At 36.7% G+C, this 139,847-nt stretch overlaps 2 protein-coding genes and 3 gene segments (V, D, J or C); 3 read left to right on the top strand and 2 right to left on the bottom strand.

Moving 5' to 3' along the window:
- The first annotated feature begins 33,243 nt into the window (after positions 1–33,243).
- LOC125294173 lies at positions 33,244–36,173 on the top strand. The segment is given in 4 exon segments: positions 33,244–33,333; positions 33,689–33,738; positions 33,972–35,371; positions 35,594–36,173. Coding segments are annotated over 3 exon segments (492 nt in total).
- On the top strand, positions 35,350–36,095 carry LOC125305371. The segment is given in 3 exon segments: positions 35,350–35,371; positions 35,594–35,912; positions 36,011–36,095. Coding segments are annotated over 3 exon segments (426 nt in total).
- Positions 36,174–37,111: 938 nt separating the features above from the next.
- LOC125304762 lies at positions 37,112–38,102 on the top strand. The segment is given in 2 exon segments: positions 37,112–37,579; positions 37,707–38,102. Coding segments are annotated over 2 exon segments (387 nt in total).
- A 26,667-nt stretch (positions 38,103–64,769) lies between these two features.
- On the bottom strand, positions 64,770–96,989 carry LOC125305325 (M1-specific T cell receptor alpha chain-like; the record flags this gene model as incomplete). Its single annotated transcript, XM_048259993.1, has 5 exons — positions 64,770–65,509; positions 66,738–66,840; positions 66,986–67,027; positions 67,153–67,359; positions 96,938–96,989. Coding segments are annotated over 5 exons (408 nt in total), but the record flags the coding sequence as incomplete, so codon positions are not given.
- Positions 96,990–125,403: 28,414 nt separating this feature from the next.
- LOC125303123 lies at positions 125,404–128,906 on the bottom strand. 2 transcript variants are annotated; one of them, XM_048256655.1, is made up of 5 exons: positions 128,466–128,906; positions 126,807–127,076; positions 126,545–126,604; positions 126,134–126,265; positions 125,404–125,743 (listed from the first exon to the last, which is right to left on the bottom strand). In XM_048256655.1, the coding sequence occupies exons 2-4, from the start codon at positions 127,048–127,050 to the stop codon at positions 126,141–126,143; spliced, it is 429 nt and encodes a 142-aa protein (XP_048112612.1). In that variant the 5' UTR covers positions 127,051–127,076; positions 128,466–128,906; the 3' UTR covers positions 125,404–125,743; positions 126,134–126,140. The 2 variants fall into 2 exon arrangements, with proteins under 2 accessions (XP_048112612.1, XP_048112618.1); XM_048256661.1 differs by lacking the exon at positions 128,466–128,906 and adding an exon at positions 128,300–128,410.
- Positions 128,907–139,847: the final 10,941 nt, after the last annotated feature.

The raw sequence follows: 139,847 nt of genomic DNA, 5'->3' as shown, positions 1-139,847 counted from the left end.
TGCCGCCGGACGTTTGATAACGTTTCATAACTACACCCAAAGTGGACTGTACAACCCACAAAATTTGTTTAAACTTTTCGCCAGTGACCATGCACTTTAGAATATCATGATAGGGCCCATAAAGTCACATGCACATGAGCAAATTATATATGTGCATATGTTGCACTGACTTGTTTGGTGAAAAATAAAGAAAGAAATGTTTCAACATCATATGTGTGTGTGTATCTGCAAATATTTCTGTGCATGTGAACAATCTAAAGAATTTTCTACATTATGAACTATTTTAGTATTATGGCAAAGCATACTGAAGATGAGAGTGCTTCTCATTATTCCCAACAGTGTGTGGTTGGTAAAATTGTGTTTTAGCAATTGGAAAAAATGCTGTAATGCTGAGCTTATTTTTTTAGGTGCCTGTTTCAGAGCTACATGAAAACAGCTTCCCTGAGGGCAGAGGGAGGAGCTCAAGATAACTTGTGACAATGTTTTTATTTCATCAGTGTAGCAGAGACTGGTTAACGTTAGAGATCACCCTGCTCTCTGTGTGACTTGTTTTTATTTGTTGTAAAATGTTGTTCTTGTTTACTGCTGTCCTTGCTACTGCAATAGGTAAATACCACTCATTTATAAACTTCAGATTAATACTAATTATAAAGACTGCTGAATATGTGTTAATTCTAAAATTATGACAGCATGTAATTTCAAGAGGCATACTTTACAAATCAACTTACAACTTTTTTACAGGTGATGGAAGTTCTGATAATGTAATTGCACCTAACAGCATGGAGGTGCATGCTGAGGATGGATCCACAGTTACACTGTCTTGTAACATCTCCACAGCATTCAGGACTCTCCAATGGTATCAGCAACATCCTAAATCATTTCCAAAGCATCTTTTGAATGTGTATAGTTCAGACCTGAAATTCGACACAGATCTTCGGTTAACTGGGAAGATCAACAAGGAGAAAACTGAATTATTTCTGCAGATCTCCTCTGTTCAAGTCTCTGACTCTGCACTGTACTACTGTGCTCTGGAGCCCACAGTGACACTAAACCACAGCCTGCTGTGCAAAAACCTTAACAGGAATTCACCTCTGCTTACTTTTGTATATCTTTTCATTTCACTTTTCGGTATGTTTTTTTTTAACCAGGTTTGTATACATCAGGGCATAATATTATTGTGATTTTGCATATCAGTCTGTTACATCATTAGATAATTTGGAAAACAAATATCTAGTTACATAGTTCTATTATGAATTTCTGATCATTGGCATTTATGACAGTGACAAATAAAACCAGAAGTGCTCTCGGAAAGCACAGAGCTCTGCCAAGGCCACATAGCTCTGGTCTCATGTCAACCCAAGCCCAGTCATTCCTATGTAAACCTCCCTGATCACAGATTCTGGTTCTGTGAATCTCCCTCTGTTGTCTGTACTTTTCTGAAGTAGCATTTTAGTAGCAAATTTAAAACTTTTGTGGTGAATTTCAGAGAAACCATATGCAATGTGTGCCAGAACTTGTGTTAGACAACCTGATATCAGTGTGTAATTGGCTTTTACTAATGACAAACACTGTCTAGCAGCTCTGTTTGGTGAGACTGTCAAAGAAATGAATTACCATGAACACTAGAGGACAAAACAGGCGTGAATGTCATATTTGTTTCAGTGGTGGGGAAAGTGAAAGTGCATTTGTTGGGGCAGCTCTTGAGTCTTATCCACTCAAACATTGTATGGGTTCTTTCTTGGCCCTTACCATCTTATCTTTGACCACGTTTCATGAAAATATAAACCTGACAGATGGATGAATGGACAAACCACACAGGAAACATATACTGCAGAAAAAACAGGGTTTCAGTTTGCATGCTGACAGATTTACAAGACTGTGAGACTTATCTCATGTACCCATTTTGACCAGAGGGAGGCAACATTTGCTTAAAATTCCATGGGGACAAAAGTCATGTCTTGTTCTCTTTTGTTCACATACAAACATACACCAGTGTCACTCATGGAGAAACAGCTCCCTAACAACAACCAGGGGAAACGTGTGTCAAGCTCAAGTAGCTTAGTTATCTGCAGACAGAATCACTTTTCCATACCTCACCTGCGTCGTCATGACCAGCTCAATTCACATCCTTGTCATTGTAGCTTAAATTTTTGCAGGTATGATACAGTTTATCATTTAAACAAAACATAATGTTCCATGTGTTTACATCTGAACTTGCAGCATATGTTTTAGTTATGGGACTAAATGTGACTGAGTTTGTCTTTGCAGTTAGCCTGGCGGGCCATCCTATATCATTGAAATGTATAGTCTGGAATCGAACCATTCACCTCGCTTAATCCAAGGGGCGGGCAGAGAATTGTCTTTCAAACTGCCTAAGCATGCAATAGGCCAAAGAAGCGACCATATCCATTATCCGGTCGGCAAAAGCGGCAAATACATCCTTCTTGAAAGGAATGACTTAAGTACATTGTGTTGCTCAACTTTCAAAGAAAAGCACAAGTCCAACTCCTCCAAAGTTGACGCCAACGCCGATTCAAACAACCATTCTTCGTTCGCCATCAGTGTTCAGAGTGAGGCCTTCCTGAATGAAGGTCATGTGACTTGATTTAGTACCAGTTACCCAAGGAGAGACACCTCAGAGAAGTGTGTTATTTACAGAACTAATACACAAAAGTCTCTATTTTTGCATTTTCTTTGTTGGTTCAATGGGTGTGTATATGATGCACTATAAATCTGCACAACTAATATTGAATAAAACAATGAAAATTCAATTTCTAGGGATTTCTGTGAATACTTCAAGACGCAATATGCTGCATCTACTTATTGCACTGCAGCTGCACTGCAGTTAAAAAGTAGGGAAGCACCAAAGGCTGAGGAGGGGGAGGGGGGCATTTTTTATCAAATTTAATTGAGACATAGTAACATTAATCTGACAATGTAAAGCACTATACAGATTGTACATGAAAAAGGTTGTCATATACAGATTCCCCAAAGTCCAAGCTTTCCAATGGTGTATAATATTACTATGCTACATAGCAATATGGTGCATACAATTGATTTAGAATGTTGGGGGGAGGTGTGTCACACACACACACACACACACACACACACACACACACACCACCCTCCACACAAACTATCACTTCTAAGACATGGCTGCTCAGCATCAGTACAACACAATAGGCCACATGCATTCCAGTGGGCAGGAATGAATCAAAATTGAATCAAGTACAAGCCAAGAGTTTTTATGTACATGTACAGTACTTTCCCATATTAAAACAGCTTCCTTTCTTACGTAAAGCAGAGACAAAAATATGTCATGTGATATTTTGAGGTGCCTGTTTCAGAGCTATGAAACTGATTCCTTGAGGGCAGAGGGAGGAGCTCATGATAACTTGTGACACTTTTTTTCACAACAGTGTAGCAGAGACTGGTTAACGTTAGAGATCACCCTGCTCTCTGTGTGACTTGTTTTTATTTGTTCTATAATGTTGTTCTTTTTTACTGCTGTCTTTGCTGCTGCAATAGGTAAATGCCAATTATTTTTTACATTTCATATTAATACTAATTGTAGACTGTTGCATTTATGTTAATTCTAAAATTATGACATGTTATTTCAAGGACATACCTTACACATCAACTAAGAACTTTTTTACAGGTGGTAGTTCTGAGAATGTAATTTCACCCAACAACATGGAGGTGTATGCTGAGGAAGGATCCACAGTTACACTGTCTTGTAACATCTCCACAAAAATCAGGACTCTGCAATGGTATCAGCAACATCCCAGATCAGTTCCAAAGCATCTTATGAGTGTGTTCAATTCAGACAAGCCATCCGAAACAGATCCTCGATTAACTGGGAAGACCAACACAGAGAAAACTCAAGTCTTTCTGCAGATCTCCTCTGTTCAAGTCTCTGACTCTGCACTGTACTACTGTGCTCTGGAGCCCACAGTGACACAAAACCACAGTCTGCTGTACAAAAACCTTAACAGAGACTGTGAAGAAAGCTATTTCAGTGATTTGTATGTCTTTCACCAATATATATATATATATTTGTATAGATCAAGTTAATATCATATGCCCATGGGTTACTCCTGGTTAAGAAGAAATTAAATTAAAAAATCACTCTATAGTGCCTATCACTCTGCTCACTTTTGTATATCCTTTCATTTCACCTTTTGGTTTTTAACTAGGCTTGTAGATCTCAGTTCTTACCCCTGGGGGGAAACCAACCAAACAATCAAGGAATAATATTATTCTGATTTTGCATATCATACTGTTACAACATTAGGTCACGCTGGAAAAAGATATCTAGTCATTTAATTTTGTTATGTATTTCTGATAATTAGCATTTTATCAAAGTGACAAATAAAAAAAAAATGCACCCAGAAAGCGCAGAGCTCTACCAAGGCCACATAGCTCTGGTCTCATGTCAACCTAAAGCCCAGTCATTCCTATGAAAACCTCCCTGATCATAGATGGATTTATGAATCTCCCTCTGTTGTCGCTACATGTCTTGAATGTTCCCTTGGGATCAATAAACTTTTGTGGAAACCATATGAAATGTGTGCCATAACTTGCTTTATCAGATAACCTGATATCAGTGAGTAATTTACTAATGACAAACACTGTTAAGTAATAACCTTCAGGCGATCCATTTGATATCGACACGTTATTTTATCAACTCCAAGGCTCTTTTTGGTGAGACTGTCTGTCTGCAAAGAATTGTTTCAGTGGTGGGGTAAGTGAAAGTACATTTGTTGGGGAAGCTCTTGAGTCTGATCCACACGAACATTGTATGTTTTTTTTCCTTGGCCCTTACAACACCTTTGACCATGTTTCAAGAAAGTGTAAACCTGCACACAGACAGACAGATGAATGGGCAAACCACATATACCTATACACTGCTGAAAGCAGGGCTTCGGTGTGGATGCTGACAGATTTACAAGACTGTGAGACTCATCTCATGTACCAATTTTGACCAGAGGGAGGCGACATTTGCTTAGAATTCCATGGGGACACAAGTCATGTCTTGTTCCCTATTGTACATATACAAATATACTGTATAAACCCCTCGCCAGTGTGTGTCATAGTGAAGCAGCTCCTTAAAAACAACCAGGGTAAACGTGTGTCAAGCTCGAGTAGCTTAGTCATCACACTGCAGCCAGAATCACCTGCTTCATCACGACAGGCTTAATGAACAACCTAGTCACTGTAGTTTCAATTTTTGCAGGTACAGTACAGTTTACAAAATTCAGATTATATCCTATATGTTTACATTTGAACATGGTAGTATATGGTTTAGTTTATGGGACTAAATGTGACTGTGCTTGTCTTTGCAGTGTGTAGAGCAAGGAAAGACAATGTTGATCAAACTGATTCCCATGTTATAAATACTGAAGGAGACAAGGTGACTCTCACCTGTGAATATGAGACAATGGGCAACAATCCTTACCTCTTCTGGTACAAACAGCAACTTGGCAATATGCCTGGCTATTTACTGGGACGTGGACGTTATGAAGTTGGCCATAACGGCACTGAGTTCAGTGAGAGATTCCACTGCACCTTCTCCTCCAGCTCTGTTCCTCTGACAATCAGGAATCTGCAAGTGTCTGACTCTGCTGTCTACTACTGTGCCCTGCAGCCCACAGTGAGAACAACACCGTACACACCAACACAAAAACCTCTCTGACCCATTGCTCTGTAGAGCAATGTAGAGATTCTGTCTCAGAATGGGATTTTACAATTCCATGACTTTTGCAGGTTTTTCATGACAATGAGAACCCTGACAAATGTAATAATGATGTCTTTTCCAGATACTAATAAGGAAGTGGCCTAATGCCCCTACTCTAATGGTTTGTTTGTGACATCTAAACTATTTCAGCGTTTCAACTTTAACATCTTTTCAACATGTGACAATGCTACTATGGATACATATACTGTACACACAGAATATGAATGCTAATCAGCCACTAGCTCTACCAATCAGTGTTCAGAGTGAGACCTTCGTGAATGACGGTCATGCGACTTATTTTAGTCCCAGCAACCCAAGGAGAGCAAGGAGAGGCACCTCAGAGAAGTGTGTTATTTACAGAACTAATAACAGCAGCCTCATTTAGCACAGCATATATACCACATGGAGATAACACTTCTACTGGTCCTCATTATGACAACAGGTGAATTCAAATGAAAAGCATTGGTTGATATACAGTCTTAAGCGCACGGTCGTTTTCTATGTCATAACCCTTTTTGAATTCTTCACAGACATTGTGGCCGATCATCTCACTCCTGCCAACTCCACCATAAAAAGTCTGGAAGGAGATCGTGGAAAGTTGCAGTGTTCATAGGAAACTAGCAGTGACAATATTTGGCTTTACTGGTACAGACAGTATCCAAATGAAGCACCTCAGTATATACTATACAAAGGAGCTCAATCTTACAGTAGTTATAGTAATATTCCTGACACTCGGTTTGATTCTCTTGAACACAAGAAATAGTTCTTAAGATAAAACACATCAAAGTAATCTTCCCACAGGGTTCATGATATCAAACCAACTTGATGAAATTCTCTCAAATCAACCCTCAGAGTTGTGGTCACACCTGGAGCACATGTGTTGAATACCAGGGATATATGCAGCTTCCACATTAAAATGTAGGGTCTGGGCACTCATCGTTCGCAGTGCTCAGTCCGAGGGGCGGGATAATCAGTTGTCTTTCAAATTCCCTCTGCATGCCATAGGACGCAATAGGATATTTGTTTTCAAGTAGCAGGGAATTCAAGCCAAACCGTTGCAACTCTGCCATCAATCATTATGTTAAGCCCACCAAACGACTCTATACACATATTTCAATGCCTGATTAAGTTTCGATTTCGGGAGCTCACAAGCCAACGGAGAGTTGCTAGACTAGCCCTGGCAGCAAATATAATTTGCTGCCGCTAGGGGCGCGTCTAGATTTCTTCTCTTAATGCTGACAAAATATGTCATGTGATATTTTGAGGTGCCTGTTTCAGAGCTACATGAAAACTGCTTTCTTGAGGGCAGAGGGAGGAGCTCATGATAACTCATGACACTGTTTTTATTTCATCAGTGTAGCAGAGACTGGGTTAACCGTAGAGCTCAATTTCATTCAATCTGCTCTCTGTGTGTCTTGTTTTATTTGTTCTAAAATGTTGTTGTTGTTTACTGCTGTCTTTGCAGCTGCAATAGGTAAATGCCAATTATTTTTTAAACTTCATATTAATACTAATTGTACCTGTGTTAATTCTAAAATTATGCAGTATGTTATTTCAAGGGCATACCTTACACATCAACTTAGAACTTTTTTACAGGTGATGGAAGTTCTGAGAATGTAATTGCACCTAACAACATGGAGGTGTATGCTGAGGATGGATCCACAGTTACGCTGTCTTGTAACATCTCTACAGCATTCAGCAACCTGCAGTGGTATCAGCAACATCCTAGATCGGTTCCAAACCATCTTGTGAGTTTCTATAGTTCAGACCAGCCATCCGACACAGATCCTCGAATAACTGGGAAGGTCAAAAAGGACAAAACTGAAGTGTTTCTGCAGATCTCCTCTGTTCAAGTCTCTGACTCTGCACTGTACTACTGTGCCCTGACGCCCACAGTGACACTAAACCACAGACTGCCGTACAAAAACCTTGTCAGAAAAAATGGGTGGGGAAAGTGGCATTTTATTGTTCTCCTTAAACAAGCCCTCTGATGCTTTTATGCTCTTAATCACAGTGTTCATCATAATTTAACTCTTTATGAGAATCTGTGTTTCATAAAGGACATACTTGTGTGTCGATAGACAAAACCTTTGGTTAAGTTGCTTGCTCTGTTCCAGTAATTTGTTGTTTTACACTCTGTCTTTCAATCATTATGTTGTTTTGTATGTCTTTAATTATTTTATGTACTTTCATTTTTATTAAAAAAAACCTTTTCATGTTTATATACAATTAATCTTTGTTTTTGTCTATGTAAAGCACCCCTGTGTATAGTATGAAATGTAACTAAGCAAGAGCGGTTCCATCTTTTTTCATTGTCATTACAATGTGCAGAAGAAAAGACTTGATCGATGAACAAAGGATGAGTTTTGAGAAGGAAATGATCAAACTCAGCTCTTTGTCATTATATGTCGTAATATGCTCCTGGGAGTTGAAGGGGAGATGTCATGCTGTGAAAACCTTCAACCCACACAATTTGCACAAGCAAAACCTACTTTAATTTGCACAACTAGATTTATTTTAATGTATGCTATTTATTTTCATACATAGTATACAGTAGTTTGTATTCTTATATATTTGTGCTACATCTACCGCATGACTGTGTTAAACTGTGTGTTTGTTGTGATCTATGCTAGTTGCTGCTGCAACAAATAAAGTATCTATCTATCTATCTATCTATCTATCTATCTATCTATCTATCTATCTATCTATCTATCTATCTATCTATCTATCTATCAATCAAAGGGACTCTGAAAGGTAAGCATCTGGCCCTGGGACAGACACTCATTGACAAGTTTTCACTCCTCCCTTGCAGCAGAGGTATTCTCACAAATCAAAAATCATAACATTATCAACAACATCAACAACAAAACAACAACAGCATTGACCACAACAATAACAACAAAATCCATTTAATGTCACAAGCATATCAGAACATCAACAATAGTTCACAAGAAATGTGAAAGTCGAGTGACAGGAAACCCAATAATCCAGTACAAAAAACCCAAGAGCAAATGGCAAATGGTAGTCTCTTTAGAGTTATTGCACCTGATCTATTTTGTTAAGTGATACATAGCCACATTACATTTGATCAGACACGTTCAGTCTTGTGTTGCATGTGTTGTCTTAAACAAAGTAAAGACATATGGCGTGTGCTTTTTGCAAATAATTTGGTTGGTTTAAAATAAGCAATTGTGTGTATGAAGATACAACATAACAGTATAAACAATACAATCCTACCAATAGCCTCCAAAGAAGCAACATCATGTTCGTAGATCAATGGATATAAAATATCTGTGAAAAAGGGAAGTGCGTGAAATGAAATTATTGTGGAAATTATCTTGAAATACTCCATTATTATGCAGTTCAGCAAATTGACATAGCCATACAACATTTTAGGAACTTTCTATTTCAGATTGCTATGCAATAAATAATGACAACTTGGGGTAAGATGCCAAACTGGACATCTAACACACATCTAACATTTATTTATTTACAATACATTGTTCATTCATAAAGACAATTAATGTCCTTAAAGATTGGATTTTTCTTCATTTTGTTAATTAAGGCATTAAGATCAGTTTCCAAAAGATTATTTTTTTATTCCTCTTTTTAATCAACTTTAGCATGTGTATATACTTTATGTAAACTTATGAGCACAACTGTATTGGGCTTACGGTGGGGGGCAGAGCCTATCAAGGCTTGGAGGGAGGGTTCCAGAATTGTTTTCATTTACATGTAGGGAAGAAGTTGGCTAAAGACATTCAGTTCATTTTTTCTCAATTCACAGAGAGTTTCAATTCACACCAACAATGATTCTCCATTTACCCATCTTTATTATAGCTTTCACAGGTAAGCTTTTTTGTTATTATACTTGTCATACTTCTTACATCTCTTACCACTCAGAAAGAGGATCATTGGAAGTGAAAACTATTTTAAAAATAATCCAAATTTTAGAGTAAAACACGAGAATCTCAATGAACGATTTGTGTTATTTCATGTAAGTGTATTCAGAATGAAACATCTCTCTTCACAGGTTGTGTCTGTGGGAAAGAAATCTCTCCCGACAGCACTGAGGTGTCGGCAAGAGAGGGATCCACAGTTACACTCTCCTGCAGCTACACTTCTGCCACGAGTCTACAGTGGTATCGCCAGGATCCCAGATCAGCTCCACAGTTCCTACTGCTAGTTTTCAACTCCGCTGGGAAAGAGGAAAATTCCACAACAGATTCTCGGTTGTCTGTGAGAGTCAGTGAAGCGCAAACTCAAGTCTCTCTGCAGATCTCCTCTGTTCAAGTCTCTGACTCTGCGCTATACTACTGTGCTTTGACGCCCACAGTGACACAAAAGCACAACTCTCCCTACAAAAACCAAACAGAGTGAATCTAACCTTCAAAGCCTGAGCCTAAATCTTTGTTGGCTTTTTTATAATACTAATACCATCCATCTCTTAGTTTAAATATCACTGACATGAGTGAGGAGGAGTTTAACATTTATTATAACATATTTGGATTAACCATGAATAATCCAATCCAATAATATAAATTACTGAAAAAAATATTGTTTATAGTAACATTAACCATGGAAACCATAGTCTTTCATCTGAGAAAATGAAAGGTTTGTGATTTTTGTGTAATATATTGCCTGATATTTAGATGTTCTCTGTTAGTACTCTTTCACAAGTATTATAATATCTTTGTACATGTTACAGTGGGAGCTGTTACAGCTTGACAGTTTTGCTTCTATCCTTTAAACTGGCTGGTAGGAACTTGTGCAAATCACTCTAAAACAGATATGAACCCAGAGAGAGGATCAACACTTGCCTTTTCATCTGCAGTTATTCTCCCGTGGTATCGATCCACAGTCACCCCAGTTCATTTGGCTCCCTTTGAGTGCTGTAGAATATGCGAACTCAGAAGTAGATCAGCGATTGTCTTTGAAAGCAATTCAAGAAAAAAAAGGTCAAGTTTCTCTGGAGATCTCATCAGCTGAAGAAACAGCTTCTACTCTCTAGCTCTGTGCCATAGAGCCCACAGTGAAAGCTATACAATACAATATAGCAATTGTCTGTCTTCACCAAGTCCTGTTCAATGCAGAATTAAAATACATTACACTCTATTTAAAACAAGTGGTGACTTATTGTAATTTCAGTGCAACCCAGATAAGACCATGCTCATAACACTGCTTGCAAGGTGTAAGTTCCATGATACATACTGTAACACCCGTGTAAACCTCATGAAAAAAATACTGCAGTTGATGGATCAAGATATTTGTTTTTACACAGGGACTTTGTTTCGCATGAGACATGTTAATTTAACATAATGTCCTTAATGGGGAACCAGTGTCATCATTACAAAGAAGTAATTGTGTGTGTGTGCATTGGGCAAAGCAAGGGGGTGGCCTCTATATATACTGTACTATGCAGAGACAGTCTCCTGGGCAGGGCCTTCCTCTGAGTTTCAGCTGAACACAAAGGATAACAGCCTCAGAGGACTTAGGGCAAGGCCAGTAATTAAATTGACCTACATTTTTTTCTAAATTTAATTAAATTTTAACCTTCACATGGAGAAGACACTAATGCTTATTTTCATTATGACTGCAGGTACTGTGCAACACCTCACATCTACACTACCAGACAAATCATGAATATGTATATGACAATAGAAATAACTAATTGTATTTTCTCTTTATTTCTTACAGATATCACTGCTGGTAATACAATTGGACCTCCACAGGATGAAACGTCTATCACCAAAAGAGAGAAAGACACCACCACTCTGAGATGTTTCTATAAAAGCAGTAACAGCTACATTCAACTGCACTGGTTCAGGCAGTTTGCAGACCAGGCTCCACAGTACTTACTCTACAAAGGCGCCAAATCAGAAAGGCAACAGCACTCCAGTGATCCTCGCTTTTCCTCAACCACAAATGACTTATCCACTGAGCTCATCATAAGAAATCTGACTCTGGCAGACACAGCTCTCTACTACTGTGCACTAAGGGCTGCCCAGTGACATAAAGCCACGGAGAAGCTGTACAAAAACTCAGATGGTGTTGTGCAAATGGAAGAAAGTAAAAAAGGGCCTCTTAACCACAATTTGTTATCGGCTGAACAGCAACTGAGGCCCCCACATTTCCCCGAGCACACACCTGTGAGAAGCACAGGCACATGCTATATATAGTGCTACCAGGAAGTTAATGTACAGACCTGTAGTAAATGACACAAACAAAGTCCACTAGCAGCATTTCAAATAGTCTCTTCTTACCCATAGAACATAAATAACAAAGAACAGAGAAATGAAACTTCATCCACCAAACAATATCCATTTACAGTTACACATTTCAAGCAAACCTTTCTGTGTGACAGCTTCTGTGCACAGAATACTTAAACACATCTTAAAAATAGAGTGTGTCATAAAAGTGTCCTTTTAGCCCAAAAATAACTGTGAGGATAGGTATGATCATTTCACCGTGGTCTGTCTCTTGGCTATAAAATGTATAGTCAAGATGCATCATTATAGTGACAGACCAAACAGACAGACTGACAGACAGGTGAGAATAATTACTATGATCAAACTACAGGACTCCTGTGCAGACTTTATAGTGTTAGAATTATCATTCTCTTTCAGTGGCTCCCTCTTACCATTGCAGGTTTCAGTGGGAGGAGTTCAAAATCCTCATCCTGTGAATATGAGTCAGTGTTGCTGCTGAATCTTATTGAACCTACACAAACCTGTTCACTTTGGATGCACCGTTTCTACAATGTTTATTTTTTCACTTTTACCGGTACTCTTCACTGTTCAAAAAGGTGAAAGGTCAATTAATCTGTATTGATGACTGTATGTGACAGTGTGTGTGTGTGTGTTTGTGTGTGTGTGTGTGTGTGTGTGTGTGTGTGTGTGTGTGTGTGTGTGTGTGTGTGTGTGTGTTATTATGTTGAGCAACTAAAATACTTAGAGTATTTAACTCAAAGATGTCCATTTTCTCATTTTCAATTTTTCTCAGTTGTTAGTGCTGAAGACAATATCTTCTCAGATAGGCTGGTGGGACAAGGAACAGAGGGTAACTCCATTCATCTGTCCTGCAATTACACTGGATCCAGTAACAGTCTTCAATGGTACAGGCAGCACACTAGCTCAGCACCTGAGGTTTTGATCTCGGAAACCTACGACATCATAAAGTCAGCTGAGCCTCCAGTCAGTGGACTGTCCATGACACATGACAAAGAAAACAAACGTGTGTTTCTGGAGCTCTCCCCAGCCACAGTGTCCGACGCTGCTGTGTACTACTGTGCTCTGAGGCCCACAGTGACAGGAACTCCAGAGGCACTGCACAAAAACCAGCTTGTTACACAATTCAAGAAATAAGAGTTCCAAGATTGGTGTGGTCCACTGCTCCACTGTGTGGACCACTGCCAAAGTTTATTTTGGCACCATTATTCTTCCATTACTACTTCCAATATTATAGTATCAACAGAAATAATATACATATTATGATACATATAATATCTGAAAGTCATACTGATAATACTATAGACCTCTGTCACTGGCAACTATTTCCATTTTGAGAGCCTGAGAATTGAAGAATATTTCTAGCATGTAAATGTCAATCAATCAATGTATAAATTAATCTAATCTGTCATGAAAAACATCATACATTCCTTACGTATTACACATGTTCACATGATCAAATGTTCACCACTAGGAGGCAGAGTTCATGATTCCTGAGCTAAAACTGTAAAAGTCATCTCCCTGAGTGACACTCCACACTGAAGTGTTAGGAGAAGTCAAGGTAGCATCTGACTAGTCCTGAGAGAATCTGACTCCACAGCTCAAGAATATGTTTCTGGGGTCAGTCATGCCACACTGGATTCATTTAACGTTTTTCCTTGCAGCAAACTGCGCTGGTGGAATTGGCAATTTTACACACCAAGTCGTTTTAATTAAGGTTTCACAGTAGTGATTAACTCATTAATATTCTTTATTTTCTTTATTGATTGCAGGGGAAGACAGTGTTGACCAACCCCATGCGATTTTAACCGCCTTAGAGGGAGATAATGTGACCGTTGAATGTCATTATCAGACGACCTACTCAAACCCTTCTCTCCTCTGGTACAAACAGTTGCCAAATGGTTTCCCTGAGTTTATGCTGATAACCTATACAACCCATACAAAGTTCAAGAAGAGGTTCCACTCCAAAGCAGATTCTGCTTCAAAAACTGTTCCTCTGACCATCCAGGATCTGCAAGTGTCTGACTCTGCTGTGTACTACTGTGCTCTGAGGCCCACAATGGCAGCTGCACCCTCAGCACCCATACAAAAACTACCTATGGTTTCAGTACTTTAACTTTCAAGGGCCTCTTCAGCTGCATGAAAGACATATTCTGATTTAGTAGTAAAGATTTAGTGATTTAGTAACTAAAGTTAATCCAGCAATCCAGTAATCCAGTAATAAATCCAAATATCCACCTACTTGAAATCTCCTCAGTATAATCAGAATCAATTGTACATATACTTACAGCCCTACTGCCTGTAGGAAGAATATCCAGCTTGCAAGTTCAGTGTATCGTACCCGCCGACCGAAGCAGGATCAGTTTACATCCTGCATCCAGAGGCAGGCTAATGAAGCGCTAGCGATTGTTGCAAACGTGTGTATAATGGCAGTGCCAACGAAGAAGCAGCGAAAACCCTTGACGAAAGATGCAAAGAAAAGGAAAAGAGCTTCAGACCGAGCGAGGGGGAGTTTCATAGAGAAAAAGCATCAGGCTTGCCTGGTGTCCCTTTAAATGAATGATACTGTAAAATGATGTGTGTGTTGTAGGACAAGCTCCACAAGGGGGCAGTGTAAGTGCTTCTTAGTTGCTGGGACTGAGAGCCTGAAAACATACAGCAAGTGATCGAGTCAAATACAGTCACTTGAAAGACAAGGTGAGAGAACATTGATCATTACAGCGTACTAGCCATGGCACTGTGGGCTAGGGTGTTAGTTTTCCTGGTAACAAATGTTGCTAGTAAGTTAATTTTTCTTAAACCATCCAAAAATAAATATGAGTTTTGATATTGTATAGACCGGCATATATTTGTTTTCTTTATTATTTGTTCATTTGCATTGTCATCTCTCTTTAGTGGCTGTAGGACAGCATTCTGTTAACCAAACAGATGGAATTCAGAGAGCCTTTGAGGGACATGAAGTGACTATTGCGTGTCATTACAAAACTTCAGATCCAACACCTTCCCTTTTCTGGTATAAACAACAGGCAAATGGCTTCCCTGAGTTAATCCTAATCATCAATACCTACGGTGAAGGACAAGAAAAATTCAAGGACAGGTTCCACTCCAAAGTAGACACAACTTCAAAAACTGTTCCTCTGACCATCAAGAATCTGCAAGTGTCTGATGCTTCCATGTACTACTGTGCTCTGCAGCCCACAGTGACAGCTGCACTTACAACACTCATACAAAAACTATGCTGAGAGCTCTAAGTACTTAAAAAGGGCCTTTTTATAAGGGCCTGCTCACCTGAATAAAACAATGTGAACTAAAGTTCTTTAACAGTAAATCCAGTAATTCCAAACATCCAATTACCTGCATAAGATAATAATCACAAATAAAAAATAATGATAATCAGTCCACCTGTTTTCAGTTGTTTGTATGCTTTTGCAAAAGTGTGTGTGTTGTAGGATATGCTCCACAAGATGGCAGTGTGATGGGATGGGACTGAGAGTCAGAACACATAAGGTGAGCACTGAGAGCATGACAGACACTATCACTTCTGGTCCAAGACAAAGTGAGAGAACATCAATCAGTACAGCTCATTTGCCATGGCACTGTGGGCTAGAGTGCTAGTTTTCCTTGCAGCAAAGATTACCTGTAAGTTGAGTTTGTTTTTCTTAAACCATCAACATTTTTAGATTAGCTTTGATATGACTTCTACAGACAATTGACTACAATTATTATTTGTTTTATCCAGTGTAGGTGAAGATTAATTTGCATTCTCTTTTCTCTTAGGGGCTGTTGGTCAGGATTCTGTAAACCAAACAGATGGGAATTTAAGAGCCTTTCAGGGTGATCAAGTGACTATTGCATGTCACTACAAAACAGCTTCATCAGCATCCCTTTTCTGGTATAAACAATGGACAAATAAGCGTCCCTGAGTTAATTCTAATCATCAATACCTATGGTGAAGGACAAGAAAAAGAAAAGGACAGGTTCCACTCCAAAGTAAACACAACTTCAAAAACTGTTCCTCTGACCATCAAGAATCTGCAAGTGTCTGATGCTTCCGTGTACTACTGTGCTCTGCAGCCCACAGTGACAGCAGCACTTACAACACTCATACAAAAACTATGCTGAGAGCACTGAGTACTTATAAAGGGCCTTTTTATAAAGGCCTGCTCACCTGAATAAAACAATGTGATCTTAAATTCTTTAACAGTAAATCCAGTAATCCCAAACATCCAATATACCTCGTGCACTAATCACAAATACAAAGTAATGAGAATCAGTCCACCTGTTTTCAGTTGTTTGTATGCTTTTGCAAAATTGTTTGTGTGTTGTAGGATATATTCCGCAAGTAATATGCTCCACAAGTCCTCCTCCTGTAAGTTAAGTTTGTTTTTCTTAAACCATCAACATTATGTTTGATAATATATACAGACAACTAACTACTGTTTTTTTTTTTCTTGATCCAGTGATCCAGTGTATTTGTTCATTTGCATTCTCTTCTCTCTTTAGTGGCTGTTGGACAGCATTCTGTTAACCAAACAGATGGAATTTAGAGAGCCTTTGAGGGACATGGATTGACTATTGTGTGTCATTACAAAACTTCAGATCCAACACCTTCCCTTTTCTGGTATAAACAACACAAAATGGGCAAAAGGTTAACAATCAAAATGAAGGAAAGTTCAAGGACAGGTTCCACTCCAAAGTAGACACACAACTTCAAAAACTGTTCCTCTGACCATCCAAGAATCTGCAAGTGTCTGATGCTTCCATGTACTACTGTGCTCTGCAGCCCACAGTGACAGCTGTTCTTACAACACTCATACAAAAACTATGCTGAGAGCTCTAAGTACTTAAAAGGGGCTTTTTATAAGGGCCTGCTCACCTGAATAAAACAATGTGAACTAAAGTTCTTTAACAGTAAATCCAGTAATTCCAAACATCCAATTACCTGCATAAGATAATAATCACAAATAAAAAATAATGATAATCAGTCCACCTGTTTTCAGTTGTTTGTATGCTTTTGCAAAAGTGTGTGTGTTGTAGGATATGCTCCACAAGATGGCAGTGTGATGGGATGGGACTGAGAGTCAGAACACATAAGGTGAGCACTGAGAGCATGACAGACACTATCACTTCTGGTCCAAGACAAAGTGAGAGAACATCAATCAGTACAGCTCATTTGCCATGGCACTGTGGGCTAGAGTGCTAGTTTTCCTTGCAGCAAAGATTACCTGTAAGTTGAGTTTGTTTTTCTTAAACCATCAACATTTTTAGATTAGCTTTGATATGACTTCTACAGACAATTGACTACAATTATTATTTGTTTTATCCAGTGTAGGTGAAGATTAATTTGCATTCTCTTTTCTCTTAGGGGCTGTTGGTCAGGATTCTGTAAACCAAACAGATGGGAATTTAAGAGCCTTTCAGGGTGATCAAGTGACTATTGCATGTCACTACAAAACAGCTTCATCAGCATCCCTTTTCTGGTATAAACAATGGACAAATAGCGTCCCTGAGTTAATTCTAATCATCAATACCTATGGTGAAGGACAAGAAAAAGAAAAGGACAGGTTCCACTCCAAAGTAAACACAACTTCAAAAACTGTTCCTCTGACCATCAAGAATCTGCAAGTGTCTGATGCTTCCGTGTACTACTGTGCTCTGCAGCCCACAGTGACAGCAGCACTTACAACACTCATACAAAAACTATGCTGAGAGCACTGAGTACTTATAAAGGGCCTTTTTATAAAGGCCTGCTCACCTGAATAAAACAATGTGATCTTAAATTCTTTAACAGTAAATCCAGTAATCCCAAACATCCAATATACCTGCGTACACTAATCACAAATACAAAGTAATGAGAATCAGTCCACCTGTTTTCAGTTGTTTGTATGCTTTTGCAAAATTGTTTGTGTGTTGTAGGATATATTCCGCAAGTAATATGCTCCACAAGTCCTCCTCCTGTAAGTTAAGTTTGTTTTTCTTAAACCATCAACATTATGTTTGATAATATATACAGACAACTAACTACTGTTTTTTTTTTTCTTGATCCAGTGATCCAGTGTAGACGAAGATTCATTTGCATTCTCTTCTCTCTCTAGTGGCTGTTGGACAGGATTCTGTCAACCAAACAGATGGAGATTTAAGAGCCTTTGAGGGAGATGGATTGACTATTGTGTGTCATTACAAAACTTCAACTGCAACACATTCCCTTCTCTGATACAAACAACAGGCAAAAGGACAAGCAAAATGAAAGTTCAAGAACAGGTTCCACTCCAAAATAGACACACAACTTCAAACACTGTTCCTCTGACCATCCAGGATCTGCAAGTGTCTGATGCTTCTGTGTACTGTGCACTCTGCAGCCCACAGTGACAGCTGTTCTTACAACAGTCATACAAAAAACGCTATGGATATGGAATTGATAGGTCTTTATAACTACTCTGCAACTCGAGTGATTTTATTTACCTATTTTGTGATAAAAAATATATATATTTTAATCCAATAATTTTGTCCATGCATTATATACTGTAATGATCACAGTTATGAAAGCATGTTGTCCTGTGTAGCCTATAGGTTTGACAGATTAACTCTACAATGCTGAATTTGAACTAAAAACAACTGAAAGTAAAAATTACTCATTCTCCATTGTGCTCCCAATGAAAATCATCTCGTCATAACAACCAACAGTTTACACTAGGCTAACAAATTGGACAGCCAATGGCTGGTCCAATGGCTAACAAGTGGCACTTAAAATAAAGTGTTATGTATGGTGTTCATTTTAGGACATTCTCAGATCTCAGACTCAGGTGTCAGACTCAAACGAAACGGACGGCATCTGGTCTCGAATAAAACGGCATCAGGTCACAGGCGAATCGGCATTGGAGTAGTGAAAAAAAGTCACTCAGTCTCAGAAAAACCTCTGTCATCTTTAGACAAAACAGCATTTGGTCTCGGAAAAAACAGCTTCAGACCAAGGGCTCTATCTTAACGACGGAAAACGGAAGTATGAAAACGCAAAGCGCAAGTAGCTTTGTGAGCGGATCTTGGGCGCTGTTGCTATTTTACCGCAAATCTAAAATGGGGTTGTCTGAAGTAGCTACATTACTCATGGGTGTGGGTTGGGCGTAACGTGCAATAAACCAATAAGAGCGTCATCTCACATTCCCTTTAACAACAGGCGTGCTTGTTCCATAGCATGGCAGATTTGCCAGCGCAGCCAGGAGCGTTCACAGCGCTATAAGCACTGTTCAGTTGGGAACAGTTTGCTATTGATTTTTCCTCTTGACAAAATGTAATATAGAAATGTGACAAAGACATACTTTCCGATGTTTTGGGATCACTCTCACTGAATCATGAGGTTATGAATGCATGGTGATATTTTTGCAATGTAATCTAACATTACCTCACTATAAACAATGCAGATCTTCTGTCAGATAAGCACTGCTCTCCCGTGCTGCTGATGGGGCATTTGGGTTCAACATCACGTCTCCTTAAGTCCTTAAGAAATATTTCCTAATTTATGTCATCAAAACATCTGTGATTCGTGGAAATGTGTACGCTAGATTTATACCTATTTTTTCACATCTTAATGGACACCACACTGATTTCCCTCGTGTGGTAATATTTTTCCTTGTAATTATGTATGGTTTGAAGAAATGGGAACAGTGTCACATAGATGAGAGGAGCGAAGTGTGCGTTGCGCAGCACAGGCGGCCAAGCCCTCAACAACGAGAAACAGTTTCTACAGTAAGTTGACCGAACTTTCCAACCCTGCACAGTATCCCATTAACTGCATGACAGTAGGCTATTTACAATATTTTCTGTAAAGTAGAGTTTGTAAACACATTATCATCAACTTAATGCACGCACAACTTTTGTTTGAGCAGGAGAGAGAATAGCAATGACTGGACGCAGCAACTACATAAAATTGTAGCCAAGGCTACTTGCTGCTTTCTTTTACTATCTATGGTTGCTGGTTAACAGCATATAATAAGCTGATTTAAGATAATTCACTTACTCAAGACTTCAAGGCCATCATGGATATAAAATGTTTTTGAAAACAACGAAAGGACGGAGGGAACATAGCAAAGCTTGGAGTTATTTCAGATGAGCTACAACAAGGTAGGCAAAATTGTGGTTCTTGTCAAAACCTTAGCGCAGCTGGAATAATGCTTAGGCTGATGTTAAAGCGCACACAATGTTTAAAGCCATACACAACGGTAAATTGAAACAAAACTAAAGGTAACTTTAGCCTTTATAGGGCTGTATAAAGTTGGTAGGCGTTGATGTAAAGATATTGCAGGTAGATGTAAGGCTAACTGTGGCCATGCATGCGCCCTTAAAATAGCATCTGAATTTGTCCCACTGACTTTAGACCAGGAGGTTCCTGGTCTGTGGCAGAAAATTCCAATATGACTGCAAAATAGGAAAGACAAAAGCGCGAGTATACAAAGTCAATTGCGCTGGAGTGCAAGATAGAGCCCCAAAAGTCGTCAATCTCAGGCAAAACTATGTAGGGTCTGGGAACTCACCATCGGCAGTGCTCAATCCGAGGGGCGGGATAAACGGTTGTCTTTCAAATTCCCTCTGTGCGCAAAAGGATAGCGCTACAACTCACGAGTCCCATGCGTTTTCCCACCAGCAGAGCTAGTTGGCTAGTTGATCAAACTTTTGGCAACTTAAAAAAAGCAGATGGATGCTGCTGCTGGCGCTGGAAAAATCAAACTTCGATGAGGCCAATCACATCGTGTATAGAGTCGGTGGACGGGCTTAACATAATGACGCCAGAGTTTCCGTGTGAATTCCCTGCTACTTGAAAACAAAGATGGATGGTGCTGCTGGCGAACAGCGCCACTCAAGTTAAGTTTTTTTAAAGTAAAATAATGGGGAACATTGCGCATGAACCAATTTTCAGCATGCATATAGATGTAAACATTCAGCTGCAACAGCTTTAAAGGTAAAGTATGCAGTATTGGCAATTTCCTTACTGTTTTGTCTGAGAAACTCAATTGCTACCTGATCTAGCCGGTGCCTGGCGTGTATGTGTATTTGAATGCAGTAAAGCAATTCGTTACACTCGTTATACTTCCTGACACTGAGGCCGTCGGCCGCCCGCCCACAGTTGCAAGGGTGGTTTTCGCTCAAAGGGCTTAGGGGAAGCGAGGCGGCCACCATTCAACCCGAAAAAAGTCATATAACCATTCCAATGACTCTGAAGCTGTTAAATGAAGGTAAATTAAGCTAAAAAACTTGCATATTAAGCTAAAAAACCTGCATAGTGTACCTTTAACATAAATGGTTGATGACTGGTTTTGGGAAATGGAACAGAAACACATACAGATAATACTATAGAAAACAAGGGCCCTATCATGACAGTCAAAAGCGCATCGTCGCTCATCAAAAACCTATTCAAATTTAGTAGGATGTCCAGTCCACATTGGGAGGGTTTTCGTTATCAAACGTCGAGCACATGGCGCAACAAGGTGTTTCTAGGTTTTTTAATCAGTCATATGGGTGTGTCTGGGGCGTAACATCATTTAAACCAATGACATCTGTCATTCCCTTTAACGGCGCACAGCACGATGTGAAATAAATGTATCGGTATTTTGATATTCAACGGCGCATTTGAAGGAGGCTGCTTGCGAGACCGTATGGAATAGTCATTCCACTAAACCATGCTTTACTAAAACCTAGAGTAGCCTTCACGCATTTGCACTCCTCTATTATTTGAACTCATTGGCAAAGTGAAACTAACTTCACCATGGTGTCAGTCAACGACAAGACAGTTATATGCAGTTACTTTCACTATTGACTGACAATGGGTTGCCATTGAAAACATAGGCTGGAAAAAGCAACTATTACCCTAATATTGCTCAAATGACTAAATAAAAAAAAAATTATCCTGCAGAGGAGTTTCTTATATCTCGTGACGTCTTAAGCTGTGCTCCATACAGTATGTGTCTCTCGCCCTCTCTCCTAATCACTTTTAACAGTCATTACCAATTTGCAAATGATGGTGAATAACTACTCATCATGAGATGTACAGTATTTCATAATATCTTTATTCTAATTATGTTTCCCATTGTAATCGTGCAATTTGTAATGTTTTGCATGGACGTGCGCTGGTGTGTGTGTTCATGGATGATAGAAGGATGGTGCGTTGTGCACCCACTAATATCACTGTTGACAATGCGCTCTTAAAATAACATATAAACAACTCGCCAATGCGCTAAGACGCTCCCTAAGTTGTTAATTGCCACACCCCTGGGCGCCTTGTTTAGAAAATAAACGTGCAAAATAAGAAAATATACATTGGAAAACGAGTTTTGCGCCATGCGCCAGGGTGCAAAATATGGCCCCAAGACCTCTGTCACTGGCAACTATTTCCATTTTGAGAGCCTGAGAATTGAAGAATATGTTTAGGATGTAAATGTCAAATCAATGTATAAATTAATCTAATCTGTGATTTACAAACATCAAACATTCCATATGTATTATACATGTGCACATGATCAAATGTTCACCACTAGGAGGCAGAGTTCCTGATTCCTAAAACTGTAAAAGCTGTCATCTCATCTCAATAAGTGACACTCCACACTGAAGTGTTAGGAAAAGTCAAGGTAGCATCTGACTAGTCCTGAGAGAATCTGACTCCACAGCTCAAGATGTTTCTGGGGTTCATGCCACACTGGATTCATTTGCTGTTTGTCCTTGCAGCAAAGTGTGCTGGTGAGATTGGCAATTGTACACACTGTTTGGTTTTGATTGAGGTTTCACAGTAGTGATGTACTAATTAATATTCTTTATTTGCTTTAGTGCTTGCAGGGGAAGACAATGTTGACCAACCCCATGCGATTTTAACCGCCTTAGAAGAAGATAGTTTGACCGTTGCATGTCGTTATAAGACGACATACTCAACACCTTCTCTCTTCTGGTACAAACAGTTGCCAAATGGTTTCCCTGAGTTTATGCTGATAACTTATACCCATATCGAAGGACAAACAGAAGAAAAGTTCAAGAAGAGGTTCCACTCCAAAGCAGATTCTGCTTCAAAAACGGTTCCTCTGACCATCCAGGATCTGCAAGTGTCTGACTCTGCTGTGTACTACTGTGCTCTGAGGCCCACAGTGACAGCTGCACCCTCAGCACCCATACAAAAACTACCTATAGCTTTCCGTACTTTAACTTTCAAGAGAGATAAATATTCTGATGCTCTGAGTAACTAAAGTTAATTCAGTGACCTAGTAATAAACCCAAACATCCACCTACCTGAAAACTCAGAAATAATCAGAATCAACTGCATATGCTTTTGCAAAAGTATGTGTGTGCTGTAGGACATGCTCCACAAGGGGGCAGTGTAAATGTCTCTTAATTGCTGGGATTGAGAGTCTGAACATATACAGTAAGTGAGCAAGTCAAATACAGTCACTTCAGAGAGTGTGAGAATATCAATCATTGCAGCTCATTATGGCACTGTGGGCTAGGATGTTAGTTTTCCTGGCAGCAAATATTGCAAGTAAGTTTTTATTTTTCTTAAACCATCCAAAATATGAGCTTTGATATTTTATATAGACCGGCATAGATTTATTAATTTGCAATCTTATCTCTCTTTAGTGGCTGCTGGACAGGATTCTGTTAACCAAACAGATGGAGTTTTGAGAGCCTTTCAGGGAGATGGAGTGACTATTGCGTGTCATTACCAAACTTCATTTACACCTTCCCTTCTCTGGTACAAACAACAGGCAAATGGCTTCCCTGAGTTAATCCTAATATATACCTACAAAGAACCCCAAATAGAAAATAAATTCAAGGACAGGTTCCACTCTAAAGTAAACACAACTTCAAAAACTGCTCCTCTGACCATCCAGGATCTGAAAGTGTCTGATGCTTCCATGTACTACTGTGCTCTGCAGCCCACAGTGACAGCTGCACTTACAACAGTCCTACAAAAACTATGCTGAGAGCTCTGAGTACTTATAAAGGGCCTTTTTATAAAGGCCTGCTCACCTGAATAAAACACTGATCAAAAGTTAGTACAGTAAATTCAGTAATCCTAAACATCCAATTACCTGCAAAGCTAATAATCACAAATAAAAAATAATGAGAATCAGTCCACCTGTTGTCAGTTGTTTGTATGCTTTTGCATAAGTGTGTGTGTGTGTTGTAGGATATCCTCCACAAGATGGCAGTGTGATGGGATGGGACTGAGAGTCAGAACCCATACTATAAGTGAGCACTGAGAGCATGACAGACACTATCACTTCTGGTCCAAGACAAAGCGAGAGAGTATCAATCAGTAGAGCTCATTTGCCATGGCACTGTGGGCTAGAGTGCTAGTTTTCCTTGCAGCAAAGATTACCTGTAAGTTGAGTTTGTTTTTCTTAAACCATCAACATTTTTAGATTAACTTTGATATGACTTATACAGACAATCGACTACAATTATTATTTGTTTTATCCAGTGTAGGTGAAGATTCATTTGCATTCTCTTTTCTCTTAGGGGCTGTTGGTCAGGATTCTGTAAACCAAACAGATGGGGATTTAAGAGCCTTTCAGGGTGATCAAGTGACTATTGCATGTCATTACAAAACTTCAGATACAACACCTTCTCTTGTCTGGTATAAAAAATGGGCAAATGGCTTCCCTGAGTTCATCCTAATCATCAATACCTACGGTGAAGGACAAGAAAAAGAAAAGGACAGGTTCCACTCCAAAGTAGACACAACTTCAAAAACTGTTCCTCTGACCATCAAGAATCTGCAAGTGTCTGATGCTTCCATGTACTACTGTGCTCTGCAGCCCACAGTGACAGCTACACCCACAACACTCATACGAAAAACACCATGGGTATGGAATGGATAGGTCTTTATAACTCAACTTGAGTGGTATTTTTCTACCTATTCTGTAATAAAAAATAAATATTTTATTCCCAATCATTCTGTCAAGGGGTTATATACTGTAATGATCACAGTTATGAAAGCATGTTGTTCTGTGTAGCCTGTACGTTTGACAGATGGGCTATACTATACTGAATCTGAACTAAAATCAACTGAAGTAAAAATAGTCATGCAAATTCCTCATTCTCTATATTGCGCTCCCATTTAGGAGGTATACTGAAAATTAGCTCATCATAACAACCAACAGTTTAGAGTAGGCTATAACAAATTGGACAGCCATCTAACGAAGAACATCTTCTCAGACTCTGGCTTAAAAAATAAAAAAGACAATGAAATAAATTGACCAGGTTCAGTTTTAGTTGTGTTAATGGCTACACTTTAAGTGTTATGTCAAATTTCAGTCCTCCATCTAAAATGTATATTTGTCCACATAAAACATTTAAGCAATATGGCATGAATGAGAGTGGGCTTGGTAAAGGATCCAGTGGCTGTCATCCAAACCAACAATGGACTTCTGAATTTCTTGTTGTCATAGATTAATGTATGTATTTTTTCAGCATCTGGTGTGAGGGTTTTTTAAGTAGGCTCTTTGTCTTGTTATTCATTAGTAAGTTATAGTATAGTATGTAAGTGTGCATGATATGACATATACCACAAGGAGGCAGTGTAAACATTGCCTTCACAGAGCCGTCTGTGCCTTCAGTTATATCTTACTGATGGAGAGAACACTGAGACACATTCATTCCATGTGAGGGCAGACAGGGCTGTTTGGGAATCTGTTGTTTCTAACTGGCCATGGCATACTGGATTCGTTTGCTATTATTTCATGCTGCAGATTATGTTGGTAAGTATTTCTCCCCAAGTGTTATATTTCAAATGAAATTCTATAATTTACTTAAAATTTCAATGTGTTCTCTGCAGTTGCTGAGGGAAGATATAATGTTGACCAACCACATGCAAATTTAACTGCCTTGGAGGGAGACGCATGTCATTATAACACCACCGACCCATCACCTTCTCTCCTCTGGTACAAACAACAGGCAAATGACTTCCCAAAGCTTATGCCCATTTCCTATATTTACAAGGAAAATCGTAAAGAGGAAAACTTCAAGCAGAGATTTCACTCCAAAGTAAACTTAACATTGAAATCAGTTCCACTGAAAATCAAGCAGTTGCAGTCTTCTGATTCTGCTGTCTATTTCTGTGCTATGGCACCCACAGTTATATCCCCACCCACAGTGGCACCATCAGTGCTAAGCCCAGTACAGGAACAATGGGCAGGCAGCAATTAATGTACTACATTTTGTACAGTTATTTTTTGTATTGCTATAGATTCTTTTGTCCAAAGCGACTCACAATAAGAGGAATAAGATTCAAGCTACATTGCAAATGACACAATAATACTAATACTATCATTAAATCAATTAATTGTTTATGTTTGTTCAACATTTTTTTTATTTTAAGTTTAATTTTAAATTTAAGTTATACACTAAATTAAAATAAATCTTATTTTTTTCAACAGATGACACCAAAGACGATACCATAACATCTCTAGAAACATTAGTAACTCTCCTTAGTTTATATTATAAGGAAGCATATATCAGTATTTCATGATATGAGATATACCACAGGGAGGCAGTGTAAACATTGCCTTCAGTTATATCTGACTGATGGAGAAAACACTGAGACACATTCACTCCATGTGAGGGCAGACAGGACTGTTTGGGAGTGCACTTGTACAACTAACTGGCCATGGCATACTGGATTAGAGTGTTATTTGTCTTTGCTATAAATTATGTTGGTAAGTGTTTTTCTCCATTCATGCCATATTTCAAATTCAATATTTAAATGTATATTAATTACTTAAAATTCCATTGTGTCCTATGTAGTTGGTGAGGGAGAACATCATGTTGACCAACCACATGCATATTTAACTGCCTTGGAGGGAGTCGTTGTGATCATCGCATGTCATTATAACACCACTGACCCATCACCTTCTCTCCTCTGGTACAAACAACAGGCAAATGACTTCCCAAAGCTTATACCAATTTCCTTTATTTACAAGGAAAATCATAACCAGGAAAACTTAAAGCAGAGATTTCACTCCAAAGTGAACTTAACATTGAAATCAGTTCCACTGAAAATCAAGCAGTTGCAGTCTTCTGATTCTGCTGTCTATTTCTGTGCTATGGCACCCAGCCACTCCACCCACAGTGGCACCATCAGTGCTAAGCCCAGTACAGAAACAATAGTCAGGCAGCAAATAATGCACAGCCTTTTTTGTAGTTATCATTTTCTGAACTTAAACACAGTATTACTATATAGTTAATATGTTATTACAGTGTTTTACGACTATGAAACAGTTACATAATACATTTTGTATAAGCAGACACTAACAAAACTAATATCATGACATTTAGGATAATTATAGTTCACTGAGATAAAGACAAATTAAGGAACTGGTGAAATCACTTGATGCCACTACGAGCAAGAAAGAACTCCAAACTCTAAAAAAAAAACATTTCAATATTTCTTTCTTTGGGTCAGAAGGTGGAGCACTATTCTAGTCATCACATGGTGCTGGGATACTCTGATGTTTATTTATTTGGGCATACCCATGAGGCCTCTGATGTTTCTTGGTGTATTGTCGCATGCAGAGCTGCCCAAATTCTGACCTGAAGACTGTTTTGTGTTATAAAATTTGTCATGAAATTCAGCCTGTATATCAGTGTTGTTTTTCATTTAACTCTGGCCTCTTAAGAATAGTCAACTAACATGTTGGGACTACAGTGGCACTGAATAACAAGAACTACGGAGTAGTTTCTCTCAGCCAATCAAAATAATCAAAGTAGCCAACCAGACAACCATAGCTATTCCTGGTAAACACCTCTATCTGGATTACTAGACATTAGACATTCTGCAAAATTGGTTTGACAACATTGCTAAATGGCAAAATATTTTATGCTGATGTAAGATAGCTGAAACTCTGATGGGTTAGTTTGCTTATCTTATAAAGATATATATACAGATATGCCTTTATCAAAACTTTTGTTTTTGGAAGTTGGAAAACTCCACCCAGCAAATCAGTTAGGATTGGGAATGTATGCACTGTATGTATGTATGTATGGAATGTATGAAATGTTCACGTTGGATAATTCAGTACAATAAAGGAAGAGATTACTAGCTGAAAAAACGCCTGAGTGGGTATGTCCTGAGATATTGCCACTCGTGATGACTCATAGAATGCCTCTTGTCAAATCAGTAATTAATAAATAGTTCAACCAGACCTAATTGTTGCAATGACATGCTGTTCTGATTTGCTATTCTGAAATGTCAACTAGTGCACTGACCTTCTAAACCAGAAATACTTACCCATGGTGTTCACTACCCACTAACCCCCCCCCCCGCAACTCTTTCACCAGCCACTAGCGATACGGTATAAAATGTGATATCATGATTATAGTAACCTAAATGGTCCCGGTTATCAGCATTATGCAATGCGATACGATTAAAACCTACCACCGATGTTGGACAGAACTCAAAATTGGCCTGTCCTCCATGCACAGTAGCAACAAAACTAAAGGTCAAAAGAACAGCATTCATATGCCGTCATAAAAGTGGTGTGGCTCCTTTAAGACAATCCTTTGGTGTGAGTTCTGGAGCTGTCCAACTTGATCCAACTGAAGCAACTGGAATCCATGCATTTCCACAGAATTAATTTTGGAATCTGATCCCTTATCATACCTGTTCATTCGTACTCGTCGCTCGACTTATCGTGACTAAATTCAAGATGGACTCAAGATTCAAGACTGTATAAATCGTCTTGTAAATAAACTACCAGTGCTTATTCAAAGTTCTCAATGTCTCATTTTAAATGTCAGGGCCCTCGGAAGTCTACCAGTGAAGTGTAAATGGGATAAAACAATGATTTATTTGTATGGCTTGGCCATTCTGGTGATTATGGCCACTACACATGGTTTGCACGGAAGCTACGGAAAATAAGATGGCAAAAACTGCAGGAGGTCTTTTATGACTTTGCCCTGACTTTGATTCGGGGTTTTCCTCCTTTTAATTACTCTTTGGTCGCTCCCCACAAGTACCAACAGAAGCAAGAGAGTTACTCAGAGTATGAGCAGAAATGGAAGGCTAAAATGCATCAGGCATACTAGAACAGTTGCTAAAGACGCTCAAGAGGAAAATTGTGTCATGACAGGAAAATCAAAGGGACTGATCTATAAGAGCTATGAACTATCATATGATTTTTATATTCATAAATAGTTGTCCAGATGTTCTTATTTATTAGATGTCCTCACATTTACTGAAATTTTTGGCAACACAAAGTGCACTGCAGTACACATGGTGCACTCATAAAGGTCAAAAAGTTGAGTGTGGAATGATGAACACTTTTCACCCTCAACGAATGCCATTGTGGCTACATAGTGTAATCATGGTTGACACCTGTTTTCACTCACACATATATACCTTTGCAGAAGTAGGTGTGTCTTAGGACATGCTCCACAATGAGGCAATGTAAATGTCTCTACTTGCAGGGACCAAGAGTGTGAACACATACGTGAGAATAGCAGTCACAGTCACTTCAGAAACAAGGTGAGAGAACACCAATCATTACAGCTCATTTGCTATGGCACTGTGGGCTTGGAGGTTAGTTTTCCTGGCAGCAAATATTGCTAGTAAGTATATATTTTTCAAACCATGCAAACATATAATTAACTTTGATATTGTGTACAAACCACCACAGATTTGTTTTCTTTATCATTTATTTTCTCTCTTTAGTGGCTGTTGGACGGGATTCTGTCAATCAAACAGATGGAGTTTTGAGAACCGAGGGTGATGGAGTTACTATTGTGTGTCATTACAAAACTACATCAGCAACACCGTCCCTTCTTTGGTACAAACAACAGTCAAATGGCTTCCCTGAGTATATCCTAATCACTAATACCTACAGTGAACCACAAACAGATGAAAAGTTCAAGGACAAATTCCACTCCAAATTAGATACAACTTCAAACACTGTTCCTCTGACCATCCAGGATCTGCAAGTTTCTGACTCTGCTGTGTACTACTGTGCTCTGCTGCCCACAGTGGCAGCTGCACCCTCAGCACCCATACAAAAAGATCTGGATATGAAATGGATAGGTCTTTATAATAAACTCACCTGCAGCTTGAGTGATTTTTTTTACCTATTCAGTAACAGGACACTTAGAAAGAGTCCAGCACACTGACCATTCTGCAAGCAATTATTTTTTATTAGAAATTACACAATGTTTCAGTCTTAGACCGTAGACCTTCATCAGGTTTTTTTTTTTACCTGATGAAGGTCTACGGTCTAAGACCAAAACGTTGTGTAATTTCTAATAAAAAATAATTGCTTGCGGAATGGTCAGTGTGCGGGACTCTTTCTAAGTTTCCTGATCTGCGACCTATCCTGCGCACCTGCCCGACAAAAGAGGTCTGCAAAAAGCCTTCTTACGTTACCTATTCAGTAACAAACATAAAAATGTAATTCAATTATTCTGTCTAAGTGTGATATACTGTAATGAGTGCAAGTTAACACATGCAGCTGCATGTAAAGATATGCACTGTAAAGCACAGTTATGACAGCATTTTGTCCTATACCCTATACATTTGATAGACGGGCTCTACTAAGCTGAATCTGAACTAAAAACAACTGAAGTAAAAAAAGCCATGCAAATTCCTCATTCTCCAGAGAGTATAGGCTAATCAAATGTCAGTCGTCCAAATAAAATGTTCTATTAAGCCTATGAAACATTTAAGCAATATGGCATGAATAAGAGTAGTAAAGGATATACCCACAACTGTGATCCAAATCAAAAATGGACTTGCCATCTAAATTTCTTATTTTCATAGATAGATTAGGTTTTATGTAGCCTACTTTTGTAACATCTGGTTAATAGGGTATTTAAGTAAGCATGTTGCGTTATTAATCATTAGTAACTCTCTGTTGTATAAGTACTGTATATGTCAGTATTCCATGGTATGACATATACCACAGGGTGGCACTGTAAACATTGGCGTCAGTTATATCTTACTGATGGAGAGAACATGTACTGAGACACATTCACTCCTGTCCTTTCACTATGTAGCCAAGATGGCATTCGTTGAAGGTGAAAAGTGTCCATCATTCCACACTCAAGTTTTTGACCTTTAAAAGTGCACCATCTGGGTACAGTGCAGGTACTTTGTGTTGTCGAAATTTTCAGTAAATGTGAGGACACCTATAAGAAACATAAACAAGAACATCAGGACATTAACTATTTATGAATATAAAAATCATGAGAGTTCCAATTCTCTCGTAGATCAATCCCGTTGATTTTCCTGTAATGACACAACTTTCTTCTTGAAGCGTCTTTGGCTGCTTTTCTCGTTTTACAACGGCATCAAACGAGATTCAGCCAATCATAATTAAGGACCAGAACTATTTGTTTTAGAAACTTGGTTTGACAACATTACCAAATGGCTAAAAGTCTTATGCTGATGTAAAATAGCTGAAAGTCTAATGGGTTAGTTTGTTTATCTTGTGAAGAATATCTGCATGAAAACTATTTTTCAGAAGTTGGAAATCTCCACCCCAGCCTATTAGCTTGTTTGATTTGCGTTGAGCTCAATGCTAATAGGCTAACTGAAATACACAAATCAGTTTTGCAGTAAGATCGCGCAGCCCCTTGCCACTTCTGCGCACCCAGAGCAGTCAGAGCACGTTTCACAGAGGGATACAGAAAGTTACCTTCTGCTTGCTAGAGAGTTATTTGAATTGAAACAAAGCAGTTTATTAAAGTTAGTCTCAAAAACGTTGTGAGTAGAAGGCAGATAGATAGATAGATAGATAGATAGATAGATAGATAGATACTTTATTGATCCCCAAGGGGAAATTCAAGGTAACAGAGAATTCAGGGTAACACTTTACTTGACAGTATCGACATAAGAGTGACATGACACTGTCATGACACATGAAACCTAACCCTAATCCTAACCCTAACCCCAACCCTAACCCTAACCCTAATCCTAATCCTAACTTGTTACTGTATGTCAAAAACTGAATGTCACTTAATAACAGAAGTGTTATGTCATAAACGTTTATGACTTGTTTATGACACGTTCATGACAGTGTCATGTCACTCTTATGTCGACACTGTCAAGTAAATTATTACCTGTTAGGACAACTCGGACCTAGGCTACTGTTGGAACGTCTCTTTTCAACTGTGAATCAGAAATCAGAGCAACAATTTTGAAATTTTGTCTTTTGCCCCTGCTCTCCTTTGAAAGATAATTGACTGCATCGTTAGGTTAAACTATCAAGTAATCATCACCGTTTTCAACGGCAAGTCTTGTGCTGTAATCATCAAAAGTAGGCTAAGTCTTGTTTATGTTTTTGGACTATGTACTATAGGCTAATAGCCTAGGCTACTGTTTTCTCGCCTATTTCATGTGTGGTTTGTGTGACCGCGGAGCCGCTATGTTCAAAGTATTGATCTTAAACTTCCTTTCCACCATCCATTGCTGGTGGGATGCTGTTGTGTTGCGTTGCGTCAGCTGTGCTGTGTGTGCACGACTGTGTGTCTGTATGTGGCCGCTGTGCTAGTGCAATGGTATTCTTGCTTGTAACATTGCTTAAGATTATATATTAGGCTTGTGTTGTGGTGTATTCAAGCATAGTCATAATGGCTTATGTTGGTAGCAGCTGTGTTTTGGGCTTGGCGCACCTGGGCCTACCCACATTGTGAATTCTAGCTACGCTAGTGCTGCGAGGTTGATTAACTTCCAGTGTAATGAAGTGTCTCAGTGGGGGGAGCAAAACTCATGAGGGAAGTGAAGAACAGATACCATGTCAGTCACATTTACAGTTGCAGTTGAACATCATGGAAATCACAATGGCATTTCTTTACAGCACCATGGTACTCTTTGGGTATTTAGGTAAGCAGCTTAAACATTTTCATACTTGACACAAAGATGAGACTTATTCAATACAACACATTTCATTTCATACCATATGAATGCAACATTGCTTCCAAATTGCTCAAGACATTATTGATATATTATACTGTATTTCTTTTAACAAAATGTTTTTTCTATTCTTTCTAAAGGAGAAATACTGTCAGATTCAATTTCTCCAGACAAAACAGAATGTAGTTTCACAGAAGGCAGCACTGCAACACTCTCCTGCACATACGATGGCTCTCCATACAGTTTCCTTTGGTATCGGCAAAAGCCAGGAGCAGGGCCAGAATTCCTGAAACTTATAGTTGAGTCAACAGGTTATGTACAAGAAGCAAACCCACCGTATAAGCATATGTCCACAAAGTTTGATGGAAAAGCTAAACGGCTAGAACTGGAGATCTCCTCCACCCAAGGTTCAGACTCTGCTCTGTACTACTGTGCACTGCAGGCCACAGTGATGGAAGCTCCCTTAGGGCTGTCATGAAATGAATGACTCCCTCGTAAGTATGTACTGAAAAAAATATAATTTCAAGAAGCCTCAGTTATGGTAGAAACCCTTTAATTCTGTCAACACTCAGATATCGCTACCTTTATTATTTATACCATTATTTTTTTCTGTGTCAATGAGATGACTATTACAATAAATTCCCTAAATATTGACTGGAATACATTTGAAATTATTAACATTTTAATTGCATCAGTTGGTAAAACCATAAATGAATAGCACAGTGAAATGTATTTTATTGGCTGGTACCTTCTTCTTTACAAGATGTATGGGGTGGAGTCTAAAAGTGCATGTGTGTAAAGAAGGTGTCTGGATTTATGCTTGCAGTGTTGTATGTCATGTCATTGCAGGCCAGTCATGGGAGCACTCAGTGTATTACTGGTCTTGTCTCTCTTAATAGGTAAGAACCTTGAGATAATTTTCATTTATCATTATAGTATGTGAGCTAGTATGTAATAAGGCTGATATAGTTCAGTGTGTATTGTAGGTTAAGTATAATAAAAGTCTATATTCTAGATTGGATCAGAAAAGCATATTTCAGAGATATCCATTTATGTTTGTTTGAATGTCACCTCCATTTAAAAAGACTACTGCCATCTTCACACTCTTCATCTCTTTCTTCATCATTCTAAGGAGAATCTGTTGGAAATGCCATAACATCATCGCATTCTTCACTGGTCGTCATTGAGGGAGGGAATGCCACTTTCTCCTGTAACTACAGCAGTAGTACCAGTGGCAATAGTTTACAGTGGTATCGGCAGTACCCCAACTCCATCCCAGAGTTCCTCTACTTCATATATGAGGCTGGTACCACTTCAGACCCAGTTCCCCGTCTGACTCCCTCCATAAAGACAGAGGAAAAGCGCGTGTTTCTGGAGCTCTCCTCTGCAGAGGCGTCTGACTCTGCTGTGTACTACTGCGCCCTGGTGCCCACAGTGACAGGAACTCAGACTCTGCTGTACAAAAACCTCTCAGATGGAGAGAAATTTAACAAAGATCTATCTGTTGGAAATGTCCATTCCAGTAATGGCAAACACAATTATCCCCATTCTGTAATAATGTGACCTAAATGATATCATATTAGATACCAGCCACAGAAGCAGTGGCATGCATATTACTTATGAAGGATATGCATCTAGAAAAGTATACATTGTCATTATTTCGGTCGCCCGGTCGGGCCGCTTCGCACTCTACAACATACGAAAAATCAGGACTTACTTGAATTACTTTACCCAACTCCTAGAACAGGAAATAGTCATCTCACGACTTAGCTACTGCAATGCCCTCCTGACAGGTCTCCCAGCCTGCACAGTGAAACCACTTCAGATGATCCAGAACGCGGTGGGGGGCCTGGTCTAAAAGCAACCCAAAAGGGCACGTCACCCCGCTGCTCATCCAGCTACACTGGCTACCTATGGCCACCCGCATCAAATTCAAGTATCTAACGCTTGCCTACAAAGTACAGTAGTCTCCGATTCTGCTCCCACCAACTTTAATGCCCTCATACAGATATTATGCTACTTCCCGACCGTTGCGCTCCTCAGACGAACAACGTCTAGCTCTGCCACCAGTGCGCTCAAGCCAATCCAAACAGTCAATCCAAAAGTTGACTGTTTAAAAACAGCACTCACTTATATTAAATTGTCCTATAATTGTTCAGAGAATTGCTTTAAAAAGCTTAAACTGTTTACCATGTTGTTAGTCGCTTTGGATAAAAATGCATCAGCCAAATGTAATGTACAGTAATATGTCCTCACAGGTAAAATCCCTTTGTTCAGTTACAACTTAACAATCATTACCATTACAATCAATTAAAGTTGTTGCCAAACAGTGATGAAGGAACACTGATGATGGGCTAAATTACTCTGTTGTTCCTGAAGGAGGCACTGATGTTTCAGATCTTAAAACTGAAAAGGCTGTAGCAGATGTGTCACTCTTACCTGACTTTCTTTAGTGTCAAGGAGAGGTAACAAACAGAAGCAGCTATACAATGGAATTCATCTGTGTTACAATGATTGTGTTCCTGTTTATAGGTGAGTAAATACTAAATTAAATAAATAACAAAATAATTTCCATTTATATTTATGCATTTAACGGTATCTTTTATCCCAAGGGACTTACAATAAGAGGAATAACATTCAAGCTACATTGCAAAGGAGGCAATAATACTAATGAATCATTGATGTTTCTTGTTCATGTTTTACATTTTATGTTTTTAAAATACACTAAATTAAAATAAATCTTGTTTTCAACAGATGACACCAAAGAGGATATCATTGCATCTCTAGATTCCACTAAGAATGTTCTGGAGGATGCCAGTGTCACATTCTCCTGCAAGTACACTGTAGATATTAACTCTGTACACTGGTACCGTCTGTATCCTGGAGCTACACCTGAATTTATCCTATTCATAACGGAGTACAACACCACGGGAGGAGCCCCACCAAGAATGTTGTCTCACATCAACAAAGACACCAAGCATGTAATTCTGGAGATCTCATCCGCTGAAGTCTTAGACTCTGCTGTCTACTACTGTGCTGTGCTGCCCACAATGACAGGAAACATACAGACACTGTACAAAAACCTAATCAGTACATGGTGCTATTTATTATAATGTTTCATACCCAGTATCATTCATTTTACTATCATATCCTACTCCCATCTGGCCGCAGATACAGAGTCCTGGACTGGAAAAAAGCACACTTTAAGAAAAGTTTTGTACCCTCAGCTATCACTGCACTAAACAAACTCCTGTGACAATCATCCATCCCCCCTATTGTTTTGTGTTTTATGTTGTCTGCACTGTCCACCTTTTTGCTTGTATGGTGTTGTTATATGTTATATGAGGCTGTGTATATCCTGCATGGAATGTAATGATGTGTGTGAAAAAGAATATCCTTATAGGACAATAAAGACTCTACTATACTATATTATACTATACTATACTCTATACTATACTATATTTCATTCAGTTTTTAAACATTTACATTTAAAAACTCACCTTTTCATGGTCAAATATCAGGGAAGAAAATGGTGTTTCATATTCATGCAAATGTTCCTTTTTATGCAAATATGGCCACAATATATATATATATATATATATATATATATATATATATATATATATATATATATATATATCCTGAAATTTTCCAAAATATCTAATATTACTTTACTTGAAATTGTGTCAATTAATGACACTTTGGTTAAGTAATTTTATCTCAAAACATGTAAATCTGCTAATAAGAACAAACCAGAATGAAAACAAAAGGCGCCATCATGTGGCAGTCTTGGTACATTACATATAGCCTTTAATGCTGCCCTAAACTAACTTATCTTCAGATTGAAAGTGATTGTATATTATCATATATTATATGTACAATCTCAATATGTAGGCAGAGCAGTAATGTCTTTCTAGCAGCTACTCTGCTCATGGCGTTCTGAGAACTAACTCTAAAGGTGCATGCCGTGGTTCAGTACACCTTTTTGTTAGTTGCATGCAGCCAATTGTTACTCATATCTGTGTGTTTAGCTCAAACAGTCTTCAATGTTTGTACACAGTCCTGGCTGAATAGGAAACAAAGATGGTGGCTGAGACCAATCCATAAAGAACTACAGCGGATTATGACGTCTGGCATATCTAAAATATCTTTAATCACAATAGTATTCACGTTCACAAATGTTTTGGGGAAATATGTTGCAAACAATGAATCCCTTGGGGGAGCTTGCTCACAACAGTTGTTATGTTATCATGTTATCAGTTATCATGAAAACAGACAAACATAGCCAACATGCAGGTCCATTAATCACTCACTATAACAGATCATACCAGTTAGCACTATGACAATTCAGTTCACCAATTCAAAGTACATGCCAGAATCTTGGTATTTCATTGTTGTATACACAATGATATCATGTCAGACATAAACAGAATGTGCAGCATTAATGATTAATAATTGTTTGGACCAAACCAACTTGTTGACATTTTTTAATCTATCAGTTTTTCTCATATTTACTTTTTAAGTGTGTTGATGTTGGAATAACATTGCAGATGAACCAAGTATGAACATTGAGGGAGATGACAAAGGACCTTTTGTTCCCAGTAGGTGGAGCTTAAGAGTCTTCAGCAACAGAATGTCAATAGAAAAATGCTTTTCGGAGACGGCCCTCACAGTGCCAAACCTCTAGGAGATCAGCAATGGTGTCTCTCTCTGCAGTCATCCTTTTATCTCTCTATATTGGTATGAAAACATCATTATCACTCCATGTTTACTATTCTTATCCTAATAAATGTGACAAAGCTATTTGCAAACTTCTACACGATCCTTCTGAACATACTGACCAGCGTTCTTCCCTTTATGTTGGTAGGTGAAACCTTGGAGGATAGTATAAAATCTCTGGACTCTGTGAAGCATGTTGCACAGGGAGGGAGTGCTACTCTCTCGTGCAGTTACAGTGGCTCTGTCAGGACATTGCAGTGGTATCGCCAAGGTCTCCATTCTGAGCCACAGTTCCTTCAGTACATCACCACATCAGGGACGAAATACCCTGAGCACGTTGAAAACCTGTCTGTGAGGGTTCTGAACAACATCACACGCCTGGAACTGGAGATCTCCTCAGCTGAAATGACTGACTCGGCGGTCTACTACTGTGCTCTGCAGCCCACAGTGACAGGAAATCACACATCTTTGAACAAAAACCTGATACTGTAGGTCCCAAAGAAATCAACATGAGTAAAAGCATTACAAGAGTATTCAAGTATAAATATTTCAATACAATTATGTTTCTCTGGTTTTATCCTACCCATATCCATTAATGTAAACTTTTATTTAATTTGACATTCACTGCATTCATGTTTTTTCAAATTTATACAGAAAAGTGAAATGTAATTGCTACTTTGTGAAGAAACATGGATAACTTGGGTTAAACTGCAGACAGTGCAGAAACAAACTAATCCCAACCTGAATTTGGGAAAACTAAAACTATCAGCTTGACCCAGAATGAACAAGTCTGCTTTTCCTGATAATGTTGTCTCTTAACGTCTTACAGAGACTGACGAAAGCCTTAGACCTACTCATGTTTACTTTTCCCGAACCATCTCTAATCTGAGTATTCTTATAACTCATAACTTATGTTTACCTTAAGAGGCTAAATTCACATTTCTTGCTTTGGGTATTTTCATTCACATCGTTTTGAGCATGTAGAAATGACTATGATGGGCATGACAGCACATGTCATGTGATCAATAATATCAACAAGAAAATTGACGTCGGTAGGCAACATGTTACTCGCAATTCGAATTTGAATAAGATTAAAAATTCATGGCTAATTCATTTATACAAAAACTGTAAAGCAACACATATTTAGGTCTTACATGGCACTGAGTCTACATATCTTGCCACTAATGCTATATATCCAGGCTCCAAGTTGTTTGATGTACCTGAAAACTGTGTTAAAGTATAGCTTAAGAGTGGTCACTACAAACCTTGCGAGGAACAGGTCGAAAACCTTCAGGTACTGTAGAGATTATATACAAATAAAAGATATATCATTAAAAAGGTTTTGGGAAACTGAGCCCAGAACAGATGGTGGAGTCCCTCACCATCCTCAGTGAGGAACACAGAGGGGGAGTGGTTTCTTTCAGATGAAGGCAGCCCTCTGCCGACGGAATACTCTCCTCACATCTTGTTCCTTACTGACACCTGTGCCATCATGCTCCTGTTCTCTCGGCTGATTTTTGTTACAATCATAAGTAAGTAATATTGGATAACATTAACAGATTTGTACAGGTATAACTGAATGTACAATGTGCTTGTTTTATATATTTAATGCATATCTGTGACTGATGAAAGCATGACATCCATATTTATGACACGTTCAAACTTGTATTGATCTTATTCATACAGGTTGCAGTTGCAGTAAAACAATAACACCCATGAAGTCTGAAGAGTATGTGTCAGAGGGAGGAAATATTACTATTGGCTGCAAATATGAAGGATACAGTGAATATGATATCAACAGCCTACAATGGTATTACCAATACCCTGCATCGAAACCAGAGTTCCTGCTTCTAATTCTTCACAGTTCCGGTCAGGTTGACCCAAAAAATCATCGTCTTAACACCAGACTGAACAATGAGAAAACCCAGATTTTTCTAGATATCCCATCAGCTACAGTCTCAGACTCAGCAATCTACTACTGTGCCCTGCAGCCCACAGTGAGAGGAAACATGGAGACACAATACAAAAACTAGTGTACCTTTCAACTGCATGCCACAAGCATCTACTTTGGACTAGCTTGAAAGGAAGCTGCTGTATATAATAAACACATATACACATAAACAGACAAAATCTCAATCGATTTAAAAAATGTATAACATGATGGCTTGGAAGAATAGCTAATGTAACATCTGCCTTTTGGGTGCATCTTTTTCTAATGGTTTAATTTGCCGTGCTGCACTATGTATTTTCATTCACATAGTTTTGAGCATGCACAACTGACTATGATGGATGACAGCACATGTCATGTAATCAATAACATCAACAAGAAATATGCAAAATTGAAGTTCCCAAAATTGACGTCTGTAGGCAACATGTTATCTTGCACTTTGTATTCGAAGGGGATTAAAAAATCATGGCTAATTCATTTATACAAAAACTGGGTAACACTTTATTTTAATGTGTCGCTGTTACAGTGTACCTACCTAATTAGGTACAGTGGTACAACCTGTGTAACAACATGTACTATCAGGTACTATCATTGTACTTGCATTATGTATTTGTGGGTACCTACATATAGTTGTTACATTGTAATACTGAGTGCTTTTACAAAACTTTACCAATTTTGCCTAAATTTTCATCAGAGGCAAAGAGCTGACCTGAGACCTGCTGGATGGGGTAAATCTGGTCATGATAGATTTAATATACAAACCATTCTTAGCTCCAGTCAAGGCCTCATTGTCTTCAGTGTACATGTAACAGCTGTGCTGCTACAACCTTGTCACACTTTGATACAGTGGAATAAACCTATTAAGTGTACCAGTTAATTACTTACATGTACATATGACATGTATGTTGTGTCTTCGATGTCTTGGAACAGGTCTACTAATTCACATGTACTGTGTGGTGTACAGTAACAGCAGACACGTTTCAACACATCTATTACAGGATGCATGACATCATTGACAGGATGTATATAATATGTACATGTGAGTACTTAACTGGTACACTTTATTTTAATGGGTTTATTCCACTGTATCAAAAGAGTAATAAATGTGTACCGACACAGTTGATACATGTACTACAGTATGTAGGGTAATGGCAGACATGTTCCAAGACACCAATGACACAACATACATGTAATATGTAATTGTAAGTACTTAAAGGAACCGTATGTAGGATTTTGGCCAAAACTGGTACTACAATCACTTTCAAAATACTGTAGAGCGGTGTACACCGCAGATGTGGTAACTAAAGCAGAGCTGGCAACCCAGATGCCGAAACACTACTGACTTTGTGATTACTAGATAGGTGGAAGGTGGTGGATCAGGCTAAAACACAAATATGTAAACATCAACATCAGTTGAGGGCTGCAACTTCACTTTTTTAAATGACGATATCCTGGTCGGACTACTGTTGTCAGTGATATTAGTATTTGAAATTAGCATGATTTCCTAATGTCTAGTGACAAATCAGGGCCATTTTATGATTAATTGAATTACATTTCTTACATACGGTTCCTTTAACTGGTACACTTCATTTTAATGGGTTTATGCCACTGAATCAAAGAGCAATAAGTGTGTACCAACACAGTTGATATATGTACTATGTAGTGAATTAGTAGACCTGTTCCAAGACATCGAAGACATAACATACATGTCATATGTACATGTAAGTAATTAATTGGTACACTTAATAGGTTTATTCCACTGTATCAAAGAGTAACAAGGTTGTAGCAGCAAAAACTGTAAAGCAACACATATATAGGTCTTACATGGCACTGAGTCTACATATCTTGCCACTAATGCTATATATCCAGGCTCCAAGTTGTTTGATGTACCTGAAAACTGTGTTAAAGTATAGCTTAAGAGTGGTCACTACAAACCTTGTGAGGAACAGGTCAAAAACCTTCAGGTAGAGCTTAAGGTATATAAATAAAAGATGTATCATTAAAAAGGTTTTGGGAAACTGGGCCCAGAACAGATGGTGGAGTCCCTCACCATCCTCAGTGAGGAACACAGAGGGGGAGTGACTTCTTTCAGATGAAGGCAGCCCTCTGCCGACAGAATACTCTCCTCACATCTTGTTCCTTACTGACACCTGTGCCATCATGCTCCTGTTCTATCGGCTGATTTTTGTTACACTCATAAGTAAGTAATATTGGATAACATTAACAGATTTGTACAGGTATAATTGAATGTACAATGTGCTTGTTTTATATATTAAATGCATATCTGTGACTGATGAAAGCATGACATCCATATTTATGACACGTTCAAACTTGTATTGATCTTATTCATACAGGTTGCAGTTGCAGTGAAACAATAACACCCATGAAGTCTGAAGAGTATGTGTCAGAGGGAGGAAATATTACTATTGGCTGCAAATATGAAGGATACGGTGACTATGATGTCAAGAACCTACAATGGTATTACCAATACCCTGCATCGAAACCAGAGTTCCTGCTTCTAATTCTTCACAGTTCTCGTCAGATTGAGCCAAAAAATCATCGTCTTAACACCAGACTGAACAATGAGAAACCCCAGATTTTTCTAGATATCCCATCAGCTACAGTCTCAGACTCAGCAATCTACTACTGTGCCCTGCAGCCCACAGTGAGAGGAAATATGGAGACACAATACAAAAACTAGTGTACCTTTCAACTGCATGCCACAAGCATCTACTTTGGACTTCATTGAAAGAAAGCTCCATAGACATACACATACATGTTTTATCTCAATCAATGTTTAAAATGTATATGATGGCTAGGAAAAATGTGCTTCTTTTAGCATGCTCCTTTTGTCTGTATCTTTTTTCTAATGCTTAAATTTGTCGTGCTGCACTGTGTAGGGTGAGCTACACCATATACTGTGAAATATTCAAACATTCCTTATGAATCCCTACAGAAGAGAAAGGTTGCTAAATAACCAAAGGGAATAATTGGGCGAGGAAATGTCTGCATGTGCATCCCTTAATGCACCATAATTTGGGGTTCATTGCCACAAGATGGCCCCATAAACAAAAATCATTCAACTACACACAGAACATACCCTGACCAGACAATGAACATACCCTGTACAATGATTTAACACATAATGAAGATGTACACTAAAGATCTATATAATCAAAGTCACTGAATATTAAAGCATTGTAATTGTCATAGATAAACATGTAAACTTAGAACAAATATTTAAAAAAAAATGTATAATAAAGATGACCACATCTTTAGGTTTTTTCATACATTAGTTTTCTTTGCTGAGAGTTAATTAGAGTACACTGTGAACCATAGGCTATTTGTAGAGTGGAGTTGAATGATTCTTCATACATTAATGCTCACATTGTTAAAGGTGACTAAAGTTACAAATACCCTTTCATATAATTTGGCAATATTTAAGACTTACCAGCAGAGGGCAGATATTTCTCTTTGTTGGAAACCATTGTGAACATTGTTCTCATGTGCAGTAAGAATGTACCAATATTTAAGTAAAATCCTTTCAGAGTAAAACATATTTTTTTTTGGCAATCTACCAACAGTCAACCAACTCAAAATAAAGGCTGAAATAGCCGGAATCCAATAAATTTAGCCTGAAATGGTTTCACTTTGAAAGAGATTTCTGAAATCTTTCTGTCATCTCGGTCTGAAATACTGGTCAATGCAGTGTATGTACCAGGTATGCTGTTAACTGACCAACACGATGATGGGTTATTATGAAGATACAGCTCTCATTCCTACAGCCACCTTCCCTCCCTAAGTGAAGATGCAGTTCATTACACTTCATCTGACACCAGAGAGGGAGGGGATTTCTGAAGGGCTGAGGGTTTGCACTAGAAGACAGATTCATACAAGGTTCTACAAGGTGGCAGCTTCAGTTAAGTAATCATCACTGAATGTCAATATGATACCTCTCTGTATTATTTGCCATTTTGTTATTTTCGCAGGTATAAAAAATATTTCAACTCATCTCTGCCCACATTGCTTTGTGAAATTTGTAAACATGTAAACAACAAAGGTTGTGATATCTTGTATACAATATACTATATTACAAATAGCATTTTAATCTAAAAATGCCTGTATTTCATATTGCAGGGCAGACGGCAGGTCAGCATATAACATCGCTCGCATCTGAGGAGATTTCTAAAGAGGGGGACCCCATCAGGTTCACATGTAATTACAGTGGGACTTACAGCTCAGACTCCCTGCTATGGTATCGCCAGTACCCCAGAGCAAAGCCAGAGTTTTTGTATCTTCTGACTGAAGGAAATCACAAACAAGAAGCGAACCCACCGGTCCATGGGTTGTCTGTTAAACTGAACAGTGAGAAGGACCAGGTGTTTCTGGAGATCTCATCTGCTGAAGTCTCATCCTCTGCTGTCTACTACTGTGCCCTGCAGCCCACAGTGACAGGAAACACGGCATGGCCTGACAAATACTCCACAGGCGATACAAGGCATGTGCAAAACAAAAATAAATCTACAGAGATGGCCTTGTGTGTTTAAGAGTCTTGCCTCTGGTATTTCATCAACCTTTACACTTGAGTATAACTTGTTAAGTCATTTAGGGTATTCTGTCGTCACCTGTGCTCTTGCACATGCACTGGTCATGCTTTTACTGAAATATATACAGAAATCATACAACCTCCAAACTTAATGTAACGTTAACATTTATTTTAGAAGATCTTTACCAGTTAAAAATAAAAGTTTCATCATTTAAGGTTTCATACACTGTATTTCGGTCCCAGACTTCCCTCTGATTTTTATCCCACCAACAAAATGGCTTCATTTAAACAATTATCCTGAAATTATACAACTACATGCATATTTTCATAAAGTTGGAAGTGAGCATGAACATTACCTCCACACCTTTCCACACAGCCTGATGAGGTCTAGTGTACCATCCACACAAGATATGAATGGGAGGAGGAGAAGCCCAACCCCACTGAGGAGTCAGACTCTCAGAAGAGGGGACAGAACTAACAGAGCACCTCCTTCAACATCGAGAGGACATTTGACTGACACTTAATTTGAAGATGGATCTGTTCTTTGTGCTTTGGGTATTTTCTACAAATTTAGGTATACAGAGATTGTGCGTTGTGTGTTGTGCGTTGTGTGTGTGTTTTTTTATGCAATTGCGCCTTAATCTCATTAGTTCATTTCATTTGTTTGTACTCATTAGTTTCATTAATTAATTTCATAGAATATGTTATTTTATTTATTTTTATTTATCCTTTATTTTACCAGGTGATGTCCCATTGAGATATTCAAATCTCTTTTACAAGGGAGCCCTGGGGCAACAGGACAGACAGTTATGACAGCACAATTATTAGTAGTATGATTATCATTATTAATTTTTATTATTATTATTATTATTTTCTGTTCTACAGGTGATTGCAATGGACTGGCTATACAGCCAAGCATGACTGAGAGTGTATTCTCTGAGGGCAGCCTTGTGTCTCTGTCATGTAATTACACTGGGACAGCGAACACAGAGTCCTTGCTGTGGTATCGACAGTACCCATACTCAGGACCAAAATTTCTCTACCTCTTCAGTGAGACCAGTTTCAAACAGGAGGCTGACCCTCCAGTCCCTGGGTTGACTGTTGAACTGGACAGTGAGCAGAGCCGTGTGTCTCTGCACCTCTCCTCTGCTCAGCCCTCTGACTCAGCGCTCTACTACTGTGCGCTGCAGCCCACAGTGTTGGGGAAACCTGACACCCTGTACAAAAAGCTCAACGTGGCTGTTACTGTTACTGTAAATACCTGGCAAAGTTTCATAAAGTAAAGGCACAGCAACTAATATAACGAGTTATTCCTACTGTAGATAATCATTCTTCCGCCAAGAAATATATTTCCTCTATCTGAATGGTTGACAAGCAACGTCGAGACGCAGCTACTTTAACTTTTGTATCAAATTATGGTAGCGCAGTAATGTAGAACGAAATGAGGTCAAGGTGGATGTTTATGCTGCATTTTAAAATGGCATGGAATGTGATTCAGCCAATCGCAATCAAGTGCTGGAACTATCAGTTTTAGAATGGAAATCATAAAATTGTTGGTACTTGATTTGCTAATCGTGCCTTGCTGAAGTAAGTGAAGACACAATGTGCTTTAGAAAATATATATAAATATATACATGTTATGACATACAGTACAGGCCAAAAGTTTGGACATACCTTCTCATTCAATGTGTTTCCTTTATTTTCATGACTGTTTACATTGTAGATTCATCAAAACTATTAATGAACACATGTGGAATTATGTACTTAACAAAAAAGTTTCTTCAAAGTTGCTTTTTTTTATTTAATACCATATTCAGCAAGCCATAACTTGACAGATATTCATCTGTGGGCTAAATAACTTTGCATTCATTCATAGTTTTGATGCCTTCAGTGAGAATCTACAATGTATATAGTCATGAAAATAAAGAAAACGCATTGAAATGAGAAGGTGTGTCCAAACTTTTGGCCTGTACTGTACTGTACTGTATATGCATGCATGCAACCAGCAAACTTAATGGAATGTTTACATTGATTTTAGCAGATTTTAACCTATTAAAAAGAACTTTCAACTAATAGCAAAGTTTCTACTCAGAGACAGAAGGAGGGGCCACACTGAAAGACTAAACAGAAGCGGAGGGAGCGCCGCCGTCTGACACACCAGCAGTCTGACAAACAGTCTGACAAAGTCTGACAAATTCTACAGCATGTTTCTGCAGATGCTGGCCTTTCTGTCTGTCCTCACAGGTAGGAGAGCTGAAAAGGGCCTTACATTCAAACAACACCTTTGTTTTTACAGAGATAGACATAAGTGATGTTAATCGATATCTTTGTTATGCAGGTGGCAGTCTGGCAGATAAAATCACACCATTTCAAAATGTACTGTATGTGTCAGAAGAAACTAAAGTTACCCTTTCTTGTAACTACACCGGAGGAGCATCAAGTGAGTTATTCTGGTATCGACAATATCTTGGATCAAAGCCAGAATTTATTATGTACATCATTGAGTCTGGACACAACAGGTCAGTTGAGAGTGCTCGACTGAGTGTTCATATTAGTAAGGACGTCAAAAGGGTGGATATGAAGATCTCCTCTGCAGAGGCGTCTGACTCTGCAGTTTACTACTGTGCCCTGAAGCCCACAGTGACAGGAAATACTACAATCATGTACAAAAAGCATCTGAACTGTTAGGGGTTACTGCATAGTCATTGACAATCTCTTGCAAATCAGTCATTCATGCATACAGTGGGCGTTACTTTCAAATGGCCACTTCAGTCGCGCATTACGCGGCGTGAAGCTGCGTGAAACTTTAGTACCACTTTCAGCCACTGTGCGTCGCTCTGCCACTGTACATCGCTCTGTCAGTAGCCTGTCTGCCGCCCCTTCTGAAAAAGCAGGAGGCTACTGTTAAACATAATTGTTGCCGAGAGGAATCCCAGCGTACGAATTCAATAACAAAATAAATCATGCATAATTAAACATTACCTCGATTTAGGCTACTTGGGTATGGCTTACAGCTTGAGTATTACAGGCTTGAGTATTACAGTACTACACAGTGGTAACGAAATCTGTAGCCTTGGGTAGGCTTCTGCAGAAAACAATGTTGTTGGCGATTTAATACTATCTAGCGACGTTTTTAACAGGCTACGCAATGACCCACATTTTGGTTTCGTAAATTAATTTGCCCTTTTTCTTCACTGCAATGTAGTCAATTGACTGCTTGACATGTCATTTTTATTTTTCTGTACAATAAACAAATACATATGCTTTATGCCACAGAATTACATTCATATTTGGCTGACTTCTGCAGACGCGCAAAAACACACTGCCACTTCCCTCCCCATATTCCACTGATCACACATCAGACATCCAGGGTGCGTTTCCCAAAAGTTAACTATGTTAGCAACTAAAATGGTTGAAACTATGTACAGTAAGTACGACAAAACGGTTTCCCAAACGATAGTTTAAACTATGGTGGTGGAACTTACATAGTCCAATGCATCGTTACACTACGTTAGTGTTTCCCAAAACCCTAGTAGCAACGAACGTTCGCAACCACTATCGTAAAGTCGTGTAGTTACAACTACACCTCTCGACCTGTGGTAGAATGATAGTGACATCTGAGTGAGATAGTAAGATATGACATCTAGTAGCCTAGAAATCTAGACGCACCCTAGCGGCAGCAAATTACATTTGCTTCCAGGGCTAGTCTAGCAACTCTCCGTTGGCTTGTGAGCTCGAAAAATTAAACTTCTATCAGGCCAATCAAATCGTGTATAGAGTCGTTAGGCGGGCTTAAAGGGAAACTTGGCAGGATTTCCCCCTCTGCTGGAGAAATTGTGCATTATGCTATTTCAAACTGTGGGAAAAGGTAACGATAAAGCACATGGATTTGTTTACAAGCTAGCGAACGGTTAGCATAAGTTTGGCAGAACTATGTGGATGTTACAAGGTAAGAAACACGATTTAAAACTAGTTTCTTGTTTCTCACTTCTCTTTCCGGGACGGTAGTCTCAATGTTGCATGGTTGGTTTTCCGCCTGAGGACGCTAGGCGCAGCGGGGAAAGTCACCATTTTCACCGGAACCGGTCATTTAATCATCCAAATGATTTCTAAACGGGTTTATTACGTTGAAATAGTTGCCAAGTTCCCCTTTAACATAATGATTGATGGCAGAGTTGCAACGGTTTGGCTTGAATTCCCTGCTACTTGAAAACAAAGAAGATTGATGTTGCTGTTGGCCAACAGTGTGACACGAGTTAAGCTTGTTTTAAGTTGGCAAAAGTTTGAACTAGCCAACTAGCTCCGCTGGTGGGAAAACGCATGGGACTCAGCGTTGTCCTATTGCGTGCAGAGGGAATTTGAAAGACAACCGATTATCCCGCCCCTCGGACTGAGTACTGCGAACGGTGAGTGCTCAGACCCTACATTTTAATGTGGGTCTGGCTCGTCAGGCTAGACATCTAGTGTTTAAGGCACTGAAATGCATGTATTTATACTGTAGATTGTCTTGCAAAATGCAAATGTACATGTACGATATGACATCTTGTGTTCAAGGCAATGAAATGCTTACTGTAACTTCAATCTAGGTAGTATAATTGAATAACATGAACAGACTCAATGTGTTAAACTAACCAAGCTAGTTTATTTTCAATTGGACATTTGGCTATCAACACAGTCAAGCGACTACTGAAGGAAATAACCTGTTAGCTCATTAGCTTTTCTAATGTTAAGCTTACTTCCTGGCATCAATAATGTTCTAGTAAGCCCCTGCAAAGGTACATTTGTTCAACATACTCCACAGAAATTCCAGACCAGAAAAAAACAGAGCTTCACATGTACATTAGTTATTGGTGAGGCTTCCATGGGAATGAATGGGTTATGGTTGACATATCACAAGCCAAGACTGATTTACCCATCTTAAGAAAGAAACACAGTCTATCTATCTATCTATCTATCCATCTATCCATACATCCATCATGTCGGATCAGTTCAGTGGGCTATGAGTTAGTTGAATAGTGCCATCTAGAGTCCATAATTTATTTAAATTGTTCTGTTAGGCCTTTAGAGGACTTTAGAGGAGACTTTGGCCTAAACCAGCACAGCAAATGCAATGAGTTGGCAAATGTTTTAATTTTTTATTATTATTATTATTAGCCTATTACAGTATTTTAGAATGAATCAAACACTATGCATGACATTGAATGAGCCAATTGTTTTCGAAGGCAGTCTGGTCTTTAGTTTGCTTGAATAGGTGATATTTTCATTGACTATATAGTATAGAGGGAGAGTGCACAGACACTCATTACTTTTACCAACAGAGGGTTATACATACGCAAATACTGTATCAGAAGGTCACACAGCCCTGGTGTGCACAAAGTGGCATAAAAAGCAACTAGTACTAGAACTCATTGAAGACAAATGCTTTTCACAAAGCTCAAGACTGACATCTAGCTGTGCAGGAGGCTCTAATAAGAATGCTATGGGCACAACAATACCAGCAACCTTCTGAAATGAACTAGAGACTAGAGGCACAGTAGTTGATGTATTAGAGGGAAGATTGTTAGAGAATATTGATGATTACTGTGGCTTGACAGTTTTTTGTCCATTCATCTGCACATCATATCAAGTGAAATGTTTCTTTTCTCTCCTGTTTAACAATGTAGCCTAAATAAGTTGATGTTGGCAAATATGTCACTTTATTTATATTGTAATAGGGGGCATCACAATTCTATTACAGTACACATTTGATATCAAATATTGTGATACTTTGTGATGTTAGAGGCCTATATTGCACACTTAAAATGCAATACAGTGTTTCACCTTGTAGTGGCGCCTGACTTACGTAACACGGCCCTCAGAAGTGCCTATCAAGTCAGGGGGAGAATTAGGCCAACATAACAGCACATAAGAATGTTGGGGTTGCTTCTCCAGAAGCACATAACTGCCTTCATGACGCATAAGTGACAGACTAAAGTCAAGGGTATAATGTTTTTCTCATAAACGCATGGGCAATTACAGCCCGAGAAACACACATGCGCAGACAGACATTTCCAAAGCTGTGGACTATATGAATCATCTGCAGCAAGAAAACTGGGCAAAACCATGTCACTAAGCAAGCATTTATGTGAGCATGCAACATGCTATTATGCTGCATAAATCTAAACATCTATCAAAACAAGTCTGCAAATCAAAACCTGTATCCTCAACATATAGGTATTACATGCATATCAAGAACCACATAATAACAATGAAGTAAACCTTTTGTATGCGAATGTGTAATTGATATGAGACTGTTTGAATAACAACACGATTAAAAACAACTATACATACCTTCAGTGAATGATCCTGTCGAAATGGCACACAAAGGGGACAAAGAGGCTACTGTACTGCACTACTGTAAACACACCTGCCTACAGTAGATGGGAACTTCCTGTTGACATACATTCACTGTTTACATTCTGCGCATGCCTAAAGAGGAAGACAACAACACTTGTATATTGGAATAAATATGTGACAAGATGATTAGCTCTAATAAGTGCAAATAGCCTATGCCGTAAATTGAATTGTAAGTGCTGTTTACTGTGCGAAAGTTGTTGGTTTTTTGCACTTGAGTTGTTTCACCAAAAAAAAATCTTCTATCCTTCTTAGGATTAGTGTGTCGACAGGAAATGTCATATTTAGATTTTTCAAAAAATATTTTTGCTTCTGTAGGGCCTAAAACTTTTGCGCAGAGACCAGTGGAAAGCAGCGGTCCCCCAAATTATAGCAATTGTAAGCTATTCAGGACATACTGCTGCATGAAGAGATGACATGAAATATAGTTCAGTAGATACACGGTTCCAAAGGGTATTTTGAATTCACCATCAATCTTATGCAGTTTGTTACAGTTTTTTGTTGTTGTTTAATTTTGTAAATGTATGTGCAATGCCTGCTGAGGTACACATAAGAATTATTGTGGAACGTAAGGTGCTCTATTTGTTGTCAGACATCGCCATCTAATGGTTAATATAAAATGTTTCACAATATGTGCAAAACAAAGTTTTTCCCTTACTTGCCAATAGATGTCAGTGCATACCAGCCTTTTCCCATGTCCTGTACCATGCCAGGCCCCTCTATAGCACCCCCTGTTGTAGAAATGACACTACCAGTCAGCAGAAGGTCATGTAGTCAGATGAACCTCATTATAGATGTATATAGATGTGTTATAAAATCTGATAAACAATATCATAAAAGATTGCTGCCAACATGTTTTACCCTGCGTTGAATGTCCCTTGCGATTATAATATGAGCATAATGTGAATGAGAAGTCAAATGAAGGTATATTTATTCAATAATAGTCAGTATATGAGGCAATGAGGGGTTATTAGCTTTCTATATATTTACTCTCTTTTACCCTCCAACTTTGTTTTGTTATGAATGTGCAGACTATCTCAAACATTCTTTATTCTTTATATCATTCTATATTTTTACAGATAACCTCTACAAATTCAACAGCAGCATAATCTCTGATACATCGAAAATCGAAATAATGTAATGACAGTTAATATATATATATAGCTGATATATCAGAAGGAGATGATATTTTTGTTTGGTATTCATAACCACATACAGCTAAATAATACTGTCTAGTGTGCTCTATTGTGCAAATCTGTCATCTTCCCCTTTCTGATATACCTATGTATGGATCTATGGATATAATGGATATGTAAATCTTCTAATCAGAGTGTTTATCAAGTCCTCTTTTTAAAAGACTCACTGATTCACTGAGATACCTTACACAAGAAGTTGTCAGTATCAGCAAAAGGCTGTGGTCTTGTAAGATATCCTGTGCACAGGACATCACAGTCATAAAGCCCTTAGGCTGTCTTCTTCTCCTCAAGTAGCTTAACTGCAACCAGAGAGGGTAGTAAGGACCTTTGCTGCAACTGTAAGTAATTGCATCAATAAAGACACATTGGACTGCAAATGCAAATGTACATTGTGTCTACTCTTCTGTATATCTACATTTTTTGTTTTGTTTTTGTTTTTTTGTATTTTGTAAGATTATTATTATCTCTAAGTGTAATGTAACATCACACAAAGATATAAAATATGAGTGTAAGTTTGTTGGTTAGATTGTCAATTATGTTGATGTTCTAGAACATGGAAGTGTGACATTGATTGACTCACATATGAAATGGGCCATGCATGCACATGACTCTCTGCAAGGTGCAGTGCAAGATGCGCTTGCCTGTCTTCCTGTCCTCATTCGCTCACACTTCCTACCCACCCACACACACACATGCACACTCACTCGCACTAACACACACCCCTGTATGCACATATCCTGTCTCAGCTTCAGAGGAGAAAAAAAAAAACAACAACCACAGACGCCTCTGACGCAGGCAGGAAGTGAGCCGCCATGTCTTATTTCTGTACATCACCCGCTTCCTGTGGAACATAGTGCACTCACGCACAAACCCATCTGTCCTTCCAACCTACTGAGCCACTATCTGCTGCAAGCCATCTCCCTAGCCACCACACCTTGAGACAAGACACTGTGGTTGCTTGCAATGTGTTGTTTGTGAGATGTTTTGTCAGATGTTTCCAAGCATAATAAGGCCATGAGAACCAGGCAATGACACCATTTTGAAAGCAACATATTGCATCATTATTGTTGAACTATATAATGTAATCAGAATGACACAAAGGCCATTCAATTGTAGGTAATGTCTTTGACATTTCAGCACCAGTTAAGTTTAAAAAAAAAAAAAAATGCTGATCCTATCTCATCAGTACAGTATGACACAAGACATTACTGTTACAATTATAGGGGGACAGGCTATATGGACAAAACGAAAATAAACAGAGCCTGTATTTCCTTGGTCGTCTTCTTTTTCTCTGTGTTTATGCATGTACAGCACACACAGAATGTGTATACTGTATGAGCCATTGGGACTCCTTTGGCAGACCGTAAGGGATGTGGCTAAATGTTGTGAACATTCAGACACAGAATGAGAAGGACTTTTGCAACTTCTCTTATCTTTAGACATGCGCATGCGGTTTATATTGAAGCAGCCTACAATTTTATATCATCAGTTTCAATAACACTATCATTTACAGAGGCATTAGAGTCATTAGAAGGATATATTTGTGTGATTCCTGCCCCCTTGTTTCTTCTTATTATCCCATTTTTCTCTTATTCTTAATATAAAAAAAACATATTAAAAATAATATTATTTGAAATAAAGTAAACTGAGTACCATGATTTAGAAACATCATCACCATTCTGTACAGGTTTGATAACCACATTACAGTAACACTTTCTAACTGTAGGTCATCATTATGTAATAAATATGTCAAAGTCTGCTTTATTGTCAATTTCTTCACATGTCAAGACATACAAAGACATTGAAATTACGTTTCCCACTATCCCACGGTGGAGACCAGACATATTTTACCAATTAAGTCCACAGACAAACATAACATTATGTGGATATATATATATTAAATCATAATGATTTAAGCAAACCAGGGTCATGACAAGCAAATCATCTCTCATTTTACTTCCAGGAAACAATTATGTCTTATAATGTCCGATAATTTTGTCTATTTTATTTATACTGGTATTTTATACTGGTATGGACATTTTTACACTTTACTTAAAGCAAGCAAAGACATGCTATGTCACATTACAAATGAGTATAAGGCATTATTCCATCTTGTGAAAGCACTAAGCATGAGTTGTTAAAATGCTGCTAATGCTGTCGTGACCCTGGTTTGCCTAAGCTAGAGCATGATTTTTGGCATGTCAGTTTCTGTTACAGTAAGTTCAGGTTTGAGATGAGATGTAACATCAATACTGGTAATGGAATTCTTAGACTGTAGTAAGTTGAAACATTACAAATTAATTCAAGTCTTAATTCAAAAAGTAATTAAAGTCTTAAGTGCAAAGAAGAAAGATGTAAAAATTATGTGACTAAAGTGGCTAGTGGTAAAACAATATAAAACCACATAAACAATACCATGTGTGTGTGTGTGTGTGTGTGTGTGTGTTAATGACAGTATATTATCCTGATGGATTGTGGATAGAAGGTCTCTGTATCTGGTGGCACGGTTACCGGTTTCACCCAGTGAAATATCTGTTAAGCATGACATTAGACCGCCATGATGTAAACATGTTGCCATATAAAATCTTTCTGTTGGCAGTATTTTTATGACTGTAAAATGGCTTAAAGGATGGAACAGTTTCAGAGGATTCATATATTTATCAATGTTCAAATCGTAAACTGCCCGGCCCACGCCTGAATTCCGGCACAGTGTCTGAGAACATTAAGCACTAAATGTGTCATTGGACCTGCTGTTGCATGTGTCATAATGTTTGTGTCTCCGATATCGTCATTTCAATTTCCACACAAGTACTGATGAGTAGGCCTTCATTTCAACTCAGAGTCAAACAGCAATATGTGAGTGGGGAAAGAACATCATAACAATATAGATTATAATTATGTGTGAATAAATGTAAACACACACACACACAAAAGCACATCTCTTCACATCTGTTATGTTCCTATCATTATTACTATTTCAAGTTAAGTTGAGGGGATGCAAAATTGTCAGTCTCTCTAGATGGACATGATATATGCTGTACTCTGTACTCATACATCTCATACTCAGGGGCGTAGCACAAGATCCTGGGTCCCTGCATTGGCAGTCCTGATGGGCCCCCATGTTCCTCAACCCAGTTAAAATAAAATATATTCCAGAATATATTCCAGGGCCCTCTCTCCCCTTGGGCCCCTATAATCAGTAGTGGTAATACTCATACAGTAAAATCATTGTCATTTTATTAACCTAAGTCATATCTTACTCCAATTATGACATTGATTATGAAATAGGACATACTGAAGCCTGATAAGCAGATTCATTTAGACTAACTAATACAAGGTATTCACCAGTTCACCTAGGTTTTACTGTCTGCATTTCCTTCTGACAGACTTTGAAAGCTTCCCCTTTGCAACATTTGAAGTCCTTTCTGATTCACTGGGACAGTCCCAATCATGCCTCAGTTTCACATAAGACCTCTGCAGGCCGATACTCTTAAAACTCCTTTTGTACATATTACAATAAACATAAAGTTACATCTGATTCTTTTTCACACATAAATTCTGGATTATTAATTACTGTATTACTGTAATGGAAGACATGTTTCATTTAGTCAATAATCTAGGCTGAGCACTTCAAAACATGAATGCACTAGTTCTGTTATCTCTGAAAGTGGGCATGACACAGAAAAACAGACAGGCGCCACAGGAAATGAGAGTGATTTTATTTGAGTGGAAAACAGGTGGTGTGGATGTGGGTTGTGAATTGAATATTCTCTGGTTTACGAACTTTGCCAACTGCAGCTGCTCTTACATGGCGTCTTGTTTTTCCGCCAAATATGACTTTGATGTTTTAGGGTGGAAAACATGACACCTTTACCGGAAAACGAGGAAGACCACAAGGGAATGAAACATGTATTTTTTTTCCCTTTCGTGTAAACTTGTTTTTGTTTGAATGCTACATAATTAATATTAAGTGCAAAACATTACCATGGAGTCTTGTGCTACCATTACATTTCATAAATATGGATTTATATAGCTCTACTATGTTTTGAATAAATTATTCTAAGGAACCCGCCCAGAGAAACAAACACACACACCCACACACAAGAACTTCCATTGCTCACTTTGTGTTGTATACTAAAATATAAAACACCTTACAGTAACACACACACAACACACACACACACACACACACACACACACACCATACAATATAATTTGATGCCTTAATCAAACTACCGGTAGTCAACACTGTCTCACTCACTGAATCATTCAGAAAGCAAAATTATACCATATTATTAAAGTTGGTATTTAGTAGACACTTTTATCCAAAAAGATAACGGCGACAGTGGGTTCGAGAATCAAACCTGGGTCAACCAGTTGTCAGGTCATTGCCGCTGCTCCACCACATTTGATACATATTGAATGCACCATCCTTACTGAAAGCCAAATTGGGCGTAGCCTACAACAGAAAATTCATTCAGTGGTGACCAGAAATGACATTTTAGGTCATTGATACAGATTTACCTTAAATATGACATGACTATTACTTCTTACCTTTTGTCAGTAAAAGATCACTGTCATTGTAAAGGTCTGAGGAAAGAAACGGATTATTTTCTATCCCCACCTACCATGTACTTTCATTTCACAACTGTGCTGGAATTTCCATTCTATTATCACATAACTGACACATATAGTGGTGAGGCAAGGAACACAATAAAATACCAAAATGCCAGGGATAATGGACAACATGGCGCAGGGATAATGGACAACATGGCGCAGGGATAATGGACAACATGGCGTTCGGGTATTAGAAAAATAATGCATGTATGCAAAGAGCTGACTACCAGTATCATTCCCTGTTTGTTTGCTTGCCTGTTGTTATGCTGTTGATATGTTTTTCCATTTATGCATGTTTGCATGCAAGCTTGGCTTTGCATGCAAATCGATGTGGAAAAATCATATGGCTTGTCTGTCAATATTTTATTTTATATCCACGTTATAACATTTGAAACATAAAATGTTCTTTAGTCATTGTAAGAGCACATTTTGATATCCATTCACATTGCTATTACAATGTCAGACTTAGGCCCATATAAACCTTGGTGGTATATGGGTCATGAAACCAAGTGTGGATAATCATGGAGTACTGTACACACATTTTACTCCATGTTCCAAGCATTACTTAATCATTTAATCTTTGGTCAAACTACTTGGGGACATTGGTTGCACATAAATGAAATGGGTCAAATCAATGATCTCTTTCAGTTTGCGAAATTGATTCATGCTCTGAAGACACAATGTAATTAACTATTGTTATTGTTATTATTGTTATCATTCTCATTGTTTATTTCATTAGGCTATTGATTGAATTCACATTGTTGTTTATTATTGCTATTTTCCTTAATGTAGTCTGACCAACATTTTAAATTGTTCTCTGTTTTGTATTTGTATGTCACTTTGGACAAAAGCGTCTGCCAAATCCCATAACCATAACCATAACTAATTCTGATGAAAGAGCTTACAAGTACACTGTAAAAAATGAAAAGTCTGGGCTGTCCAATTTATCAATCCATACTATGTTACAATTACGTGAGATAGTCTAGTTTTCAATGAAACACAACCTTATTGCGTTCAAATAGTCATTCAATTGAGTAATCCACTTTTTCTAACTAACAGCTAACAGCGTTGGCAAAAGTTTTCACATAAGTTTTCTTAAAGAGGATTACCAGAAGAGACCAGTAGAATTGGGAGCCGAGTTCCATATTATGTTATACTTTGAAATTAACCATGCTTTGTTCCCACCATGAGGTATTGAGCTTGCATAAAGTATCAGTGGTTTCATGGAACATGTTTTCAACTTCAATAAATGTTTCTGAATACTGTGGCACAACATATTTAGAATGTTTAATTTTAAGACTTCATCTTGAAGTTTTCAATATCACAGTTATCTTCCTTTAACATTGATGTTGCAATAAGTACATATGAATGCTTTCTCTCAGTACGTCACCTGTATAACACAATCATGTGGAAATTACATGAATATTTCATGTCAGCCTAATCAATCTCATTTCAATTTCATTTCATTTCACTTGATGAAATTCGGTTATCACAACATGAATCAATTTCGTAAACCAAAAGAGAATTGCTGGACTAATTCTATAGACATTTCATTCATGTGCATTCATGCATTTCATTCATGTACATGATAAAATCAAGTAAATCCAGCGATTTCTTTTTTTCAGTGTAGATTAAGTTCACATGAAATAGACATGTCACTTCAACATGATTATGTTACACAGCTTGAGCCATGGAGTAAGCATTTGAATGTTCTGAACAATGACATTTCAGTGCCATTGTTAATTGAAAATGTATTGCAAGGTCACTGTTTCTTGTACTCATGACACTTGACACATGTCACATTTTGATTAAGTTCTGCTGCAGAAGGATTCATTTAAGTTGAAACATTACATGTGGAGTCACTAATACCTTGTTGCATGCTTATACCTGACAGACTCATGGCAGGAACAAAACATAACATAAGGTGCAATCAAGCCCCAAAATTCAATGTGGTCTGATTCAGCCAATGGGCGCAGAACGCATGAGCCTTTGACCTAATTTTCACATCCTGTGAAAGAGCCAGAGCTAGAAGGCCTATGTGCAAACACAAGACTTGCAACAGAGACTTTACTATGTGAGAAAAGGCAGACCCAAACAAACATCTGGAGGGTTTTGTCGTGGAGGCCCCAATCAAAAAGGGCACACTTTGACAGCATGGATGACCTGAAAACACATTCTTTCTATCTTGTCATAGACCAGTTGCTAATGGAGATGAAACAGTGCTTTTCAGCAGAGACACATAATAATATACTCAGAGGTGTGCCAGCCCTTAGCCCCAAACACACATCTTTTCTAGACAAACAAAGCATTGGCATACTGCCCATGGCCCGTCATTATGGAATCAGTGAGGAAGCTTGTCTGTTGACCTCTACTAGGCTCACCGGCTAAGTACTGCAGAGAAAAGAAGAACAGTGACATTCCATCACCTGCACTTCAGAGTTCCTATCCCTTATGATATCATACAAAGATGCATTAAAGACTTATACAAACTGATATCCATATATCCTGTCCTGTCACATCAGTGAGCTGTGAGAGCAGTGTTTCTTGTCTGTGTCATTTAAAAAACTACCTGTGCAGTGGGGACTGTCGACTGACACAGGTCGTTTCAAATAATGTTTACTGTCGACTGACACAGGTAATTTCAAATATGTCGACTGTCACCACTTCACTGTGTTCCCTTAGCAAAAACACTGATTTAATCAGTGATCACTAATCACTGATAAAGCAGCTATGAGTGTTGCCAAAAGTTCTGAGGAATTCTGGAGCTGGGTTGTATCTTACATTACGTTGTGCTTTGAGATGGTCCATGCTTTGTTCCCACCATGAGTGGGTGAGGTATTGAGCATGCACAAGATATCAGTGGTTCCATGTCACATGTTTCTAACTTCAATGACTGCTCCTGAATAATGTGGCACAACTTATTCAGAATGTTTCATCTCAAGAAACAGTGATTTATCTTCCAATGTTCTTTCATTAGCATTGACACAATATTCATACACTAACATCTGAATGCCTTCTTTCAGTGCATGCCACCACCTGTATAACACAATAATGCTAAAGTGACATGCATACTTTGTGTAAGCTTAATCTAAAAAATTGCAACCTTTTTTTAGTGTCACAAACTTTGTGATTAGTCAGTGAGCCAGGCAATTCCTAGCTTGGCCACGCTCACCCAGATATCCTTTAAAGCTGACCCTGCTCCTCGCATATACAGAGAGTGCATGGAAAGTGCAAACACTTTCTACAGACCCTCAGTACTCACATGAGCCAGTGAACTGTCTTCTGATATAGCATGTACAGTACTTTCTTAAAAACAATAACACACCAGGTGCAATATCTACAACAAATCCAATAACCTTCCAATGTGCAAAATGTTTGTTTTTGCACATTGTACAAAACAAACTGTACATACCCCTGTCTATGTTTATTTATTACTTTATTTGAACACAACTTTCATTTTTGGGTTTTTTAGTTGTGTTTTATTGTTTTTTACCCCAAATGCACTTTATCAAATGTATCAGTCCAAATGGCCGCATGCTGAAAAAAAACAGCCTGACCAGCTTAAGGTGGTTTGCTGGTTGACCAGCTTTTTAACCAGCTTGTTTGACCACCCTATGATGGTTGACCAGCTAGACCAGCAAAAATCTTGCGAAAACATACCTTCAGCTGGTTTACCCAGCTTACAGTGGTAATTCAGCTGGTTTTAGTAGTCGTACCACCTCAAGCTGGTGCTGCTGTTTTTATATTGCTGGTTTAACTGGCCATGTTGGTCATTCTAGCAAAAACGCATGACCATCTTACACCAGCTGTATCCCACATGACAGGCTGGACACACCAGCATGACCAGCTTCCTCAGATGGTCACTCCAGCATGTCTAGTGGCCAGCTACACCAGCAAAGACCAGCAAGAGCTGAGAGCTGGAAGAAAACCTGCTAAAACCAGCTACCAGCATAAGTTTTTTTCATACTGTATAAAGATGTAAATATACATCTTTATATGTATGTATATATATATTTATATATTTTTTTTTATATATATATGACTATATATATATTTATGTAATTTCAATGTCATTGTGTTATACAAGTGGCATGGAAAGTAGGCATTCAGATGTACTTAGTATTGCAACATCAATCTTAAAGGGCTTTGAATGTGTTGTGACACAGTATTAAGAAACATTAATTGAAGTTAAAAATACCTGTGAGGAAACCCCTGATATTTCCACTTATGGTGGAAACAAGCATGGTTCCAAAGTGAAACATAAGATACAATTCCGCTCCAAATTCTACTGGCCTGTATATGCATAATCCTCTTTAAGAAAACTCATGTGAAAACTTTTGCCAGCACTGTTAGCTGTGATTATCTCAATGTTCTTGCAAAGCCTCATGGGAGCACAATAAAAATGGTGACACCAAGGCATCCCATGTGTTCATTTGCCTTATTTGTTCAGTACTTAGGTGCTTCACATGATCTGACATCATTCTGTTGGATAAATTCATTGTTGTGGCAAAATATGTCAGTTTAACATAATAACATTGTGTTTGAAAGAAAACATGAGTTTGTATAATTTCATGTTTTGTGGTTTTAGTAAATGTGACAAACCCCCATTTCCTTTTGTCCCCAGTATATACGCTGATTCAATTAGAAGAAGTGGATTGCTCAATTAGAATGACTATTTGAACACAATAAGGATGTGTTTCATTCAAAACTAGACTGTTTCATGTGATTGCAACATAATATGGTTTGATAAATTGGACAGTCCTGACTTTTCCTTTTTTACATACATTTTACATTTTACGTATACAGTAATGTGAAATATTTCAAGGCATTTCTTTTTTAATTTTGATGATTATGGCTTACTGCTTATGAAAACCAAAGATGAGTATCTCAAAATGTTAGATTATAGAGGTTATAATACAGAAATGTCGACCTTTTGAAAATAAAACTAATCTGACTAATCTACAATAGTTAATGTATAGTTAACCCCATAGATGGTCAGGTCAGGTCAGACGAGACGAGTTGTCTGGCCACTTAAGCACAGTTATACTATGGTAAGCAAACCAGTTACTAGCAGTTTTTGCACTGTGGACAGGTGCCAAGTCCTGCTGGAAAAGGAAAGCAGCATCTCCATAAAGCTTGTCAGATGGAAACATGAAGTTCTCTAAAATCTTCTCGTAGAAGGCTGAATTGATTCTGGACTTGATAAAACACAGTGGACCAACACCATCAGATGATATGGCACCCCAAATCATCACTGACTGGAAACATCAAACTGGACTTCAATCAACTTGGATTCTGTGCCTCTCCACTCTTCCTCCAAACTCTTGGGACCCTGATATCCAAATTAAATGCAACATTTGTTTTTATGTAAAAAAGGAAAAGGAGTTTGGACCACTGAGCAACGCTCCAATTCTGTCTCTCCTTCGCCCAGGTAAGACACTCTAACCTTGTCTCTGATTCAGCAGTGGCTTGACACTAGGCATGTGCCATTTGTAGCCCATTTCCTGGACACTGGACATTTTCTGTCTGTGCGTGGTGGCACTTTATGCAGACTCCAGCCTCAGTCCACTATTTGTGAAGTTCCCCCAAGTTCTTGAATTGACTTTGCTTGGCAATTTTCTCAAGGCAGCTGTCATCATTGTTGCTTGCACACCTTTTCCTACAACACTTTTCCCTTCCAGTCAACGTTCCATGAATATGCTGTAGTAAAAATTATTTGTAAGAACATACTGTATACAAATGTAATTTTACCTGCATTAGCCTGTCTCCCTCATATTTGCATTAACTGCTGTGCTTGGTGAAGACCCGCCTCGACCATTTGCAAATCAAGTCTTTTGTCATGTACAACGACCCAGCTTTTGTCTTATGGCAGACTTCACCATAGGTGGTCAACGCCATAAGCATGCATATGTCCGGGGCGTGTCTGAACTTTTCCACTGCCACAGACAAAGACCCTGCTAACTGAATATAAGGCTGTGAGAAACTACAATCGAGAGGTGACTTGAGGCAACTTGTTTCATGTTTCTCCTCCGAGCCGGCTTGTAATAAACCTGGGAACGTTTCCCTTTCTTAACACATCTCAGCATGGTTTTGCTTCCACGTCATTTGTAATTTTCACCACAATGCTTTCATAAAGCACTCTGTCAACACCCTACCCACATTCTGTGGCTTACACTCCTCGTGGAGGGAGTCAGTGAGTGTCTTCTGGACAACTATCAAGTCTGCAGTCTTTCCCATGATTGTGGTTGTGTTTACTGAACCGGACTAAGAGTTCAAAGGTTCAGGAAACCAACATTTTTGTATTATAACTTCTTTATTCTAATATTTTGAGATACTCAATTTTGTTTTTCATGATATAGCCATAATCATCAAGATCACTTTATATCTAATGAATCTAAAATATATGAAAGATCTACTTTTTGAGATAAATAAGGGGGGAATTTTTTTGAGATCCACGTATATATACACACACACATATTACCCATTATAAAGCATTATGATGTCTTATATAGGCAGGAATAAAGCATACTCTCTTCTAAGCCTAATGAAGACAGACACTTCTTATGACCATCCTACCTGTTCACAAGATAAATACGTTTGAAGTAAACTTTCAGTACTTGTATAAAATTAGCTGTGCTTTGAAGCTGATTATTAGCTATAATGTACAAAATAACAAGGAACGTAAAATCTTGTGTAAAAACAACTAGAACATCTAGGTTGCTTGTGACAACAAATGTTCTTAAAGAAAGAAGAAAGAAGTGTATTACTCTTTTCCTGCAGATATCTTAAGAAACCTTTATGTGTTATATGGGCTCATGTTGACTAGCAAGGTATTAGTGATCCAACCAGTAAAAGTGGCTGGATCCCTAATGTTTTTGTGAGGATGAGGATGTTGATGATGATTATGTGGAATTTCGGAATCTTTTATTATGTGGAATCTGTGTGAAAACTCTGATTCCTTGAAAACTCGTGAATCCAACGCACCCAACCACGCCCACTTCGTATGCCAAGTGGCTTTTTTGGAGTTTTGATTTGTTGTTCTGTTTCAAAGTTACAAGTCAACCAAATGTAATGTTGTGGCCAGTAATGAATCTATTACTAATATCTCCTAATAGAAAGGTGTAATCACAAGCAATCACCTCAACATTCTTTGAACACAGTCACACACCAAATCTTTTGAAATTGTATCCATGGGGGGTGCACATTTCAATATCTCAATAACCGATTAACATAAAAATGGGAAATTTGGTACACCTACAGTGTACAGCGGCATCACTAGGAGTGCAAAAGATCAAAACTGGGGCTTAAGCATTTTTTTCTAAAGAGGGTCCGGGGGTTTCTCCCCCAGGAATAGAAGGCCAATCGTTGGGGTCCTTATTATCATATTTTAATAACAAATATAGCTAATTTTCCCTCACTAGACCTAGGCCTACTGAGTATATGGTATTTATGGGGCATTAAAAGAAAAAAATTGTCATTTAACAGAGACCTCACACCCAAACAATTTGTTATGCCTGTGACGTGATAAATGAATGCATCATTTCAGGTGCCACTCTAATCGCTAACTGTAAATGGATGAATCCAACACACAACTCCTTGTTCAATTTTCAGTTTTCATGGACATCATTGGTATGTTTGCCTAGGACTACCTGTGGCTGTTCAGAGGCTGGCTACTACTAGCTAGTAACACAGACCATTAATTCAAAGCCAGAGCTGGCTGCTTTTTTCACAAACCTGAGCTGATGGAAGTATTATCAGGGGTTGGGGGAGATGATGTCTCACTCTCAACCTCTTCTTGCGCTTTTGGCTGCTCCCAAAAAAAAAAAAAAACCTTCTTGTATCCATATTAACTAACTATACGCTGCAATAGTAGGCTGGGTGGTCTCTGGTAATATCAATGCGACAGAGGGGGGAAGAGTAGAACACTGATGTTGAATTTGCAACAAATTATTCCGACTCCGTAAGGAACGCCAGGTCAGCGTTAGTAACAATGTTGCAGTTGTGGCTGCTGGCCGTGGCGTTCGATTGGAACCTCATAAAAACCTCTAGGGCAATTTTCATTATTATCTTTTAAGGCATAGAGAGATCTGGGGCTATTCCCAAGACATTCGGGCCTATAGAATGCCTCGAATGCCCAGGGCTAACGACGCCACTGCACCTATACAGCCAAGTTTCAGCAGTCAAGATATCATTGTAAATGGCTGATCCTCATGAAACCTCACCAGCTAATTCATAATAACAAATAGATGTTATGTAGAAAATATGACACAAATCACCAAAAAGGGGGCATTAAATGGCGTAATGCACACACCATTATTTCAAGAACCTCTTATGCTAAAAATGTGAAATTTAGTGTTTGTTACCTAGTTAGTTTGGTTACCTAAACTGCAGGTACCATTATTCAGTTGAAACTGTTGTATAGTTCACTAGGGGCAATGTCATCCATACCACTTCATAATCGCCATTATTTATAATCATGATATCTGAAAAAAACATATGAATCTATATTCATGATTTTTTAATGTATTTTATTTTCAGCAAAATATCTTCACAGACATAAATGATTATGCTGGAGTCAGTATATACACTATTAGAGAGAAAAACATGCTTTACAATACTGAAATAAAATATTTGTGTATTGCAATTCAAAAAGTAACTCACTCGTACATTTACAATTAAGCAAGTAATTAGCTAATTGGCTTCCTGGTACAATTATAGCCATTCTGTAACTAAAGCACTGGTCAGGAAAATGTAACATGGCAGACATAAATCCATACACAATCAGGCTTAACACATAATTGAAGTTAGGTGTGCATTACAGAACTGATGGTTTGAAGTAGATTAACATGTATAGATACAGCAGACATTCCGTATAACAATATGGCATAATGATTTCATGCACTCCAAAAATGTATTATAAGAACTGTTTCATCAAAATATTTAGTTTCAGTAGACTATTTGTTAAATGAATGAATGAATGAATGAATATTCTAGTCAGAATAATTCAAAATATTGAACAGAGAGATTTTACTTTTTACACTATATACTGTTAAGATTTTGTATGTGTGTGTGTGTGTGTGTGTGTATGTGTGTGTGTGTGTGTGTGTGTGTGTGTGTGTGTGTGTGTGTGTGTGTGTGTGTGTGTGTGTGTGTGTGTGTGTGTGTGTGGTGTGTGTGTGTGAAATCCAGTCAAACATGATTCAGGCAACTTGGGTAGACAAATTTCCCTCCCAAGTCACAGACATGACTATCTGTAGAAAGACAAAAACAAACAAACATGTTTATATATACATAATATAATTATATATAATATATTATATATACATAATATAATTAATACTGTATATAATAAAAAGAAACAGGCAATTCATGTTTGTCCTACGGAACCCTGGAGGTGTCATTGCAAGATATTTTTTTTCTGTATATCCAGAAAATGTGCAGTCATTTTACTAACTAACTTGCAGTCATTTCACTAACTAACTTTACTTCAGCATGCTCATTTTACTAAATCCTGTTCTCAATTTACTAGATTGTGCTCTCAATTTAGTAAATTGTGCGCACATTTTACTAAATCGTGCTCTCATTTTAATTTTAGTAAAATGTGGGCAAAATTTAGTAAAACGTGCACACAATATACTAGATTGTGTGCACAATCTAATAAAATGAGACCACAATTTAGTAAAACGAGACCACAATTTAATAAAATGAGACCACATTCTCTCACTATTCAAAATTATTCCACTGCTTGGTTGAATTTCCCATTGTCCTACGTAATTTAGAACGACCATTAACCGTATGTTATTTGCACACCTATGAAGTAGATCCATTTTGTTGGCCGTATCACACTTGTATATTAATTCGCCGAACTTGTTGTGAAGTTTAAATGAACTGTCACGTTGCATCCGAGCTGTAAAATGCAGACGTTCAGAGCATAGTAACATTGTAGCATATGACGGAGGTGGCTTTTAGCTAGATGGATTACAGCAGGCTAAGTAAAATAGCGATGTTTCAAAGCAAAAGTTCATCAGAATCTTGGGATACGCCCGCTTGACAACGGGATACATAGAACTAACGACTGGCCTTTGGCCGTAGCAACCATCCATTTAGAACTAGTAACGGCAGTTTGTCCTGCAAGTTGAGGAATTAGTTGATATGTGTCGGAAGAAATTAGTTCTACAAACAAGACAGTTTTAGCGACAAAACGCGTTTAAATTGTAACAGGAAATGAACACAACGCATGAAGTGGCAACAGTGGAATAAGCGGGATAATGGACTCCACGGTGGTCTGTTCACAGAAATGAATGCACTACGAGGTTTAAACGGCCCTCCGCTTCGCGTCGGGGCCGTTTTACAACCTCGACCGTGCATTAACTTCTGTGAACAGACCACCGTGTCGTCCATTATCCCTTACATATCTTGCAATGACAGCAACTGGCCTCCGTATTGTCCTTTAGCAACATAGAGGCAGTAATCCTTTACCTCATCCAGACCCGGACAGTCATCAGAACGTTGAACACAATGGTTTTCAGGAAGAGGATTCTCAGACCCAGAACACTCAGCGTCAAAAAGTTCAACTTTGGATCTAGAAAACAAAAATACAATAATTATTAATACAAATATGATCAAAATTACTTGACTTTCTTCTAGTTAAATTTCTTCTTTAACCATTAATCAGACATCTCTCCATTACATAATGTTGTTAGTCTGATAATGATGTTTGAACATACCTGGGTCCATATCTCCACCTGGTCCAGCTTCACAATTGGATCCTAGAAGAACAATACAAATATGATTAAGTCAAGTAATATGAGTGTGAATTATGATCTGTTGTAAATGTTTTAGGTTTGTAACCCTTTCTAGGTGATTGGTTGAGTATATCCAAGATGTACTATACCTGGATCCGGGCAAGTGTCTCCCTCTGACATGATGACAGCCTTGCTATATAACTCCTCATCCTTAATAACAGTGGCATCTGTTTTATCCGTTTTATTGAAAAGGGCTGTTTCGTCAGGTGCATTATGAAGTCTGAAGTCAGTGGCCAGGCAGGCTTTAATTGTTTCTTTTTCCAGCTCATAGAAAGTTGGTGTATCTGGTCCCTCTTCTAAAAGAACACACACAAAACAATATGTGTTAATCAACGAGTCGTAGTCCCCTTGATGCAATTTGGTCATGGTAAGGACATGTGGGGCAGAATACCCCTAAGAAAAGCATCCACAGCATGGCATTAAAAGATGCCACTTAGCATGCTAGCAAGCTTTTGGACAATTGTTGCATGCTTTTTACGTAGACACCTCACTAGCTTTAGACAAATGTTCATGATGCTTTTTCCAAAAGAAATATCTAGCAATTATTTACTAAAACATATTTATGGTAATGGTCATGTCAATCCAATATAACAAAGATTAACGAGCCATGAAGGCCCGTCATTGATAGCTTTTGTGACAACTTTCTGTGAAAACCTGAAAATATGTATGGATTCAACCAGTGTATCTGACAGAAAGACAACACAAAGTAATATGTTTTTGTATTTTCACTTTCACAAATATTCCAATTTTAAAGCCTATAAGAATTTGTTACAGACTATTATACAGTCTGGTGAATGTTTTCCCACAACAAAAAGGTACAAATCAGTCATTAAATACTAGTGGATTCCCACTCTTAAATGGATACTTCAGTGTCAAAATGACTTGTTTGAATGAGTAATGATAAATGCAATGATCTGTCACATATTTATCGGTTCTATGCAAACAACTGAACTGGTAAAGGGAACAGATACTCACTATCATCAATTGTCAATGTTGCTAAATCCAGCTGAAGTCACACTATGCTTATGATTTGAATGATAACCTACTCACCCTATATGTGCTGCTTAGCATACAAGTGTCGATTTATGACATTCTGCAAAACCTGATAAAATGTAAAAGGCCTGAAATAAGGTGCCCCTGAAGTACTAAACAAATCAATTAAAGTCATTCATTTGATTATACTACACTGTACTACACTACAAACATTATTTATTTGGTCTTTTTTTCACTTGTACATCTTTCACTTTTCACACACTGTCTCACTGTATACGTTCATAACGTATACAGCTACGTGTGTAGCTAATTGGGTGGATACTACATTTTTCCAGTCAGTGTAGTACTCAAAGCATATGCATGGGCCCTAAGCTTTGTCAACAAGGCTAACGAACAATCTTCAGTCCTCTACACTTCCTATTTTTCCAATGACTCCTACTTCATTCAGTCACTCATTCTCAATATTTCCATATTTATCTCTTTAACCACTTTTCTAATAAATATTTACTGATTTACTGATTCAATAATATATATATATATATATATATAATATTGAGTTTTTACACACAGCATTGACATCCACAATTTCAACACTGCATGTTTATCAATTATGTAGTGATCCAAATTCTCAAAAAACTTTGTACAGATTGACTACAGTAATAATACTCACTGGTTTCAATGACAAGTTGTGTTCCTGAACCAAAATTTAGCTTGTAATCACTGCCAGTCACACAATATGCTAAATCATAACAATTACTCTGTAAATACTGAACACAGATTTCTGTTGTCTGTCTCTAACTACAATATAATGTAACACTATGTTCGTATCTTAATATTTATAGTGATAGTTGTTATGATATATAATGTTATGTATCATTATGCATCATAATGTTAACCCAATATCATCATGTTAACCCAATATGATACGTATCACACGTGTCATCATGCTCAATATGACTATGATTTTGGTAAAATTTTTGGGTAAAGAATTACAAACACTTCCATAAAGAGTAGCAAAGCATTCATAACGACTCATGATCATGATTTGGATACGTATAATCATGTATACCGTAACAATTGCACTCTTAAATGATAATATAAGCCCTTACCGATTCTTGTATCAGAATGTATAATCAAGCTTATTTTACCTCTTGATAATGGCACTGATGTCAAATAATTTATGTCAAATGCTGTTAAGCCACTAAATGCTCTTCATGATGCCTTATGTAACCTTAGCTTTCATAATAGTTGTTCAGGGCTTATACTACAGTACAACACTTTAACAATGTGGTTTATCTATTTATAGGTCATATATAGATGTGATATTGACATGCCAGATACTATGATGCAGTATGAATACTTTATAAACATCTAAATGTATCTATACAGTCTATCAATGAGTTTATAATGCTTTTAGATGAAGACCTTGTGGAAATTAAAAATAAGATTTGATTCAAACAGGTTTATGTTTTGGGGTATTCACTGCCTTCAACACTGAGTTTTGTTCCGTATCCAAAAAATATTTTGTTGACTCCAGATCCAGTCACACACTGCATACACTTAAACCGATAACTTCCTAAATATGGAGGCCAACATTATGAAGCCAATTACATGTTGTTACCTAGCCTAACTGAAATACATCAGCTGCAAGTTGCGGGATTTTGAGTGTATATGGTATCATTTTCTGAATTCAAAAGACTTTTAAAAATTGAAGACATCTGCTTTGAAAATGTTGTGAATTAAAGGAATGGTACTCACGACTATCGACCATCAACATTGCTCCTGAGCCAAAAATTAATTGGCCAACACCACTAGTAGTCACACTAAACATAAGCATTGGACAAAAACTTCACATCTAACTTTATGTTCACAAAGCCTACACAAACATCTGAACTATTACTGTGGAACTGCCATAGAAATATTATCGACAATCAATTTTGTAGCTTTTAGGCCTTTTTAATCGCCTGTGAATACCTTTCAGAACCAACCATAACATCCTGTGAGTGCACAAGCACATTCTCAGTACCCTGCTGGCATTTCAACATTGATTCAACGGTAAATAAACGTTATTAAAAAAATGTTATAACGGGTGAATCAACGTTGAATTATGTGTTGGATTTGCAAATTGAATCAACGTTGATATTGCAACATTATTTCAACATCCGCCATTTCAACATTGGTGCTGATTTCCTTGATTTCTTATTTTACAACCATTTGTCAACATTTTACAATTAGCATTAAAACAGTGTTTCAACATTGACACAACAACTGACATTATTTCACCTATAATTCAACATTGATTTTCTTGACCTTTTTACAACCAACGTTGTTTCAATGTTTGTCTACATACCCTTTTACAACCATTTAGCATTAAACATTGTTTCAACATTGACGCAACATTGACGCAACAACTGACGTTATTTCCCCTATATTTCAACGTTGAAGGTCGGTTGTGTGCCGGCTGGGTAACAACTGATAATACATTTACATTGCATATATGGAAGACTGAATAAGCTTAATGTTTAATTGCTTTAACTATTTTATCTCTCTGAACAGCTACTCTGAATATGAAGGAGGTGTCATTACTTTATCTAACAATGTTTTTCATGGAAGATCATTTATTTTAAATAAATTAGAAAAGGTGATGTTTACCACACTAATCACTCAGATAATAGTATGTGAAATTGTAATAATCTTTTGTATTCACACCGCAGTCTATCTTTGTCTAGCAAATGTGGCTTTTTTTCAAATGTGTTCATGATTAGAATTTAGAATTTAGAACTTAGAATGTTTTTTAATATCTCAATGAGTCTTTCTTCTTTAACACCAGTCCAGATATTTAAATGCAGCATCAAAGTATAACAAAAATTATTTAGGTTTTGTTTCATAAATTGAACCAAAGTGTCTAATTTAAAAAAATCTGCTCACTTAAGTTAGCTAAAACATTTGTCCCTTGTCCAAAAATTACCTTGTTGTTTTCAAACTACAGGACAAAAATGACACAATAGACACAATTGCCTCTATAGTCTCAAAACTAGATATTAAAAGTGTTTGATGCTAAAATTGGTATTACTTACTCAACTGGACAAGTAGATTTGTCCCAGATCCAAAAAATACTTTGTCATTGTAGCTATTCCCACAGTGAAAACTATGGGTATAAAACTAAAGCCTGAATTTTGCAATCCTTAGCTTGATGAATACAAAAACATCTCAATCAATTCTTATGATCTGGGGAGTTAATTATTTGGTTGGCTACAGCAATCCTTTCTTACACAAATTTTGACTTACTTGGTTTTATAGTAAGTTTGGCTCCACTCCCAAAGAATATCTTAAATCCAGATGTAACACAGCCATTGATCAAACATCAAAAACCTAACCTCCTACACTGATAATTTAGGCTACTATCTTAATGTAAAGTACATAAATACAGCACACACGTTAAAACAGTGGATCATATTTCTACCCATCCCCATTTATCTGTTCATGTTTATATCCATGGACAAAAAGAAAACATTGCAAAAAGAAAACAGAACCATGCATCCGTGTTGGCAAATGCATATTTTCAGCTCCACCTAAACTAATACAGCTTGATAATTCTGTAAGGTAATTGCTTGATCTGAAAATTATCTTTAATATGTTACATGGCTATTATTATCAACTAATAGCAGTTTTACATCAGAGTATAGTATTCAGGAGAGTCTGCATCGTATTTTATTTTAAAGTATCATGTGGTCTATTTTTAGTACATTTTTACCTATGTTTGAACTTTTCTGCCTATTCTACACTAAGGTTTGAACGAGGAAATTCAGGACAAATTCTCAATGTGTAGATATACAGTATATTATATATCACCATACACTGCATTTTACTCACTTGGCTGGACTGTTAATTTCGTCCCCGTTGCAAAAATTAGCTTCTGGTTAGCAGACACACAGTACCTGGACCTAGATCAATAACTCTTGCTCAAGCAAGAGTGTGTCACAAACTAAAGGTTTTCCTGCTACAATGACATGACATGGGCATAACATGATTTCAGCTACTTCATGCTTGGATGTTTTTTGATTAATTCCCAATCTGGTTCATATTTCCAAAAAATACAGAGTACCAACACTTCTCATCAAACCTTCTACTCACTTAAATTGATAACAACTCTAATCCCTTGTCCAAATATGAGCTTGGTGTAGTCATTCACACAGTGTCAAACCATTCAGCAAAAACAATCAAGGGTGTGTTTCCCAAAACTATAGTTGCGAACCTGTTAGCAACTTAGTTGGTTGGTAATGGGAAATTGCATTGCAACCAACAAAGTTGCTAATTTAGTTCTATGGTTTTGGGAAATGTGCCCCAGGTCAGCAAAGAGAAGTCACGTAATTACTGATATAATCCTAAAACACATACTTAAAAGCCAAGAACTACTACTCATTTAACATTTAACCTTGTTCCAGATCCAAAGAATAATATTCCAATCCCAGTTGTAGCCATACATCCGCTGTGGTTAATAAACCTAGTTATAAACACTACCCGAGCTCAGGTCTAACGATCAATAATTCCTATGTATACTTCTGAAAAAGTAATTGGACAATATAAAACTGATCGGCTTACATATATTACTTGGATAATATTACATTATGACATCACTACCAATTAATACTTTCTGAAACCCTAATTAGCTCACGTACTGCTTGCTTTTGTATTTGTGGGAAAATATGGCCTAGATTTATTCCTTATGGACAAACGTAAAATCCTCAATTTGGAAATTAAGGAAATGGTTATTTCGTAGAGATTGTGCAGTGTATTACAAGTTACTTACGTAGCTGAACTATTAACTTAGTCCCCATTCCAAAAACAAGCTTCTGGTTAAGAGACACACAATGATGCAACCTATACTGTAATGATAAAGCTTTTCAGCAGTCTCATAACAGTCGGTATTAGGCCACTGTTAGGTTATATTTCACGCAAGTGAACGTGTATATGTCATAGATCTACAATATTGGATGTCATAATACTCAAGGATGTTTTATTTATGCTTAAAGATATTATTATTCATGATATATTAACAATAATATCCTCAACATTAGGAATACAATGACGTTAGCACTACAATTTATATTTTCTCTTTTACACCAAATAATGTATTACAACTGGATCGGCTCTAATATTTAAAATATGCTGAAAAAGAAATCAAACCATGTATGTCATACCATACAGCAGAAACCAAAGGATATCCATAAGGCTACCTCTCAAAGTGTGTGATTGTACAACTATTTTATGTCATTAGTAATCAAAACCATTTTGTGGCAAGAGCTTTTTTGAAATGTAACAAGGTTTTTAACAAGATGTAATATTTTGAAAATGAGACTTAAACATATTGTTACATGTTTGTTAAGAAAATAATAACACTAATACAATTTCAATTGATGTCATTTGTCTATGCTTACATTTGATATTTTACGTTTTCTTTTTTTTTTTTTTACCTGTCTGCAACTACAACATTTGGTATAATACATTGGTCTTTTGGTATATTAGATGGATTCCCAGGTCAGAAACTAGATATTTGAAAGGCAAGACATATATTGTTTCCAGATATTAAAGCCAGTATATTCACAAGATATCCTTGCATAACCAATGTGATAACTGCTCCTTATAATTCATTATCATCAAACTATGCTTCTTGGACTTTGTACAAATTATCATATGTTTACAATTTGTATGTCTTACTTGATTGTATGGTAAGTTTGGTTCCCTTCCCAAAGATTATCTTATATCCAGCAGTCACACTGCCAGTAATCACCCAACAAAATCCCACCTTGCAACTTCACCACTAATAAGCTTATATTCTTTAAAAGTTGAAACGGCCAAATGTCATATCTCCCTGTTACACTTTAAAACAAAATGATACACGAAAGAACTGCAATATTGTATATATAATATATATAGTGCTGCAGTCCTACATACAGTATATATACATTTTTAGAGTTATTTTACATGGATTGAATTTGACATCATAAATAGCAACTTACTTTCACTGTTGCCAATAATTATAGAATATTGCTATAAAATATTGTTTTGACTATATTTGCCTTTTGATTAACCACATCAACTTTCCACTTTTACACAACCATGCTATGAACCTGCTCACTTAATTTCACAAAAAAATATTGAAAATTTTGCTTCAATGCATATATAGTAAAGTTTGTGAACTTCAGTCTAAGATTTTGTCATTATTATTTTAATCAATTGAAACATGATTTCAGCTACTTCATGCTTGGTTGTTTTTGATCAATTCCCAATCTAGTTCATATTTCCAAGAATAACAGAGTACCAAAACTTCTCATCAAACCTTCTACTCACTTAAATTGATAACAACTCTTGTCCCATGTCCAAATATAAGCTTGTTGTAGTCATTCACACAGTGTCAAACCACTCAGCAAAAACAAACAGGGGTGTGTTTCCCAAAACCATAGATGCTAACCTGTTAGCGACTTAGTTAGTTGGCAATAGGAAATTGCATTGCAACCAACAAAGTTGCTAACTACAGTAAGTTAGCAACTATGGTTTTGGGAAATGTCCAAAAATGATATCCAGCAGTCCCACAATTATTGATATAATCACAAAACACATGGGGCCTACTTAAAAGTATCCTACTCGCTTAACATTTAACCTTGTTCCAGATCCAAAAAATACTATTCCAATCCCAGTTGAAGTCATGGCATACATCCGCTGTGGTTAATAAACTTAGTTATAAACACTACCCAAGCTCAGGTCTAACAATCAATAATTCCTTTGTATACATCTGAAAAGGTATTGGGACAATTTCAAACTGTTTGGCTTACATATTACATGGTTAATATTACATTATGACATCACTACCAATTAATACTTTATGAGACCCTAATTAGCTCATCAAGTACTGCTTCCTTTCGTATTTGTGGAAAAATATGGCCTAGATTTATTCCTTATGGACAAACGATAAATCCTCAATTTGGAAATTAAGGAAATTGTTATTTTGTAGAGATTGTGCAGTGTATTACAAGTTACTTACGTAGCTGAACTATTAACTTAGTCCCCATTCCAAAAACAAGCTTCTGGTTAAGAGACACACAATGCTGCGACCTATGATAAGCTTCTCAGCAGTCTCATAACAGTCTGTATTAGGCTACTGTTACGTTATATTTCATGCAAGTGAAAGTTTATATGTCGTCTACAATATTGGATGCCATAATACTCAGGGGATGTTTCATTTATGCTTAAAGATATTATTATTCATGATATATTAACAATAATATCCTTAACATTAGGAATACATTTCCGTTTCAATTTAGATTTTCTCTTTTACACCAAATAATGTATTATAACTGGATTGGTTTTAATATTTAAAACATGCTGAAGAAGAAATCAAACCCTTTAACTTACTGGAATTGACAACAACCCTTGTCCCAAGTCCAAATGTAAGCTTTCCATAGTTATTCACACAGTGTCACACTATACAGCAGAAACAAATATATCCAGGTAGCAGAAGGCTATCTCTCAAAGTATGTGATTGTACAACTATTTAAAGTCATTAGTAATAGAAACCATTCTGTGGCAAAAGCTTTGTTCAAGATGTAACAAGAATTTCAACAAGATGTGATGTTTTGAAAAAGAGACTTAAACATATTGTCACATGTTCATTAAGAAAATAATAGCACAATAATAACAAATAATACAATTTGACTTAATAACATTTGTCTACATATGCTTACATTTGAAATGTGATATCTATTTTATGTTTTTTTTTACCTGTCTGCAACTAGGAAATTTGGAATAATAAACTGGTCTATGTGCATATATTAGATGGATTCCCAGGTCCTCCCAGATTTTGTTTCCAGATATTAAGCCTGTATATTCACAAGTAATCCTTGCATAACCGATGAGATCAACTGCTCTTTATCATTCATTATCATCAAACTTATTTTTACAATTTGTATGACTTACTTGATTGTATGGTAAGTTTGGATCCCTTCCCAAAGATTATCTTATATCCAGTAGTCACACTGCCAGTGATCACCCAACAAAATCCCATCGTGTAACTTCACCACTAATATAAGGTTACATTCTTTAAAGGTTAACATGAGTAAATGTCCAAATGCCGCATCACGTTACACTTTAAAACAAAATGGGCATGAGCACTGCCATAATTTTTGTTAATTCAACAAAAATGAATTGAAGATTTTGCTTTAAGGCATATATACAGTATTAGAACTTGAATGACCAAGAATGAATGAACATGAATTTCAGCGTAAGAATTGTTTGTCACTATTATTTTAGGGCACATTCACACTAGATCCTTTGGTCCGAAGTCGGACCCAAGTTCATTTGGACTGTTGGTTCGGTAAATTTTCATAATGTAAATGCAGTCTACCGAACTTGGATGTGGACATTTAGCTAATTTTGTACTGATTGTCTTACCTTTGATAGTGTGTACCAATTTATTATTAAGTATTAAAAGGAAATAACATTTTGTAACCACTTAGTTATGTTTTAGGCTAATTTTACGACATCAATTGTTGACTGGTGAAAGTACAAGCTAGCTATATGTATAAAAGACATAACATATAAAAACTTCCATAACTTACGTGTCTGAACATTTAATTTTGTGCCTCTTCCAAAAACTATCTTGTTGCCAACAGTCACACATGACTTGACTATGTAGCAAAAACCCTCAGGAAAAAAATATTACGGTGCCGACAAGGTACTGGATGTTGCACAAGCCATCACAAAGAAATGAATTTATGAAACAACTACATCATGTAAGATTAGCACGTTCTCTCTCTCGAGTTGATTTGGTTATGGTAATTTGATCTGTTTTTTTTAACACTCAAGTGGTTTCTTTGTCCCAACAATGAACGTCAACATACCATTACTTATTTCTATGTGTTTTAACTTTTGACTGAGTGTAGTTTTTTACTTTTTACATCGTCTACTGGAGAGGTTGTGTTGATTTAGATTCCCATACTGTGTTGCAAGATATGCTACAGATATGCTACTTTAACACAGACTTAAACAATCTCTGAGTCTGCACAGGTTGATATAAAAAATAAAAAATAGAACGTTACACATACGTGATTCTATGAACAGCCTTGTTCCACCTCCAAAGATGATACTCTGACCATACACACAGAAGGAAATCTCAAAGCAAATACACTACTCTAATCTACAATACAATACTCTCAGCTCTCAGAATATTTTAAAATCAATTCATTATTATCTGTACAAGACATTTAACGTCTCTCTAGTCAATGTCATTTTAATGTCAATGCCAAATTAAAGGCCAATGCCATATTCAATTGTAGTCATATATTGAATGTACTAACAACGGGCAACATTAAAATACTTTTCAATTAGAAAATTCATTATTTTCCATTAGATACTCACTTGAGCCTACTAAAAGTTTAGTTCCTGTCCCAAAGATTAACTTCCATCCTGAATTTGTCACACAATGCATAGGCCTTGAGCAATAACCTTTCATGTGTATGACAGGTCAAAAATGTTTTATAAAAGCAAAAAACATATGAATTACCCTTCTATGTTGGCTTGGAACTTGGCGTGTTTTTATGTGCTTATACATACACATATGAAGCCATTTATGTAACAAGTTTACATAAGATTAGTATTTTTTTATAATTTAATAAGCTCACCTGCATACATCTGATGCAATGCCATTTGCTTCTACCATCTTACAGTAGACTTTCTCTATTGCTTTTTCTGTTTTACTCTAAAGGAATGTATAGCATTAAATGATAAGTATAGTTTTAGACATATGAGTTAGACATGCTATAATTATCCCTGCACTCTGATTACTAATTTATTAAATTTTCCAGGAATAACAAATGTTATTACCTCGTGCTAATTATGATATATATATGTGTGCAATTGTAATATTATCACAAATAAATCTATGAATTATATCTACAGAAATAACAGGGACTCACTTGCATCAACTGTCAACTTTGTGCCTGTCCCAAAGGTTATCTTGTTATATCCAGTATTCACACAGCATTGGGTAACATTACATTAACTGCACTCAGAGTGTACTGGGATCACTGACTGCACCATAAGGCATTCAAATGGTAGGCTATTTGGAGGTTATTTAGATGGTGGGTATTTATTACATTTTTTGAATAATAGTAAACTATTAAATAAATTGGTAAGATACCCTGTCTTTGTGAATTACCTCAGATATGAAATACCTCAACATGCCTATAATGTTTTAAGATTGGTGCTGTCACATGTTTCTTTTGCAGCTTTATAGTTTTGTAGTAGGGCTACTTTTGTAGGACGTGTCAGTGTTATAATTCATGGGAAATATTAATAGAGATGATAAAGTTACATTTTGAAGAAAAGTAACCTCTTTTACTGTTTCTATAAACAATTTAACTTACATCCTACCCAATAAATCTTTCCATGAAATGTATTCATTTGCCACCCAAAAATATGAAATAATCTACTTGCTGAATAAAAAGATGTTTGGTAAAAAGAAGACAGCAAGCAAAAGCAACTTACGTGATTGTATATTTAGTTTCGTCCCACTTCCAAAAATTATCCTATTAATATTCACACATATGTTAGCCTTGTGACAAAAACCTACAACTATTTGCTATGATACTGATACTTTCATAAATGTAATAAGTATAAGTATATAAGTATATATACTCTTTTGATCCCGAGAGGGAAATTTGATCTCTGCATTTAACCCAATCCGTGAATTAGTGAAACACAGCACGGTGAAGCACACACTAATCCCGGCGCAGTGAGCAGCCTGCAACAACAGCGGCGCTCGGGGAGCAGTGAGGGGTTAGGTGCCTTGCTCAAGAGCACTTCAGCCGCAGCCCACTGGTCGGGGCTCGAACCAGCAATCCGGTTACAAGTCCAGAGTGCTAACCAGTGGGCCACGGCTGCCCCTAAAACTACATTTAGCTAGTATTGTACTGCTTGTCTTAGCATTGATAGTGTGGACCAGCTTATAAGCATTAAAAGGAAGTAACATTTTGTAACCACTTCACAAAGGGGGAAAAAATAAATGGTTGACCATTTTACATTGTTTGAAATGTAAAAGGGTATTATTTCTTACATTGCCAGTATGACTTATTGATCTCTCTCACATGGTTATACTGTTTTAGTCTAATTTTACTACATCAATTGTTGACTGGTGAAAGTACAAGCTAGCTATATGCATGCAAAAAGACATAACGTATGAAAACTTCCATAACTTACGTGTCTGAACATTTAATTTTGTGCCTCTTCCAAAAACTATCTTGTTGCCAGCAGTCACACATGCACTGACTATGTAGCAAAAACCCACAGGAAAAAATATCTTCACTGTCGACAAGGTACTGGATGTTGCACTAGCGATAACAAATTAATTTATGAAACAACTACTTATCATGTAAGATTAGCACATTCTCATGTTCTTCATTTTTGATAGTTGATTTGGTTATGTTAATTTGGTTTGGTATTTTAACACTCAAGTGGTGTCACATGTGAGATTTTTTTGTCCCAACAGAGCATGAACCTTAACCTTCAATAAATGAACATACCATTACTTATTTCTATGTGTTTTAACGTTTGACTGAGTGTAGTTTTTTACTTTTTACGTCGTCTACTGGAGAGTTTGTGTTGATTTAGATTCCCATACTGTGTTGCAAGATATGCTACTTTAACACAGACTAAAACAATCTCTGAGTCTGTACAAATTGATATAAAAGTAAAAACGTTACACATACGTGATTCTATAAATATCCTTGTTCCACCTCCGAAGATGATCCTCTGACCATACACACAGAAGGAAATCTCAAAGCAAAAACTACTCTAATCTACAATACCATACTCTCACCTCTCAGAACATTTAAAAATAAATTTATCTGTACAACACATTCATCGCAAATGCCATTAGCAATACCCCTTCAAACTCTGACCAATATGCTTCATGCTGTCACAATATATATATATATTCTTTGTTTTTGAAAAAATGTATCAAGTACTACTTACGTGTTTTAACCCTAAGAAGTGTCCCTCTTCCGAATATTAGTTTGATGCTATTCACACAGTCTTTGGCCTCCATACAAAAACTGTGAGTGATTTAATCAAATGCTGCTACTTCCATTCAATGGAATTTATTTTCAGTCAATGTATATTACAAAGGACTACTACAGGGTCTTAATTGTTGATAGTTATTTTGGTTATATACCAGTATTTTCTATGTAGTATAGCTTTTTCTGTAGTATCGCTTTTATAGCCTGTCTTCTACTGAGTGGGTTTGTATTTATATTTCCATACTGTGTATTAAAACATGCTAACAATACCCTAAAACACTCCACGTTTTGAAGCAGTTGGTATTGTTTGTAATTGTTAGAAATGTTACACTTACGTGATTCTATTAACAACTTTGTTTCACTTCCAAAGATGATCTTCTGATTACCACCATACACACAATAGGAAATCTCAAAGCAAATACACACTGGGGCCTACTGAACATTTCAAAATCTAGTAAATATGTTTATATGTACCAAATTTCCAGTGTCTATAAAGTCATAGTCATAAGCCATACATATTATGAGCACGACAAAAAAAATTGATGATATGACTGAATGCTAAAACGTCAAATACAAAGGTTTTCTTTATTTCAGCATTTTAGATTAATTGATAGGCTATAACTTACGTGTTTTCACTTTAAGAAGGGTCCCTTTTCCAAATATAAGCTTGATGTTGTTATTCACACAGACTTTGGCCTCAATACAAAAACTTTGAGTGATTCAATCAAATGCAATTTCCAGTATTGTGAATGTAATCAATGTTAATCAACTATACATCATAACTCAGAGTTTTCATCTTAGTGATATCCTACTATTATACAGAAGGATGTGAAGTAAAGGGACTAAAATGTTATTGAGTATATGAGACTTTGGGTGCTGAAACCTTTCTCTAAACTCCCTAAGTAGAGCTTAAGCAAACGTGCCTTTAGCCTACTGTCCAAACTCAAAAGTATATAAAAAGATCATCTAGCAAACATACATGGATATGTTGAAGCATAATGTGGTAAATACACCCACACTTGTTTTTATTTTTTTAACTTGGACAGCAACTTACCTGATTCAACTCTGAGCTGAGTCCCTTTCCCAAATACTATCTTGATATTGTCATTCACACAGGTATTGGTCTTATTATAAAAACTATCAATACTGTACTACATGTAAACATGCTGTAGGCCTATTATACGTTTACTCCCCTCAGCTTTGCTTTAGGCTTTACAGTATTTTATCATATTAATTAACTAATAATTAAAACTGCTTTGAGCTTTTTGTGAGATATTTTTGAGCAATAAACATTTTACAAGTATGAGACAAAGCCTCTACTGGAGGTCTGTTATCTGCAAGTCATTTTTAAAATATACATACTAGAACTGATTTAACATCTTCAAATTCACATTACAGTTATACTCACTGGAGTGTACTGTCAATCTTATTCCTGCTCCAAATATGATTTTCCAGTCATTTGAAGACACACAACATAACCGGCCACAGCAATAACAATGCAAGCAACATACCTTGATTGAAAGACTTGGCAATCTTAATGCCTTACTACAATATTTAGCAACTGAAAGTATAAGTAATATATTGTTACCTGAGTAAATCAACCCACTGTTTAGGCTATATTCTACATATTACTATAGGAATTCACTTCTTACTCACTTTTTTCAATGATTAATTTGGTTCCTACTCCAAAGAATAGTTTCCAACTACCAGTCCCAGTCACACTGTCCAAATATTCTGTGTAATAACCTCAGTCTATAAAGTGATGTTTAAAAGGTAGCTAGGCCTTACTAATCTCTTAACCATTAATTAACAGTTAATGGCCATATTTAAAGGTGAACTTAACACCAACTTAATGACGTGATTGTGATGAGTATTCACTATCTGATCAGTTTTAGACTTCACAAATATATTCTAAATGGTTTTATACACAATCCTTATCCTTGATCCCCATATCCTTATTGTTTCAAATGAGCCGAAACGGAAGACCTACTTGATTTTATGAACACCTTTGTTCCACTTCCAAAGACAATCTTCTGGTTATTATACACACAATGCTAAATGCTACAGCAAATACACTACCTCTACATTTCCCTATTTAATAATGGGCACAACAGATATACAGTGTCTTGTCTTGAAACACCAAATATTTCATAATATAGTTACTTTGACTTGGGCTGTAAAGAATGACCATATCTGTGCTAGTCCTAGAAAGTCTGGTCAAATGTCAAACTAATAACTTCCTCCATCAATTTGGTTTGTTTTTTTTTTTAAATGAAAAAATATCTTCTACTCACGGGCTTCAATTCTAAGTAGAGTACCTCTTCCAAATATTATCTTGTAATTGTTATTCACACAGACTCTGGGCTCATACCAAAAACCCTCACTGCCTCCATTCCTTCATCATCGCTTGGAATGTGTCCAAGTATGTATGATACATGCCACATTCTGTACTAAATATCTGTTCATTTCACAATGCAAAGCTATGTTGTATCAACCTGGGACTGAATGGAACTTATCCAAACACTTTTTCTAGTCTTTGATAGTCTACTGTAAAATTTCACAACTGCAGCAAGAGGAAACTTCTAATTGAAAGGGCATGTAATCTATCACCTGAACACTGCCATCAAAAATACAAACAGGGAATAAATTAAATGCTGCAACTTGGACAACTCAGCTCTTGGCTTTGTCCCTTTACCGAATACATTCTTGAATATATGCCATTCACACAAGTTGACCTTAGCGATGTTCACAAAAAGAGGCTTTTAATCAATCAATTCAGTCTAAACATTAGTTGAAACAACTATATAATGTTTGATGGGATAGAGGACTGGATATATTAACTCTCACATATTAAATTAACATCAGTACTTACTGGATTCTACAGCCAATTTCATCCCAACACCGAATATGATTTTCCTGTTATTTGATGTCACACAATGACAGGCCTCAGACTAATATCCCTGATAGCAATACCATCTCATGTACAATTCTTTCATATTGCTTATGTCAAACTAAACCATTCTTTCAAATATCTAGCATGTGCATCTGTTAATAAACCAGGATGATCACTTTGTTGTATTGTTGCGCCACTGAACCCATATTGGGGGAACAAGAAGATTAAAACTAAGCCACAATAATTAGACTTTTTGGGATTATAGCTAATGCCAGGATTGTTGCACAATATTGATACACAGCTTGATAACCAACATGCCAGTAATTATACTTAATTTGTACTTATGACAAAATAGCATAGGCAATAAACAAAAATACGAAATAATTAAGCATTATCTGTTAGACTGCTAGATGGGCAGTTTTCAAATTTCTTACTTGATTCAACAAATAGTGATGTCCCTTCTCCAAAGATCATTTTCCATGTCCCATCATTCACACACTAATACTGGTGCAGCAAAAAACTGTTCTGATGGTTTAAGATGATTAAGCTGTTAAATTTTAATAAATGAGCTTGGCGTTATATTATCAAGTTAATTTGAACATTTTGATGACGAATACTTCTCTATTCTTACAATAATCTATTGGCACACGTGTCCTGACTTAATTGCTAATGTAGCTATTTTCGTTTGACTGTCTTTATCAGTTGACAAAATGCATTATTAATTTGATGGAAACTACTTAATGATAGCATGTTGACTAGGACTATAAGAAAGCAAATAAAAACAGTTGAAGAATATAACAACTGTTAAGTCAATTATTAACTCAACTAATACCCGGAATAATATAATTTTAAATATCTTACTGGTATGCACAACTAAAGTTGTGCCTTTTCCAAAGATGACCTTTCTTGTCCCGCCATCCACACATCATGTATGGTCTTAACAAGAACTTATACTGTGGTATGTCCTGAAATTCCTGTATTTTGCCTGCTTCTTTTCATACTGTAACAGTTCATATTACTAGCTAGCCTCTGACATATTACTGAAGAGAATTACAGATTGATTATAGAATTACTAATATCAACTGTACCACTACTAACTGGATCACTACAACAATCTGAGTAAATACAAAGTGAAAGGGGCAAAATATAATGCATTATAAATCAGTCATAATCCCAATCCTAACACTATGTCTATAACTAAATATTTGTATTTGTTGGACTCATCTACCGCATTAAGTTAATTCCCATTCCAGGAATCCCAAAGTTTGTTTTGATAACATAATGCTGTGGCCTTATGTAATATATAAATGCTTTCTATATAAGACACAAATACATTGCACAATGATTACATGAACATCTTACTTGATTCTACAATAACGTTTGTTCCACTTCCAAAGATGATTTTTCGAGTTCCATCATTCACACATTGGCATAGGGCTCAACAAAAACACTGGCTCCGAGATTAAGACAAAACACTGGATACTATGCATGCTTTAAATATGATCAATAAACTACTAAACTTTGATATAATTTTCTGTGCTATTTTCCATGGTGTTCATTTAATTTCTCCTTTATTTGACATTCATTGGACTAGAGATGAATGGTTATCCCCTCCTATCAGCATCGGTTTATACGCTAAATTACCTCTTTTAGACCTATTTGGTACATAGAAATCACTAGATAATTATAAAATTAGTTGGCTATATGGTTCCTGCTTGTTTCTACTGCTTTTGACAGAACATCAACATTACTTGGTTATTAAATTGGGGAATATAATTGAAAATATGTGTGTTCTTCATGTAATAAGAATATTTCCTAACATGATTAGTTGTTTACTATTTTCTATTCATGTGCACAGTAACATAAAACATCATTTTTATATTCTCGGTGTTACATATATATCAGATAAATCTAATGACATCAAAGTCTCATTATATTACTTACTGGTATTTATGATCAATTTGGTTCCACTTCCAAATAAAATTTTCTGGAGCCCAGTCTGTGACACACTATGCTAGGGGCCTGTTCAATAAACAGCTTTTCATCTAGACTAGTTGATCACACTAACGAAACCGTTAAAAGTTGGCCATTTTTAAATACATTTAAAAATGAGAACCCTAATAGACACTTATTACCCAGTGAGCATAAGGAATAATTTGTAATTTGAGTAAAAACTTACTTGTATGAATTTTTAATCTTGTCCCAGTTCCAAAAATAATTTTGTCTGCTCCGTATGACACACTATGTCAACCTTCTAAACAAATACTAACCTACTGCAACAATTTGATTGACTGACACTCTATTCCACCCCAATTTTCAATCAATTTCTTAACATCATAAAGTCAACTATTTGTCATATCAGTAGTACATGCAACAAATCTGACAGATACTAATGCTAATGGAATAGTATTGTGGTCAACAGAAGATGGTCAGATGATAAACAGATTACATATGAAAATACAATTTTTGAGAATAGCTATACAAGTCTGAACACAACTGAATCAAGATCCAAAATTGTATTGAGAGAATTTTCCAAAATGGTCATGGGCTTAATGATATGAGGGTCATATATTTGTTTAACTGAAAGATTTCACCAAAGACTATTATAGCGATCATATATTGTATAGTTGAAACTCTAAAATACATACATTTAATATAGTTAAATATTCCTTACTTGAAGTTATAATGAGTTTAGTGCCAGCTCCAAAGATAATTTTGTAGGTTCCTGTATTCACACAACAAGCTACTGTATAGCAAAAACCAGCCTGTATATGTTACTATCAAGGCAAATGTCAACATGAATCAGTCAAGCTCTATCTGAAAATACTCATTTTACATTCAGAAAGACAATATTGTGTCGCTGGGACGTAATTCTGGCCTCATCCTATTTGGCTAAAGTTAAACATGTTGCAAAACTTCACTTACTGATACGTTTAATCCTGTATTTTCATACATCATTTGTATACCTGGCAGAAGAAACTTTTTGTCCATTAATTCTTTATATTGGGGAACATTATCCCTTACTTAAACTTACTTCAACAATTAATCTTTCCAAATATAATTTCCATGTTTACAAACCTTCACACACCGGAGTACATACCGTATGTACGTACCTTTCTATATGTCGACAATTATAAATATTGGAGACACTTAATTAAATGCAACACAACATTTCAAGGATGTACTCCTACAATAAGTCACCTGAAAACAATGTGTTTGATTAAGTTATACTGGTAGACGATTAAACAATGATCCTTACTTGATTTGACAAATAGCTTTGTTCCACTTCCAAAGATTATCTTAAAACCATCATTCACACAGTGGCTAGTGGCTCAGCAAAAAGTACTCTCAGTACCACTTTTTTAAAGGCACCACTGCATTTTGAAGAATAATGCCACAAAATACAACAATGAGCACTAGTAATGACTTAAAGGTGCATTAATACTGTAAGTACAGTGTAGCTCCTCATAAAAGAAATACTAACTCTACTTCATAGATAAACAATATGATCATCTAAGTATAAAATATGTTTGGTATTGTTGTAATGTGAGATGTTTTACATACATATAATAGTGTACTGAAACATATTAGGCTACTTACGGCTGTTTATGGTCAATTTGGTGCCACTTCCAAAAAGAAGTTTCTGAAGACCACTCTGTGTCACACTATGCAAGAGGCCTGTTCAATAAACTGTTCACCTATATGCCAACAGCCACTGCACACTATAAACACCAAATTGATGCACTAAAGAGTTCTTAACAAGTAGCCTACTTCATTGCAAGATACTGGCCACTAATTGATTAGTGATTATGACAATACAACTTTTTCATGTGGTCAGTATGACATTTTTCTCCTACTTGTGACAAATACATTTTGGTGTGATCACCAGCCTAAAATATAAGTTTTAGTGAGTTTAATAGTTATTATTGGTTTTATTTGATGTAATAAGACTCATAATAACAGTATAAATGTGTGCATATTAGATCACAGCATTCAGGGAAAAGCTTACTTGAGTCAATGGTTAATTTTGTTCCGGTCCCAAAACTGATTCTGTTTGCATCGTATGTCACACTATGTCAACTGCCTAAACCAATACCAGCATGGTATAATACTGTAATACAAATCTAAAAGGTTTAGACCCTTTAAACTCGTCATTTATATCTAATCATGAAAATAATCATATAGAACAGTTTAAGCAAACACATTAGCACTATAAAAGGTGATTTTACTCAATTTCAAGGACCAACATAAGACGATCATTGACTTGTTACACAAAAGGTTATTGTGAGTAATCATGGCTACATTTATATGTTACCTGACTTGAACATATATAGATTTAATATTCAGTGAATTTTTCCTTACTTGAGCCAATAATGAGTTTTGTGCCAGCTCCAAAGATACTTTTGTAGTTCGCTGTATTCACACAACAAGGATGCAGATAACAAAAACCTGCCTGCCTTGGGTTAGTTGACAGTTAATGATGGCTTCAAGTTAAGACATTATAATACCTTTCTTTCTGTGGCTATACCTACCAATAAATCTGTCAACAAAACTTTAAGTATTGTGTCCCTTGTCATCAGGATAAATTTGCAATAAGAAGGCACACTGAGGTATCTAATGATGACTGAACACTATTTCACTATTCCTCCTGTACTCTTCATTAAAAATAATACTTTAACAATCATTCTTAATTTTAAGCAAGCTAATGCTGATACACATCTGAAGAATAATGCTTACTTGATCCGACAAATAGTTTTGTTCCACTTCCAAAGATGATCTTTAGACCTCCATCATTCACACACTAGCTTCTGTCTCTGCAAAAACTCCTCTCAGATAAGTATGGCAATTGCAACTCTAAAAACTTGTAAAAATATTTTTCAGTATTCCTAAATATCATGTTTCAGATTTTTTATTGTGGTTAATTCTATTGTACTTATGATTTTAAGTACAATAGTGTTTAAGTGTTTTAATGAATGTCTTTGTCCATACCCCTTTATAATTACATTGTTGTTGTAAGAATTACATTTTTGGGAGTTGCATTTTGATGCATGTTGTACTTTCCAACTGCACTGTCTTTTTGCTTAAATACTTTCTAAAAATGTTTGGCTATTGAATTAAATAACTTAAAATGTACTCACTGGAATAAACTGTGAGTTTTGTGCCCAGACCGAACACCAGCTTGTTTCCAAACATCACACTGCCATCTTTTCAGTAGCAATAACTCCATTAACAAAGCTCACTGACAACCACAATCTTAACAAACAGTATATCCTTTTAAATATTTCTCATTTAATGTGCAAGCTTTTAAGATTATAGGACTGAGTAGTAATTAAGGATACTTTTTGACTATATTTTGCCAGTTACATTGCATATTACAAATGCATGTGACCATCCACCTTAAACACGATGCATAGAATATCTCTGTAATTCTGCTAAAGTTTTAGTCTAACCATAAATAATGGAGGCATGGATTTTAAAAATGTGTGTGCACACATGTATAGAAAGGTAAAAAAAAATCTGATAATATACTGACAGAATGTAGTTTTTGGATTAAATTTACGTTTAGTAACACATTTCCTTTTAAACAAAATTACATTTTGCAGAGGTCAAACCAATCAGTCATATATTTCTTAATGATTTATTTTTACTTAACTATACTTAATCATAGGTTTTAGTAAGTAGGAACATAGTAAAAGAACAATAAAACAGTAAAGAATAATGACGCATATTAGAAAATGTACTCACGTGTCTTAATTATTAACTTTGTGCCTGCACCAAACACGATTTTCCCAACAGTGTTAGTCACACAGTGTGTGAGGTCTATATAATAACTCACTTTCTGATGTCCGGCTGGGCATTTTAGATTTTGAATCAATATTAATATAAATTTTTCGTAATAGTTTCAAGTGCACAGCCAAATACATAGGCTACATATAGATACAGTATTCTGTTTTTCCGAAATATCAAATTCCAGTTGAACAATGACCACGTTAGCACTCTATTAAGCACATTTCATACAACACTGAAACTGACCATAAGCATTAAAACATAAGAACTCTTACTTGTCTCAACATATAAGGTAGTCCCACTTCCAAAGGTTATTTTTGTTGCCCCAAGATTCACACAATGATAGAAGCTGTTCTAAAAATATCAAACAGGCTCCACAGCCTATTAGGGTGAAAGTGGGCATCTAGTTAACTGTGTCCAATTCTAAATCAATATTACACTACAGAGATCACCCTATATAATGTATATGAACTTGATTAAACCTGAAAAAGTGTATATATCAAAGCATAAACTTACTGTTGCAAACAATCATCTTTGTGCCAGTTCCAAAGATTATCTTATTGGTGTTCTGTGTCACACAGTATTTTAGCCCCATACATATAGCTCAAGATTTGTGGAAGTCTAAGATTAACACACTACATGCTATTTTCTCCAGAAATGTACATTAGCAGATCCATTTTTTCCTGTACCAACTATACGATTTACAACGACTTAACTGTGAAGTACTGTGTCAGGACTTATTTCCCTACTGTGGAATAAGAAAAAAAAGGTTGCAAACAACTTACTGTTCTTAATCATCAGCTTTGTGCCACTTCCAAATATAAGCTTATTAAATCCAACTCCAGATGTCACACTACTAAACACTCCACAACAAATACCACTGACTGTATAAATCCATGCAGTCTCATCAAAAACAACATCTGACTTTCTTGACATCTGAATTCTCTATTTATTATGAAGCAGTGATTGTACAGGTTGTTTACTTGACATTCAAACTATCCCCCTTCCATTGAGCATAAGAATTCATAGAACCTTGCTAGATGTATAGCATTATAGCAAAGAACCAAGGGAACCAGGAACATTGACACAATGCATAATGTTGTAATGTACTTACTTGATTCGATTAGTAATTTGGTACCACTTCCAAATATAAGCTTGCCAACTCCCCCAGAATTCACACATCATGTAGCACCATGACACAAACACCTCACAATGAGCCTTAAAGAGTCCCTATGTTTCAATCTCAAATGGCTATACTAACACATAAAATGTGCAGAAATGTATACTGTCAACTCCATTTGATACAAGTCAGCTAAAAGGTAGACTACAGTTAATGTAAATGGAAATGAATGGTTATTGTTAATTTAAACATCAATACACAAAATCCTGAAAATGAATCTGTGGCACTACAAACTTTCACATTAACGTATGTGAGAGAGATACTCAAGATAATGTGTAAAATAAATGTAATAACACAGTACACTTACTGGTCTGAATGATTAACTGTGTTCCTCTTCCAAATGTTACTTTAATTCCAGAGCTAGCAGTCACACTCTGCTCTACCATATAGCACTTACCTAGCAGACCTAACAGTCTGGGAATAGTTGTGATACATTTTCTGTCGTATTGCCTTTACCAAATACTATTAGCCTACTTCAGAGAATTATTATAACATATTTTTAGGATATACTGCTGATACTCTCTGAATTTGACATGCTGGGTTTTCATTATTTAAAAAATGAATTTGCAATGTTATAAAAGTAAATGGTGGAACTAGGACTGTGTAAAATTACCAATAACTTGACAGTAACGTGATCTACAGTAAAACTGTTAGGTTTAGAAAGGTTAGTGCAATGTATAACGTTTGGACCATCATACATTTCAGTACAATGGATTGTCTTTTAACCTGGATTCTTTGCCAAAGTTACATTTTAAACATTATTAAGCGAAGGTAAAGGTCAAGTTCCTAAGAACATACCGTTGGTATTCTTACTTGTTTGGACAATGACATTGGTTCCATGTCCAAAGTGAATTTTTACCCTATTACCAGTCTTCACACAACAACATACCTGTCTACACAAACTTGAATATTCAATGTTATGACTTCTATATTTGTTGCGCAACTGTACAGTGTGCATTCAACACCTACACATAAACCAATATAATACAACATAATATAATATATAAGATAATTATAATATTTGGTGTGAAAATGTAAATTAGGCTTACTAGTTTGTACAATCACTGTGGTTCCCCTTCCAAAGACAAACTTTGCACCAGCATTCACACATTAGGAAATGGCTTAGCAAAAATTTCATCAACTGATTTGCCTATTCAAAGTGCATAGCACACTCCTTACAATATCAGTTTGTGACTTACAGTTCAAGTCATCTTTATATCTCAGGTGATTTGCATTCTCTTTTCATTGATGTTTTTTAGTGCATTATGATTCAGTATTATTATTGGTCTGTCATTTAACAGAAACCTTGGGCTACCACTGGATGACTATAACAATTAAGAACCAGCAACATTGACTAGTTGCATTATGCTGTGATGTACTCACTTGATTCAATTAGCAATTTGGTGCCACTACCAAATATAAGCTTGCTAACTCCACTTCCAGTAGTCACACAACTAAAACCTCCACGACAAATACCACTGACTATCAATCCATGTAGTTTCAATGGAAGTGGATCAATGACTTCTAAAATTACATCTGATTTTCTAAACTAAAGCACATAACACTTCTAACATACAAGCTAGCTATTACCGACAAAACAACTTTTGCTTTTTGATTTGCATTCTCTTTTCATTGATTTTTTTCAGTACATTACAATGCTGCATTATTATGAGTCTTTCAATTAACAGCAATTTCTGGTTGTCACTGAATGATAATAATAATGACGAACCTGGAGAACCAGTAACCATGACGCACTGCATATTATAGTGCACTTACTTGATTCAATTAGCAATTTGGTGCCACTTCCAAAAGTAAGCTTGCCATATCCACCACCAGAATTCACACATCATGTGGCAACATGACATAAACACCTCACAATGAGCCTTACTGTAAGTAGTACTTCTGTTTCAATCTATCTCAAGTACCAACTGATTTCATTTCTACATCCATTGTATGAATTGATTAATACAGAGTTCAAATGTCCACCATTTACCTACCCATGAACCAATATAACAAAATATAATATAATGATCATATTGGGTGTGAAAAAGTAAATTACTGTATGCTTACTCGTTTGTATAAACACTGTGATTCCCCTTCCAGCGATACGTTTTGCACCAGCATTCACACATTAGGATTTTAATTATCAAAACTACATCAACTGATATTCCTATTCAAAGTACATAATACACTCCTTACAATATCAGTTTATGACTTACAGTACAAGTCATTTAAATATCTCGGCTCGGGTGATTTGAATTATCTTTTCATTGATGTTATCCATTGCATTATGATTCAGTATTATTAACAGTCTGTCATTTAACAGAAACCTTGGGCTACCACTGGATGACTATAACAATTAAGAACCAGCATTATTGACTAGTTGCATTATGCTGTGATGTACTCACTTGATTCAATTAGTAATTTGGTGCCACTTCCAAATATAAGCTTGCCAACTCCACTTCCAGTAGTCACACAACTAAAACCCTCACGACAAATACCACTGACTATCAATCCATGTAGTTTCAATGGAAGTGGATCAATGACTTCTAAAATTACATCTGATTTTCTAATCTAAAGCACATAACACCCCTGACATTATCATTTTATAGTTTACAAGATAGCTATTTCCAACAAATCAACTTAAGATATTTCTCATTCTCTTTTCATTGTTTTTTTAGTGCATTACAATGCAGCATTATTATGAGTCTTTCATTTAACAGATATTTTGGGTTGTCACTGGATGACAATAATAACAAAGAACCTGGAGAACCAGTAACCATGACACATTGCATATATATGTACTGTATATTATAGTGTACCTACTTGATTCAATTAGCAATTTGGTGCCACTTCCAAAGATAAGTTTATATCCACCACCAGAATTCACACATCATGTGGCATCATAGCATAAACTCCTCACAATGTGCCTTAAGTAGTACTTCTGTTTCAATCTATCTCAAGTACCAACTGATTTCTTTTCTACAAATTGATTAATACAGAGTTCAACTGTCCAGCATTAATCTACACATGAACCAATATAATAAAATATAATATAATGACCATATTTGGTGTGAAAAAGTTAATTATGTTTACTTGTTTCTCATAGCACTACGGATCCCCTTCCAGAGATAAGTTTTGCACCAGCATTCACACATTAGGATATGGCTTATCAAAACTACATCAATTGATTTTCCTATTCACAGTGTATAACACTCCTTACAATATCACTTTATGACTTACAGTACAAGTCATCTTAAATACCTCAGGTGATTTGCATTGTCTTTTCATTGATGATTTTCAGTGTGTTATTATGCAGTATTATTATCCTTCTGTCATTTAACAGAAATCCAGGTTATCACTGGATGACTATAACAATTTAGAATCAGCAACATTGACTAGTTGCATAAATGCTGTGATGTTTAAGTTTGTCAAATCCACTTCCAGTAGTCACACAACTAAAACCTTCATAACAAAAACCACTGACTTTATCGGTCCAGGTAGTTTCACTGGAAGTGGATCAATGACGAACTTACATCTGATTTTCTAATCTAAAGCACATAACACTCATGACATTGTCACTTATAACTTACAAGCTAGCTATTCCCAATAAAACAACTTAAGATCATTCTATTTTTCCTTGATTTCAGTACATTATGCTGCAGCATTATTATTTTCATTCATAAATCTTGGGTTTTCACTGGATGACAATAATAATACAGAACCTGGAGAACCAGTAACATTGACACATTGCATAATGTTGCCATATACTCACTTGATTCAATTATTAATTTGGTGCCACTTCCAAATATAAGCTTGCCAAATCCACCACTACCAGAATTCACACATCATGCAGCACCATGACATAAACACCACACAATGAGCCTTAAAGAGTCCCTATGTTTCAATCTCAAATGGCTATACTGACATAAAATGTGCACATTATACTGGCAACCACATTAGATACAAGTCTGCTAAAAGGTAAACTCTACATGTATATGGAAATTGATGGTTAGTATTGTTAAACATCAATACACTCAAGCCTGAAAATGAATTTGTGGCACTTCAAACATTCACATTAATGTATGTGAGAGAGATACTCAAGATAATGTGTAAAATAAATAAATAACTCAGTACACTTACTGGTCTGAACAATTAACTGTGTTCCTTTTCCAAATGTTACTTTAGTTCCAGAGTTAGCAGTCACACACTGCTCTACCAAATAGCGCTTACCTAACAGACTGTCAGGGAATAGTTGTAATACATTTTTCTGGCGTAGTGCCTTAAACAAAAATACTACTTCAGAAAATTATTATAACATGATTGTTTTAGGTTATACTGCGGATACTCCCTAAATGTGGCATGATGGGTTTTCATTATTTCTTTTTTTTTTGTATGAATTTGCAATCTTATGAGACTAAATTTTGCAACCAGTGCTGTGTAAATTACCATTAACACAGTAACGTGTTATAGATTGCACTAACCTTTAAATATGAATGTATAACTTTTGAATTTAAAATATCAACAGTCAAAGATCAAGTCCCTAAGAATATACTGTTGTATTTTTTTTTATAAAGTATTTACTTGTTTGGACAATGGCTTTGGTTCCATGGTCCATGTTTACCCTATAACCAGTATTCACACAACAACCTAAAGTTTACCTTTCTACATACCTTTGAGTATTGAGTATTATTACTTCTAATTTCTACATTTGCTCAAATCAATTGTACAGTGTGAGTTTAACTGTCCACCATTCACTAATATTTGGTGTGAAAAAGCAAATTATGCTTACTCGTTTGTACATGCACTGTGGTTCCCCTTCCAAAGATGAGCTTTGCACCAGTATTCACACATTAGGAAATGGCTTATCAAAAATGACTGATCTTCCTATTCAAAGTGACACTCATTACAATATCAGTTTTTGACTTATAGTTATCATCTTAAATACTTCAGGTGATTTGCGTTGTCTTTTTTTTTTTTTTTTCAGTGCATCATGATGCAGTATTATTATCGGTCAGAAATCTTGAGTTATCACTGGATGACATTACCAATTAAGAACTAGGAGAACAGGTAACATTGACATGTTCCATAATGCTGTGATGTACTCACTTGATTCAATTAGCAATTTGGTGCCACTTCCAAATATAAGCTTGCCAAATCCACTTCCAGTAGTCACACAATTAAAACCTTCATAACAAATACCACTAATGTTGTCAATCCATGTAGCTTCACTGGAATTGGACCAATGGCTTCAAAAATTACATCTGATTTTCTAAAGCACATTTTCTAAAGCACATTTTCTAAAGCACATAACAAAACACAAGCACATAGCATCTAAAGCACATAACAAAACACACGCTAGCTATTCCAAAAACAACTTAAGATGATTAGCATTCTCTTTTCATTGATTGTTTTCAGTGCATTAAGATGCAACATTATTATCGGCCTTTCATTCATAAATCTTGGATTGTCACTGGATGACAATAATAATGAAGAACCTGGAGAACCAGGAACATTGATTGCATAATGTTATAGTGTACTCACTTGATTCAATTAGTAATTTGGTGCCTTGGAACCAGGAACATTGATTGAACATTGATTGCATAATGTTATAGTGTACTCACTTGATTCAATTAGTAATTTGGTGCCTTGGAACCAGGAACATTGATTGAACATTGATTGCATAATGTTATAGTGTACTCACTTGATTCAATTAGTAATTTGGTGCCTTGGAACCAGGAACATTGATTGAACATTGATTGCATAATGTTATAGTGTACTCACTTGATTCAATTAGTAATTTGGTGCCTTGGAACCAGGAACATTGATTGAACATTGATTGCATAATGTTATAGTGTACTCACTTGATTCAATTAGTAATTTGGTGCCTTGGAACCAGGAACATTGATTGAACATTGATTGCATAATGTTATAGTGTACTCACTTGATTCAATTAGTAATTTGGTGCCTTGGAACCAGGAACATTGATTGAACATTGATTGCATAATGTTATAGTGTACTCACTTGATTCAATTAGTAATTTGGTGCCTTGGAACCAGGAACATTGATTGAACATTGATTGCATAATGTTATAGTGTACTCACTTGATTCAATTAGTAATTTGGTGCCTTGGAACCAGGAACATTGATTGAACATTGATTGCATAATGTTATAGTGTACTCACTTGATTCAATTAGTAATTTGGTGCCTTGGAACCAGGAACATTGATTGAACATTGATTGCATAATGTTATAGTGTACTCACTTGATTCAATTAGTAATTTGGTGCCTTGGAACCAGGAACATTGATTGAACATTGATTGCATAATGTTATAGTGTACTCACTTGATTCAATTAGTAATTTGGTGCCTTGGAACCAGGAACATTGATTGAACATTGATTGCATAATGTTATAGTGTACTCACTTGATTCAATTAGTAATTTGGTGCCTTGGAACCAGGAACATTGATTGAACATTGATTGCATAATGTTATAGTGTACTCACTTGATTCAATTAGTAATTTGGTGCCTTGGAACCAGGAACATTGATTGAACATTGATTGCATAATGTTATAGTGTACTCACTTGATTCAATTAGTAATTTGGTGCCTTGGAACCAGGAACATTGATTGAACATTGATTGCATAATGTTATAGTATACTCACTTGATTCAATTAGTAATTTGGTGCCACTTCCAAAGATAAGCTTGCCAACTCCACCACCAGAATTCACACATCATGCGGCAACATGACATAAACACCTCACAATGAGCCTTAAAGAGTCCCTATGTTTCAATCTAAAATACCAACTGATATATACATAACATATTAAAAATCCCAAAGCCGTTGTGTCTGTTTAAAGTAAAATGCCCAAATAAATTGAAATTGACTATTTATCTACACATAAATGCCTAATCCAGTGTATAGTGTGAAACAGGTAAATCAGGCTTACTTGGTTGAATGTGTACTATGGTACCCTTCCCAAAGATAAGCTTCACTCCGGTATTCACACATTAGGAAATGGCTCATCAAAAATTATAGCTGATGATCAGCTCAGTCAAATTTTCCAATCCAAAGCATATAGCATACTCTTTACATTATCAGTTTATGATTTATAAGCCGGCTATATGTTTGCATTCTCTATTCGTTCATTACACATTTTCAGTGCATTATGAAGAATTGGTATTGGTCATTCATTTAGCAAAAATCTTGAGAGCTCACTGGATGTCTATAGTTTTACAGTAAAGAATAAGGACAACAAAACATGACATCTTGCATAATGTTGCCATATACTCACTTGATTCAATTCGCAATTTGGTGCCACTTCCCAAGCTAAACTTGCCATATCCACTAGAATCCACACATCATGCAGCATCATGACATAAACACCAGTGAGCCATAGGGAGTATGTATGTTTCAATAAACTTAAGTGTCTACTGATCTACTTAATAAACATAAAATCTACACATTTTAAAATCCATTTGACAAGTGTCTGCTAAAAGCAAAATGCAAAATTAACTGATATTGGCTGTTAACAATGATACATATTAACACACAAAATTCCTAAAAATGATGTAGTATAAAAAATGGCTCACTTACTGGCCTGAACAATCAACTGCGTTCCTTGCCCAAATGTTATTTTTCCTCCAAAGCTAGCAGACACACATTGCTCTGTCTCACAACATTTACCTTATACCAGTCTGACAGAACATTTACTGAATAACTGTAAATTATTTCATCATATGTATAGATTTTGATGATAAGTACTACTTTAGATAATTGTGCCGTACCTAGTATCCCAGGTTTTCATTATATCTATCATTAAAACTAAATGTTTGTGTACTTGAGTACTACTGTACGCAATTCTATGATTGGACATTCAATCTCTCTCAAGAAATTGAGATTGCATACATGCCATCTTACATACATGCCATCTGTTTTCAATGTTGCATTGCTATTGCTAATACTATCCTAAAAACAGCTCAGTCAAATCTCTCTTAACCTCTAAAACAGGACAATTTCAAAAAATGTCCACTTATTGGTTAAAAAAGCTTTTGCTGAAAGTCAGCTTGTCTGAAAATTCACTCACTACACTGTGCTTTTGTATGGAGCAAAACTCTTTTAAACCTTTAAAGAGAGATTTAATGACATTTCACTTGCCTGACTCCACAGTCAGTTTAGTTCCTTGGCCAAAAAAGATCTTCCTTTTTCCTTGATCAGTCACACTAAGAAAGATGCCATGCCAAGAACCCAGAACTATCGACCTGACATACATGCAGTATCATGCTTTGTTTTTAAGCTCTTAAAAAAAATGTATATGTACATGGTAGTTTAAGAAATGCTATTACAGTATGATGACTACAATTTAATTGATTAAGATAGTTGCAATTAAAATAGTCTTATATATCTCATTCACATTCACAATTTTCATTATTTCAATGTTTCATAAACATTACTTAGTTACATTTAAATTTAATATACTGTATGTCTGTATATTAATGTGATCTATGTAATATACAGTATGTTTTTGCTATTTGAAACACATTTGGTTTGATATTCTTAGTTGCTTAGCTTACTGGCTATTTTTGTCTTCATTGTAAGAAGAAAACAAAGGAAAACTCTGTTTGGTATTACAGTGCGGTGTGACTTACTTGTTTGGACAATGAGTTTAGTTCCACGTCCAAAGAGGACCCTTGCCTGGTTACCAGTATTCACACTGCAATACATCTGACTACATAAACATGGATAGTTGCTCCTGCTACCACCTGATTATCATTCCTACAATAGCTTACTAATTTCAGATTTGTTTTTCAACTTAAGTTGTGCTCGTCATATGGAGTTATTACTGTATCTTAAAAGGTTGAACATTTTTATTTTCACTTACTGGTTTGGATAAAAAGCTTATCCAAAGCTTGGATATCCAAATTAAAGGATTTATTGGGATTGCACTTGCCTGATTCCACAGTTAGTTTAGTCCCTTGACCAAAAATTATCTTCAGTCCTCCCTGAGTAGTCACATTAACTGAGACACCATGCCAAAACTCAGAACTATCAACAACACTTACACACTTGGTATCAGGCAATATTTGAGATAACATGCTCATCAGGTTTTTTGTAATAGTTTAGAAATAGTTACTTTTGTAATTTCATCTAACATAACATACACTTTAAAATCATCCTGGAACAAAACGTGGACATGTCTTAGTAATACAAATCATTATTATAATGGCAGACTAACAGTGGTTTGAAAATCGTATTGTAATGGAAGGCTAACAGTGGTTGTTTTCCCTCTAAAGCTTTTTTTTAATCAATTACTGTTTTGTGTTTTTATACTGTTTTCCAATTTAACATCTTAATAAGAACTGTCTTAACAGAACATAGACATTCAGTGATTTTGCATATTTTACTTGCCTGTTTCTACTGTCACTTTAGTTCCTTGAGCAAAAATGAATTTATATCCCTGGTTAGTCACACTATGCAAGACACCATGCCAAAAATCCATTGTACATAACTTCCAAATTCTTTCTTTTTCAGTACAAATGATAATATGGTTTTCACACTGTCATCCAAGTTCTCTCTTTTTGAATTGATTTCTAATTTGTACCTCTTTGTATTTTGTATGCTAAAACATGTAAACTGAAGAGGATGGCATAACAAGGTTGCGACATATTTTAACTAAAATGTACAACATGAATAATATTGCAATGGAATGTGCAACACATAGATGTTACTCTTGTGGCTTACTGTATGTCATATTTCTCTATTTATAAATCATTCTACAAACTGTTTCCATTTACTGGTCTGGATTAAAAGCTTTGCTCCTTTTCTAAAAGTCAGTTCGCTTCCAAATCCACCCATCACAATCTTACACAACAAATATCTCGTCCCTGTTAACAAATTTCCCTAAGACACAAATTGAGAGATTTATTTGAATTTCACTTGCCTGATTCCACAATAAGTTTAGTTCCTTCACCAAAAAAGATCTTATATCCACCCTGACTAGTCACACTAAGACAGACACCATGCCCAAAACTCAGAACTATTCACAAAACATAACATGTACTCTATCATATAAATAACTTTGAACTATTTGATATTAATGTGTATGTAGACTATATAGTAACATTTAAATTCTCACACAGTAGTTTAATGAACTAACTCTTTCAAAAGATATCAGTATACAGCTGAGAGACATGTTTTCAGTAAGTTTTTTTCTTTGTCTTATTTTAAAACAGGTAACACATTTTGAATAGTAGTACCTGAATGTATATAATACATTTCTAGAGATGCCCCTGATATATATGACCATCAATGTATTTTACTTGCCTGATTCCACAGTCAGCTTAGTTCCTTGACCAAAAATTATCTTATATCCTTGGTTATTCACACTGAGATAGACATCATAGCAAAAACCCAACAGAAATTTACCACAACCTCTCTCCTTGAATACACATACAGTATTGTGTCATATACACATATTGTATATGATGAAGCAGTATACAATTTAATTGATCTGTCATTCATTCATCTTTAGACTAAAAATGTATTTTCTACTGCAATACAATGCCTTAAACGTAGTTCCCTATAACCATACATTATGTGTATCTTATGACACTTGTTTTCAGGAAAGCAAAACATTACTTACTTTCTTGCACTAGAAGGCGAGTCCCTTTACCAAAGATAAGCTTAGTACCAGCATCAGTCACACAGACTTATCTAACAGTCTCAAAACCTGTGTTGGCTTTCTTAAATGTTCTGTTCCAATTCCACCATTAAATGTTGATAATAAAACAAATGGAATTTAAACTACAGGACAATACCATGGTTATCTAGTGCATACTGGTCACTTACTTGTATGAATGAAAAGTTTGGTCCCTTTCCCAAAGATAAGTTTTGTGCCACCACCAGCATTCACACAGCACTAAACCTCACTACATAAACAACTTTGTTTCAATCTGTAAAATAGCCCTGCAAATAATATTAAAAACAGTTCGATGTGATTTATAAGACATGTATTCTCAATACCATAAAATATATTTAAGATAAGTGGGATTTTGCAGACTCTTTTATTCAAACCAACAGGGACTCACACATTTGGTATCATACCTGGGCAGACTGCTAACCAAGTGGGGACTCTACTGCTGACACAACACCCCTAATATATAATTAGAGATCAAAAATATACATTTTTAAAAAATGTGACAGTGCCTGTCACATTTTCACATTCTTTTTTCTCATATTTGATGGTCCCTGATGATATCAGAGGGCGTTTTTAAGGGACAAAGTTAACATACAAATATCGCTTATGGTCTAAAATAATTGCCAACTATATGATAAACTATGATAAGAAAGACAAGTTATAAAAGGTAACTTACCAGAATAAACAAGTAGTTTAGTCCCAGGACCAAAGGTAATTTTACCACCAGTATACACACACTATTCCCCCTCACAACATTAACTTATAGACAACAGGCATGATTTACCTCTATCAATTACCTACTGAACCAAACGTGCTGCTGTAGAATTAAATATTAAACTCACATTACTATATTTTCATATGGAATATATTGGTCCTTTTTGGGAAATTATGCTTTAGATATTTCAACCTGAGTGAATTTCAAATTCATTCAAATAACATGAATAATATTATGGTTTATCTGGAAATATTAAAAACTGATTTTTGAACCATCAAACTTACGTGATTCCACACTCAGTTTAGTACCACTTCCAAATATGATCTTGTCAATCCCTCCAGTAGTCACACTGAAGTACAGATCACATCAAATACTGACTCCATACATCTCTATGAGAAGTTTTAAAAGACTCATAATTAATTTATTTTCTATATACCTAAAAGAGTTCAGCAATAGTCAGAATTATTACCAATCTGTAAATCTACCTAAAAAGTATTAAAACGCCACCAATATTTTTTCATAATTTATGCCAGTGGCTAAAGCAATTTCAGTATTTTTATTTAATTACCAAAACAGTGCATGCTAAATGACAGGTTTGTCTCAGATACCCAATTGAAGGCTAATATCCAGATAAGGTTTTAGTTATTAGTTGATGTCATACTGTCAACCACAGTATATTAGAAAATTAGAACTATTTCATCAATAAGTTATACATTTGTACTAATTTAAATGTTATTTCTGATACCAAGGTCCAACATTCTAGAATAAACTAACCCAGTGTTGCAAAGGAGCAGATTAACCTCAATGCTGCATGCTTAATTCTACACACAATATGAAACTTTTCATATTTCAACAAGGACAGTACAGAGCAAACCCTCTTTAATGTTAAACTACTTTTATACAGTATATGCTCATCACAAAGACCCTAATGGAAAAAAAGCTAATCATATAACATTAATTAAATAATCATATAACATTAATTAAATTGACAGTGCTATACTGAATAAGTTTAAACATAACTATGAAGATCAAGTGCCTTATTCAGACAAAAATGCATGCATCATGCATGAATGAATTTGATCTTTAATAACATAATGGAACTACAGGACAATAGTGCTGTTACCCAGTGGATACTGGTTACTTACTTGTATGAATTAAAAGCTTGGTCCCTTTGCCAAAGATTATTTTTCTACCACCAGTATCCACACAGCATTAAACCTGACTACATAAACAACTATATGTTCTCAATCTGTAAAGCAAAGAAAATTACAAACTGATCAACCTGATTTATGAAAAAGTATCAATATTCTAAAATATTTTACTATTTAAGTCTGAAATGTTTTTACATCCCTTCACTATGAATAACAATATCTGTAAAGATTAGAATGTTTATATTTAATTTCTTTACCATGACCCTAATGTAAAATATGCTACCATATATGATTTCAAAATCAATTGCTTGTACATAATTGAAAAAAGAAGAAACTCACGTGATTCCACTATTACATTAGTACCACTGCCAAAGATAATCTTGTTAGCTTGATTCACACTAAGACTGACACCATGTCAAATACCAAAAAAACTGGTGTATGACATCCATTTGCCATTTCAGCTCTGAATAACTTATTACTTACTATTTCCGACATTACAGTAATTTTTACTAACCTCTTAAAATCCTACATCAGTAGTTGTGACATTTTTGAAGGTTCAGTTTTGTTGCAATCAACACAAAAATGTCTATCACAGCACAGTATGTAATAAAAAGTCATATATTCATGGAACTTTTAAACATAAGTGACTTAACATAGGTGACAATCAACCTTCTTCAAAAAATGTACTTACGTGTTTCAATATTAAGTCTGGTACCTTGACCAAAGATAACTTTCCCAGCAGTACCAGTATTCACACCACATAACACTGCATTACAATAAGGTAGTCACCACTTTTGTGAAGTATGTGGCTGACTACACAGTTAAATTGTTGATATTAAATAATTAAATTATTCAAATACTTTACAACTAATGTCAATATTGATCATGTATTAAACCTGTTGCTACAAACAGCTGAGTTCCATGTCCAAAGACAATTTTGTTTGATGTAGTGATCACACTATGTCTAGTATCATACATAAAACCCTATTTGATCAACTTGGTAACAGTTTAGTTTAGGAAATATGTTTGCCATTAATACATAATTAATATGTATGCATTCATGATCAATAAGGTCTGTATTTAGCTTCATTACACATTTTTATTCAACTTTATTCAACAATTTGCAACTAGTTGGTCTTAATCTAAGGTTATGACATATAGTATGGATCAAAATTGAAACTTTATAGCCTTTTAATAAATGGTCTTCATATATCACATATTCAGACAGTCTATTAAGAGTCTATAAACTCTTTATTTTGATTAATACTATATACCAGTAATCTTAATTGTATTATTTGCCAAGAATAAATTACCTATTTATTAAGAATAATAAATTGTATAATAAATACCAATAAATGTGCAATGGTGCTTAATCCAGACCTTGTTGGACACTAATATATACACATATTAGTGTATGTATCAATGGTTAACATGTGTTCCCTAAGAAATAATTTCAAACTGGTGAATACTGACATAACATGGTATCTTTGGGCTGGAATGCACAAACTGCATTAACAACCCCTGTAGTTATATTTCACAAATGTAATCATAGTGACACCAATGGTGCATACAATTGTTTTTGTAGTAAGAATACATTTTTCAAATCAGAAATCTATTTCAACTCACTTGGTTCAACAATGAGCTGAGCACCTCTTCCATAGATTAGCTTGTAGTTGCCAGTACCAGTAGTCACACTAAGCTTAATGACATGACAAATACTTGGTACTGCATCACTACAACTCATGAAAATGGGTACAAGTGTATCCATTAGCAAGATCTTAAGCTTAAGAGACAATCTAATTAGCAAATATTATTGACAGCATGTTACTAATGCTGTGAATGTAATGCAAATTGATCAACTTTAACTATCAACTTTCAAATATTTATTTGGTTAAAATCAAAAAGCAATCATTTAACTTTCAATAATGTGGGACTTACTTGAGTAGACAATCACTGCAGTGCCACTACCAAATATGAGTTTGTTGGTGCTAGTCACACTGTCACACTCATCATATCATAAACTACTTCATGAAGAATTGCGTAGACAAATTCAAGAAAGTGTAGCAAAAAGTAGTCTGGCATGCTTAACTCATATATTTTCATACATTAAAAGTAAAGATTATCCCCACACACTGGTGTAACATTACGAAATGCTTATTTAGAGCGAATGACGCGTTTCGTGGAGCGAACCTTAATTAGCTCACGCCGAAAAGTGTTGTTCACTCTAAATAAACATTTTGTATTACACCAGTATGCAGTCATAATCTTTACTTCAAAAATCTGCTACTCCTGTGTATCACCAGCACCTGGGATCTGAAAACGTCCAGTGCACAGGGATTTTGTCTTATTAATCTATTTTCATATTTGGTTTATAACTTGCCAAAAATTCACTCAAGTCCTTGCTACTGTGCATTATTTCACTGGAGTGTAATTCAACTTATGAAAGTATACTGGCCATTTTTCATTCATTTATGTCTCCTTGGTTGTAAATATCTTTGTTTTGTAAAACAGGATTACATGAGTTTTATGCACAAAAGCTTTCTCTTTCCTTTACTAATAAGCAAATCACCAGATAGGCACCCTTGTAGAGCTATATAGGCTACTAACTACATGCAGGTTCACGTCATTTCAGTGGCAATGGAAAATCTATCACTATTGTCAATCCTTAAAAACATCTGGAACTTACTTGCTTCAACAGTTAGCTTTGTGCCGCTCCCAAATAGGATTCTGTAGTTTGATCCACTTGTCACACTACACTATACTCCGTAACAAATACTGCCAAGTCAAACACTGCCAAGAGATCAAGATTACACTAAGTGGGCCGTACATGTTGCCTAAAAAGATGATCAAATATAATTTCTGTGTCAGATTACTGTAAAACTAAAGGCTATGATCCAAATACAAATGTGCAGGCTCCTCAGCAGCAATTCAGTCTACTATCAATGTAAACATCCACAATATATTATGTACTCTTTTAATTCAACACCAAACCAAATCATCAATCACTGTGATATGCTCACCTGTTTCTACATAAAGTTGAGTTCCGTGCCCAAAGATTATTTTCTGCCCAACATCATTCACACTGTGTCTATCACCATACACAAAAGCTGAATGTCTATCCTGTTTCTACACCATCTGATCCTAACAGGTAAACATTGATTACAATGTAAACTTGAAAATTGGTTCTAAATATATTAGGATACATCTTCAATTACACATTTACTCTCCCATTTCTGAGCCACTCTGATACACACCATCATTACTAAAATATTGCAGGTTTCACAACATCAATCATGGATTTGACAATTTAGTAAATCTTGACCACTGTCCCTGCTAAAAGGCATTTCACTTTCACATTTTACATACTTTAATTGTAAATACAGTACTGGTCACTTACTTGTATGAATTAAAAGTTTGGTTCCTTTCCCAAACATAACTTTCCTAGCACCACCAGCATCCACACAGCATTATACCTGACTACATAAACATCTCTGTCCATTTCACAGCCTTATGAATAACATTACAAAGTGACCTGATTGTTGAGAATCATAAAACATGTTACTCATGTTACTATTTGAAGCATTTCAACATTCAGTTCCTATCCATGACAATATCGAGATTAGAATATTTCTTTTAATTCAATGTAAAGAAATTTAATAGAGCTCTACACTAAAAGAGCTAGTAGGAATGTCAGAAAATATATTTTTGAAAAAGTACATTTCACAAAGGTAACTCACCAGAATTTACAAGTAGTTTAGTTCCATGGCCAAAAGTGAGTCTATTTCCAGAATACACACACCATTTTCCCTCACTACCTTAACTTGTGTGTATGCATATTATGCTTACCAATTAGCAATTGAACCATGCTGCACTAGACGTAAACATACCTAATCAAAGCATTTTTATTTTATTGTATAAGCCCTTATTTTATTAGTATAAGCTTAAAGTACCATAGAGCTTCTTTTACTTCTTATTAACAGCATAACATTTTTTTTTTTTTTTTTTTTTTTAGGAGGTCAGCTTCATCTGTATGAGCATTATGTCATAGTAGTGCAGTCATGTCTATTATGGTTACATAGACTTATGTCGGTCTTTATAACGCATTATCAATACTTTATAAATATTTATAAATGTCTATATAATTCTTTATGAATATTGGGTTTAAATTGTACGGATTTTTCTAAATCTTAATCTGAACATTTCAACTGGAGGGAATTTTAAACATCAAATATCATTATTGTTGCTTTGACTGTGAAAATGTTTATCTGGGAACATTAAAAAATGACTGAAGTGGGACCAAATTTAAAACAAACTTACGTGATTCCACTGTCAGTTTAGTACCACCGCCAAATATGATCTTTTCATACCCCCCAGTAGTCACACTGAAGTACAGGCCACAACAAATACTGACTCCATACTGTACATCTCCAACAAAAAGGCCAAAAGTTTAAAGACCCCTGAAGTGTATCTTGTTTCTTATTGTGTTATTAATAGTCAGAGCTGTTAGTCATCTGTAAGACTACCGTATACATAGAGTTTTAAATTAAAAGGTTTAAGTAGGTATTCACTAAAGGCATTGAACTGCTTAATTTTTGGCTACACTGATATCAACCCTTTGATATTGTACAATTTTCAAACAACTTTGCATGCTCAGGTTTGTTTCAGGTAGGGTATACAAAATACAACACATGGCAAATGTTAACGAATGAATAAGATTACCATATGAATAAGTTAACATCTTCATTAACATATGAGCTAAGCATACACCTCTGGAAGAGTTATGTACTCACTTGCACTAATTGAAAGTTTGGTTCCACGACCAAAGAAAATTCTTCCAGTAGAATCAGCTATCCCACAATGTTGCACTGCAGCACATTAACTTCAGGGTGCAGACTATATGCTTAGTTCTACAAACTGTTCCTCTACCTCCAAGAACACGTAACGGCTGAAATTGCATTTTGTATTTCATGTGCATGTCACATTATATTATTTTATGAACAGTACTGTGCAAATCCTTTTTAACTGTTAAACAAAATGTAAGCATCATGTACTGCTCATTAAGAATACCATAAGATAAAACTAGAGTCAATAAGATTCCTCATTTAAATAGTCAATATATCCTTTATAAAACCAAAAACTCTGAAACTCACGTGATTCCACTATCACATTAGTGCCACTGCCAAAGACAATCTTGTCAGTTCCTTGATTCACACTAAGACTGACACCATGTCAAATACTTCAGTGCACTTTTATTGCACTTGAATAAGTAGCAATAACAACCTATTACTAACTGCTTTTTGACACTTAAGGTATACTAAAAAACAACCATAGCCTATCTGAACATTTTTATAACATTGTTTTGAGTAACATTTTGTTGAAATAACACTATTTGACATGTTAAAATGGCTCATTTACAGTAGGAAACGTATGTTTATAAATAAAATGTATACCATTTTAAACTGGCAAATACGGATGGAAATACATCCATTTTGATGAGAAAAGCATTTTTAAACTCACTTGACTTAACAATGAGCTTAGTACCACTTCCATAGATAAGCTTGTTGCCTCCAGAACTTGTAGTCACACTATGTGTAAAGCCATGACAAATATGCTGCACTGAATCATTAAAACTATTCGAAAGAGACAAATGTACTTTTTAGCAAGACATTAGGTTTGAAAGAAAGTCTTGTTATGTCTTAGCCTAAATATTATTTTAACAGAATATTGCCTATGCTGTTAATTTAAAGCAAAGGGATCAATTTGAACTTAAAGTGAATGTCATGTAAAATGGCACATAAATCCTGCATATTTCTTACATTGTTGTCAAAAACAATCCTTAATCAACAATCCTTAATCATTAGGTAAAGTGGGTAACTGCAAAATTAGGTAATGCAGTGCCACTACGAGTCACATTATATTATCATATAGACAGTACTGTGCAAATCCTTTTTTATGGTTATACAAAATGTAAGCATCATATACTGTACTGTTCATTAAGAATACCCTAAAACTACAAGATTCTTAAATAGTCAATATATCCTTTATAAAACCAAAAACTCGGAAACTCACGTGATTCCACTATTACATTAGTGCCACTGCCAAAGATTATCTTGTTAGCTGCCTGATTCACACTAAGACTGACACCATGTCAAATATTTCAGTGCACTTCTATTGCACTTTAATAAGTAGCAATAACAATCTAATAAGCTATTACTAACAGCTTTTTGACACTTGAGGTCTACTAAAAAACAACCATAACCCATCTGAACATTTTGAACCATTTCTTTAAATTACATTTTGTTATAATAACACTATTTGTCATGTTAAAATGGCTCATTTGCAATAGGCAACATGTTTCTATATATTAATGGGATTAATTCTCTGTATGTTGCATCAGAAAATCCTGCCATGAAAAATAAATACTTACTTGTTTCAATATTGAGTTTGGTACCCTGGCCAAAGATAATTTTCCCAAGACTGCCATCCTTCACACTACATAGCATCCCATTACAATAATGTACTCGTCACCTGAATCAACTTATGATGCTGATAGGATGATTTGAACACTCACATTATCGATAAATAGGTACTTCAAATATCCAATTAATTACAATTAAAATTGATACTTTTGCTTACCTATTTCCACATAAAGCTGAGTTCCATGGCCAAAGACAATTTTATGTGATGTTACCGTCACACTATACTGTACTATACAGAAAACTTATCTGATCAGTGACCTATGGTAAGAAATCAGCTATGTATACCATTTTAAACTGGTTAATTCTGAAACAACATGGTAGATTTGCTCTGGAATACATACACATGGTTTACAAGCACTCTAATTACACCTAACAAATGTAATCAAAGTTGCCTCAATAGTTAATGTAGAATCAATTCAAAAGGAAAGATGGAAATATGTCCATTTTGAAGAGAAAAGCTATTTTCTACTCACTTGACTCAACAATGAGCTTAGTGCCACTTCCAAAGACGAGCTTGTAGCTTCCAGAACTACTACTCACACTGCATGTAATGCCATGACAAAAATGCTGCACTGAATCATTAAAACTAATTGAAATAGACACAAATGTAATTTTAGCAAGACATTAGTTTTAAAAGAAAGTCTTGTTATGTCTTAGCCTGAATATTATTTTAACAGAATGTTGCTCATGCTGTGATTTTCAAGTAAAGGGATAAATTTGAACTTAAAGTGAATGCCATTCAAAATGTCACATGAATCCTGCATATTTCTTACCTTGTTATCACAAATAATGCTTAATCTTTTGGTAAAGTGAGACTTACTTGAATTGGCCAGCACTGCAGTGCCACTACCAAATATAAGTCACATTATATTACCATATGGACAGTATTTTGCTAATCCTGTTTTACTGGTATACAACATTTAAGCATCATGTACTGTATTGCTCATTAAAAATAGCCTAAAACTAGACTCAATACGATTCTTAATTTAGTCAATATATCCGTAAAACCAAAAACTCTGAAACTTACGTGATTCCACTATCACATTAGTGCCACTTCCAAATACAATCTTGTTAATTCCTTGATTCACACTAAGATTGACACCATGTCAAATACTTCAGTGCACTTCTATTGCACTTTAATAAGTATTAATAATAACCTATTATTTACTGTTTCTGACACTTGAGGTATACTAAAAACCAACCATTTGGTTGAAACATTTTAATGAATTAAATTGTGTTGAAATAACAATATTTGTTAGTTAAAATGGCACGTTTACAATAGGCAACATGTTTTTAAATATATGAATGTTACTTGTGTTCCTGTACGTTGCATCGGAAAATCCTGCCATGAAAAGTAAATACTTACTTTTTTCAATATTGAGTTTGGTACCTTGGCCAAAGATAATTTTCCCAAGATTGCCCTCCTTCACACTACAGTACATAGCATCCCATTACAATAATGTACTCGTCACCTGAATCAACTTATGTGGCTGATAGGATGATTTGAACACTCACATTATTGATAAATAGGTACTTACAATATCCAATTAATTACAATTAAAATATTCAATATTGATACCTATTGACACCTATTTCCACATAAAGCTGAGTTCCATGGCCAAAGACAATTTTATCTGACGTTATCGTCACACGATGTGCGGTACCATCCACATAATCTAAGCTGATCAGTGACATATTGTAAGGAATCAGCTCTATACCACTTTAAACTGGTTAATACCGAGACAACATAGCTTTGCTCTGGGATGCACAAGCATTGATTCCAAGCACTCTAATTTCGCCTATCAAATGTAATCAAAGTTGCATTGATAGTTGATGCATATAATTATTTAGGAAGGAGAGAAATATGTCCATTTTGAAGAGAAAAGCATTTTTAAACTCACTTGACTTTACAAAGAGCTTAGTACCACTTCCATAGATGAGCTTGTTGCCTCCATAATCAGTAGTCACACTACATGTGATGTCATGACAAAAATGCTGCACTGAATCATTAAAACTACTTGAAAGAGACACGAATGTACTTTTTAGCAAGACATTAGGTTTAAAAGAAAGTCTTGTTATGTCTTAGCCTAAATATTATTTTAACAGAATATTGCTTTTAATTTGAAGCAAAGGGATTAATTTGAATTTACAGTGAATGCACATTGTGCACAAAATGGCACATAAATCCTGCAATTTTTTTACCTTGTTATCAAAAGTAATGCTTAATCTTTTGGTAAAGTGAGACTTACTTGAAATGACCAGCACTGCAGTGCCACTACCAAATATGATTTTGTTGTTTCCAGACACACCGTCACACTCACCATATCATAAACTATCAAACTGCTGCTGTAGCTGTCTGCCTATGTTTGACTAATACATTTATGTATAAAATCATTTTGCATATTCAGCATCGCTTCAATGATTAACTTTGTGCCGCCGCCAAAAAGATAAATATTAACAGGCTGAAGCATATGCTAAAATGATCAAATTCTCTCACATTGTAACCTCCTATGCAACAGAGCTAGTAAAACCTATGTCATCAATGCTATACAGTAGTATAGTTCAAATAAAATGCTGCGAGTCAATTTAGCTGTAAATCACTTTACTAGATTAAGTTTAATTAATGTCAGATAATGGTCTGACCAAATCCAGACCAAGAGCCTTGTAACCATTCTTAAATTTAGCAAATACATTACAATAATTGTGTTTGCTCACCTGTTTCTATATAGAGTTGAGTTCCACGCCCAAAGATAATTTTGTTCCCTGAACCATACACACTGTGTCTGCCATCATACAAAAAAACTGAATCTCTAGCTGATGTGTAACATCCAATTTTGTTATGCTATTAAAACTATTTTACCCAAATTAGTAGCAGGGTTCATATTCAAGTAAAAATGAACTCTGAGCCTTTTGAGCCACTCTGCAGATACACTTCACTGCTATGTTACACTGAATAAACTAATGTGAACTCTTCAATTCTACTTAGGTAAGACAGAAAGCATGATTACTAACACAAATATGGACAACCAGCAGTTTACTGGGCAAATACAGGTTTAAACTTCTCTTCAGACATCTCAGACCTTTCTGTCACCCCACAAGTTCCACCAATTAAATCTCTGAAAAAATATATCATCTATTTTATGTTGTTATGTAACAATTATACATTTACTATAACCATTCATTAATTCTTATATGCATATGTATATAAAACTATTTTATTTATGAAGGATAATATATTCACAAGTTCTCAAATGCAAAATAAATCTTACACTTACTTGACTGCACAATCAATTTAGTGCCATGGCCAAATATGATCTTGTTACCACCAGTGCCAGAAGTCACACTAAGATATACGCTGTACCTAATACTCATAGACGATGCCAATACTAGAATGCACCAAAATATAGTGCCTGAATATATTGTATCATATACCAAACACATTACTTTTCTTAGTTTTAAACTATCCTTACTGTTGGGACTAGTACTGCATTATCAAAATACACTCTTGTCCAGCATCACTGTACTCTGTTTGCACATAGAAAGTTGCATGAATAGAAGCTCACTCAAGTTTTAAATAACTAAGAGTTATGTCACTCTCATCTTGATTGAATTGTCAATGACCATACTTATTATGAACTAGTCAATATATGTTAAAAACTTACTTGAATGTATGAAAAGTTTAGTTCCACTGCCAAAGATTATTTTCCCACCACTACCAGTATTCACACACTACAAAACTACATAACATAAACAGGTTGCTGCATAGTTTGAATTCATTGGCATCTTGAACATTTACTGTATCAGAGCAATAAACCAATTTGATATCACAATGTTTTACAATACAATATAATAGATCATGTTGATTATATTAATCTTAGCCCACTATAATAGCCTATCACTATATCAAGAGTAAAAACTCACATCTTACCATGTTTATATTCTATCAGCAGATGGGTATGAATGCCCATTTTTTCTGAATACTGTTTCCAACTTAACTGGAAAAGTCACTCTAATACAATGTCTAAAAATGACCATCGTTACAATGCTACATGTGAAAGTTTCATCTTGGATTTTACATTAGATTTGAAAAACATTCTAGAAGACATTCATAACTTCATACTGTAGCTTCAACAGTTAATTTAGTGCCTCTCCCAAATAAGATTCGGTAGTCTCCTTGACCTGACACACTATACTCCAATATATGTCAAATACTGCTTTGCCGAATACCGCCATAAGACCAAACATCAATACAAAGATCAAGCACTTTACTTCGTAAATGTTCAATCTACATATTTATGTTCAGGTACAACATACAGCAATAATGTATTTATTCTTCATTCTTAAACTGCTCGCTTGAAATGTATAAAATACTTTGGGCATCGATTTGAAACCAGATTTCAGTGAAAATGGAAAGCAGATTGACTTTTGTCATTATCTGAATATATTTTACCCCCATTATCTTAGACTTACACTTATTTGCTTCGACAGTTAACTTGCAACCACTCCCAAATAGGACTTTAATCATGCTATACTATTCTGTATCACATACTGTCCTATCCACACAAAATGGCTAAGCATTTGGCCAACTTACATATCTTTACATAGCAATAATACAATTATTATAATGAAACATATAACACAAATTGAAAAGTTTTCTCTCTATTTCATGAGCATGACTCCAGAGGACAATCAAAACAATTTGATGAAGAGGTATGTAGAAACCATATAACTTACGTGATTGTACTGTTAATTTTGCACCATTTCCAAATATGATCTTATCACTTCCACCTCTAGTCACACCGAGACAGACTCCCTGTCAAATACTCTTCCATGTACATGTTTATGTATATGTTCATCTTCATCTCAAGATTGGTTATGTTAAGATATTGAAAATGGAAAACTGATTCATATTTACCATGCGAAACCATAACAACCTGGAGAACTCATTAATTATTGTATTCATTATGACCGGATTGTTTGTTCTGTCTTCTGTATGTTTGTTCTTCAGTATTCATTCAAAATTGAATACAGCACATGCACATATCTATGTATGTATTTATGTATTAAGCATGTGCATGCTTGTGGATGAATAAAGATGCATTGACTTCACTACACAGAACTACACAGAAAGTTCTGTCTCAACACAACATGGTCAGGTTATTAACAGCTATATTAGGTTAAAATAGTTTGCTATTTATATTTTAAAAAATCTGAGTAAATCAAAACTTACTCAATTCAACACTCAGTTTTGTGCCTCTTCCAAATATAATCTTGTTTCCTCCTCCATCAGTAGTCACACAAGGCTACACACCATATCAAATACCAGCCTTACCAATGAATCGCTACTTCATTATTCTGAACCTACTACACTAAACTGATAACATGAGGTCACTATTTGGTTGTTAAGTCTGACATCACGAGCCCAAAAGCTTTTTGTCAAAAAACGTTAGAGCAGCCAGGCAGTTTTCGCAACTTGTAAATCTCGTCACCATCACCTCCGTTTTAGTGAGGATAAAACAAAATTGTTTAACTTTAACAGAGTAATTACTGCAGCTGTGAAGCCAGATATAATCACGGGTAATGTCCAGGCTTCCACGAAAAATAGGATTTTCTTAGGTTGAGGCAACAAGTGAGTAGTAGGATGACAATTTGCTTTAAAGGCTACACTAAATAGTGGGAAAAAGTTTATTTTACTGTCTATGGAGAAAAACGAGCAGCTCTGAAAGCCGTTGGACCCGGGAAGAGAATTATCAGCCTATTATTGTATCATGACTTAATAACTGAATGTTATAAGCTATAACTTTGATATTATTCTCTCAGATAATCCAAATGACATACACTGCTGTGCACTATTTGCTCATATTTTACTCTCATATAGTAAGTTTTTGCTTGTTCGTGAGACTTACTTGAATTTATTATCAGTTTTGTACCATGGCCAAAGATGATCTTGTCTCCACCAGTATTCACACTGAGATGCGCTACATATCAAAAACTCTCTGCCCACATCACTGATCTAGTCTCCATGACACAATATACTCTGAATCTTAATAGTAGTCATTTCTTAAAGTAATGTTAACACTGTACCAGTATCTTACAATTATTTTAAGAAATGTGGTGTTGTAACATACTAACAATAGCCTACTTACAACAGCATGTCAATACCCGGAAGATATCACTAAAAAGCCACTGTAATATATCCAAGTATATGCACTTTGTAATGACTTACTTGAATGGATGTAAAGTTTGGTGCCTTTACCAAAAAGCATCTTTCCAGTGGAGGAAGCAAGCACACTATAGAAATCTGTATTACAATAACTTTAGACATCGTTCAACTAATAACAATACAGAAGGATAAAGTTCTCTTCTGGCCTTATACTGTACATGTCATTAAGATTAATGATTATCATCATTAATGGTAATTGGTGATTAATCATCTGTTCAGTTTGTCCAAAACTGCCATCCCTCTTCTCAAACAGAGACAAATGTAGAAATTTGAGCAACATAACTATGTGGATTCCCTCATTATCGACAGGTCTTTCAAGAGAATTTGAATAAAAGATAATACAATACAGGAAATATAGAATACTTGGATGGTAGTAGCTCAACACTATTGCTATCAGCACTAAGTAAAGTAATGAAATAATTCCTTCAGTTCTATAATGGCTTGGACATTATGTGATTCACACTTTATATCCAAACATGTAATAGTGCCCTGTCACACGTCTCTATGAAAGCCTGATCAGCTGGTTGTCCAAAGCATATTATTAAGCATATTATTTTGACATTATGGCTTGTGCTGGCATACAATGTACTGTACAAATACAATAAACTTTTGCACAGCAAATTGTCCTTTATACACATGTACACAGCCCTCTCAATATCTCTCAAACCTGAAATAGTAAAGAGCTATGTTGCTCTTATCTTCATAAAATTGTCAATAACCATAACTAATATGAACTTATGATGACTCTTAAAAACTTACTTGAATGTATGACAAGTCTAGCTCCATCACCAAAGATTAGTTTACCACCTGTACCCGCAGTCACACACTATACAAATGTGTAACATAAACAGGCAGCTGTATTGTTTGCATTAACTAACATTTTGATCTTTTTATGTATCCGAAAAAAGAAACCAATTTGACATCACAGGATTGAGTGCTATATAATAATGATCATACTGTTCTTAATAAACTATAATATCTGCTTTTGGTTTTGAAAGAAAAAGTGATAAATTGTATCATCAGTTACTTCACTATGGAACATTTTTACTTACCTGAGCACCATTCACAAGTTATTGGGCAACATTAAATATCAGACTTACGTGTTTCTACAATCACTTTAGTTCCATGTCCAAAGATTATTTTGTCCGCTCTATTCACACCGAGCAACACACCATGTCAAAAAAACTATCAATGCTGTTTGACATTTATCTGATAATTGAGGCTGCATTGCATACCATTTTGAATTACCCTATAACATACTCTATTTTTTTCATAAGTGAATTTTAAACATCAAACACCTATTTTTGTATATGGATACAGGAACATTTGTAATGAAATATTCTATTATTGAGATGAAATGGAATGATATTCACACATTTAAATCAAACTTACCAGATTCAACAACAACTTTAGTACCATTTCCAAATATTATCTTGTAGCCTCCTCCACTTGAAGTCACACTCTACTTAGGACTATATCAAATACTACATCCTCAGAAACTACTGTTGTTCTCAAGGTCCTTAAGTAAATACTGTGGAATATTTCAATGTTTTTTATGTGGTCAAAGACTTGAAGCTGCTCATCATGATTTTCAAAACAGTAGCCTATCTGTCTTGGTCAATTTCAACTAATAAAGTCAATGGCCGAGTGCTGATGTATAATATTTGCTATGCAAATATGCTAAAAAAGATAATTCTGGCAATTACATATTATGGGAAAGCGCCCCATGGAAGAATTTAATGAAATAGTTCAGTGGCAAACTCTGGTCAAATTATTATGACTCCCCACAACTTACAGCCTTATAATAATTTTGGTCTCTTATATTAGTATCAAATATGGATTTAAATACAAAATAAACATAGATGGTATTACATAAACATGAGGGCATTAGGGATGTGAGCATGGATTAAAGGGACTTACGTGATTCGACAAGCAGTTTTGTACCATGTCCAAACAAAATCTTATTGCCTCCACCAGTATTCACACTGAGCTACATGGCATGTCAAAAACTACATGCACTTCCCTGGCACAAAGTGTGTATTGTGTCTTCTGTAAAATCATGCATTTCAAACACTAATATTGCCATTTTTGATGTCTTCATGATGTTCAGATTCAAACCCAGCTCACTTAACTGATTTTTATTTTGTTCTGTAACAGTTTGAAGATTCACTATCATTAACAGAAGCATACTAATATCAGAGAGGGTTAAAGCGGAGTTAGTAATCAAGGATCTTTGCTAATATTCATAATACAACTATTTATTAACCTCCTCCTTTATCCTGCATTAGAGATATTTAAAAACATACCTGTCACCCCTTAGTGCCATTTTCCAAAATGATTCTATTATCTCAAGTAGCTGCCTATTGTAACCTAATGAGGTTAATGGTGTGAAGAATCTCCCATTAAAAAAGTAGAATTGTAACATAGTAGACATGCTTTGCAAGCAAAAATTGTTTTTTACTTTTGAATTTCTATTTTGGACGGAATTTATAAATTGTGTTAATATACTGTATACTACTTAGTTGACTGTTATAAAAGGTTGATGAAATTAAGTATACTCACGTGTCTTTACAACTAGCTTCGTTCCAAATCCAAATATCACTCTGTTGCTGGATGAGGACAACCACAGTGCAACATTCCCTAACATAAAACCCGCCACACAGGTCGAGGCCTATTCTCCCCGTTGTTCTTATGCTGTAGAGAGTGTTGCAAAATAAATACATTTACAACTCAAAACTAATGAAAATATTTTAATCAGTCAAGTTAGGTAACTAAGTATTCTAAAACTATTTTAACACAGCACTATTGAGTCACTATAAGTCCAACCATATGAGAACTGTTTTTGAACCTGAGGATTTTGTAACTTTTACAAGCGAGAGAACAGAATACACAAAATAAGATTACATTATACATTTCTAACCTGTGAAGCTGTCTTGATGATGACCACATAGACTCAATATCCACTAGTGGTCACTGGAGAGGGCATCTTCTTAAAAGCCAACTTCAGTCAGGTCTAGTGTAAGGCCAGTGCAGCAGACGGCAAATGTAGCATGCAGCGTACACACAGCACAAAATCATTTCTTTCCTTAGGTCATAGAATAACTCCAAAAATGCTTCCTTGAACGCAACCGCTAGCCATCATGGTCTTAGAATTAGTTCAAAGGTTGTGACTTCCATCTGGGAACCATGTATCAACTGTGTCCCTTAAGCGATCACCTTCATTCTCATCATGTGCATCAGTGCCTGTCTTCAAGAAGCTGATTCAGATATGCCATGCTGTCTACTGCACACACAGTTGACCCATTAGCCTACTTTAAACTGATAGGCTTGTCAGAGCTAACAATCACCTGTGGCCTATATTTGTTCAATGCAGCTAAGCACTCTTCTAATAAACATTAAGTGTAAACTAACATCTGGGGGAAAATATTGTCATTATCTCTCTATATATACAAGGCTTACACTTTACTTGACAGCTTCAACATAAAAGTGACATGACACTGTTACACATGACAACGTTTATGACATATTGCTTATGTTATTAAGTGACATTCGGTTTTTGTCATAACAAATTAGGATTAGGATTAGGGTTAGGACATTTAGAATTATGATTTTTGTTTAATGGGTAGTTTTTTTTACTGTATTGTGCACTGGCCAGTAGTTCTCGCCCCATTATTCCCATCTAAAAGCCAATGAAAGTATAAAAAATAATAAGAGAAGTAAAAATCTAAAATAAATCCCTGATGTATAACATGTGACAGTGGGTGCAGGTGATAACATAAACTAAGTTGGGAGTGTCTAAATTTAATGGGTTAGTGGGGGTAGTTACTATAGATGTAGTTACCATGGATGTTGGTGTTGAATAAGTGAGGGGTGAAGTGTAGGTTTTTTTAGGGGGTGGGGGTTGTAGGTGACAAGTGAAGGTGGTGCGTATGAGGAGGTCTTTAAGATTTTTATCCCGTCTATACGCAGAGATGAGTGTGTGGTGTTGGAAAGTGGGGAGTGTTGTTTGGAAGTCAGTATAATGTTGTTTCAGTGTGTGGTGTAGGTGTTGTATGCCATGTGAATAGGTGCTGATGAGGGGTAGAAGTTGGGATGGGTCAGGGTTGGGGTTAGGGTCAGGGTTGGGGTTAGGGTCAGGGTTGGGGTTAGGGTCAGGGTTGGGGTTAGGGTCAGGGTTAGGGTTAGGAAAAGGGTTAGGGTTAGGGTTAGGGTCAGGGTCAGGGTTGGGGTTAGGGTCAGGGTTGGGGTTAGGGTCAGGGTTGGGGTTAGGGTCAGGGTTGGGGTTAGGGTCAGGGTTGGGGTTAGGGTCAGGGTTGGGGTTAGGGTCAGGGTTGGGGTTAGGGTCAGGGTTGGGGTTAGGGTCAGGGTTGGGGTTAGGGTCAGGGTTGGGGTTAGGGTCAGGGTTGGGGTTAGGGTCAGGGTTGGGGTTAGGGTCAGGGTTGGGGTTAGGGTCAGGGTTGGGGTTAGGGTCAGGGTTGGGGTTAGGGTCAGGGTTGGGGTTAGGGTCAGGGTTGGGGTTAGGGTCAGGGTTGGGGTTAGGGTCAGGGTTGGGGTTAGGGTCAGGGTTGGGGTTAGGGTCAGGGTTGGGGTTAGGGTCAGGGTTGGGGTTAGGGTCAGGGTTGGGGTTAGGGTCAGGGTTGGGGTTAGGGTCAGGGTTGGGGTTAGGGTCAGGGTTGGGGTTAGGGTCAGGGTTGGGGTTAGGGTCAGGGTTGGGGTTAGGGTCAGGGTTGGGGTTAGGGTCAGGGTCAGGGTTGGGGTTAGGGTCAGGGTTGGGGTTAGGGTCAGGGTTGGGGTTAGGGTCAGGGTTGGGGTTAGGGTCAGGGTTGGGGTTAGGGTCAGGGTTGGGGTTAGGGTCAGGGTTGGGGTTAGGGTCAGGGTTGGGGTTAGGGTCAGGGTTGGGGTTAGGGTCAGGGTTGGGGTTAGGGTCAGGGTTGGGGTTAGGGTCAGGGTTGGGGTTAGGGTCAGGGTCAGGGTTGGGGTTAGGGTCAGGGTTGGGGTTAGGGTCAGGGTTGGGGTTAGGGTCAGGGTTGGGGTTAGGGTCAGGGTTGGGGTTAGGGTCAGGGTTGGGGTTAGGGTCAGGGTTGGGGTTAGGGTCAGGGTTGGGGTTAGGGTCAGGGTTGGGGTTAGGGTCAGGGTTGGGGTTAGGGTCAGGGTTGGGGTTAGGGTCAGGGTTGGGGTTAGGGTCAGGGTTGGGGTTAGGGTCAGGGTCAGGGTTGGGGTTAGGGTCAGGGTTGGGGTTAGGGTCAGGGTTGGGGTTAGGGTCAGGGTTGGGGTTAGGGTCAGGGTTGGGGTTAGGGTCAGGGTTGGGGTTAGGGTCAGGGTTGGGGTTAGGGTCAGGGTTGGGGTTAGGGTCAGGGTCAGGGTTGGGGTTAGGGTCAGGGTTGGGGTTAGGGTCAGGGTTGGGGTTAGGGTCAGGGTCAGGGTTGGGGTTAGGGTCAGGGTTGGGGTTAGGGTCAGGGTTGGGGTTAGGGTCAGGGTTGGGGTTAGGGTCAGGGTTGGGGTTAGGGTCAGGGTTGGGGTTAGGGTCAGGGTTGGGGTTAGGGTCAGGGTCAGGGTTGGGGTTAGGGTCAGGGTCAGGGTTGGGGTTAGGGTCAGGGTTGGGGTTAGGGTCAGAGGGATGAGTGGCTCCAGCAGTTACCTATACAAGTATTGAATGACATGGAGTTTAGGGAATGAATAATTTCATTAGTATTAACCATTTCTCATTAAAACATACTGTTGCTTGGTTTGCATTTCATGGCAAGAACAGCCCCTACCTGTCCAGTGAGGTTTTATTGTGCGATGACCACATTTGAGCACTAGGGGTCACCAGTTCCCTCTGTGGAACTAACGGCTGGTAAACACATATTTTCCTTATCCTCCATACAACCTCCTCGCTGGATGCTGTATCACAGAAATAATTAAAAATTATTAATCCTAAATTCAGTCATTCTGAATATCATAGAAAAGAAAACAGTATACTGTGAATTATTTGTGAATAATCTTAGAGCAAACAGTAGATGATTATTTGGGTACGCTTACATCCACTTTTGACCACAAGGGGGCCACAGTGAGAGGCAGGCGTTCTGTTGACCTGCAATGGTACATTACAATGTATGAGAGTACAATGAGTTTAAAAATTTTACTTCCTCGAAAAGCTTACTTCTGTGACAAGAGATGTTTTGGGGATTTTATTTGTGCCTGTAATGTTTAAAAGAGCCTTCCAGCTATGGCATATGATGCTGAAGGACTGTTGCATTCAGTGCAATCATGCCCTCCTCCATCTGTGTGTGTGTGTGTGTGTGTGTGTGTGTGTGTGTGTGTGTGTGTGGAGGGGGGTACTTGCAGCTCTTCAGTTATTTTTGAAGTTTCAAGAGGTATTGGCGTTTGCTGCTATACTCCACCAAATTACTTACCATATAAAATGGAATTTCAACATATCGTCAAAGTTTATTATTTCCCTTAAATGTTATGTAGTGCCTTTAGGCAATGGTTCTAGATAATGATATAGTTGATCAACTATAAATTAACATTGCCTAATTAACTATCATTGTATACTCTTTCCTTTGGTCCTGATATTATAGATGTTTTATACTACATAATCACTCGCCTGTAAAATGTAAGCAAATATTTATCAAATGCTTGACTGAAGTTGTTCAGCATATACAACACAAGCATACTCAGCAGATTGGTTTTCAGTTTTACAGTCTTAGGGACAGAAGCATTTACCAGCTTTGTGGAAACAGCATGAACTGTCAGATAACAAGGAAGAGAGCACATTTTATAGGCTACATGGTTAGCCAATATGTCACAACATTTGTATTGTTTTTGAATTATTTGAATTATCCCCAAGACCCAATGATATAACATCATTATGCACTGTTTGTCCACAATATTCACTATAGCCTACCTTTGAGCCTAAAGCATGCATCAAAAACACACACTGGTTCATGGGGGTCAGTTTGGTGACCCTAACGTTAGGCCTTACTGTCTGGACTACTGCATCTTAGGTGGGATCCTGATGCATTTCAGAACACTGAAATAAGACGACTCATTCGCAGAAACTTTAAAGCACGTGTAAATAGGCTACCCAGAATTCCAACAATGACATTTAGCACCATTAGCCTACCTGCTGACTGGTTAGATATACAGCGTGAGTTGCAAATTTGCAAATCCAGTGCGGGACTTGGTATTTATATTATCTCGTAGCCTAGTATACACTAAGACCTTAATACCTGTGAATTCCACGATTTTTGATGTCGCCCACAAATAAAGTCCTGCGCACTTCAAGGCGTAAATTAATGTTAGAAACAGCCTAGGGCCTACACCTGATGATGCTAGCTTTTTACCACATGTTTTTAATAAAACTAATCTGGCTAGCAGCATACAATGCTCACTCAGGACACAAGCAAACACACCTACTCATAATGGACTCTTATATCCACTGAAAGTTACCCACAGCCAAATACATCCCGTTCTATAATGACATCATGGAGCGACAGCAGTTAGCAGATAGCCTTTCCAGAAATGCAATCATGACCTGATCAATACGACTTATTTAATTTATTCGTGGGAAGAAACGTGGTTGTATTTGGACTTGGCAAACCAAAACTTGATTGGAAGCACTAAAAGTACATACAGCCCATAAACTCTAGCCTTGGCATTGTAAACGTTCTCGAAGAAGAGTGAAAAGCAGTTTGTACTACAAACTACATTTTGGTAGCCTACCCCTCTGTCCCTTGGTGCACTAGTGCATTCTGCGCGTGGTGGTAGCAGCGGTATAGCCTACTGTGTATCAGAGGTGGGAGGATGTCCGAGTAAGTCACGCATGTGCAAGTCACAAGCAAGTCTCAAGTCTTAACCTTCAAGTCTCAAGCAAGTCCAAGTAATTTTTGTGACAGTCAAGCAAGTCAAGTCAAGTCATTGAAATTCATGATGATTTAGGCTACCCATGTTTTCATTTTAAAATAAGCTACAATAGGCTATGAACTGCTGGAGTTTTATTTGTAACAAACAAATAGACATTGCATTTATTCAAGCCACATAGCCTACATCTGAACATAGAATAAGATGAAATGTATACGAATAAAAATAAATGTATTTCAAGTAGACCTATTATAAAAAAAAAAGCCTATTGTTTCAATATGCCTCAAATATTAGGTAGCCTAAGCTACATCAAATCATGAAAATATATTCAAACAGTTCAAGTTACACGTGTCCTGACCTGTCACATCTCCAGGCAACCAATAATGTTGAAAAAGTGAACTAATCAATCAATCAAACGCTGCAGCCGACGTCACTGCCAAACTTTGACAAGCGCGACAGCGCAATGGGTTTTAGGAGGGTTTAGGACCGTCAATACTATATCAAATTAAAACCTAACATGTGAAATAAGCTACTTTTCTATGCTGATTGCTGGCAGTTAGCCTACTTTAGGTTACATTCCAACATTTTCGCTATATATCAAGATAGAACTTAGACAAGAAAATGTTTCACTTTGCCATTTCACACATTTTAACCTAATATGGCGTTAACTAAAAAGCATAATAGATTCAAAGCCAACTCTTAACATGCCTCAAATTTGACGTTAGGTTTTTTACACGACTAACTTTGGATGAAAATCAACGTGGTGGTGGTTATGTCGCTATTTTGCACACTTGCAGACTGCTGTTCATTTCTCCTTTGACTTGTCAGATACATCATCTGTGAAGCCAAACATTATTATGTTTTGGTATAAACGTAGAGCCTTCCATATTTGCAAGTTAGCCTACCTCAGTCTGTCTTATTTGATCTGGCACTTGCTGTTGGTCTGTCGCATCGCGTCACTTGGTACAATGACAGGTTCACTCGCGTGACGCATGCAACAGCACCTAAGCAGATTTTCTAAAATCATAAAGTTAACTCCTTAATATCTATGAACAAAATAAAAGTCAAGTCATTTCAAGTCATTTGTCTCAAGTCTAAGTCAAGTCTCAAGTCATGAATAGCAAGTCAAAGTCAAGTCGAGTCTTTTATACATGTTGATCAAGCAAGTCTCAAGTCTTAAAAAATGTGTCCCCCATGTCTTGTGTAGCCTACAGGCCTACAATGTTGAAACATTTCCTATTGTCTCTTACCTATATTTGCCCTGATCCCAGATGCACTCTTTGAGTCTCTTTGACACAGACACACTCCCACTCACTTTGGACTCCTTTCCCTGTTGCTGTTCCTTTTCTATTCATGAGTTTCATCAGGTCCCTTTCCACAGGTAGGGTATAACTGTAGTTGCGCAGCAGTTGCTAGGAAATCCAAATTTCTTCTAAAGAGCATGCCTTTTATGTCTGTGTGCGTATAGGCTAGGCTAAAGGATTTGAACACAACCAAGAAGAAAACCGCATGCCATTTCATGTGAAACTAGTAGACATTATAATCAGAAGTTAATTTTCACCAAAAACCAGGACGGAAAAGATTATTAATAGAGAACAATCCCGGAAAATCCAGTGTGGCAAACCATAGACATGCAAGTTTCTGACATTCCACAGAAAAGCATTTCTGGGCCAATGGCTGACTTTTAAGATAGAACTCTAGGTTAGCTAACTGCAATAGGGAGAACACTTAGGCCTACATACCGTACTATGCAAAACTTTATGTTCGTATAATATTTTGATTACCAGGTTACAGGCTACATGGCTAAGCCCATTGAAGAAACTTTCCATTCTTGATAGTGATGTTTTATTTTCACTTGTCAAACTGAATTATGTAATTTTGTCTCTATGTATCTGTGTATTTATTTACTTATTTGTTTAAACCCAGCAACTTTATATGTGAGCACTGAGCAGCCACCCAAATTATGCTGTATAAATATCAGTATGCATTTCACTTTGGGGTTATGAACATCCGTTCATATTTTGCAGGCCCATGCACCCAGTGACACAACTTAACTCATTGTTTCTTGGAAACCAAGCTTTGCAGCAGCTTATCTGGCAGTGTGGTTAGAGGCTTTGCCTGGTGCTGCTGTGCAGTTAAACAAGTGGTTTAGGGTGCTTTAGGGTGACTCATTCCATCATTGCATTTTTTATATATTAATTTGTCACATTATGTAGACTATAAAATGCATCTAAAATATATCAACTAGGCTACTTGAAATAAATGAAAAAGCAAAGACAGTAAATCAAAAATATGTTGCTCTTTATTATTATTATTATTATTATTATTATTATTATTATTATTATAAATTCACACGAAAGATACACAATGAATATATTCTTACAATTAAGTCATTACCTAAATATGTTATATGAAACAAAAGCATTGGCAAGTACTTGAATACAGTAAAATGTAAAAAAGAATGGCATTTACCTCAAAGACTCATGACTAAAAAGTTATGCTATGCATAGATAAGAAAGCTAAGAAATATTGTAAATATACGTTCATCCAACAGATCATCCAACATGATTTACTGCAAATGAAAGGATGCAAATCAGCCCGCAGAATCATATTGATGACATCAATCATATTGACAGTCATGTGGCACTGTTAAAACAAACACAAGAATATCCACACAGGTATCATGTCAGTGGTTTGGACACATACATCTATCATACATACATCTATTCAGTTAATTTTTCATTTGAAATACCATTCTTAGGCCTTTTCCATACAAAAACACACAGAAATTATTATTTCAATTGACTGTAAATTGGCAATAAATGTGTTTTATCAAAGCACATATTTTTTTAGAAATGCTATTGCCTATACCATACCAAAAACAAATATTCATTCAATTAACAACAATAAATAATACCCATTCCAAATGTGTAATGATAATGTGATATTCCTGCAAATTCACTTTTGGCCAGGTACATGGTTACTATAGCGTTGATTCATGGCAGATAAGTGGTCTCATGATACAGTTTTTCTTACCTCTCCATCACATTACCAGTACTTTGACAGTCATTATCACGTTAATTGCCACCGCTTTGGCAAACACAATCCTCAGACCAGTAACCAACACTGACATAAAATTCATCTTTGGATCTGGAGCCGGAGCCACCACTGAAAAGGGCAACACAAACATCTTTGGTGCTTCACAGAAAATGTACAACAATGTTTGGGATATTGCTATAGTAATACCAATTTGTTATCTTTTAAATTAATTGAAAGGTGTGAATCTGTGCCTCAATTAACATTCACAAGGAAGAAGTAGCTATAGTAGTTTTGGTCAAAACTTGCAATCTAACACAAAAACCCTTTAAACACCAACAACAGAGCAGCGAGCACTGTCAATAGGGTTGCTATAGGATGCTAACATTTAAACTTGAAATGTCAACTAACCCGTCTGGTTGGTGTTATTGTCATCACAGTTGACAGGAGGAGACTCAGTTTGTTTTTCAGCTGTAGACAGAAAAACGTAATGGTCATAAGAACAGGCAGGAGCAGGCAAGTGTTAAACGTAGCCTAACACATGCACAAGACCCAGCGTTTGTTCATTTATTAAAAAGACTTAATAGCACTGAACCCTTCGGCTTTTAAGCATGTAGAATAAAACAACATTAATCTACATATACAAGCGTGTGTGTGAGGTGCAGTATCATACCTGAGGTGACTGGTGGTTGGGAAGTATTTTCCTTTATTGCAGTTTGACTTTGGAGACTGCATGCCGTTATGTCAGTCTCAAAGGCAGCAAAGTAGTAGGCTTTGGTTGTTCTGGCCAGGACTGCATCTGACACATCCACATCCACATCCACAGAAGTTGGTCTGCTGCCAGTCGTCACTATCATATTCCCGGTATTCTTCCCAAACGCCTCGGCCAGACAAACCTTTCCATCCAGAATAGACATGGTAGGGAGAGATGTTGGAGGGTTCTCTGAAAACAAAAAGAGAAACTTTTCTCCAACTCTTTTTTTTCCAATTAAGAACATTCTTTGTACAAATTTTAAAAGAAGCGTTGTTGGCCCCAATGAGTAAAGAGTCTGAGAATTATATGCTCATGAGATAAAAGACAAGAACTACATTTGACTTATTTGAAATGTGCTTCCTCTCACATGAGGTCATGTCTACAAGCCCAGTTTGTCGCATTATCATTAGTTACATTTTACATTTAGAAAACAACACAAATTCTACAATTACTGCTATAGACAAAAAATAAAAATAAATCAAGCAATCAATCTTTATTTGTATAGTAGCAATACAAGATGCTTAAATCTAATCTCAAATTTACTGCGCACATCTAATATTTTGGCTATAGTTTTGGCTATAGTTTTGTTGCACGTATAAACATACAACAAGCACAAATAGGCACCTATATATACAAGAACTCTAAATACTAAGAGTACACATTTTGGCTTCTTTTAAATGTGCTTTGTTTATGTTTTTGTTTATTGTTGAGGTCATGACTCATGTCTATACACAGAGTTTTAGCAGTTTATATCACATGATCAGCAGTAACATTTTACATTTACAAAGCTATAGAAAAAGACAAATCAATCAATCTTATTTGTATATCGCCTTTCATTCAGTGTAGTGATGAAAGGTGCTTCAATCAAATCTCACATTTAGTGCGCATAGGCTACATTTAATATGTCTTTTACATTTAAGCATACATATAGATCTATATAATTTTTTTGCACTTATAAAATAAAAACTTGCACAAAGCAACAAACATTTAAAAACGCAAAACACGCACAAAGCAACACACATTTATAAACGCAAAACATGCACAAAGCAACACACACTTAACGCAAAACATACACAAAGCAACACACATTTTCACAAGACCTCCACAGAGCAAGGCAACCTTACCACACAAACATTTATCACACACTATATAAACAAAGGTAGTTTTTCCTCTATTACTAATACTGCAGACATAATGAAAGACTTCATATGCATCAATGGATAGTTATTGAGTCACATTTCTTATCACAGTAACTGCCATTACACCATACATGGCAAGGAAACAATCACTACAACAAATGTACTTTTCTTTTACTGCCCTTCCAATGCCAATGCCAATACATTTAACTGTTAGGCTAAGTAATGCCAAATGAAGTCAAGGCAGAATATTTGCTTTTGTAAGAATATACTCACTTGGTGTTACTTGAAGAGAAATTCCCTTTCCAAAAGTCAAGGGAGCACTACCTATGTCCCATCTACAAAAACTCTACAGGACTTGATTTATAGAGAAGCCTATATTACCAAGTCCAGCACCTAGGACAGACATAGGAAGATACATTTAAATAAATATGATACTTACTGGGTGTGACAGTGAGACTGATTTTGGTTCCGAAGGTTAGTTTATCAGTCCACAGAGTAAGATCCTCTTACAAAAACCCTCAGTATACTAACAGCAACTGGAGAAAACTCAAACACTGCTTAAGAGCAGTAAACTTGCAAGAGTTGGATCTGGGTTGTTTACATTTAAGCAGCTGTCAGACTTGTTTAGCCTTTTTTAGTTTTTCCCATTTGGAACAGAATGATTTCTGCTGCACTGCTTACCCTAAGCCTAACAGAGTGGACTAATGCATCAAATGCATCCAATACATGTTGATTCACATTACATTTTCCAAACTGAAGTAGAAAGCGCCATCAATAACAGTTTTGGAAGAAAATTCAATTGAAGAAAATGGACAATTCTAGCCCGAGTTCTTGTATGGAGCTCAGTGTAAAATAAACCACTGTGGTAGAAGACGTACACTGCGAGTGAACCGTATACATAAACTCTCAAGCAGTAAAATGAGACCTAGATCTTGTCTGAAGTGCTCTTGCCCCTCCTCTTGTTTAGTAGACAAAGTATAGGCTATGAGTTTGGTTCCAATGTTCTAAGAATGCTTAAAGGATTATAACCTGGAACAATATGAAATCCTCGCAATTAGCCCTAATACACTGTAGGCAACACTGTATGGTCATAACTTAAAATAGCCTGTGGAAAAATTGCATTTAAAATAATAATCAATTTAGGATTATATACTGTATAAGTACAATACTGGTAAAATATTTGTTACAGTGTGTGGTGTTTTTTTATAATCGGTATCATTAACCTATTATTATTGAGTGCGGCATAATGTGCATGAAATTCAAGGGAGACAATGTAAACCCCATTACCCCTGTGAAATGCAATGAAATGAGTTTTTGTACAGCTCTGTAAGGCGATTGTATCACTGTGGTACTCCCCAACCCACAGTGATATAATTCAGAGCAGAAAGTAACAGTCATCAGAGTGGATGGGGAATGTGTGCAGGTGCAGCCAAATTAATTATTTCACATAGCATAATGTGTGTTATATTAGTAAATTAACTTTCACCCATTTTTTGTCTCCTATCACTTCATGTGCAGTCAAAGCTTTGCTGCTAAGGCTAATTATTTCCTCGTTAAAGAACATATACCATTAGAAATCCTCTGAGTTAGACAGATGGAGTGTAAGAAATATCAAGGCAAAAATGTTCACCTTGTTGAATTTACACAGTACAAATTAAAGGGGTGGTTCAGGATTTTGGACATAAGACCTTATTTCCAAGTAAGCAAGTGTGATATTTATCAGTGGAGACAGTTTTCAGCACGTTTCATCCAGTCCTTCTAATTAGAGTTTGCAGGTGCTAGGCTAGCGCAAGTCAACGGTATGTGCTAGCCTGCCACTAAAGACAGTCTTACCCACTCCAAAGTACACCCGAGGCAAATAAATTATAACGCCAGACTATCGATGTAAATGTCTGTATTGACAGTGTTATTTCTAACGTCTACGTCATCTAATTGTTAGCTAACGTCAAATGGGCGCTCTTAGTTGAATGTTAAAATGGCTAGCTAGCATGTGACTGTCTCAAAAGATGATACCTCATTTGTAACCTAATGAAATAATTTTATACATGTTTATTATTGTTGTTGTGCATGGTTGCTCATGTCTGAGGAAGGGCTTGGGCCCGACGTTTGTAAATCATTACATTTTTTCAGGAGCAATATATTCTGTGTGGACTCAGGCGTGTGGACTACGGACTTTTTTTTTATCTGTCCAGACCCTAGAGTTTGTGATGTACAGTTGGCATAGTCATCTATAGCAGTGTTTCTCAAACTTTTTCAGACGGAGGAACACCACACTAAAAAAGAAACGCACGGACCACCTAGTTAAAAAATTAAAGAAAAGATTAGACCTACTTCAACAGTATAGCCTACACAATAGGCCTATTCACTGAACCACCTTGCTTATTGTCTTTTCACTTTGCTTATTGTGTCAGAGGATTCATATGATTTAAACGGGCATATCTTACATAGACAGTGTTGCAGAATTGTTTGGGTTTAAATACAAGTTGGTTCAATATTGCAAACAACTCATCCTATAGTTTACCACGTCTGGGATAGCTTGCGGACCACCAGTGGTCCCCGGACCAAACATTGAGAAACACTGATCTATAGCTTTCTTTAATAGCTTTCTAGGCTATTTCAAGTTTCCTGTTGCAGTTTTGGATAGGGCTTTTGCATTGCAGTCTTTGTTAGTTTTTGTGGTTTTTGTACAGGGCTCACTGGATATTGTATCACTGTGTGTACCCAGTCCAATCGTCACAGTGTCTAAATGCATATCAAAAACCCACAGGTCTCTGTGCCCTTAGGCATGTGTAGTTTGTCATATTATTATCAAAATTTAATTACTGCTATATGCCTCTATAACATCCCAGTCCTGCCTAAAACCAAAAATGAAATCATTAACAGTTCTGCAGTTCATTGTATAACCTAGTATTATTTCTCATGAATTTTTTCAATTCAGTAACATTTTATCTTAGGCAAATATTACTTTGACTTACTAGTAATAAATAACCAATATCTCATAAGAAACCAAGTGCCCTAAGTATTAAGAGGCTTGGCTATGCATTGAAATAATTCAATGTATTTAGCCTATTTATGCATGTTTTTGTATGCAAAGTTTGAAAATGACCACAAACATTTCTGGTACTCTCTCATGCCCTCTACTCTAAGTACTCAAAATTTTACACTGATGATAGGGTATGATGTCAAGGTAGAAATATGCACTTAATTTAATTTCAGCCAAGAGCACATTTCTGTGAGTTTGTTTTGGGAAATAAACAAATGCCAGCAAACAAGGTCATACAAAGTAGGCCTTAAGCAGGAAGAGGTGGAGTTTAATGGAATTCTGACTCTGAGGCCCCTAATAAGTCTTAAAGAGGAACTCCTTGTTCGGGATCACTGCATACTGTCGGTAAGATTTTTTATGTTTTAACTGGTGCTTCTTGAGTTACCCTGCTAGTGGCTAGCACAGCCAGGCGGCTACAAAGTTTTGCTATGGGAGCAGCTTTCAGACTGTGTTTGTGATTTAAAAATGTCATTACAAGTGCTGAGCAACATGAACAGGATCCTAACGAGACACCACTATGCATGTTTAATTCAGTAATTGTGAATAAACAGTATACGTGTTAAGTTAACTGACTGTCGCGCAGGATTAACTTGACGTGGAGAAGAATAAGCGGAGTGTCTATTCAATGTCATTTATTAAATGAACTTTCACATAGAGTACGGCTCTGTTCACCCGTCACCTTCATCAACTACATACAAGTGAAACTGAAGTAGCATGGCATACACGCAGGTATGAAAAACCGTAATACCCCACATATAACAACCAACACTCTTAGGCTACCGTAATACAATATAAGAGCGCTATACACAAATGATATTTAACACCCCACTCGCTCTTATCTCATTAGGTTGCATGAAAACAAAATAACAGAATGAGGCTTCCTCATTATCTTGAAGTATAAAACACTCTTTTGCACTCCTAAGTGCCAAACATGTCTCCTGCAAACCTTTTCAACTTCAGCTTAGTAGCTGGCTTTGTCAGAACATCAGCAATCATTTGATCAGTAGGACAATATTCCAAAATAAACTTCCCATTATTCACATCTCTCTGATGAAATGATATTTAATATCAATGTGTTTGCAACGTTGTCTGTTAACTGGATTTTTGGCTAGTGCTATGGCACCTTGATTGTCTTCATACACCTTTGTTTGTGCGTATTGGTAAGTGTCTATACCCCTGAGCAGTTGTTCTAAGTAGATGCATTCCTGTATGGCTGAAGCTAAGGACATGTATTCAGCCTCACAAGTAGATAACGCTTACTGTTGGTTGTTTTCTTGTTTTCCAGGATATCAAAGAGCTTCCCTCATTTAGACTGACACAATACCCTGATGTACTTCGTCTATCCGCTGAATCTGACGCCCAGTCAGCATCACAGTAGACCCTTAGACCTAGTTTTTCTGTGTCATTTCTCCTGAAGAATAACCCCTGTTCTGTTGTACCCTTTGAGGTACCTGAACACATGCTTTACTGTGTTCCAGTGTTCTACTGTTGGTTCAGCAAAGTGCTGAGAGAGTTTACTGACCACAAAACTTATATCTGGACGGGTGCATGTGGACAAGTAAATTAAACTACCTACTGCCTCCCTATACTTTCTTGGCTCTTTCATTTTCTCAGCATCTTCTATGTATTCAAGTTTTGGTTCACATGGTGTTTCTCTAGATTTGCAATCCTGCATTTCAAATCGATCTAGAATCTTTCTCACATATCTCTCCTGTGACATTTTGACTAAACCATCTGCTTGTTCAAAATCTATCCCCAAGAAATGTCTCAGCTTTCCCATGTCTTTCATTTTGAACCTTTCAGTAAGCATCATCTTTACATTTCCCAGAACACTCTCATTATTAGCTGCTATGATCAGATCATCAACCCAAATTATTAGGATTACTTTCTCATTGTGTTTTTCTCTTGTATACACACAGGTATCAGCTGGGTTCTGTACAAAATCATTCTCAACTAAACATGTATGCAACATAGCATTCCAATTCCTCCCTGACTGTTTAAGACCATAGAGAGATTTGTGTAACTTGCACACTAGCTTTTTCACCTGATTTTGACCTTTTCTCATAACCCTCAGGTTGCTCCATATAAATTTCACAGTCAATTGGGGCATGCAAATAAGCGGTCTTAACGCCCATCTGGTGTAAGACTAGATCATCCTGCACTGCCTTTTGCATGACCACTCTCACACTTGTCATATCAGCTGTGGGTGAGAAAGTCTCATCATAATCAGTGCCTTGTTTCTGACTGTAGCCTTTTGCTACAAATCTTGCCTTGTATTTGTCAGACCCATCAATTTCTGTCTTAAGTGCAAAACCCATCTGCCCCCACTGTCTGTTTGCCTGGTGGCAACTGAGTTAGGCTGAAGGTCTCGTTCTCCTCCAGAGATCGTGATCTCCTCTTTCATGGCATTTGTCCACTGCCTCGCTTTGGTTGATGCAATAGCGTCCCTGGTAAGTTTGAGGTATATCACACACCGCTCTGTAACAAGAGTCCATGCATGTGTGCAGTTTGTCCTCCTTATCCCCAGTCTCAAAATCCTGTAGATGAGCTGGTTTCTTTCTATTTCTCGGTGGGTACCTTTTGGTCACAGTCTCTGTGACTTCACCTGGCTGTGTGTACTCAGTCTTTTCAGGTGAAGTCTCGGTAATACCACTTTGATCACCCTGACCTGGTACATTTTCCACATTTTCATCAACAACACTCTCTTCACTGTTGTCAACCCTTGGATGTACACCCCCGTGTTCTATGTGTGACTCAGATGTTTGTGTTTCCCTTTCCTGGGTTGTTTTAATGGTGAATTTCACCAGTCTATGCTTTTTGGACCCTCTCTGTGTCTGGATAGTATACTAGATAGGCTGGGCTGTTTTTATCGTGTAGCCTATGAAAACGCCTTTGCTCACATCTAGAGTCCAATTTGTTTTTCTCTTGCTTGTAAGCAAAACACATTGATCCGAATTTTGCAATTTGGATACATTTGGTACCTTGCCTGTGAATAACTCGAGGGGTTTTTCTTTGCGCCTACTGTAGCACCTGTTTCTCACATAAGCGGAGGTCTGCACAGCATAGTTCCACAGCTCATCTGGCAGCCCGCTTTCTATCAGTAGGCATCTGCTCATATCGTAGAGTGTTCTCCAACCCTCTCCGCAGTGCCATTTTGGTGGGGTGAGTAAGGAGCAGACGTCTCATGCCTAATCCTATTCTTTTTGTTAATATTGCCTGAAAGTCTCGGACTTGTAAACTCAGTGCCGTTATCTGAACGGATACACTTGATTTCTCCATAAGGCGCTGTGTCTGCTAAGAATCTTTCTGTGGCCTGCACCGTATCACTCTTAGACTTTAGAAAGTACACAAGTATAGTGCCTGAATAGTCATCTGTGAAGGACTGCACATATCTGTGTCCCTCTTTGCTTGGTGTGGACATAGGCCGGGCTAAATCAGTGTGAACTAGTTCTAGGGGCTTCTTTGCTTTCCTATCTGGCCCCTATTTCTTGTCTGAGTGAACTTTCCTTGTGTACACACATCACATGACTGATCCAACCCAACTGCACCTCCCTTAATCTCCATGCCCTTCACAACACCTTGTAACCTTTTAACATCCTCAAAATTACAATGACCCAGTATTTGGTGCCATGTCTGTAGATCATGACATACCTTACACTGATCAACATCTTTTTCAACAGTTGGCAAAGTAATACAAATTCCCAGTCTCATGAATGTCAAACCTGCTACCATCCTTGGTGACCATGCGGCTGTCCCCCTTTTGAAAGTGATTGTAGCTCCTCCATTTGACGCTCTTGCCACTGAGAAGATGTCGGTGGGTATGATGGCATGTAGAGTGTATCTCGTAGCTGGGCGCTGTGTGTGTTGTCGTCCAGCGTTGTCTAGAAGGTGGATCACCGCCCGTTCCTCTCTGTTGGGCCATTCCACTGCACTTGCTTCCGCCGGGCTAATTCCACACAGTGGGTCTCTGGCTGGAACGAGCTGTCGGGTTCTGGAACTTGTTGATGTCGCTCACAATGTGGGAAGTTGCCCCCGCGTCCACCATGATGCCTTTTTGTTTTCACGCTGAGTGGTGGTCTTTCACTTTTCACATGTTTAGCCATGAAGAGGTAATCTCCTTCATCGCCATCTTGTTCCTCAGCAACTTTTCTGGGCCATCTTGTCCCCCTTTTTCTTACATAGTGACTCAGCATGGGTATTGTTTCTACAGTAATTGCACCACACTTTCTTGTAACACTTTGTGCCCTGTGTCCTTTTATTCCACATTTATAACAAGTCAAGTTGGCATCTTCTTTTCTGTTACCTTGTGGTTTGCTGTGGCCTCCGCCCTGTCTTGTATCGTCTTCATCCGTTATCTGTAGTCTGTTCTGTCATTTTCATTTTCTCCGATTCTTCATAGACCAGTAGCCTTCTTTTTAAAGTCTGAAAACGTAACGTTATCCTCATTCTGCGTTACATGGACTGCTAGCGGCTTGAACGAAGTCTGGTAGCCCGCGATAGCATCATGGCTACGATTAATCCATCACTCATGGTTTCTCCCGCGATCTCTTTAACGCTGTAATGATGTTCTCTGCCCTTATTAAAAAAGTCTGTAACAGTTTCGTTTTCTGCCATTCGCGAGCTTTGTTAATGACGTGTACATATTTATAATCCGCGGGCTTGCTTTTTCCTGAATAATGTTCTTTAAGTATGCTCAGGGCTTTCCTGCCATTATCAGCGGCGTGCCTGATTAGTGATAGGCTTTTATCGCTCTATTAGCCTTACCAGTTCGGCATAGCAGTCTGCATTTTTCCGTTGTCCTCATCATTTCGCCTGAGCGGGTTCATGTAAAATGGTCTCCTTCAACTTGAGAATGTAGACTGCTTAGGAACCTCGTTCCCAAAGGTCATATTTCTCTTCAGATCCGCCGAATAAAAGCTGCGGTGCTGGGACTCCTGTTGCTCGGTTTGCCATCTTCCAACCCCCGCCAATTTCTCTTCTTGCTGGCTAGCTATCGCTGAATAACACGTTAAGCGTTAAACTTTTTCACACTCGCTATCTTCGCCCTGGGCCCATAACCTGTTAAGTTAACTGACTGTCGGCAAGCAGGATTAACTTGACGTGGAGAAGAATAAGCGGAGTGTCTATTCAATGTCATTTATTAAATGAACTTTCACATAGAGTACGGCTCTGTTCACCCGTCACCTTCATCAACTACATACAAGTGAAACTGAAGTAGCATGGCATACATTAGGTATGAAAAACCGTAATACCCCACATATAACAACCAACACTCTTAGGCTACCGTAATACAATATAAGAGCGCTATACACAAATGATATTTAACAATACGTACACACATACTGTATAGAAACAATAAAGTAACATACATTTCACCATTAGTAACAACAACATTATATATCCCTAATAAAATAATAGTGGCACTGCTATACATACACTTATTTAAAATGGGGATGAAAAACACCCCCGCACTATGACACAGTACATTTTCCAATCAGGGAACAATCTACATTTTCAATCCCTGTAATTGGGTGTGTGTGAGGGTTTTTCAGTGTCTGTGTGTAAGAGAAAAATAGTCAGTTTAAATGTTCCAGGAAGGATTGGGGAAAAGGAGGGACTGCCTTTTCACACAGTATCAGGGCAAATGACACCAAAAAACTCAACAAGTTGATTAAAAGAGCTGGCTCTGTAATTGGAAGTACACTTGAACCCCTAGAGTTGTTGAGAGAAGGATGTTGCAAAAACTCCTTAACATTATGGACCACACCTCACATCCACTGAACAAACTACTAGTCAAACAGTGTTTTCAGCTGGAGGTTGCTCCAACTTCGCTGTAACAAGGACCGTTATAGAAAATCATTCCTGCCCACTGTCATAACTATTTACAACAACTCCCCTTTGTGCCGTGAGAGAAAATCTTGCTGTGAGACAATGCAGTTTACAACCTCTTTAACAGAGACTATATTCAATTGTATTTATTTTTTAACTTGTATGTATGTTTATGTGTGATATATGTTTATATTATTAATTGCTGCTGTAACATGATAATTTCCCTCTGGGGATGAATGAAGTAATCTATCTATCTATCTATCTATCTATCTATTAATAAAACATTGGCAAAACACAACAGTAAGAGCTTGGGCCTCAATACGGGTCCTAAACTTCTTAAAGTAAATAAACGCTGTACATACGAACCTTGTACATACGAACCTTTTACATACGAACCTTTTACCTTTTACGAACCTTTAACCTTTCTGGATTCTGCTATCAAGAATTACATACACTAGGTCATCGTTTCCCAACCTTGGGGTCGGGATCCCATGTGGGGTCGGCTGAGTATTGGTATCTTAAAATTGACCAGTATGTTGCATAAGAATTATGTATAAAACCTCTTGAAACTAGTATGGATCCTTCATTACAATCTAGCAACGTAAATAAACTTAGACAGCATGCATGAGATCTTTGATTGATGTAATTATGCTTAAAAATCAAAGTACCGCTCTCAACTGGATGTTGCACCAGAGATTAGATGGCCTACGTACAGTCTCACAATATCCCCTTTTCAAGGTAAAAGTCAACATAAAGGCAGAAGGCCTCGTCATTCATAAAACATATATATAATGAAATTAATATTAAATAAAAAACGAGAATATAACATGTAAACAGATAATTTACATGTTATAAGGGGTTATTTGCAGTGAGCTATCCCTGCCTTGCCTACAGACTAGAGGTAAAACATAGGCCTGACAGTGTTGCTTTATTTAGGCTATAAGATAAGGTTTATAAGATTTAATTGGTTCTACCCTTACTAAATGTTTTGTTATGTATTGTAATATGATATCAATGCATGTAATAAAACTCACCAGAAGTCATCATTTAAGGGGTTATTTTTGAAAATGTTTCATCACGGGGGAGCATGACCCAATCAATAATTAGCATTTTTGTAAAATGTGACCAACTATTTTTGACTGTGATACCTTGACTGGCAAAGTATGTGAGACAGCAAGGGTGTGTGTGTGCGTGTACTGCGTGTGGTAGTGGGCCTATGTGGAAGAAAGTCCAGGGCCTTTTTTTGTCCCAGTCCCTGTCTCAGTCTCTCTGGGAAGCTCTTTTTTCATTCCCATTCATGTTTCTAGTTCACCTAATTAATTGTGAAATGGTCCTCCTTTTGTTGTCTTTATCATTATACAACTTTTGTTGCCCCACCCTAACTTTTTTGAGACATGTTGCTGAATCAAATCCAAAATGTGCTTATATTTTCCATGAAATAGTCAAATGTCTTTACTTCAACAGTTGATTTCTTGTCTTTCTATTCTAAATATTATAAATTAATATGGGTTGACATGATGTGTAAATCATAGCATTCTTTTTTTAATTAAAAATGTACAAAGCGTCCCAACTTTTTCAGAATTCAGGTTGTAGTTAAAGGTGCCAAGTGTAATATCCGCCAAAAAATCAATTCATACTCCACATTCCATAAAAGATGGGGCAGTACCTCCAGAAAGTGAGTTGGTCTACCCTATAGTAACAACCGAGACGTGTGTATTGCAGTTTGGCTGGCGGTTATGTTGCCCGCATACCACCTCCCATGGCCGAAACTGGAATTATGACATCGGGCTGTGGCTAGTAATTTAGCATGCTAATTCAGGTTGATATCTCTGCAGCACTATACCTTGTCATTTTTTTAATGGACATCATCACCCTTATTTCTTTTCATTCTTTTGATGCGTGTAGCTAATTTTTTGGATATTTTTACCTCAATTCTTACACACGGCACCTTTAAGGGTCAAATGAATATTTTTAAAATCACTAAAATTACATATTTACTATTGTTACTGTGAATGCAGTTGTGTAGGAGCTGTGCCAATTAATTTATGAGCCGTTTCATTTTGCATGAGGAGCAACTGCACTTTTTGTATTGACATTAGCTTTTTTGTTTTGCTGTGGTAGCCCACACTGACAAACGGCTGAGCAAAAACTACACAATGGAGTTTGAATTGAGAAGAGTCACACAGTACCTGGTGAGTGACTGAGGTGACAAACCTGAAACCACTCTGGTTTCCTGACAGGATGTGGGTATGGGGCAGAAACTGAAAACGATCCAAAACTCACATTCTAGGAACTATCACTATGAAACACAACAACAGATTATTTATGAGCTCTCCTAACTGACATGTGTTTATATAAATATTTAAATATAAATATTTCTGTAGGAATTATATCCATGCAGATAGGGAGAAGCATACTTTCCTGCAAATTGTGCAACAATGCAGAGGACGTGCAAGTTGTTTTGGAAATTCATCATTATCATTCTATCTAAACCTGACAATTGAGGGTACATGTTATTTTAGGCAACACATGTACACTCTCACAACACTAATGTGTCTGCATTAAAGCATCTTTCATATTTTATTAGGCCTGTATTCACCAATTTATCGTTCTCATTGACAGTGTTGGGTAGGTTCTTTAACATATTTTCCACCAACCGAGAAGTTTTACATCGCATGGCAGCCCGTCCTCTCTGATCAAATAGCTTCAGATCCAGTCACTTAAGAAAACTTTACTATTCTTGTATCCAGCTGAACAATTGACAATCAGAACTCTTTATAATAACAAAAAAGGTTTAATACATAATATATTAAGAGTTGCATGCTGTGAACACAGTAATTCATAAGAGTGGACCAACTTAGGTTATGTGGGTGGGTTTTCATTTTAATTTTCTTCTGTGGTTTTTGTTTTACTTAATTTCTGTTGGTTTTGTATGTCTTGGAAAACATA

Source organism: Alosa alosa, chromosome 1 (genome assembly GCF_017589495.1).
Source record: "Alosa alosa isolate M-15738 ecotype Scorff River chromosome 1, AALO_Geno_1.1, whole genome shotgun sequence".
In the NCBI taxonomy this organism is placed as follows: Eukaryota; Metazoa; Chordata; class Actinopteri; order Clupeiformes; family Clupeidae; genus Alosa; species Alosa alosa.
This window is presented reverse-complemented; position numbering and strand designations above follow the sequence as displayed.

Bases quoted from the DNA above. Each gene is read 5' to 3' on its own strand.
- LOC125303123 (XM_048256655.1), bottom strand. From the start codon at position 127,050: ATGTCTATTCTGGATGGAAAGGTTTGTCTGGCCGAGGCGTTTGGGAAG. The intron at 126,605-126,806 runs GTATGATACTGC...TTCTGTCTACAG, and splicing joins CCAACCACCAGTCACCTCAG to CTGAAAAACAAACTGAGTCT. The intron at 126,266-126,544 runs GTTAGTTGACAT...TGCCCTTTTCAG, and splicing joins CAATAACACCAACCAGACGG to TGGTGGCTCCGGCTCCAGAT.